The sequence below is a fragment of the Homarus americanus genome, unplaced genomic scaffold (genome assembly GCF_018991925.1).
Source record: "Homarus americanus isolate GMGI-L3 unplaced genomic scaffold, GMGI_Hamer_2.0 scaffold33468, whole genome shotgun sequence".
In the NCBI taxonomy this organism is placed as follows: Eukaryota; Metazoa; Arthropoda; class Malacostraca; order Decapoda; family Nephropidae; genus Homarus; species Homarus americanus.
The window spans coordinates 3,859,145-3,990,556 of record NW_024714177.1 but is presented as its reverse complement, the minus strand read 5'-3'; the positions used below and the strand labels follow the sequence as shown (position 1 = coordinate 3,990,556).

The 131,412-nt window shown below is 43.0% G+C and overlaps 6 protein-coding genes and 1 long non-coding RNA gene across 9 annotated transcripts in view; 3 read left to right on the top strand and 4 right to left on the bottom strand.

Annotated features, from left to right (window-relative positions):
* Positions 1-10,732: 10,732 nt before the first annotated feature.
* Positions 10,733-17,078, top strand: LOC121877160. Its single transcript, XM_042382775.1, has 7 exons — positions 10,733-10,784; positions 12,331-12,398; positions 12,894-12,965; positions 13,651-13,786; positions 14,157-14,305; positions 14,736-14,864; positions 15,113-17,078. Exons 4-7 carry the CDS (start codon positions 13,771-13,773, stop codon positions 15,419-15,421), a joined length of 603 nt encoding a protein of 200 aa, XP_042238709.1. The 5' UTR covers positions 10,733-10,784; positions 12,331-12,398; positions 12,894-12,965; positions 13,651-13,770; the 3' UTR covers positions 15,422-17,078.
* Positions 17,079-17,446: 368 nt separating this feature from the next.
* LOC121877147 lies at positions 17,447-18,877 on the top strand. 2 transcript variants are annotated; one of them, XR_006090915.1, is made up of 2 exons: positions 17,447-18,651; positions 18,714-18,877. It is a non-coding gene; the product is annotated as an uncharacterized LOC121877147 (long non-coding RNA). The 2 variants fall into 2 exon arrangements; XR_006090911.1 differs by having other exon boundaries at positions 17,447-18,682.
* A 918-nt stretch (positions 18,878-19,795) lies between these two features.
* LOC121877137 (MAM and LDL-receptor class A domain-containing protein 1-like) lies at positions 19,796-35,045 on the bottom strand. The gene is made up of 17 exons (XM_042382760.1): positions 34,385-35,045; positions 30,325-30,487; positions 29,994-30,115; positions 29,417-29,708; positions 28,445-28,594; positions 28,055-28,199; positions 27,501-27,587; positions 26,238-26,368; positions 25,746-25,899; positions 25,283-25,463; positions 23,033-23,113; positions 22,560-22,677; positions 22,057-22,221; positions 21,358-21,502; positions 21,109-21,244; positions 20,701-20,782; positions 19,796-20,463 (listed from the first exon to the last, which is right to left on the bottom strand). The coding sequence occupies exons 1-17, from the start codon at positions 34,457-34,459 to the stop codon at positions 20,438-20,440; spliced, it is 2,253 nt and encodes a 750-aa protein (XP_042238694.1). The 5' UTR covers positions 34,460-35,045; the 3' UTR covers positions 19,796-20,437.
* Positions 35,046-39,968: 4,923 nt separating this feature from the next.
* On the bottom strand, positions 39,969-64,051 carry LOC121875993 (doublesex- and mab-3-related transcription factor 3-like). The gene is made up of 4 exons (XM_042380840.1): positions 64,040-64,051; positions 59,607-59,869; positions 55,574-55,812; positions 39,969-42,486 (listed from the first exon to the last, which is right to left on the bottom strand). Exons 1-4 carry the CDS (start codon positions 64,049-64,051, stop codon positions 41,540-41,542), a joined length of 1,461 nt encoding a protein of 486 aa, XP_042236774.1. The 3' UTR covers positions 39,969-41,539.
* A 475-nt stretch (positions 64,052-64,526) lies between these two features.
* LOC121875983 (vegetative cell wall protein gp1-like) lies at positions 64,527-73,714 on the top strand. Its single transcript, XM_042380830.1, has 4 exons — positions 64,527-64,575; positions 69,859-70,377; positions 71,180-71,342; positions 72,679-73,714. Exons 1-4 carry the CDS (start codon positions 64,527-64,529, stop codon positions 73,712-73,714), a joined length of 1,767 nt encoding a protein of 588 aa, XP_042236764.1.
* Positions 73,715-101,188: 27,474 nt separating this feature from the next.
* On the bottom strand, positions 101,189-121,846 carry LOC121877119. Of its 2 annotated transcripts, none has more exons than XM_042382750.1 (5): positions 121,828-121,846; positions 115,929-116,111; positions 115,601-115,771; positions 110,270-110,357; positions 101,189-102,909 (listed from the first exon to the last, which is right to left on the bottom strand). In XM_042382750.1, the coding sequence occupies exons 2-5, from the start codon at positions 116,090-116,092 to the stop codon at positions 101,773-101,775; spliced, it is 1,560 nt and encodes a 519-aa protein (XP_042238684.1). In that variant the 5' UTR covers positions 116,093-116,111; positions 121,828-121,846; the 3' UTR covers positions 101,189-101,772. The 2 variants fall into 2 exon arrangements, with proteins under 2 accessions (XP_042238684.1, XP_042238683.1); XM_042382749.1 differs by lacking the exon at positions 121,828-121,846 and adding an exon at positions 119,582-119,731.
* A 3,295-nt stretch (positions 121,847-125,141) lies between these two features.
* LOC121877110 (twitchin-like) overlaps positions 125,142-131,412 on the bottom strand; it is a 144,835-nt gene continuing 138,564 nt past the window's right edge. The window contains exons 103-107 of the mRNA XM_042382741.1: positions 130,392-130,498; positions 128,402-128,618; positions 126,936-127,562; positions 126,372-126,710; positions 125,142-126,147 (exon numbers count right to left, since the gene is read on the bottom strand). Of these exons, the coding sequence (XP_042238675.1) occupies positions 126,394-126,710; positions 126,936-127,562; positions 128,402-128,618; positions 130,392-130,498 (1,268 nt within the window). The 3' untranslated portion in view covers positions 125,142-126,147; positions 126,372-126,393. The remainder of the gene's footprint in view (positions 126,148-126,371; positions 126,711-126,935; positions 127,563-128,401; positions 128,619-130,391; positions 130,499-131,412) is intronic.

Here is a 131,412-nt window from a genome sequence, read left to right as displayed (position 1 = left end):
TGTACCATAACCTGCGTGTGGTGTGCCAACGCGTGTATAACGCGTGTACCATAGTCATAACCTGCGTGTACCGAACCGCGTGTACCATACCGCGTGTCCATAACCGCGTACTACCGCGGTACCATAACCCGTGTTGTGTTGGTGTTGTGTTGGTTTTGTGTACCATAACCCGCGTGTACCATAACCTGCGTGTGCATCCCGCGTGTTTTTGGTTGGTGTGGTGTGGGTTGGTGTTGTGTGGTTGGTGTGGTGTGTGTGGTGTGGTGGTGTGTTGGTGTTGGTGTTTTTGTTTTATAACCGCGTGTACCATAACCGTGTCGCGTGTACCATAACTCGTGTGTACCATAACCCGTGTGTACCATAACGTGTTAGTGTACCATAACCGCGTGTACCATCCGGTGTACCATAACTCGTGTACCATAACCCGTGTGTACTATAACTCGGTGTACTATAACCGTGTGTACCATAACTCGTGTGTACCATAACCTGCGGTACATAACCTAATGTGTACCATAACCCGCGTGTACTATAACCCGGTGTACTATAACTCGTGTGTACATAACCCGTGTGTACTATAACTCGCGTGTACATAACCCGCGTGTAACCTGCGTGTACTATAACTTGGTAGAATTATAACCTGCGTGTACCATAACCTGCGTGTACCATAACCCGTGTGTACCATAACCCGTGTGTACCATAACCCGGTGTACCATAACCGCGTGTACTATAACCCGGTTAAACCGTGTGTCTATAACCCGGTGTAGTAACCGCGTGTACCATAACCCGCGTGTACCATAACCCGCGTGTACCATAACCCGGTGTACATAACCGCGTGTACCTAACCGCGTGTACCATAACTCGTGTGTATAACCCGCGTGTACCATAACCCGTGTGTACCATAACCTGCGTGTACTATAACCGCGTGTACTATAACCCGCGTGTACCATACTCGTGTGTAATAACCGCGTGTACCATAACCCGTGTACCATAACCCGCGTGTACCATAACCTGCGTGTACCATAACCTGCGTGTACCATAACCGTGTGTAACATAACCGCGTGTACCATAACTCGTGTGTACCATAACCCGTGTACCATAACTCGTGTGTTCCATAACCTGCGTGTACCATAACTCGTGTGTACATAACCTGGTGTGTACTATAACCAGCGTGTACAACCGTGTATAACCTGTACCATAACCTGGTGTACATAACCTGTGTAATACGCGTTACCATAACCCTGTGTACCATAACCCGCGTGTACATAACTCGTGTGTACCAAACCTGCGTGTACCATAACTGTGTACCATAACCCGCGTACATAACCCGCGTGTCCATAACCTGGTGTAATGTTGTGTTTGTACAACCCGTACATCCTGCGTGTACCATAACCTGGTGTACTATAACCTGCGTGTACCATAACCTGCGTGTACCATAACCGTGTGTACCATAACCCGTGTACCATAACCTGTGTAATAACCTGCATAACCCGCGTGTACTAACTGGTGATAACCTGCGTGTACCATAACCTGCGTGTACCATAACCCGCGTGTACCATAACCCGCGTGTACCATAACCTGCGTGTACCATAACCTGCGTGTACCATAACCTGCGTGTACCATAACCTGCATGTACCATAACTCGTGTGTACCATAACTCGTGTGTTCCTGTGTGTGTTCCTGTGTGTATTCCTGTGAGGGTTAACATTGAAATCCTCGACCACCAAAGAGAATATACACAAGTCTTCTCACAACTATTTTTCTCGTGAGCCTAATTTGCATATTCTTCAGCACTTCTCCACGTGTATGTAAATGATGTGAAGTAAAGCTGTGTTTAGTTCTTAAGGCTTATTATTATTATTATTATTATTACTTGTTTAACGAAGCTGAGGTATCGTGTAGCACTTTATTCCCCCCGACTTAAATTAGTGTAGTTTAATGTATCTTAGTTGAATTATAATCTAGAGTAAATTATGATTGTCTGATATGACCTAACCTAATCTAACCTAATCCCCTCCACTATACATTGTTACCGTCCATAACAGAAATCCCTTCAATAGCTTCTGTCAATTTCTGTTTATGATAACTGCCCCAGAGAGAGAGAGAGAGATGACCACTGAATCACCTACTTCTAATCTGATTGGAAGAGAGTCACAGTGGCGTGGTAATTTACTGTAAATGAAACGTAAATAACAGTTAGTTTGTTGATGGTATTTACAGCATGGTTGGTATTGGCTAATTACTGCAGGAAAATGAATCACCCTTTAAATTTAGTGAGAGGGAGAGAGAGAGAGGTCGCCCCCTTTTACATCATCTACCCTCCCTTTACACAATCCTACCTCCCTTACCTCTTTTCTCCCTTTAAACTATTAACCCTCCCTTTAAAACATCTTCCCTCCCTCTCTCTCCCTCCAAACTCCATCCTCACCACATATTCCTCCCATCCTCCTCTATTCCACCCTTCCTCCCTTCCTCTCCCCCTTCCTGTCATCCCCCCCCAGCTGCCACACGCCACTAGGAAGAAGACCTTGGGAGAGTAGTTAACTCCACCACTGTGACTGAGAGAGAGAGAGAGAGAGAGAGAGAGAGAGAGAGAGAGAGAGAGAGAGAGAGATTTGAACCATCGTCCTGAAAGAGTTAAACCCTCACCGTTACAAATTATATCTTAAAGAGTTAAACCACCATCATCATCATTATCAAAGGGGTTTAAACCATCCTCATCAAAGGGGTTTAAACCATCCTCCTGACAATAGAGATGCAGGAGATAATGAAGGACCCATCTAGTCTCTTTAATCACTGAGAGACTTTAGAAGAGATAAAGTCACAAGAGATATTAGAAGGAAAGGTCAAATGAGGGTAATAACGACAGTGACCCCATCCCCCCCTGACCCCCTCCCCCCCTCCCCGAGAGATATATGGTTTGGTTTAATTTAAAGTTTTAATTAGGGAGATGCAGTTTAGCTGGTGGGGTGGGGCGGGGTGGGGTGGGGGTGGGTGAGGGGTGGTGGGGTGTGGGTGGGCGGGGTGGGTGGGGTGGGTGAGGGTGGGTGGGCGGGCGGGGTGGGTGGGTGGTGGGTGGGTGGGGGCGGGTGGGTGGTGGGTGGGGTGGGGGTGGGGTGGGGTGTGGTGGGTGGCGGGGTTGGGCTGGGTGGCGGGTGTGTGTGGTGTGTGGTCGGTGGTGGGGCGGGGTGGGGTGGTGGGGTGGGGTGGGTGGGTGGGCGGGGTGGGGTGGTGTGTGGTGGGTGGGTGGGGCGGGTGGGGTGGTGTGGTGGGTGGGGTGGGTGGGTGGGGTGGTGTGGGGTGGGTGGGCGGTGTGGTGTGTGGTGGGTGGGGTGGGGCGGGGGTGTGTGGGGTGGGTGTGGGGTGGGTGGGGCGGTGGTGGTGTGTAGGTGGGGGTGGGCGGTGGGTGGTGGTGGGCGGGTGGGTGGTGGGGTGGGGTGGGGTGGGGGTGGGTGGGGCGGTGTGTGGGCGGTGGTGGTGGGTGGGTGGGTGGGTGGGTGGGTGGGTGGGTGGGTGGTGTGGGTGGGCGGGGTGGTGTGGGTGTGTGTGTGGGGTGGGCGGTGTGGGGTGGTGTGTGTGGTGGGGTGGGGTGGGGTGGGGTGGGTGGGGTGGGGTGGGGTGTGGTGGGGTGGGGGATCCGTGTGTTTGGATTGTTTGTCAAGAAGGAAAAGTTGCCTTAGTCTTACCTCTCACCCCCCACACATGTCTGCCTCTCTGTCTATCTGTTCATCTGCCTGTCTATCTGTTCATCTGCTCAAGTCTTTGTCTGTCTGCTCAGGGGTGTGTGTGTGTGTGTGTGTGTCCCCCACACACACACACTCCTTTCTTTTTCTTATAACTGGGGGAGGGGAGAAGGAGGGAGGGGGAGGAAGGAGGGAGGGAAGGAGGGAGGGAAGGAGGGAGGGGGATGAAGAAGGGGGAACAGTAATTACTTCCCCCTTATCCTCCTGTCTTCAGTATCTTTATATCCCCCTGTTAAGTAATTAGCTTTTATCCTTCCCTCCCTCCTTCTATTTCTTCTTCTCTTCCACTTTCCCTCCTTCTCTCCCACCCTTCCTTTTTCCCTATTCCTTCCTTCCCTCCCTCCCTCCTTCCTTCCCTCCCTCCCTCCTTCCATCCCTCCTACTCTCTCTCCTTCCTTCCCTCTCCTCTCGTCAACCAGTTTCACTCAACAGTTAGTATCTTAAAGCGCTCGTACAGTCTATTTCAGCAGTCACTTTTAATGCACAGTCTGTTGGCTCCCCTCTCGTTAGGTTAGGTTGAGTTGAGGTTTGGTTAGGTTAGGTTAGGTTAGGTTAAGGTGTGTTAGTGATAGCTAAATGAATGTGGTCAAATATCCCCTTTTCTCTCTCTCTCTCTCTCTCTCTCTCTCTCTCTCTCTCTCCACCGTAATGATTAAGGCAAAAAACGCAAATAAGAAGAAATAATGAATAAATTCGACGCCCCCCCAAAAACAATTATATAATTACCGTCAATATTACAGACTTGTGGCTATTACAGGAGAGAGAGAGAGAGAGAGAGAGAGAGAGTACGTCACTCCGAGTGCCTCAAGAGGAGAGTGAAGACCTACTCTTCCCCCTTCCCCTCCTCCTCCTCTTCCCTCTCATCTGATATAGCACGACCAAGTGGGATAGATGGAATAGAAAGGAAGAGAGAAGAGGAGGGAAGGGAAGGGGAAGAGAAGGGAAGGGAAGGGGAAGGGGGAGAAGGGAGAAGTAGTAAAATAATAGAGGGAGGAAGAGGAAAAAAAAAGAAGTGGGAGAGAGAAGAGAAGAGAAAAAGTGGGAAAGAAGAGGAAAGGAGAGGAGGTTTGTGTGTGTGTGTGTATGTGTGTGTGTGTGTATGTGTGTGTGACAATAACTTTATGTCCTATGTTATTAGAGACAATGAAGATGTTACGCTGTCCTGACTACCACCTGCTCCCTCTCTTTCCTCCCGTCTCCTCCTCTCTCTCTCTCTCTCTCCTTCCTTCCATACGTCCCTTACTCTCTCCTTACTTTCATCCTTTCCTCTGTCTCTCCTTTCTTTTCTATCTCCCTCTCTCTCTCTCCCTACCTCCCTGTCTCCCTCCCCACCAGCCAGGACTCACCCATCCCTCCTCCCTGACAGAGAGCGGTGTGTTCGAGCTTGGCTTCAGGTCCGGGACACACCTCTCTTAGGGTGTATCTGTCCGGAAGATGGTGACAAGAAGTGCTCTCGCCTCTACTCCCTCATCAACCAGAACCCCTGCGTAGGTAAGTGCTTCTGACACCTGTATGAACATCTGTCTCACTGTGCTTCTGACACCTGTATGAACATCTGTCTTACTGGGTTAGGGTTAGGTTAGGTTAGGTAAAATTATGAAGAAATAAACTCAGGTGTCTAAAATTTACGTTATCCTGAATTCGGTCTAGATAACATATGTGTACCTGAAGGAGAAGTTCCTGAAGGAGGCCCTGGTGGTGTATACAGCTCTCCATTTGTCTGTATTTAGGGAATTTATTACCTGCAGCGCCTCACCAATGGTACACTGAGGGAGGGGAAGCGGGAGATAATACCAATATCACCTAACTGGTCTTTACACAATGTCTGTCTGTCTTAATGGATCTTTTTTCCTGTTTCCGCCTCAAACACTTGTAATTAGCATAACACCTGGAGATGAAGGCACACACACACACACACACACACACATCACCTGTCTCTCTGCAAATGTTTTATAGAAAGGTGTTTTAGGTATTAATTTATTTCTAATATTTATTAATTAATTTACACCTATATTTGTGTACGTTAATGTCTCTCTATATATAAATATTACGCATTAATTTATATATATATATATATATATATATATATATCTTCATAAAAACACATTGGAAAAGGGAAACAACGGAGCACCTTAGCTTTCGTCTTTATTCAAGACATCTTCAGAGGCAACTGGATTACAGAGAGGCTTAAATATACAGGGTGACCTTATAAAACATGAGGTCAGGTCATAATGATGTCATCCACTAATCCCCACACCAACACACACATAGAGGAGTTAAAGAGAAGGGGGGTGACGTGACTAGTCAGGTCAGGTCAAAAATAAGGGACCCACTAAATAACTATCATACATCTAGATCAGGGGTCACCAAACTACGGCCCGCGGGCCGGATCCGGCCCGCGACGTCAGTTCATCAGGCCCTCCGTGGTAGCTCCGCCTACGCTCTGACGTTACCATGGTTTCCATGGCTTTCGTTCTGGCTTGCAAGTATTGAACAGAATGATTATGCGGCCCGCGCTCGTCATTCTTTCAGTTATCCGGCCCACTGTGAAAAAAGTTTGGTGACCCCTGATCTAGATCAAAGGTTTTCAAATCATTTTTAACCTTGGACCACTGACAAATAAATTTATGTAACATATTATCAGTTTTGAACTGACCATCACTAAGGTTTATTGATTTTAATTCCTTAATCAAACTAGCTTCAACCAGAAGTCTTTCTGTGACACAAGATGATTTAAATACTGCTAAGCTTTTTTCCCAAGCAATGGGATGATTATTATTTCTAACATGAACGAACAAGGCACTGCTTTCAGATGCTGTTCTGATATTGTACTTATGTTGTTTGATTCTGAGCTGCAGTGTTTTTCCTGTCTGTCCTACATAATTACAATTACATTTGCAGGAGATAGCTACCCTGCCCGCGTGGATACCATGTCCAGGGTATCAGAGGTCCTTGGCACGCCCTTGACACGTAAGGTACCCATGCCCACTGCAGCCGTGTCCCTCCTGGTGGTCTCCATGTCCCACTCCGACCCTCTCTACCCTCTCTCCGTCATCCACCACTTCTTCCAGCATCGTCCTGGTGAAGGTGAGTGGGGGTCCGTGGTGAGTGGGGGTCCGTGGTGAGTGGTGTGTCCGTGGTGAGTGGGTGTCCGTGGTGAGTGGGGGTCCGTGGTGAGTGGGTTTCCGTGGTGGAGGTGGGGGTCTGTGGTGGTGGGTGTCCGTGGTGAGTGGGGTCAATGGTGAGTGGGTTTCCGTGGTGAGTGGGGGTCTGTGGTGAGTGGGTGTGTCACGTGGTGAGTGGGGTCCGTGGTGGGTAGAGACCACTGTTCAGTCCATGGCAGTGGGGGTCTGTGGTGGGTGTCCACCGTGGTGAGTGGAGTGTCCGTGGTGGTGGGGTCTGTGGTGAGTGGGGTCTGTGTGGTGAGTGGGGTCTGCTGGTGATGGGTGTCCGTGGTGAGTGGGGGTCATGGTTGTCCGTGGTGAGTGAGACCATGGTGAGTAGAGTGTCAAGTGATGGTGTCCGTGGTGAGTGGGTGTCTGTGGTGAGTGGTTGTCTGTGGTGAGTGGGGGTCCGTCGCATATAACTAACGTGATGTCACAAGCCCGGGATTAAAATATCGTACTCCAGGGGTTAAGTCATCATGCTCCAGGGATTAAGTCATCGTACTCCATGGATTAAGTCATCGTACTCCAGGGATTAAGTTATCGTACTCCAGGGATTAAGTCATCGTACTCCAGGGATTAAGTCATGGTACTCCATGGATTAAGTCATCGTCCTCCAGGGATTAAGTCATCGTACTCCAGGGGTTAAGTCATCGTACTCCAGGGATTAAGTTATCGTACTCCAGGGATTAAGTCATCGTACTCCAGGGATTAAGTCATCGTACTCCAGGGATTAAGTCATCGTACTCCAGGGATTAAGTCATCGTACTCCATGGATTAAGTCATCGTCCTCCAGGGATTAAGTCATCGTACTCCAGGGATTAAGTTATCGTCCTCCAGGAATTAAGTCATCATACTCCAGGGATTAAGTCATCGTACTCCAGGGATTAAGTTATCATGCTCCAGGGATTAAGTCATCGTACTCCATGGATTAAGTCAAAGTCCTCCATGGATTAAACAAAATTTTTTTATTAACCAAATCTGCACGCTGCTCAACACACGCCATAATTGCTTAATTGCAGCAAAATATCAAATGATGGCGCAGAATTATAATTACCGCACCATTAACTTCATTAAGACCAACACATGAACATAACTTTAGCAGAATGGTGTTGGTGAGATGTAGACGAGGTGACGTAGCTAATGGAGTTCACCTGAAGATTAGACACCCAGTTTATTTCACCTAACCTAACACACCTCAACCCAACCTAACCTAACCTAACACACCTCAACCCAACCTAACCTAACCTAACACACCTAAACCTAATCTAACCCATCCATGTGGCGTTACTATATTTAATTAGTAGCTGAATCAATAAACTAGGGTATCTTATCTTGATCATATAATAATAAAAAATAATAAAAATAAAAGATCCAATTTCACTTTATCATTGACTCATCACTAGACCATAGCTAAACACCCTGAGGTTATATTATTTCACATTAATTGTATATTCTTGTTTTTCTTCTTACTCATTCTCCCTCCTCCTCGTCGACGCCTCCCTCAGGAAATGACTACAACGGGTCGCTGGATCTAGTGAGGATGGTGGCGGCGACATGTCACAGTGCCCTTCTTGAATGCCAGGATGACGAGGGCTGTAGCAGGTAAGGCTCGTGTGTGTGTGTGTGTGTGTGTGTGTGTGTGTTATCCATGAGAAAACAAAATAATAATATCAAACGTGTTAATATCATACCTGTGTCTTGTTCCTCATGACAGCCACCTGCTCATGGCGAAGGGTCATTGCACCTCCTACTGTCACCAGAACGCCTGCAGGAGGTCTATCCAGGACATGTATAAACACCTGATGGAGAATAACCAGGACCTCGCCCTTAAGATAGCTCTCTGTGTCTGCAAGTGAGTAGAATACATATTTTGGATCACCTTAAGATTAACCTAACCTAACCAAACATTAACCTAACCTAACCCCCCCAGGTAACATTAAGTTTGGTTAATCTTATGGTGAAAAAATCTTGAGGTCTAATTAACAGGTAAACCATTTAAATATGTAAATATATATACCCTGAATGATGATGTTGTTTACCTTGAGTACCATGCAGGTGTAGCTATAGTGTGTGTGTGTGTTGACAGGACTGGGGAGGGGAGAGACCACGCCAGGTGTATCAGGGCTCAGTTATACTTCCATCCACCATGTGCCCAGCGGACTGAGACTCTCCCAGCCACACAGTGTCATCACCTGGGCCAAGACTGTCGGACTGACCGCGTCTGTAGGTGAGTTCACGTACTGTCACCAACCCAGGCGCTGTCAGCAATCCAGGTAGTGTCAGCACCCTAGGTAATATCAGAGCTTCTTGTTGATTCATATATATACTGTATATATGCCAACGTAAATTCTGGCCTCTTACAGCACCTCTTGACCTCTCAACCTTATTCTCCCTCTGGCCTCTCACCATTACTCTCCCTCTGGCCTCTCACCATTACTCTCCCTCTATCCTCTCTCCCTTAATCTCCCTCCTCCTTCTCACCCTTCTTCCCCCCTTCCTCTTACACTCCCTCTGGCCTCTCATTCTTACTCTCCTTCCGACCTCTCACCTCTACCCCTCCCCTTGGTCCAGGTACCGGTTGGAGCAGTACGAGGTGGGTTGTGCTGCAGACCTCCTGACGGGGGAGTGTGCGGGGTCCCCATCGTCCTGTAGGATGGGCGTGGTGGGTGTGTTGGGGTCCCGCCTACACACTGACTGTGAGTGTAACAGCCTGGATATGCAAGAACTTCACCAATGTTATTCCTGGAAACGGCTGCTGTGGGGTAACCCGTGTGTAGGTATGTATGTCTTCCCCTGGTACCTGAACCCTGACACCCCATTTTTCTTGACCTCTTATCACTCCTCATCCATCGCCTTGCACCCCCCCCCTCATCCATCAAGTCTCACCCTCGTCCATCGCCTCTCACCCTTCATCCATCATCCATTACACTAAGTTATTATATTCGTATGTTTTTCCTATTCCTTATATTGGATATATAAACATATTAAGTCATCATACTCAAAGGGTTTAAGTCATCGTACTCAAAGGGTTTAAGTCATCGTACTCAAAGAGTTTAAGTCATCGTACTCAAAGGGTTTAAGTCATCGTACTCATGAGGCTTAAACACCCTTGACAGTGGAGGCGCAGCTGACCTACCACCTGGAGACGCTGAGGGAGAAGCAGGTGGAGGAGGAGCAGGAGGAAGAAGAGGAGGAGGAGGAGGTGATGGTCATCCCTTCAGCAGCCAGAGACAACACTAGGAAGAAGGACAGAGGCAGAGGCGTCCACGATCAAGGTTTGTGTGTGTGTGTGTGTGAGTGTGTGTGTGTGTGTGTGAGTGTGTGTGTGTGAGTGTGTGTGTGAGTGTGTGTGTGTGTGTGTGTGTGTGTGTGTGTGTGTGTAATGTCTATATATGATTGAGAGAACTTAGGGTTATAGAGAAAAGCAGTTTTAGTTCAGTTCACCTTCAGGTAGGTCGTCTTGGGGTGCAGGGATAATTAAGACACCTGTTATCCCGAGGTTCCTCAAGGTGTGTTTTGTGTTCCTCAGTGGATAAACTTCCTCCTTTGATTGAAGAAGAAGACGACTACAACACTGGTGACGACTACGACCTCCGCAATAGTAAGAACGACCCCAAGAACGACGTGGAGTTGGTGAACGCGGAGGAGACTGTGTTACAGCCGAGGAAGGGCGTCAGTACCCCGAGGAGTGTCCCCTGGGAGGAGGTGGGGGGTCCTCCACCACCACCTCCTCCCCTGCCACCCACCACCACCACCACCACCACTACTTCTACTTCTACTACTACCCCAACTACTACCACCACAACTACTACTTCTACTACTACTACCACTCCTACTTCTACTACCACTACCTTACCTACCACCACGCTACCTGACAGTAAGGATGATATAATTACTGTACTAATCTTGTTACCACCACCACCACCACTACTACTACTACCACTGCTACCATTACCATCACCACAACAACCATTACCATAACCACCACCTTCACCACCACCATCACCAACCATTATAACACCTACATGTAATTAACAACGTCTCACTAATTACTATCATTACTTCACGAGATCATCGAACACAAACCACTTAACATAATCCAATTACACTTTGACATCTTGTTTACACCTTACTTTAACAAATGAAATAACAATGTCACACTATCTATGTTAACTGGAGATACTCATTAAATATTCAATACTCAAGCCTTCAGGTAATAATGAATTGTCCCAGGTAAGAATGACAGGTGAGGTTAGGGTAGGGTACAGGTCAGAGGTGATTGGTGAGGTATTTTTGCTTACCTCAGTCTTCACCCCCTGCCCCGCCCTCCCCCGTTCACTGAATCAACTGAACCCCTATGTATAATAATCTTCAGTTTATTAGCCTCTCCCTACTGGTTACAAAGACTTTATTATGATGAACAGATGCTTGTAGTGTGTCCTCTCACCCAATACTTGTTCCAAACTTTAAAACTTGTAGAACTTAAATGTTGCAACTTGGAAATTTAACTTGAGTGGTCGTGGTATGCGTGTTAAGCAGTCTCCCTCACCCTACCTGCTCGTATCTGCTTGGTAGAGTTTGGTCAACAGGAGTCAGATATTCCAGTGAGGAATTTAAAGCTGCAGTAAAACACACACACACACACACACACACAGTTTAACATTAACATTTCAGTCTGCATTTAGGACAATATAGCAGAAATAATGAAACCTAAATATTAATTATTCTGTACATGACGATTAGTTTCATAGGAGTTAATAAATTAACATATAAAAGTAATTAAATATTGACCTCATTGAAAGTTAGTCTTGCAATATATGAAAAGAAAAACTACACAGCAGTTATTAGTTAGATATGTGTTGGAGCGAATGTATAGATAAACGAGCTTATTTATTGCATTAGTTTCACAAGTAATTCACCCCCCAGGTAACTCATTTGCATATGGCTCAGGTGGAGAAGGGGGGGGGGGCATAAAAAGTCTTATTTCTTAATTTATATATAAGAACTGTCTTATAACTGGAAGGACTTTAGTCTTTATTATCACGAACAATAAATCTCTCCCAGGTGAGGTATTATTAACGTGGAAAAATAACACCTTTAATTAATTATGCCTCGTGGGTTAAATTCTTCTGAAATCTATATAATTCTTTATGTTCAACCAGATTTAGCTTGATATCAATGAGATTTAGCTTGACATTGATAAACTTTAACCTGACATCAATAAAATTCACCCTGACATCAATAAAATCCACCCTGACACCAATAAAAATTTAACCTAACATCAATAACATATAACTTGACAGTGATAAAATTGAACATGCCATCAATAAAATCCATCCTGACCTCAATAAAATCCACCCTGACCTCAATAAAATCCACCCTGACATCAATAAGATATCCACCTAGTTGTTGATGTGTTTCAGGGTACTGTGAGATTAGCCGCCCTTGGGAGCATCGACCGAGGATCATTGGGGAACGTGAGAGTATCCGGGTATGTATGTTAGTCTGTTCCTCCTCCCGTGTATGATAGATCCTCTTCAGTGTGATGGTTTAACCCCTTCAGTGTGATGGTTTAACCCCTTCAGTGTGATGGTTTAACCCCTTCACTGTGATGGTTTAACCTCTTCAGTGTGATGGTTTAACCCCTTCAGTATGATGACTTAACTCCTCCCTTCAGTGTGATGAGTCAAGAGGTCTAAAATACCACGTAACACAAAATTAATTTAGAATTACCAATCAACATGTATTAAAAAAACAACTTAATCTCATAATGGCGTATCAATTACTTCTTATCAGGTTAATATATTCAGGGATATTTGTCTCATTACCTGTATATTGTTACATTGAGCGACAATTAACCTGTGACGAGCTAATGAGGATCAATGATTATAATAGCTTCTGAATAGTTAATTAAGGTGTAGTAGAGTTGTATAGATGTGTAATAGAGGATTATAGTGTTGTATTTGACGTGTGTTTTGTGGGGCAGCTCTACAGGAATGGTGACAAGGACTGTTCTGAGCTGTGCTTCTGTGAGCTACACCAGGAGGTAAAGTGTCAGGTGAGTTAATGTTTACCTGTCTGCCTGCCTTCTGCTTCACTGTACACACACACACACACACACACACACACACACACACACACACACACACACATACCTGAAGAAATACTAAAATAATTAAGCAAAAACAATTTATTTCTTATTAATAAATCATAGGTAGTTGTGTTTATCAGTGCCCAAATTTACCTGTGTAGATTTGGCATCCTAGTTTATTTCACCTGAGGACTAAATATCTGAGCGTTACCTGAGGTGTTAGGTTAGGTTAGGTTATATTAAGTTAGGTTATGTTTGGTTTGGTTAGGTTAGATTAGGTTAGATCAAGTTATAGATTAGGTTTAGTAGGTTAATTTAGTTTGGTTAAGTTGATCTTTGTTTGGTTTCGTTACGTTAGGTCAGCATTAGTTTAGGTTAAGTTAGTTTAGGTTAGGTTAGTTTAGGGTCAAGTTAGATTAGGTTAACGTATGGGTGATTAAACTTTAAGCTGAACTAAGCTGGGATGAAGTAGGAGGTGATCTTCAAACAATCTATGAAATTCCTTAAAAAAATCAATGTTGCTGTTTGCTGTTATAAAATGCTGTATTGATGGTACCTTGCTGTTATTTTCCCCTAACAGGTGCTGGACTGATGCTGTTAGGGGTATAAAATGCTGTATTGATGGTACCTTGCTGTTATTTTTCCCCGACAGGTGCTGGACTGTGTGGAGAACCGGCCCTGCGAGACAGCCTTTGCCGTATACAACCACAACGCCCCCGCTTACCAGGCCTACCGGGGCGAGTGTGTCTGTTACTCGGGCGATTTTATTTGTATGAGACCTCGATCAGGTGAGTGAGAGGGAGGAGTGGGATTGCTGTTGCTATGGGTGAGAGGGAGGGTGAAAGGGAGGGAAGGGGTGAGCACGGGTGAGTGGGATTGAGGTAGCTGTGAATGAGAGAGAGAGGGTAGGTGAGGGGGGAGAGAGGGGAGGTGAAAGTAGTTAAGATGAGTGGGATGAATGGGTTCCTGGATTAAAGTTTAAAAAATGTGGTGGATAAATTCAGTGTTTCCTTGTGTGCCGAAGAATACCTTTATCTTGTATCTATCCTCCGTCGGGTGGGTCTCTCAAGTGGGTCTTCAGGTGTGGGGGGGGCAGTCATATGTATTTCGCCATTAATTTACCAACAGATTTCATGGTGTATCTTTTGTTTGTGTTAGAAGAGTACCAGCTGCCGAGTGGTTTGTTCTTGTTACTCGGGTATAGCAAGACGGAGGAGGCGCTGCTGAAGTCGGTGACGGGGAGCAGCGCCCTTGATGCTCTCATGCCCCTTCAGATGGTCGTCAGTACACTCTCCTCTAAGATGGGCGTAAGTTACTCTGGCTCTCTCTCTCTCTCTCTCTCTCTCTCTCTTTATTCCCGTGTTCGTTTTCCTTACTTCTTCGTCTATTGTTATCATTATGTTCAAAAAATTTAATGATTATTTTACGATGATTATTATTTTTTTCTCTCTCTCTCTTCTTTTCCTTCTCTCTCATTCTCCTCTTCATTTTCCTCTCTTCCTCCTCCCCTTGATCTTCCTCTCTTCCTCTTCCCCTTGATCTTCCTCTCTTCCTCTCCCCCAATCATCACAATCATCAAAGCAATAAAATAAACACTAATGTCATACATTTTTAGTCTGTTCTTTAAAAAAATCCACACACACACACACACACACACACACACACACACACACACACACACACACACACACACACACACACACACATAATAATGCTTGGTCTGACGTACACACACAGGAGGAGTGCCGCCTAGAGATGTACCAACACACGAAGGACAACTTGGTCCTTCAGGTTAGACACTTCAGGATGTCTAACTCCTTGGGCGGCCACAGTAACTACACCACCTACAAGATGCAGGAGGAGAGGGTATGTATGTATGTATGTATGTATGTGTGTATGTACAGTATGTATGTATGTATGTGTATGTATGTATGTATGTATGTGTGTATGTACAGTATGTATGTATGTTCAGAAGTCAATAGAAGAACATAACAGAATTTAAAGATCATTGTTGTAAAGTAAACAAATAATAATAAGAACAAAGTAAAGACGTATGCAAAGATAACTAGAGAGAGAGACTAACGTGGTATGTATGTGTGTTTGTATCGCTGCAGGACCGCTGTGAGAGGCCGGTAAGACAGGTGGCGTCCATGGTAAACAAGAGAGACCCGGTCATCCATCACAACGTCCGTCTCTCCCTCTTTGTCCTGGCTGAGATCATCGACAATGTCCCTAAATTCCGTCAGTTTAATGGTGCGCGTCCGTCTCCTCTGGCCGCTGGCGTGTGGGCGTGCTGGTGGGCGTGGTGGATGAGTATAGCTGTGCTGGTGGTTGGTGGCGCGCTGGACGATGTATTTGGAAGCTTCGACGCTGTGTTCTGGAGGACGAAAACCACAGCAACGCCGACTATGAGAGCCTCGTGATGGTCCTGCGACGTCCACCCGAGAGTGTAGCCTCAGGAGGACACCACATCGCCCGCCTCCTCCTCCTCCTCCTCCTCCTCTTCCTCCTCTTCTTCTTCCTCCCTCCTCCTGGTGTTTTAAGTTCTCCACGGTGCTCTTTGTTAACGCGGGCGCGCACGCGCGCGCGCGTGTGTGTGTGTGTGAGAGCATTTCTGAGTCCTCGTTCCAGCATTCCTCCTCACATGTGCTGACGATCTACAGCTGTCAGCTCCTCACTGACAGACGCTCAACACACTCGAGGCCATCCTGACTAAACTGTGACGTCATGTCATTAAGGCCAAACTCAACATTATTCAAGAGACGTCGCAATATGTTGAACAGATGTGTAATAATTGCCATAAAAACAGAGTCTGTATGTATATAAATCAATAGGGACGTTGTTCTTCCTATAAACAAAGATATCAGACTTGTTTTGTGATTATCAGTTGATTAAGAAGCTGTGACTTTTGTTTGTTTGGTTCAAGAAAACTTTACACCACCAAGACAGGCGAGGCGCTGTGAGGGGCGGTGAGGGACAACAGCCAACACCTGGACCAGTGATACTCCCGCCACATGTCCTGAGAGCTGAAGTGACGTTTAGAGTTAACGAAAAGGATTATTAGAATTATTGAAGAGTGACGTGAACTTACACCGAAAATATTCAGTGAAAACTTTAGCTGTTGTGTTGAGCATCCACCTGGACAGCGACGGTGATTAACAACGTGAGTTTGTCCCTTCACTTCACACCTTCATACTCTGATGTCCCTCACTAGAAGGATCCATGGTGGAGTTTTCTGTAACTAAACTGACACAAGACTTGTTAGTGTGTGCGTCTTAATGTTGCAATGATCATTACTGGGACAAACTGCATGAGTGTGACGTGATAAGTGCAGGCAGACACACGCGTTGTATGCTTATATACTTTACATACATGCAAATGTTATGGGGATGGTCTATGTTAGGGAATAATACATTTATATAATATACATTTATATGTATATCGTTGTTATGGCTATCAATACTAGCATGATCAATGTAGGAACGTCAGTGACGACACACATGATATACTGAACTGTACACGCACAAATTATGTCGGTAAACATTGCTGGAATAATCCAACTGTGAATATTAAGAGTGACTCAGACAGTGTTTACAGCTGTTGGTCGCTTGTTTACAGTATCAACAGCTATCAACACACCTGTCAGACCTCGTCCAGGTGATCCACTACACCCGGACGGGCGTCATAACCTCACTCTGTCGTGACCTGGGGACTAAAAGGGGTCAAATAGTCCCCCCCAAACAAGGTGTGGTAAGAGGCAGTGGACCTCAGCCCACCTGTCCACCTACGCTTATTGTGGTGTCTGTACCTCACACCCCTGTTTTAAGCGGTGTCTTATACAAACATAAATATATATATATATATACTCGCGGTACAAGTGCATGATGCCTACTCGTTTAATCAACACTCTCAATGTTTCCGTCACTTGCTACGACATTGCGACTGCTTGTAACTCTCGACAGTTTCACACTATGTTGAGATAATTTCACGTGTTGTATGTTTAGGCCATGACCGTATATAGTTGAGAACAGTGTCGTAGGCGAGCATGACATGACAGAGGCCAGCCCCCCCTTGAGGCCAGCCCCCCGCGACAGAGGCCAGCCCCCCTCCTCCCCCTCCCTCCCCTGTCCTTCTCTCTGTATCTTGACGACCTGTTATCGTCCTCCCGCTTGTATTCGCGTCAAGCTCCTCCCTAACAACTTGCGCGTCCCTACTGCCTCCTGCACACACACACACACACACACACACACACACACACACAGTGTTTGTAGTTGTTAACAGTTCATCTGAAATCCACATCACTTAATCATAGTTGGATTTTCTCTCATAAATCTGGGATATCTGCACATCTCCAACTCCCACCACACCCTACTCCTCACACACTCCACCACACACCCCACCTCAACCTCCCCTCACACACCCCACCTCACACTCACCATCACCTCACACTCACCACCACACACGCCCACCAACCACTCACCTCACACACTCCACCTCACACCCTACACCTCACACACTCCACCTCACACACCCCACCCCACGCACCCTATCCTTCACTTCATCAGAACATGTAGCTGTAGTAAGGCTTCTTAAAGTACATAGTATTTTGATATTACCCACAACACTTGACCCACGACGGACTCTACATAGTGTATAACTGTAGTACATAAGTGAGAGGTCAACATTAAATGGTCAGTTTCTGTAGCGTTAGGGAAGGTGTAAAACGTACCAGGGAAGGTGTAAACGTTTCAGGGAAGGTGTAAAACGTATCAGGGAAGGTGTAAAACGTACCAGGGAAGGTGTAAAACGTATCAGGGAAGGTGAACGTTTCAGGGAAGGTGTAAAACGTATCAGGGATGGTGTAAAACGTACCAGGGAAGGTGTAAACGTTTCAGGGAAGGTGTAAAACGTACCAGGGAAGGTGTAAACGTTTCAGGGAAGGTGTAAAACGTACCAGAGAAGGTGTAAACGTTTCAGGGAAGGTGTAAACGTAGTAAGTAAGGTTGTACACGTTTCAAGGAAGATCGTAAACGTTTCAGGGAAGATTGTAAACGTTTCAGGGAAGGTCTAAACGTTTCAGGGAATATTGTAAACGTATCAGGGAATGTGTAAACATACTACGTAAGATTATAAACGTTTCAGGGAAGATTATAAATGTTTCAGGGAAGGTGTAAACGTTTCAGGGAAGGAGTAAACGTTTCGGGGAAGGTGGGAACTCGTTAAGGAACAAGTACTGATAGTTGTAATGTAGGAGAAGTGGACACAAGACTGCGCCAGACGCTCCCTCTTCTACTAAACATTTAACATTCAGTTCCTCTTCAGGGTTTTTTTGCCAAGTGTTTTTTGAAGTGTACTTGTGTGTCGTGTTGTAAATAATGGCTGACTATATCCATATGTGCAGGTGTGGCTTACTCTGTATATCCATATGTGCAGCAGTTGTAGCTTACTATATCCATATGTGCAGCAGGTGTGGCTCGTTACACTCATATGTACAGAAGGTGTGGGTTACTACACTCATATGTGCAGCAGGTGTGGCTCGTTACACTCATATGTGCAGCAGGTGTGGCTTGTTACACTCATATGTGCAGCAGGTGTGGCTCGTTACACTCATATGTGCAGCAGGTGTGGCTTACTACACCCATATGTGCAGCAGGTGTGGCTTACTACACCCATATGTGCAGCAGGTGTGGCTTACTACACCCATATGTGCAGCAGGTGTGGCTCGCTACACTCATATGTGCAGCAGAGAGTGTAGCTTACCACACCCACACGTACAGCAGCAGCAGGTGTGGCTGGAACGCCATATGTCTGGTCCTCACTGTGTAAATAACTAATCCATGTCAGAGATATGTTTTGTAATAAACGACAAGAAAATTAAATTGTCTTTCGTTTTACCTTCGGGGAGTCAACAGGTGAAGTTACTGTATTTACATGTGTTAGAAAAACAGAAGAACACAAGGAACAGCCTCAGACGCGTGTATACTGTCAAAATTTGGAGAAAAAATACGAAGATTTTTCCTGAGCAGCCGAGGTAATCATTTTAATATGGCTTTCTGGTCTTATTTTTCTGTCAGTTTGATACATGAGTTTATTTCTCTGTTCAGTTTGATGTTTCATGCGAATTCTCAGTGTCCGGTGTATCAGAATTACACGAGAAAGAGCACCAATCACATATATCCAGTAGAACAAAGATACAATTAAGTTTTCCTGAGCAGAAGCGATACATACTGACATGGTTAGTTGTTTATATGTGTTCCTGATTGTATTTTTCTGTCAGTTTAATGTCTCACGCAAATTTTCAGTGAGGGGACATAACCTCAGCTGAACCGCGAAAGAGGATATTGTGTGTGGGTAGATATGGAGCAGTGTGTGGATACGAAACAAGGTGTGGATACGGAACAATGTGCGGATACGGAATTGTGTGTGTCGCAGATGTAAAGGAATGGAATGGAGAGCTTACGCGATGCCAGGAGACGCTTCAGCCCAGTGAGTATTGTAAAGAGATATTTGTTTTTCACACGTAAGAGCCTCAAAAGACGATGGTAGGGAGAAAGAGGGAGTGAAGTGGAGAAGAAGATGACTTGGAAGATATTTTGAAGGAGTTTCTATTGGTAAATATAACCAACTTTGTAAATTTTTACAGTTTTGGGGGCATCGAGGACTTAGGACCACTGATGCCTACGTTAGGACCATTTAGAAATCACGTAGGACCATTTTGGACCATGTAGCCCTCAAACATTACACCTGGACGAACATTTCAACACCTGTTCATGATGAGGACAATAAATACGCACACACTCTTGATATCATCCAAAAGTTTTTTATTCAAGAAAATAAGAACAAAATAAAAATCCTATTGTTATGATAAATCTCTATTACATTTTATTTATCTTATATTTTTGTTATTTTATTTGTTTATTGTTTTGTTGTTGTTCGTTTTTATTCTTGTTGGAGCTATGTAAGATAACCAGCTTTACACACACACACACACACACACACACACACACACACACACACACACACACACACACACACACACACACATACAAGTGATATGGTAAACAAAGCAATACAGTATAATACATAATTTTTGGATCATACACAAATACTTGGATGATGAAAGCTTTTGTTGTTGTTGTTGTTCTTGTATTTTCAGCTTATATACATCTTTTAGTTCAAACACCTGTCAGTTCATACACCTATTAGTTCATACACCTATCAGCTTATACACCTGTCAGTTCATACACGTTTCATCAGTACATACACCTGTTAATTCATACACCCTTCAGTTCACACACCTATCACATCATACACCTGTCAGTTCACACACCTATCACATCACTCATCTGCCAGTTCACACACCTATCAGCTCATACACCTGTCAACACCTGGTAGGGCCCTTGGGAAACGTGTGTTACCTCTCTCTCCACCTGGTGATCTCAAGCCTTGGCGTAAGATGGTTTTACTGTAAAGAAAACGATAAAATACCTTCAGGATGCTTAAAAAAAACTGTATATAAACTTGCCTTACATATTTCCGTAAACATTGCGTGAATGTTCGTATTACAAGAACAACATTGTCTCCCCTAAAACAACATGATACTTACAGCTGCAACATGATACTTACAGCTGCAACATGATACTTACAGCTGCAACATGCCACTTACAGCTACAACATGATACAACATCAACATGATACTTACAGATACAGTCAGTACGACCAGGAATTAAGAGGATATCGTCCACAGCCCAGGCGCTACGTGTGACCTCCCCCTCAATCACAAGCTATGAGGGAGAGATGAGAGAGAGAGATGAGAGAGAGAGAGAGAGAGAGAGAGAGAGAGAGAGCAAGAGAGAGAGAGAGAGAGAGAGAGAGAGAGAGAGAGAGAGAGAGAGAGAGAGAGAGAGAGGTGTCTTAATAACAAAATGAGACACTCTTCGATATTACTTTGATCACCGTACACTTTGACTCGTCGTAATCAAACACACGCTAATTGTAATATAAAACTCCATTTTTACCGTCAGTAAGAAAGAAAATTATAATATTACGCACACACACACACACACACACACACACGGTAACATTCATAGAGCTGACATACTCAACTGACCTGGTATGTAGTGTTGTGTGATGGCAGGAGGACTTGAGCGTAACGCCAGGTCGCCGTGGTGTACCCTGAGACTGGCAGATCAGTGATGACGTTTTGAGAGACTGTCCAGAGTGTTTCTTCCCTGCCTTCACTCGACCTGTTGGTGGGGTTGAGCGATACTATAATATGTACGGTACACTTGACCACCCATACACAAAGTACACCCCACTACACACACACACCCACCCACCCACCTGACCACCAGCTCACCTTATCACGGAGAGTTTGGCCGCATTATCTTCATATATATCAGAGAACCAGAGGGCAAGGCAGAAGGTGGTGTTGGCAGGTAGGAAGGGGCTCTTCATCCTGCTCTTTTGGTCAGTGTTGAAGGACTCGATGTACGCGAAGCCTCCTGTTTGTTTACATGAGAAGGAGTGTCAGGTGAGATGTGTAATTAACGGCACCTGTTTTACCTATGACTCGTGTTTGAGTTTGAATTATTGGTGTTTGTTTTTGTTTGTAGGGGTACAGGACACAAACAACACTGTTGGAGTGTATGTGTGTGTGTGTGTGTGTGTGTGTGTGTGTGTGTGTGTGTGTGTGTGTGTGTGTGTGTAGTATGAGAGTATTTATACACGAACAGTAGATAAAATAGCGACAGATAAAAACCTATTCTCTACTTCATTTTACTTGACTTAAACAATCAGTGGCTCCCAACTTTCTCAGCTCCACTAACCAGCTGAGAGTAAAAAAAAAATCTGGGTACCGGAAATTGTAAATGACTGGTATGTTTTAAGTTAGAAACTATTAACAAAATAAACGACGGTTAAAACAAGGTAAAATATCCGATACACCGGTAAATCTTAAGCCAAGGACTACTGCTGACCTACAACATCTTATATAATGAATAATAACTTTTTTTTTTAGCAACTCCAGGTAACTTGACCCCAGGCGTAGTGCTCCTACCTTCATCAGCATTGAAGGTGTGGTCTATGAGCACCTTACTGTTAAGCGCTAGGTGCCACATCATGGTTGGGGAGGAAGACCGTCCATCTGCTTCAACTTTCCACTGACAGAGGTCTTGGTCAAAGGGGCAGTCAGCCTCTTGTACAGCAGCTGTCGCGGGCTCCACTGTGGGGCAGTGTTTATTGGATTGGTATAGCGAAACGGAGAGGGAGAGAGAGAGAGAGAGAGAGAGAGAGAGAGAGAGAGAGAGAGAGAGAGAGGAGTCCCCCTTTACAATCATCTTACACACTGTTCCTTCACCCCCACACGAATACAACACACAGAATTCATCAGCCACTACACTACCACAACAGTAAAAGCCACGACCCCACCGTAATGTTACAGTAAAAGCCACGACCCCACCGTAATGTTACAGTAAAAGCCACGACCCCACCGTAATGTTACAGTAAAACCCACGACCTCCTACACCTATACAGTATATGGCCGCCAGGGTATAAACTCACAGGGGCAGCTCAGCGGGTAGACGGCGATGTCATCCAGTGCCATCAGACCTATGACTCGAGGACCTTGTACACCCTCGATGGCTACCTTGAAGGGCGAGGAAGATGCCGGGATACTGACCTGAAGGGAGAAATATGTGATGATGACGGATTGTGATGATGACGGATTGTGATGATGACGGATTGTGATGATGACGGATTGTAATGATGACGGATTGTGATGATGACGGATTGTGATGATGACGGATTGTGATGAGTATGAAACAAAATCAAACAAGGACTTTATCTCAGCTAATGAAGAAGCCAAACAGTACAGTATTATGACGATAAATTAACCTAAATCACCACCATTAAATCTGGAAACACAACATCTACTCATAATAATTTAAACTAACTTCATAAAATTTTGTCCAGAGGAAGAAAAAAAAACCCCACGAAATACATAATACATAAGAGTTGGTGTTGGGGGGTGTCACCTGAGAGTACGTCCAATCAGTGAGTTGTTGATTCTGAAGTCGCCACACGGTTACGTTCTTGGCTTCGTACATCAACACAACCTGGGAATAAACGAGTAATTTATTTTTTAGCAATATGAACAGCCTCAACCTGATGTCATTCTCTCTCTCAACCTCACAGATAGTTAGGTAGATAGATAGATAGATAGTTGAACCGTTTATAGTGCTGTAAGACTATACTGTAGAATACATAATGTTCGAGTTGACAATATTACAGTTATTCCAGTATTACATAATAAATATAAACTGAATAATAGAAAGCTAAAAATTATCATTCATAAAACATTCTTAAATTTTGTAATATTTTTGATTAATGATGAGTCAGTAAAGGACATACTGTATATACCTAATCTCAATACAATAAAAAGCTAAGGTAGTTATTTTTAAGCTATGATAAAATTAAAACATCACAGATAAAACCTAAAGAATAAAAAAAAAGAAGGGTGATGTAAAATTAAATTGAAAGTCGTGTGCACTACCCCAAAGGTCGTTAGTGTGAATAAAGTTGTAGTGTGGTCGTTGTTTTGTTGAGAGTCGGCGGGAAGGACTGAGAGGTGACGACGTGGGGTAGTCTGGCGGTGTTTTCCTAGTGAGCTGTTGACTGTGTGTGAGGAACGTGACACAACACCTTACTTGGCTGTTTTCGAATACTGGAACTTAGTGTCACAGGTGAGGAAATTAACTATATTTCACTATTGTAAGGGCGGCATGAGGATGATGATCACTATACTGTCATTATGCTGTAAGCTGCTTTTATATTTCGTAGATTTTAATTACTATGTGTGTGTGTGTGTGTGTGTGTGTGTGTGTAAATTTTATATTAGTTTACCCATCTACAAAATATTTTATTGCGTTTTTTATATTTACACTTCCTAAGAAAACGTAAAAGAAAATGTAATTTGTTGGGTAACTAAACCCTTTTATCCCTGTGTCTTGGAGAAAACCTAATGTTCAAATTAACAATCTTTTGGTACTAGAGAACACAAGATTAGTCTGTTAGCCTACTTACTGCTGTTATTAAAGTAAACTCTGTCCGACCTCTGTGTACTGTACTGCACTTTCACACAAATGGTGAACGGAAGTGCTTTTAGCTCCACTTAACAATTTATTTCATAGTAAGTGGGAGACCAGGTTATTGTTGAGATCAACAGAAGAGATATTCTCCTACAGTTCGGTACAGTTAGGTGGCCGAATTTTAGGTGGTATACGTTTGTTTACCTTTCACAAAAGAGTGACGAAATTGTTATCTAGAACGATGAAGTAAATTATAAAAAAATATGTGTCACTTTTATTTAGAAGGACAAATAAAAATTTAGCGATTCTACTAATTATATATTTATCTGTTTATTTATCTCGTGATGATATAAGATGGTGTGTCTGTCCTGTGAGTGTCGACCATTTATTTGACAAACAATTTTGTGAAATTAAATATATAAACAATTGATACAAATCGTTGTTAACGCTAATTATACTTTATTGTGTGTGGCTCAGTAGGTCAGGTTGGATTCAGGAAGGAAGGGAGAAAGGGAGGAAGGGAGTAAGTGTACATTCCTCCCTCGTTGTAACAATTCATGCGTTGCCTCGGACACCGGAACTGGGGGGGCTGTGTATACCCTGACATCATTTTACATATTTTGTATTTTTTTTTTTTTGGACGGGAAGGCGGAGTTTCAACGATTCCTGGTAGAGCCCATTCTGCCTTAACAGAGTGTAAATGTGTTTATTTAGACCTAACTAGGCCGTCCCAAACATTCGAGGAACATGATCTACTATGTTTGTCATGTTAGTGTAGGCCTTGATTGACCCGACCTAATTGTGTACCAACAGCTGAGACACTTTTACAGGACTGACAACAACGAGAGAGAGAGAGAGAGAGAATTTTGACACCATTTTCAAAGTTGTCAGACCTGTGCGTATGGATGAGGTCTACGAACATCAGGTTCCTCTTACCTAATTTGGGTTGGTAGGGTTGAGTTTTGGGTGAATGGCCGGAAAACAGACGTAGAGAGGGTGTTTTTGGAGGGGGGAAGCTGGTGGGTGTTGGTAGGTAAACGAGTGAATATTTGGGGCCTTGTTGAGGGAGGAGCAGGAGGAGGAGGAGGAACATCGTGATGGAGACGACATCGAAGAGAAGGAGAGAGTGGCTTATCCATGACTTCAGCCACACACACACACTCAAACACACTCAAACACGCGTGCACTTATTCTTACCCTTAGTGCTCCAATGTGAATATGAGAGAGGATGGTCGTAGACATGTAGACCCAGAAGGAGAGACAGACATCTGACGTGAGTGTGAACGGTTTAGACACGAGGGCGGCTGTTTCTCGAGGACGGTTTCTGTAGCAGTGGAGGTCGAACTTCATGTACATGTCGTCGATGTCATACTCACTCCTGCGATAAACAAGAATGTGTGAGTTAGGTACAGGGATGGGTAGAGATCTGCCAACACATCATATATAGCGTCCCATCTTCATCCTTACAACTACTTGCTTAAGCACAACACAAGAAGGGCGTCATTATTGGCTAGTTATTGTGAAAGATTCTTGTCGCTCTTTTAACTATGATAATCCCTTCTCGTCTCTCTATAGTGACCGTCATGCAGTGTGTCACCTTGGTAAGTTATGTCGAGAATAACATCAATAAGTCAATTTTAATGTAGGTTATATTTCTTACTCGGTGTGGCCGGCAGGGTTCTGGAAATTGCCTTGTACCCGGGAGAGAAAGTCACACCCGCTGCCGCTTACACTACATCTTGACACACTCCAGAGGCAAGTGTTCTCCAAGAAGGTGCAGTCACCCCAGGCGCGACTAGTGGTGGGCGGAAGACCTGTCAACAAGTTATTTCAGTTTGTGTATAGATAATGAAGGTACGTGATATTCATAAAGAGTGCAGGTATACAAACAATACGTAGGCAGTAAAAGTATACAAACAAAGTCCCTAGACCTTGCACATAAGACGATAAGATAACTCGGTCAATAACAAGTCAACAGAGCCATCAGATCCATATTTCTGAAGCGTTGTGATAAATAATTGTATTTTATTTGAATATTTCATAATTTAAGAGTTACAGACATTTCAAATAATGATATAGAGAAACGCAGGTATTGATTTAGGTTAGATTAGGTTAGGTTAGGTTTGGTTAGGTTAGGTTTGGTGTGACTCACTAGGACACGCCCCTGTAGAGAAGGTAATGGTGTCAAGACCGATATCACCTGCCCCGGGAACACCAACAGTAGCTTCGAAAATTAGACGGAATTCTTCACTAGAGGCCACTGTCTGCTGGCAGGGATACCATCTGTAGGAACACGTCACAATAGTCTCACTGGTTAGCTTAGGTTATGAACACGTCATAAGGGTCTTACTGATTAGGTTGGGTGAGGTTAGGTTAGGTTGGGTTAGGAGCACATCACAAAGAGTCTTATTGGTTGTACATGTATAGATTTACATAGTCGTTATCTACAATATATACACAGGTAGTTGGGTCAAAATGGGATCTCCTGAAGATTAGACACCCTAGGTTATTTCATTGAAAGATTAAACATCCTAACGTTAATCTAACCTAACCTGACCTAACAGCTTAATTTTAACCTAAATTAACCAAACCAAACTTAAATTAACCTAACTTAACCAAATCTAACCTAACCTAACCACTAAGGTAACGCTAGGATGTGTTAATCTTCAGGGTGAAATAAGCAAGGGTCGTCTAATCTTCAAGTGGTCAAAGAAAAAGTGACAACCATAGGACTTTATAGGACTTCATAAGACTTCACAGGACTTCATTAGACTTTCCAGGACTTCACAGGACTTCATTAGACTTTCCAGGACTTCATAGGACTTTCCAGGACTTTATAGGACTTTATAGGACTTCATAGGACTTTATAAGAATTCATATGACTTTATAGGACTTCACAGGACTTCATAGAACTTATAGGATTTCATAGGACTTTATAAGAATTCATAGGACTTTATAGGACTTCACAGGACTTCATAGGACTTTATAGGACTTCACAGGACTTTATAAGAATTCATAGGACTTTATAGGACTTCACAGGACTTCATAGGACTTCACAGGACTTCATAGGACTTCACAGGACTTTATAGGACTTTATAGGACTTCATAGGACTTTATAAGAATTCATATGACTTTATAGGACTTCACAGGACTTCATAGAACTTATAGGATTTCATAGGACTTTATAAGAATTCATAGGACTTTATAGGACTTCACAGGACTTCATAGGACTTTATAGGACTTCACAGGACTTTATAGGACTTCATAGGACTTTATAAGAATTCATAGGACTTTATAGGACTTCACAGGACTTCACAGGACTTCATAGGACTTCACAAGACTTCATAGGACTTTATAGGACTTTATAAGAATTCATAGGACTTTACAGGACTTCATAGGACTTTATAGGACTTACGTGTCAGTAGTTCTCTTTCCTGTTCCTTGCCACAGTCCCCACAACTCTTCCATCTCTGATGATCCGTCGTCGGGAGAGTACAAGAGCCTGGGGAGAGTGAGAGAGAGACAGGTGAGAGTGAGAGAGAGACAGGTGAGAGTGAGAGAGAGACAGGTGAGAGTGAGAGAGAGACAGATGAGAGTGAGAGAGAGACAGGTGAGAGTGAGAGAGAGACAGGTGAGAGTGAGAGAAACAGGTGAGAGTGAGAGAGAGACAGGTGAGAGTGAGAGAAACAGGTGAGAGAGACAGCTGAGAGAAAGACAGACAGGCGAGAGAAAGTAAAACACCTCTTGATTAATCATTCACCTGTCTAACAATGTACCTGGATTCATATAAGAAGGTCAAATATCTTCTGAGAATTTTCCTTGTGTTTATTTAGCTTTCCTCAAGTTGTTTCAGTAGTTAAGATCTTTCACCACTTTATGACTTACACCTAAACCCTATCCACCCCACCCACCCACCCTACCCACCCACCCATCCACCCATTATCCACATAAATCCACACAGTACAGTACCTGAAGTTACCAGTACCACCACCATAAATGTTGATCCAGAACTTAACACATAGAGGCACGGCTGTGGGTTGTAGAGCAGCTGAGACCAACCAAGCCTTGTCTCCGGGCAGCCTAGGGTAGCTACTGTCCACATAAGCGTAGCCACCTGCAGCAGAAGACGTAAACATTACTCTAAGAACTAACACGACAAGGTGACGATGATCTAGAACTGACACTTGTGACCATTATCTGTTTGTGTTTTAGTGCATGATAATTTACGATAGTCAGTCATACAGGTGCGATAGTCATGTAGGTATACACAATACGATCAAGGCAGGTACAATATAATCAGTCATGCAGGTACGATAGACAGTGAAACCAGGTATGATAGAGCTAGGATACAATCAATACCTGTGGTGACGAAGGTGTTGAGGGAGGAGCCCTGGTCCTTGGATGGCCCAGTGCCTATCTTGGTACTGCTCCGTCCGATGCTCCAGTCGAAGTTGTCGGCGGTATCGTTATTCGTCCACGTACACAGATCCCGGTCGAATAAACACTCATCTGTGACACATCAAGCAAGGTGTTGTTACCGAAATTGATCGAGTTGTTCCCCAAGAAGAATATTTATTTACTTTTGACTGAGACGCACCAGTGGAGTAAACAGATCTTCATTGAATCATTTATACCCCGGAATGTGTAGTATATATCAGGTGCCTAAAAGAAACTCTCTCAGGTTCTCAACTGGCTAAGCCATGCTAATATTGTTATTATTATCCACTCAGTATCTGTGTTTTTCTGGCTAAATAAACTGTTTCAATTCAATTCAATTCAAAGAAAAGATCATATATTTCAATTGAGTCGTACAGTGAGGTTGTGGAAATATTACTACGTTTTCTATGCTGAATAAAATAAAAATGTACCAAGAAGGATGCAGTGTGATACTCTCCCTAGTGTTGTTTCATTAAAGTAAATATATAACATATAAACTTTTCATGTGATAATGAAACTTTTCATGTGATAATGAGTTGTAAAAGGGACGCCAGATTTCAGGGTTTAGTTCGTCTTTCCTTGATCTGTGTGTGTGTGTGTGTGTGTGTGTGTGTGTGTGGTAAAACAATGTGGGGTGGGGAAGGTCACACGAATTGTTGGGGTGTGAATTAAGCAAGACAAAAAGAATACGTGAATTTTAGTTTGGGTAAATAATCCATTGTCCTAGGAACACCTTTACACCAAGAAACATTGGAACACCTGAAGATTCACAGCTCACCCACCGCCCCGCCCCCTTCCCTCCTTAGGTAGCGTATAGGATGGTTGAATCTTCAGTTGATCCGAAATATTTGCGTAGGAATCTTTTTTTTTTTCACCCAACCCAGCAGGACCTACTTGAACACGGTCCCTCGGTGAAGGTGATGTCATCCACGGCCACATAACCTCCCCTACTGGCGAAGCGTTTGTCGGGAGACGCGGAGAAGACCAGACTATGTGGCGTCGGGGCGGAGAACGTCACCTGGGCCTTCTTCCACTCCGCCTTCGTCGACTGTCTCGTTCGCCAGAGGGACATGACCTGATAGTCTTTTGTTAGGGTGTTGTTGAAGAAGATCTCGTCCACATCATTTGTCTTGTACATCACCATCAACACCTCTAGGGATTCTACGCACAGCCCTTCACTAGCGAACTGTAGGAGGAAGAGGAGGTGAGGGATGGGGGGGGAGATTGAGTAAAGAAGGAGAAGGAGGAAGGTAGGGAAGAAGAGAGAGAGAGAGAGAGAGAGAGAGAGAGTTCATGATAGAGATAAATTAACACTTCAAATTCAATATCCCTTGTAACACCCTCACCACTATCACCACCATTATCCCTACCACCATCACAACCACCTTTATCCCTCTACCACTGTCACCACCATCTTGATCATCACCTTCACCCTCACCACCAACCTCACCATCACCCTCACCATACTCACAGCAAACTCCAGGCAGCGACCCAGTGAATCCGTTGAGTTGTTTGGGCTGGTGATCATCCAGGCCTTGGTAGGTAACGGGAAATCCTGAAGCATATCTGACGTGGAGGCGAACGCGTACCCACCTGCAGCCACACCCCATAACGTGGATCGGGGGAGGGGGGGAGGGGGGGAGCGGAGAGGGAGTAAGGGGAGAGGAAGGGGAAGGGGAGGGGGGAAGAAAAGGACAGGTTTAGCTTAAATTTGACAATGGATTACCTGATGGTCTTAGGAACCACAATTTATTATTTTACTCAATGAATTATACACATTAACATAACCTAATCTAACCTACCTTCATTACTCTGCTGGGCATCAACACCCGGTCCTCCTCTGTAATTCGTGGTGATCCCAGTACCTGTTTTCCAAGATTTTAACCTGAAGGGTGTAGCATTCATTACCAGGTTACACGTTGATATAGTTCCTCCCTCGTTATCGAAGGCGCAGTCGTCAGCACTCTTGAGGGTAAAACGGAAAAGTTGATTATTATTATTATTATTATTATTGTTATTAGTATTATTAGTACTAGTATTGTTGTTATTATTGTTATTATTATTATTATCATTATTATTATTATTATTATTATTATCATTAATCATCATTATCATTATTATTGTTGCCTCTTCTTTTGCATAGTTCTTTATTCATTTTTCTTCTTGGTTTAACTATACGAATTGCTTATCAGATGACTACATACATACATACAGGTAGACAGCGAGATTAGGTGGTTGAAGTATGATATATTCAGTACACATCTACACTGGTTCAGCATATACACAGACAGTGCAGGTATATAAACAATGTCCACAGACAGTGCAGGTATATAAACAATGTCCACAGACAGTGCAGGTATATAAACAATGTCCACAGACAGTGCAGGTATATAAACAATGTCCACAGACAGTGCAGGTATATAAACAATGTCCACAGACAGTACAGGTATATAAACAATGTCCACAGAATAGCAGGCAAACAATGTCCATAGACAGTGCAGGTATATAAACAATGTACATAGACAGTGTTATATAAAACAATGTATATAAAATAGTAGTATATAAATAATGTATATACAGAGGTATATAACAATAACTATAGACAGTGCAGGTATATAAACAATGTATATAAATAGTAGGTATATAAACAATGTCCATAGACAGGCAAAGTATAAACAATGTCTAGACAGTATATAAAACAATGTGTACATAGACAGTATATATATATAAACAATGTTATAAATAGTGCAGGTATATAAACAATGTACATAAATAGTGCAGGTATATAAATAATGCATATAGACAGTAGGTATATAAACAATGTACATATACAGTGCAGGTATATAAACAATGTACAATTGTACATAGTGCAGGTATATAAACAATGTACATAGTGCAGGTATATAAACAGCATACATTGACAGTGCAGGTATATAAACAATGTACATAGACAGTGCAGGTATATAAACAATGTACATAGTGCAGGTATATAAACAATGTACACAGTGCAGGTATATAAACAATGTACATTGACAGTGCAGGTATATAAACAATGTACATAGACAGTGCAGGTATATAAACAATGTACATAGTGCAGGTATATAAACAATGTGCACAGTGCAGGTATATAAACAATGTACATAGTGCAGGTATATAAACAATGTACATAGTGCAGGTATATAAACAATGTACACAGTGCAGGTATATAAACAATGTACATAGTGCAGGCATATAAACAATGTACATAGTGCAGGTATATAAACAATGTACACAGTGCAGGTATATAAACAATGTACATTGACAGTGCAGGTATATAAACAATGTACATAGACAGTGCAGGTATATAAACAATGTACATAGTGCAGGTATATAAACAATGTACATAGTGCAGGTATATAAACAATGTACATAGTGCAGGTATATAAACAATGTACATAGTGCAGGTATATAAACAATGTACACAGTGCAGGTATATAAACAATGTACATAGTGCAGGCATATAAACAATGTACATAGTGCAGGTATATAAACAATGTACACAGTGCAGGTATATAAACAATGTACATTGACAGTGCAGGTATATAAACAATGTACATAGACAGTGCAGGTATATAAACAATGTTCCTAGACAGTGCAGGTATATAAACAATGTTCCTAGACAGTGCAGGTATACAAACAATGTACATAGACAGTGCAGGTATACAAACAATGTACATAGACAGTGCAGGAATACAAACAATGTACACAGACAGTGCAGGTATATAAACAATGTTCCTAGACAGTGCAGGTATATAAACAATGTTCCTAGACAGTGCAGGTATATAAACAATGTACATAGACAGTGCAGGTATACAAACAATGTACATAGACAGTGCAGGTATACAAACAATGTACACAGACAGTGCAGGTATATAAACAATGTACATAGACAGTGCAGGTATATAAACACGTCCATAGACAGTGCAGGTATATAAACAATGTACAAAACAGTGCAGGTATTTGAACAATGGTGAACAGTAAAACAATCCAGTCCAGTTTATCGCGTACCAGTACCGTTAAACAGAGCTAAAAGAAAGCAGACACGTAGCAAACACACAATGTTAGCGATGCAAACAAGAGTAAACAGAATAGAAAAGGAAATTACTGCAAACACAAAACAAAACGGCCAAGCAAACAAAATAAAACAAATAAACAAGTACCTGTACAGATTAGGTTAGGTTAGGTTAGTCCTCAGGTGGTGAAGTTGAATAGTGAAAGTATTAAATAAGTCCCATACTCCAGTCGACCCGTTTGATACAATGTGGATATAACAGGACACACACACACACACACACACACACACACACACACACATTTTCTCTAATAAAAAAAATCGATCTCCCAAATAATAACTCTCCTGGACTCACCTGTTGATAAGTTAAGAAAAACCAAATCCCACGTCAACACAACTTTTAAAATTCTACCTGACAAGTTAATTAACGAGTAAATCAGGTAAACAATAGACAGGTAAGGTATTATAGTCACAAATAAAAACCTTTATAGTTAAAAATCATTGAGTATAATAATAATAATAAGGTGTTGTTTACGTACGAGTAATATTGAAAGGATTATTTTTATTGAGGTAAATTGAAAGGAGTTGGGGAGAGTGTGTGATGATGAGAATTGTGATGATGGAGAGTGTGTGAGGATGGGGAGAGGTGAGGGGGAGAGGTGATGGGAGAGTGTGTGATGATGGGGAGTGTGTGATGGGAGAGTGTGTGATGGGGAGTGTGTGAGGATGGGGAGAGTGTGTGATGGGGAGAGTGTGTGAGGATGGGGAGAGTGTGTGATGGGGAGAGTGTGTGATGGGGAGAGTGTGGAGGATGGGGAGAGGTGATGGGGAGAGGGTGATGATGGGGAGAGTGTGTGAGGATGGGAGAGGTGTGATGTGGGGAGGTGTGAGGATGGGGAGAGTGTGAGAGGATGGGAGAGTGTGTGAGAGGAGGGAGAGGTGTGATGATGGGAGAGTGTGTGATGATGGGGAGAGTGGGAGGATGGGGAGGTGTGGAGGATGGGGAGAGTGTGATGGGGAGAGTGTGTGATGGGAGGTGTGTGATGATGGGAGAGTGTGTGATGATGGGGAGAGTGTGGATGGGGAGAGTGTGGATGGGGAGAGTGTGTGATGGGGGGGAGAGGAGGTGGGATGATGGGGAGACTGTGAGAGAGGAAGGGAGAGGTGTGTGAGAGGATGGGGAGAGGTGTGTGATGATGGGGAGAGGTGTGTGAGGATGGGGAGGTGTGAGGGATGGGGAGAGTGTGTGTGGTGGGGAGAGTGTGTGATGATGGGGAGAGTGTGTGAGAGGGAAGGGGAGAGTGTGAGAGAGGATGGGGAGAGTGTGTGATGATGGGGAGGTGTGTGTGAGGATGGGGGAGAGTGTGAGAGGATGGGGAGAGTGTGTGTGAGGATGGGGAGAGGTGTGAGAGAGGGATGGGGAGAGTGTGTGAGAGGATGGGAGAGTGTGAGAGGATGGGGAGAGTGTGTGAGGAGGATGGGGAGGTGGAGAGGATGGGGGAGGTGTGGAGGATGGGAGGTGTGAGAGAGGATGGGGAGGGTGAGAGGATGGGAGAGGTGAGGTGGGGAGTGTGAGGATGGGGAGAGTGTGAGAGAGGATGGGGAGAGTGTGTGAGAGGATGGGGAGAGTGTGTGAGAGGATGGGGAGAGAGTGTGAGAGGATGGGGAGAGTGTGTGAGGAAGAGGAGATTGCTAGAGGATGGGGAGAATAGGGAGGGAGTGGGTAAGAACAGGAGGTATGGTGGAGCCAGGCAGAGGTATAGAGAGGTCAGGGAGTCAGGTAAGAGAGAGTTAATGGTTATGGGACTGACCTGTGACACCGCCAGAGGTAACCAGATGGAGGAGGCGGCCAGCAGCACCACAAGAGGCGCCCTGGCTGAAGACATGTTGAGTTGTCCTCCTCCTTCGACCTCACCTCAGGAGCTGCACAACACACGCTAAGGCGGACTTCAAGAACGTCCTGATATATAAACACTCGGATGTTCCAGTATTACGAATTATCCAGTATTACGAATTATCCAGTATTACGAATTATCCAGTATTACGAATTATCCAGTATTACGAATTATCCAGTATTACGAATTATCCAGTATTACGAATTATCCAGTATTACGAATTATCCAGTATTACGAATTATCCAGTATTACGAATTATCCAGTATTACGAATTATCCAGTATTACGAATTATCCAGTATTACGAATTATCCAGTATTACGAATTATCCAGTATTACGAATTATCCAGTATTACGAATTATCCAGTATTTACAAATTATCCAAGACTGTACCATATTGCAAAAATTCAAATACGGTGAATTAACCAATATGGCGAATTTTCAACATTGCAAATTATCCAATATTGCAATTCTTTTTTTCTTCTAACGTTCACCACACTGGAGAGAATGAATTTACGATGGGATGAGGCTGGGTGGTTAAGAGGGTGTGGTGTCCCGGGCGGTGGTCAACTGAGTGTGTTACCGCTACCGTACTGCGGCCTGATTATTCGTATGTGTGAGCTGTCCTCCCCTGTGCGGATGCTATCGTCTTCCGGTCTTTTGTTGTGTTAAACTGTATTTGTTAAATTATGAAAGCCTTACTAAATGTGGTGGTGGTGGTGGTGGTTGTGGGTGGTGGTTGTGGTGGTGGTGTTCCCCTCACACTCTCACAAAAACACACACACACACCCACACACACACCCACACACACACACACACACACACCGTTATATATACGGACGTGATAACCAATTTGCCCCTCCCCCCCCATACAAGGTTATGTATGGCCGTATATAACGAATAAAAACTGATTACTGTTATACTAATTTGTCTTTTGTTTTATTTTTGCTGCATCGCTGACAGACAGACACACAGATGCCGTTAGACACTCTCAAGCGTGTAGAGGATAATAAATGGTTGGTTTGGGCAGAGGAGGAGGAGGAGGAAGAGGTAGGTAGAAAGAGGGAGGAAGGAGGAAGACGAGGTTGATAGAAAGAGGAGGAAGAGGAGAAGAAAGAGGAAGCTAGGTAGATAGATAAATAGGTAGAAGGTAGATAGATGAGGTGGAGGAAGGTAGATGGGGGGGGAGGAGGAGGGATGGGTGGTATAGAGGTACACGTGTCACAGTGATGAATGAGGTGTCAACAGAAGAGGGAAAACCTGAGCCCTTAACCCAGCGACACGTCCTTCCTGTAGGTGGTGAGGCGTGTACTGCCCCCCTTCCCCCCACCACCCCCTCCCCCACCCCCTCCTTCCCCACCCCCTCCTCCCCCAACCCCACCTCCGGCCTCACCCCCTGGCCTCACCCCGTACTGTATAGTCAGGCCAAGACAAATGTTTATTTCTCCTTACAAATATAATAGTATTTTACATTCATTATCGTCACCTTCAAGTACTCTTACGCTCAGTACTCTTATATTGAGTACTCTTATATTCAGAACTCTTATATTGAGTACTCTTACACTTGTATATCTGTTTATGTACTTTGTTTGTATACCTGCCCTGTCTACCACTGTCTTGGCTGGCCCGTCCTTAAACGCCCTTCCAATCTCTCTCTCTCTCTCTCTCTCTCTCTCTCTCTAGTGTATATCAGATCTTATTCTCACCTGTTGTATCTCCTTATTTATCCGTCTATCTCGTTCTTCACTTTTCTTCCTTCTTCTTTATTAATATAATTATCTTTTCTCATCTCTCTTTCCCGTAACTCACGATAAGTTGTACGTAAATTGTTTTATTATTGCGCACGATAAAGAGAGAGAGAGAGCGAGAGAGAGAGAGAGAGAGAGAGAGAGAGAGAGAGAGAGAGAGAGAGAGAGAGAGGTATCCATTTCGTGCCAACTCCTCTGCCCAGGTGCCACCATTATACCTGTTGACAATTACGTAATTACTACTTGCCAATAATAATTTTACCCCGATAATTAACTCCTCTAACACCTATTAAATGAACAAGTGTTATTAGTAGTAACGTTGTGTGTGTGTGTGTGTGTGTTTTACCTTCAGATAAACAACGGAAATGTTTTTATTTAACTTTTGTTTTTGTCTCCCGAGAGTTACCGCTTGCCTTCCTAACGGATGCTGCCATGTTGGTGGTACCGTCTTAAACACCCTTTATCCCAAGTCATTATCCTCTAAATCACCCAACGCATCTGTTAACTATGCGTGGGCGGCTCTCACTACCATGGGTGCCTACCAATCAAGTGTGGGCGTTTATTAGGCAAGTCTTGTTTGGGTTTCGTCGAATATTGTGATCGTGTACCGTCAGGTGAGTTGAGACGCCATCTTGGGACGTCATCAAAACATCAGCTCAGGGGAGGTGGGGAGATGCGGGTTATTTAGCTATATAATCAAGGGTTCTAATAATATATCCTATTATATATGATTATAAACTATGTCCGTTTGCTCGTTACTCTCAGAAGATGTATTAATTAATGATCTAAAATTATCACCTAGTTAAGCCTTTCTCTGAGGTTGGAGAATATGGAGAATAAAAACTGAGGTTGGCGACCACAGTCCTCCACTCTAACGTGTACTCTTTCTGTCTGTGGTACTCTCGTTACTGTCTATATATGACTGTTTCTGTCTGTGTACTTCTGTCATTTCATCTGTTAGGCTGTCTTCTTTATTTTTCTGTTTCTCTCTTTTGTTTCTTTTACTTTATCTTCTTTTCGGTTTCTTCGTCTCCTTTTTGGTTTCCTTTTTCCTTCATCTTTTTCCTTTCCTTTTCTTCATCTTATTTGTCTTTTTTTGATACTTTTTGTTCTTATTTTATTTTTATCTTCTCACATACACAATCTCAGGTGTGTGTGTGTATATGTCGGGGGCCCCCTGTGTGTGTGTGTCGGGGGCCCCCTGTGTGTGTGTGTGTGTGTTGGGGACCCCCTGTGTGTGTGTGTGTGTGTGTGTGTGTCAGGGGGCCCTGTGTGTGTGTGTGTGTGTGTGTGTGTGTGTGTCGGGGGCCCGTGTGTGTGTGTGTGTGTGGGTTATGACAGCCATACCTCCGTCACCCGAGTCGCGTACATCTGGCGACACCGAGTCCCTCCCTCACCATCTAGGGCTCATCCACCCCTCAAAAAATCTAACCAATTTCCACCCTTCTATACCCATGAAAGAGGGATCCTTATTGCTCCTTCTTATAACGTGTTGTTTGGGTCACTATGGCGTGTGTGTAGCGTGCGGAAAGTTAAGATAAGTCCCTGGTGATAGAATGACTTAAAGACCAGTTGTAACAGTGAAGGGATTTTAGGTGTTTAAGTAATGGGTAATAAAGGTGGTTTTACTTGAGGTAGCTGGGGTATTGGTTACGACGGGAGGTGATGTTGTTAGCGTAATGAGTGGGAAGGAAGTGAACATTGTAACACTAATAGAAGTAATGTTTCTCTGGATGGTAGAATTCCAACGCCTTGTTACCGTTAAAAACCTTAAGTTAACACTTTTAAATGTCACGCTAACAGACACTTAAAAATCGCATCACATGACGTATTTAAGAGGCTGAGGGGGAGGGGGGAGGGGGGAGGGGGGCAAATACACCTCCCCCCAAAACAAAAATCGAAAACCTCGTAAATTATCGTCAATAAAAGAATAAATAATCGTTTGTTAATGTTTAATTTTACTATTAAATGCCATGGAAAATATTGATATGCAAATTAGCTTGGATAATGACCTGGGTATGTAAGAAAATCCATTTATTATTGAATTTAGAAGATGTTGTGTTGACCTATTATGATGTGAGTCGTGCTGTTTTGACCCCTCCGACCCTCCTCACCTCCTGCTCCCTCCCACTGCTTGGTATGTGCCCCCTCTGCCCCTCCTGCCCCTCCTGCCCCCACCACCCCTACCCGAGAGCTACCTTCAGTTTCCCACGGTTTAATTTATTCAGCTATATATTCTCAACTTTTGTCTTGTTAACTAAGATTAATCGTAAATGTGTTCCTTGGTTGTCTTTGGTAGTGTTTGGTTCAGTAGCTGTCCTGTGTATAAGATATTTAGTGAATGAAACTTTAAGCTATATTTAGATTACTTGGTGATTAGATTCCTTATTTCATCTTAAGATTAGTCTCCCTAACCTAACTTAACCTAACCAAACCTAACCTAATTTACCCTAACTTACCCTAACCTAACTTAACCTAACCAAACCTGACCTAATTTACCCTAACTTACCCTAACCTAACTTAACCTAACCAAAATAGCATCAAGGTGTTTAATCTTCAGGTGAAATAAGCTGTTAGTGACCAATCTTCAGGTAATCCCTTTATTTTCTTAAATAAATAACAAAATACACCTTTACGTTAAACCATCACACCCAAACGGTTAAACCATCATATACTCAAGAGGTTAAACCATCATATACTTAAGAGGTTAAACCATCACACCCAAACGGTTAAACCATCATATACTCAAGAGGTTAAACCATCATATACTTAAGAGGTTAAACCATCACACCCAAACGGTTAAACCATCATACTCAAGGGATTAAGAAAAATACAATGATGCTATATCCTTATTCTCAAGTACAGATACGTAAAATACTACTACTACCACCACTACTACTACTACTACTACTACTACTACTACTACTACTAATAATAATAATACTTTCTGGGTTTTGTAAACAGTAGTGAGAGACGGTCCATCAAGCTCTTCTTCTATACCTCTTCCTATTCATGCTTCTTCCTCACGTCTGTTTATCCTTCAGGCGTACCTCAGGCTGTAGTCCCTTGCTGTTTATCAAGATCCTCCGTAAGACATGTGTGTGTGTGTGTGTGTGTGGGTGTGGGTGTGGGTGTGTGTGTGTGTGTGTGTGTGTGTGTGTGTATGTGTGTCTTTACAACCATTATCAACAAGGTTATGAAGAAAAACAAACAGATTCAAGGTATTTAATTATTTATTGAGGTTCAAAGAGCCGCCTACACACACAACAGGTAGAGGCACTAACAGGTAGACTCATTAACAGGTAGAGCCAGTAACAGGTAGACCCATTAACAGGTAGACCCATTAACAAGTCGACCCATTAACAGGTAGATCCATAAACAGGTAGACCCATTAACAGGGAGACGCATGAACAGGTAGACCCGTTAACAGGTAGACCATTTACCAGGTAGACCAACTAACAGGTAGAACCATTAACAAGTAGACCCATTAACAGGTGTCGAATAATTAAGACAGCGATGACAATACCTACAGATACAGAAAGACTTAAACACTAACTCTTTGGTAGATAGATAGATAGACAGACAGACAGACAGATAGATAGACAGATAGATAGATAGATAGATATATAGATAGATAAATAGATAGATAGATAGATAGATAGATAGATAGATAGATGGGCGGATAGATAAACAGACAGACAGATAGACAACAGGTAGATAGATAGATAGATAGACAGACAGACAGACAGACAGACAGGTAGATAGATAGATAGATAGACAGACAGACAGACAAATAGATAGATAGATAGATAGATAAAGGGTTACCATATATACAGTGGATTATACAATATTATACAATACTTTATTTTAGCTTTTATTAAAACATGAAAAAAACATCGTATATTATTTTTCAATCTGATAATTTTGAGTGATTTTTATTTATTTATTTATTTAATGATAATATAAATAACTGATGGTATATTGAAGATAAATATAAGTGATAATTTTAATATATATTTTAATACCTGGGTTTATACCGTTCATTTCTTTATTTAGAGGATCATTATATATGTATGTATGTATAATCAACTGCTAGATACTAACCCACAATACACACTATAATAATAAACGTAATTACTATAAATCTCAGTCGTCCATAACGTATTAAGTCAGATATATTAAATAAAGTCAAGTATATCAAAACAATCAAGTATTTCTTTATTTCCGGGTCATGCATAAATAAACAGTAATGTCGTGCAGTAAAAATTGTAACGTGAAAATTACGGTTTGTATTATGACTGAGGGAACTGTGTGTGTGTGTGTGTGTATGTATGAGTGTGTATATGCGTAAGAACTATGTGTATGTCTGTGTCTGTATGAATGAGTGCGTGTATGTGAGGACTGTATGTATCTGTATGACTGTGTGTGTGTGTATGAGTGAGTGAGTGTGTGTGTGTGGGGTCAGTCTCCACACATTACCACTTCCACCACTTGTGCACAAAAAAAGGCTTTAATTGGTGACAGTGCAGCTGATGGGAGGGAGAGAGAGAGAGAGAGAGAGAGAGAGAGAGAGGCGACAGAGAGGCGAACTGCAACAGGAAGTAGAAATTTCTTTACTTCACATTCAAAAGATCTCTTGTTGACCTTCTGACATGAACTTAACCGCACTAACTACATAATCATAACTGTAGTGGATGTATAGTATAGTTGTTGAGTTTAAAACGTTTATAAACTCCTATGTTAATTCTCTTCCATTTTTGTTAATATTTCTAATTTTTTTTAAAGATTTGTATGTGTTTTTTTATATAGATATTCGTGATCCCTTTCATTATTCTAACGTTCCTTCACTCCAGTCAAGATTTCCATTGATTTCGTTTCATAATTTTACTCTAAACACAAAAGAAATTCACTAAATTATATTATTATTTTTTCATGGCGTATTATTGTTATGTCTCTCTCAAGCGATTTTATTATTTTTTTTGTATAAATATGTTTAGACCATCAGCCATTACATGACTGATGGTGTGTAGCCTCGCATCTTGTGAACAATGATCGCTGTTGCCTTTCTATGTACTCTCTCTTCTCTTCTCCACCCCCGAAAAAAAAAGATTAGTGTCTTTTGTATAATGGGTTATTATAGTTGTTGTTGTTGTGTTGTTGTTAGTTTATAATTCTCAATAACAACTGTCACATCTATTACCGCATATTCTCTCTTACGTAATGTCGTAATCTATTAAATTAAACTACTGATGTATAGGAGATTATTGAGTGAATAACTCCCGTGTCATTGTTACTACAGGTCCTATACTATACACTGAGCTGGACTCATATCTGCTTCCCGATGATGGATTCCACAGAGAAGGAGATAACTGCCTTCCTGGGGGTCGGGTAGGTGGTGTGGTCGTGTGAGTCGTCGTCTGCAGGTGTTATCTTGGACAGGGCAGGATGGCAGGGCGCGGTGCTGTTGGGGGAAGATCTAGCACGAGGAACAGTGGATGATGGTGACGACTTGAGGGTGTGAGAAGGAGAGATGGGCTGGAACTCTGGAGTCATTAGTATGGACGGGTAAGACACAGACACTGAGGAGGGTGTAGTAGCTGTCTTCCCTGCTGTGTTAATCTTCAGTTTCAGGTTGTTTGGTGAGGCTGACGGCGGACTATCCATTCTCTCTTGTTCTTGAGGGCTGGGTGTTAGTGGTGGTCGGGTGGGCGGCGACGAGCACGACAAAGACGGTGATTCTCGACTAGAGTCTCGACCAACAGCTTTAAACGCCGAGGTAGAGGAAGCTGTGAAGAGGGAGTGTGTGGTGGTCGGTGGTGTGGAGGTGGCGGCGGCGGCCAGAGACAATTGAAGGAACCGTGATGGTAGTTCCTGAGCTAGATGCACCCCGCTGGCGACTCCTCCGCACCCTTCATGGGCGGTGTGGCTGAGGACGGGCTGACTGACTATGGGCGGGGGCGTGGCCAGGTACTGAAGGGCTCTCTCTCGGTCGCCACCACACGCCTCTATCACCAGCTGCAGTAGCGCCTGGGCTGGCTGTGGGTGTAACCTCAGAGCTTCTTGAAGATGAACTGGTAAGAGAGCCACGTGAGCCATCCACTCCTGGGGTATGTGGGTGGGGTGGGCGGCGAGCTGGGCGGTCTGGGCTAGAACGGACTCACGCTGTAACATGACGGTCTCCAGGTCCCGGTCAGCGAAGGCTCGACGTTTACGTTGTCTCTCGCTGAGGTAAGGAGGAACCCGCCACTCCCGCCCGAGACGCTGCCGGAGGTCTGAAGGAGGACAACACCAGAGTTAGTGAGACGCTCCTCTGTCTAGTAACACACACACACACACACACAACATGGCCAAGTATACGAACATCAGTATTCCACGCAACATGTCAAATTTCTCAAACTTGATCCATAAACCTAAAACAATCAATTAAAAAGACAACATTGGCACCATACGTCGTGTACATTAAAGAATAAATATAAATAGTCGGTTAAATATTACACAAGACAAGGTTATAAAAGCCTCGAGATAACGCCTGGAGCAGCAGTACTAACCGAGGCGTAAGGGAGGAGGGAGGTACACTACCCTCCTGATGTAGATCTTAACCTCGTGTCCTAAAGATGCATCCCTGAGCTCTTGGGAAATTATCCTCATTAACGTGTGGCGGAGGGAGGCTACTGAAGGAGGAGGAGGAGTAAGAGAAGGAATAGTAAAAGGAGGAAGAGAAGGGGGAAGGAGTAAGAGGTAGTAACACCAAAAAAAAAAAATCTGAGGGATGTGGAGGAAGCATCATCAGGCATCAGGGGTGTTGACAGCTACATCTGACAGGAAGGGGAGGGAGGTGGGATGGGTGAGGGAGGGAGGGAGGGGAGTGTAATAGGAACGGAAATGTGAGATAGATAGTGGGAGTTTATGAGGTTGATGTTAGTGGAAGAGGAGGGGGAGAGGAGGAAATAGTGGAAGAGGAGGGAGAGGAGGAGGAGGGGGAGAAAGGAGAGAAAAGAAGAGAGGAAGGGAGAAAAAAGGAATAGGATAAAGGAGGATGTGAAGAAAGGAGGATGAGGAAGAAATGGAGGAGGAGGAGGAGGGAGAAAAGATTGTGGGATGGATAGTGGAAATTTATGAGGTTGGTGTCAGTGGAGAAGGAGAGAAGGGGGATGGGAAGAAGGAGGAGGAGGGGGTGAAGGAGGAGGAGGAGGAGAGGGGTAAAGGTGAAGGAGGAGGGGGAAAGGAAGAGGAATAGGGGTAAAGAAGGCTGGAAAAGAGGAGGAGGAGGAGGAGGTCATGAGATGGTTAGTGGGAATTAGAAGAAGAAGAGAAAGAAAAAAAGAAGAAGAGAAGAAGAAGAAAAGAAGAAGAAGAAGAAGAAGAAGAAGAAGAAGAAGAACTGTACTACACAATTTTACCACAAAATCCTCGCTTCAGATTTCCACCTCGTCATTCACACACACACACACCACTTAAAACTATCTACAGTACATGAGAGAGATCTGAATACATTAAACATAATATGGAGACAATAAAAATACACTGAGTGAGGCATTAACGTGATGGGAGTGGTGACTGACTGACTGACCAGCTGAGATACAAACAGTTACTCATTATGATGAAATCTCCCCAACCTGCTCCTCCTCCTCTTCTTCTTCCTCTTCCTCCCCCCTCCTCCTCCTCCTCAGTCCTCTGCCCAGTAAGCTATTTCCTGGGAGCGTTTTACTTCATTTATATAAAAAAAAAAATAACTTGTCTATTTTTTTATGATCATCCGTGTACATTCAAAGCATAGGATGTGTTTGTACGTACAATATATGTGTACACTTGACGCTTAGGATGTGTTTGTACGTAATCTGTGTACACTCAAAGCTCAAAAATTGGTATTGGTGTTTTAAGGCATTTTGTACACTGTTGATGTGTACATTCGGAGATTAAGACGTGGTGTACATTGTCTGCGTATATTATTTCCCCGGACGTGTTGTACAGTATCAGTGTACACATGTAACCTACCTAAGACGTTCTGTGAAGTATAAGTGTATATGTTAAGCCCAAGGAACAAAATATCTCACTTAATGAAAAACAAACGACCATAACGCGTTCTGACACAATGAGAGAACAGAGAATTTTGCGTTGTGGGTTTTTCTCAACAACCATAAATCTTTCTGGACAGTCTCTAACCTAACCTAACCTAACCTAACCTAACCTAACACATACACCGTGAGACATACAGTGGGGTGGCTATGTAGTGTAGATTAAGTCAGGTAGAAGCGGAGGAGGAATTATCACCACCTGAGTCCTGTACACTAACGCAGATTCTGTTCCTTCAGTCCCTGGTGTAGTGTGTACTCCTACTGTTATGCTCGTTTCGTGGGTTAGGTTAGGTTAGGTTAGGTTGTTTGGGTAGGGTAGGGTTGGGTTGGTTAGCGTGGGGTAGGTTAAGGTAAGGTAGTTTAGGTTGTTAGGTTAGGTTAAAGTAGGGTAGGTTAGCTTAAGTTCGGGTGCATGGGGTAGTCAAGGGTAGATTAGGTTAGGTTGCTTTAACTAGATTAGATTAGGTTATTAGGTAAGGGTAACTTATGATGATGGGTCAGGTTTAGGAAAGAATGTCAAGATATACATGAGCGATGTTAGGTTAAGTTATTTGGTTAGGTTAGGTTAAATACTGATCCATTGAATGCATTGTTAATTACCCTGCCATAATAACCTACCTAAAACACACCTGGCCAAACGTCTCTCTATCATAAACACGTCAGGTGATCCCAGGAGTACACGGGGTGACGACAGAACGACCAATAAGGGAAATATTTGACTATGGATGACATAAAAGCTCTCATTACTGCAATCAGTCTCTAGGATTTCCTCTTCTGACAATGAAAATGGCTCCCATAGATATGACTGTTCGTTGGGGGAGTAGGATAGAAACCTCACCTCACCTCACCTCACCTCACCTAACCTCACCTCACCTCACCTCACCTCACATCACCTAACGTAACCAAACATAAAGTCAGTTACCCCTTCAGAGGACTGGGAGTACCTCACGATCGAATCATCGACCCTGAGTACAGGGGGAGGGCGTTGTAGCCACTCTGCCACCACACCCCTTACCTGACAATACCTGAGGGATATTCCCCGATCGTTGCTTCCGGTTATAAACTCATTAAATTCACCACAATGACAATGGGTCAGCGGAGGACGTGTATATACCTGCCAGTCTGACCTTAGAGCTGGCGAGGTCATATACACGACAGGAAGAGCGTGTCTTCTTGTACCCAAGGTTGATGTGTGTAACAGAGAACAACAAGGGTGAGGTAGATAGGGTAGAAGTGAGGTAGATAGGGTAGAGGTGAGGTAGATAGGGTAGAGGTGAGGTAGATAGGGTCGAGATAAAACTCAATGATATTGTCCCTCATATCTTGGGGTAGGCTACCACGACCCTCCACTTACTTACGAGCTGAGTGAGTCATTATAAAAAAAGTCTCCTTCCTCCATTATAACTCTCCTCCCTTCAATATCACCCATTACCCATTAACACCCCTCCCCCACCCTTACCATTGATATCCCCATTAACATCTCTTTCATCAATTTAACCCTTTAATATATCAATCATTATCACCCTTGTCTTTAAATGGCCAATATATATTCTTATCGTCATTCAATGTTTTTTTTTCCACTCGGTATTTCCTTTGTTGTTTCACTCCGTCTTAGTAAGTCTTTATTCCACTGTGGTTAACGACTAGTAAACACGCTCAGTGGAAGGTAACAAGGGGGTGAGGTCATTATCGGAACCTATCTAGTTAAGAACAGGAAGTAGAGCTACGTCACACACACACACACACACACATACACAATTCACCCCACGCACACTCACACACACATATATACTACACTCACTCCCACTCACTCCCACACACACTCACTCCCACACACACACACACACACCTAAACAAACATAACTCCAATTAATCCGTGAAGAAGACGTATCTTATGTTGACTGAGGCCTACATGTGTGTGTGTGTGTGTGTGTGTTGTCTGACAAGTAACCCTATGTGCACGTAGCATTCGTTATGTGAGACTATTGTGTATGTAATCCCTGCTGCTCATGACCAGATGTGTACATGATATTCTGTGTAGGTGAGTAGATATGCACATGAATTAGTGTACGACTTCGGCTGTAGGTGAGGGATGGTGTACACGATGACACACACACACACACACACACACACACACACCACCACCACGACTTAATTATATAAAATTCCAAAGATTAAGTATCTGATACCGACAAACTAATGTTTCATGGCAGAGTTGAATATCACCATCAGACAGCCGGTGTACGAGGGACGTAACCAACACAGGAATTGCTTACTTTAAGTTCAGTTTGGTTGGTAGGGTTAGGTTAAGTTTTGTTAGATTTGATTTGGGTTGGTTCGGCTCAGCTAGGTTTAGTTAGGTTAGGTTGGGTTAAGGTAAGTTAGGTGAGGTACTAAAGATTCTCCACTATTATAGACTCAATCCTCGTTAGGTTAGGTTAGGCTTGGTTAGGTTAGGTGAGGTACTAAAGATTCTCCACTATTATAGACTCAATCCTCGTTAGGTTAGGTTAGGCTTGGTTAGGTTAGGTCAGGTACTAAAGATTCTCCACTATTATAGACTCAATCCTCGTTAGGTTAGGTTAGGCTTGGTTAGGTTAGGTCAGGTACTATAGATTCTCCATAGTATAGACTCAATCTTCATTAGTGACAGCCAAACATCCTGCCAGTACTCCCAACCACACAAAATACGTCCACAGGAATCTGAACCATCGCCCACGAGCGGATCATTACCAAGATACACAAACACACATAAATTCGAGAAGGACTGACTCTACCAGCTGTGATATTTGAGGGTATTACTTTACACAAATGCTTCTCCACCACTCACACGTGTTGCAGCCATCATTACACCCTGCTGACCCTTCTCTCAAGACAAGACACCTTCTGTTGCCAAATCTTAACAGCTGATACTTTTCTCCACTCATATTTTGTTTTTATTCTACGCCATAGTTACGTCATCAACACTACGACGAATAGGGACAGAGAATTTTGTTTTTATTCTACGCCATAGTTACGTCATTAACACTACAACGAATAGGGACAGAGAATTTTGCTATTGTTTTAATGACGTGGATATCAGGTTGTCATGGTGATGTTTTGTTTACATATGCTGTTGTTGTTGTTGTTGTGACTCATGACTTTCAGGGATAGTGTATATAATTATTGCCTGATTAAATCTTAGAAGCCAACTGGCTCTTGCGAAATAGAGATAAACTTTAATTTTTTTATTTTTAAGGATTTTTTTTCTTTGTGATTCCCGCCAAAATTAGTGTTTTATGTGTTGTAACCGATCCTCTTTAATTAAGACGTGTCCCCCTCCTCCTCCTCCTCCCCCTCCTCCTCCTCCCCTCCTCCTCCTCTCCTCCTCCTCCCTCCTCCTCCTCCCCTCCTCCTCCTCCCCTCCTCCCTCCTCCCCTCCTCCTCCCTCCCCTCCTCCTCCTCCCCTCCTCCTCCTCTCCTCTCTGTCTTAGCTTAACGAAACTTGAAACTAAATTAGGTGGTATTAGGTCAGGTTAGTTTAAGATAGATTAGGTTAAGTGAAGTTTAGATTCGATTAGGTTTGGGTAGATTGGGTTAGATTAGGTTAACTGTCGATAGGTTTGGTTAGGTTAGGTTAGGATTGGGTTTTTAGATTGGCTAGATTAGTATTTTTATTTTGTTATGTTTTTTTTTCTACGTTTATAAAATTCTTCAACGCTGATAACAATATTCCCTAATTTATTAGTGAGAAATTTGTTGCTGAATCTAGAAAGGTCGATGATAGGAGATACCAAATCATCCTAAGAGAAACTGAGGTGTACAGGTGAGGTAGGGGGAGCCGGGGGCTGAGAGGTGGTTGGGGAGACTGACAGAGGTGGTTGGGGAGACTGACAGAGGTGGTTGGGAGACTGACAGAGGTGGTTGGGGCAGAGACTGACAGAGTGGTTGGGGAGGGGAGACTGACAGAGGTGGTTGGGGGGAGACTGCAAGTGGTTGGGAGACTGACAGAGGTGGTTGGGACGGCAGAGTGGTTGGGAGGGGGAGACATTAAAAGTGTCGCCCCCGGAGATATACAACATCTGGGAGAAGTTGTAAACATTGCTTCGTAAACGTTTGGAGCGGAGGGCTGTGGTAGGCCAACCCTGAGAGATAAACGACGTAAAGATGGAACCATTGACTGATGACTGGAGAGAGAGAGAGAGAGAGAGAGAGAGACCGACCACATACAGAAGAGACCTTAACAGAAATTGCATAAAGGTAAGAGTTGGTGTAACGAGTCCATCCGGTACACATCTCTTACTACAGGAGTTGGTTTTATCAGTCCCATGAGAAATTACCTCAGTAGTGACCCGCCTGACGAAGCTCTACACGACCTCCACTATTTTCTTGGGTATCTGTTACACCTTCTTCAGTCCCTCAGCGGCCACCTAATGTGTCCAAGACTAGTGATGTTTTACTGTAGTCATGCGTTGAGTTGTTACCCCATCATGGTTTGTGGTGATAGTGGTGGTGATAGTGGTGTTGAGGATTGGTGTTGAGGTGGTGTTGAGGGTGGTGGTGTTGAGGATGGTGATGTTGAGGATGGTGGTGTTGAGGGATGGTGTGTTTGAGGATGGTGTGTTGAGGTTGGTGGTAGGGTGGTGTTGAGGGGTGGTGTTGGGGTGGTGTTGAGGGTGGTGTTGGGGGTGGTGTTGGGGGAGGTGTGTTGAGGGTGGTGGTGTTGGGGTGGTGGTGTTGGGGATGGTGGTGTTGAGGATGGTGGTGTTGAGGGTAGTGTTGGGGGTGGTGTTGAGGTTGGTGGTGTTGAGGATGGTGTGTTGGGGTGGTGGTAGGGGTGGTGTTGGTGGTGTTGGGGGTGGTGTTGAGGGTGGTGGTGTTGAGGATGGTGTGTTGAGGGTGGTGGTAGGGGTGGTGTTGGGGTGGTGGTGTTGGGGGTTGGTGGTGTTGGGGGTGTGTTGAGGTGGGTGGTGTTGAGTGGTGGTGGTGTTGAGGATGGTGGTGTTGGGGTGGTGGTGTTGGGGTAGTGTTGGGGGTGGTGTTGAGGATGGTGTGTTGAGGGTGGTGGTAGGGTTGGTGTTGAGGGTGGTGGAGGGGGTGGTGTGAGGGTGGTGGTGTTGAGGATGGTGTGTTGGGGGTGGTGGTAGGGGTGGTGTTGAGGTGGTGGTGTTGATGGTGGTGTTGGGGAGGTGTGTTGAGGTTGGTGGTGTTGAGGTGGTGGTGTTGGGGATGGTGGTGTTGAGGGTGGTGGTGTTGAGGGTGAGTGTTGAGGGTGGTGTTGAGGTGGTGGTGTTGAGGGATGGTGTGTTGAGGGTGGTGGTAGGGGTGGTGTTGGGGGTGGTGGTAGGGGTGGTGTTGAGGGTAGTGTTGAGGGTGGTGGTGTTGGATGGTGTGTTGAGTTGGTGGAGGTGGTGTTGAGGGTGGTGTTGGGGTGGTGGTAGGGGTGGGTGTTGGGGGTGGTGTTGAGGGTGTTGTTGAGGTGGTGGTGGGGTGGTGTTGAGGGTGGGTGGTGGGGTGGTGTTGGGGTGGTGGTAGGGGTGGTGTTGAGGGTGGTGGTAGGGTTGGTGTTGAGGGTGGTGTTGAGGGTGGTATTGTGGGGTGGTGGTAGGGGTGGTGTTGAGGATGGTGGTGTTGAGAATGGTGGTGTTGAGGGTGGTGGTGTTAAGGGTGGTGTTGGTGATGGTGTTGCTCAAGGACATATAGGCAAAGATCTAGACGTATCTTTCAAAGTAATTCGTCTCGTTCGTTATATTTTAGAGAAATGGTTCGTGTTAGGAGGTGTGTGTGTGTGTGTGTGTGTGTGTGTGTGTGTGTGTGTGTGTGTGTGTGTGTGTTTGTGTGTGTGTGTGTGTGTGTGTGTGTAGCAAAACGAGGATTTCTATTTTGTAGGTGTGGGCGTTAGTGAGGGTGTGTAAATGGGTACAAGTAAAAGGATGTGGGCGTGTATATAAGCGTGGGGTGTGGGCGTGTATATAAGCGTGGGATGTGGGCGTGTATATAAACGTGGGGTGTGGGCGTGTATATAAACGTGGGGTGTGGGCGTGTATATAAACGTGGGGTGTGGGCGTGTATAAAAACGTGGGATGTGGGCGTGTATATAAACATGTGATGTGGGCGTGTATACAAACATTGGCTGTGAACATGAGTAAAAATGTAAGATCGTGGGTAAAAGAATTACGTATCGTTGGTGTTAATAACGAAATTTGAGTCGTGAGCATGGGGGTTCGTGGGTGTGGGCGCGAACGTGGGGGTGTGGGCGTGGCGGACATGGAGAGGAGGAAGCAGAGGGTAGAGTTACGGGCGGGACAGAGAACCTACTGTTGACCCGCCGCTGTGGAGAAGAACATATCCACGAGTTCTTCCGCCCCAGACACAGGCTCCTTACTGACCCAGCTGGCGGGGACAGGGGCGGGCAGGGGAACGGGGTAGGGGGCCAGGGGGCGGGGGTGGGGGGAGGCGGAGAGGAAGTTACACTGGTAGTAATGAGTGAAAAAGGCGATATTATCTGGGTGGTGTTTGGTTGTTGTGGTTGTTGTGGTATGATTGTTGTGGTTATGGTGGTTGTGGTTGCTGTGCTGTTTGAGTGTGGTGTGGTAATTGTATAGTAGTTATGGTAGTTGAAATGATTATATATAGTTTGTCATAGTGATAGTTGTTGCCGTCGTAGTATTATTAGTGGTGTTGTGGTAGTGTTAACCTAGAGTTGTGGTTGTATTATGATATCGTGTTAATGTGTTATAATGTCATATTGTGTCACGGTGCCATATTGTATCATGATGCAGCGTTATAAGTATACAGTGTTGCATTGTGCCACTGTACCGTAATGTCATCAAGTTTACAATAACCTATAGTACTAATAATAATTAATAAAATCCACAGAAAACAGACCCATAAATGTCCCTCTCCTAAACCACCCATTAAACCTCAAACCAAAACCCCTGTACGACTATGAATTAACTCCCATCATGAACACAGGAAGGACTAAGCCACTCGAAACACTCAGCTGTGAAGAAAAGACGGCGTGATAAGACTGGTTCAGCTTTCATTAGATAACTCATTGCAATCCTTCGTCTACTAGTGGGATATCAATGAGGCGTTTTATTTAATTTTTTTTTTATTTTTATCTCTTTGACATGTGTTGGTAAGGGGAAAGCATTGTTAGGTAGTGTGTGTGTGTGTGTGTGTGTGTGTGTGTGTGTGTAGTTGTTTGTTTGTTAATTGTGTATTAATGATGACAATCAGACAGACACTACTTACACCACACAACATAATACACCACACAACACTACCACACAACACCACCTCACAACACCATCTACACCACACACCACCCACCATCTACACCACACAGCACACTACACATTACACCACCACCTACAACACACACACCTTACACCACCCTACACCCCTACACACACAGCACCACCTACACCCATTACACCTACACCACAAAACCACCCCTACACACCACCTACACCACCCTACCATCTACACACACAGCACCACCTACACACACATACCACACCTACACCCACAACACCACCTACACACACAACACCACTCCTACCACCTACACACACACCTACCTACACACACACAACACCATCTACACACACAACACACCTACACACACTACCATCTACACCGCACCTATACCACCCTACCCACACAACACCATCTACACACAGCACCACCTACACCACACAACACCATCCTACACACAACACCACCTACACCACACACTACCATCTACACCACACACAGCACCACCTATACCCACATCACCACCTACCACACAACACCACACAACACCACCTACACCCATTACACCACCTACACCACACAACACCACCACCACACAACACCACACAACACCACCTACCACACAACACACATACACCACCTACACACACACAACACACACAACACCACCTACACCACACAACACCACACACCACCTACACCACACACACCACACAACACACACAACCACCTACACCACACAACACCACACACACCACCTACACCACATTACACCACACACAACACCACCTACACCCACACCACCACCTACACCCACACTACACCTCCACACCACACTATACACACAACACCATCTACACACACAGCACCACCTACACACACCACCTACACACAGCACACCTACACACACACACAACACCACCTACACACACAGCTCCACCTACACACAACACCACCTACACACACACAACCATCTACACCACACAACACCCCTACACACACACACTACACCTTCACCACACAGCACCACCTATACCATTACACCACCTACACCACAACACCATCTACACCACACAGCACCTACACACACAACACCATCTACACACCACCTACCACACACACTACACCATCTACACCACAGCACCACCTACCCACATTACACCACCTACACCACACAACACCACACACACCACACACATTACACCACCTACACCACACCACCACCTACACCACACAACACCACACAACACCACCTACACACACAACACACACTACACACCTACACACACATTACACCACACAACACCACACAACACCACCTACACCACATTACCACCTACACACACAACACCACCTACACCCACACAACCCTACACACACAACACCATCTACCCACACCCACCTACACACACAACACCATCTACACACAACACCACCTACACCACACTACACCATCTACACCCACATTACACCACCTACACACAACACCACAACACCTCCTACACCACACAACACCATCTACACCACACTACACCATCTACCACACACCACCTACACACACACAACACCACACAACACCACACAACACCACCTACACCACACAACACCACACTACACCACACCACCTACACCACACAACACCACCTACACACACACCACACTACACACAGCACATCTACACACAACACCACCACCACACAACACCAATTACACCACTACCATTTATTCTATATAATTACGTCAGTTATGTATCGTCAGGTAGGGAGACAGACAACCAAGTACTGCAATTATTTACCAGACTTGATCCTCGTCCCCCACCCAAGACCTACAACATACAGCCTCCTGGATCAAATTATTTCCAGGTGTTGACGGCATTATGGTCAACAATATGTACTAGAAATGCATCTTGTGTCTTGTTTTTTCATAGTTGTTTTTTATCAGAATTTCGTTACCACAGTCATTTTAGTGTGTGTGTGTGTGTGTGTGTGTGTGTGTGTGTGTGTGTGTGTGTGTGTGTGTGTGTCCGAGATAGGAAAGAGTTCAGTCTATTTTTTTTTTTTTTTTGTTGGGTGTGGGTGAGTTTCTTGGTCTAATGTACTGACGCCGGGAAGCTGTCTGATTAGAGTGATGACCTAGAGCTTACAGTAAGTCTTTCCTGCCGGTACACAGCCTTCCTCCGTGCTAAGACATCCGCAATAACTAGGCCCTTGGAGACTTAAAAAGGACATCGTAGCAGGTTGAACTCCCCGAGGTATACAGTGTGTAAGGTCCATGGCTGTGAGGAAATGCCTTTGACACTTACCAACACCAGACCCAGGCGTAGAGAGGGACACGATAACCTTGGATGGTTATTTACCCAGAAGAAACGCTGACAGGAAGCAAATTGGTGGAGAAGGAGTGAAAGTGGTGGACGGATGTGTGTTGGTACAGTCGCCTTCACTTATATCTGGTACTGTTTATCTTTCATCCTTAATCTGGCTACTATTGAAGGTTCCTTGGGGGCTATTTTAAGGGTTTTAATATGATGTAAACAAACACAGAGGTTGCCACATCTCTCAATACGCACCAGCCAACTACTGTACCAGGTGTAAGTGCAGCCGACTGTACCTGTGTTAAGTCCTTTCTACACGCTTAGAAGGGAGTCTATTAGAGGACTATTTTACATGACACTAGTACATCATCACATATCAAAAAAACACCACCAAAATACCACCACTACACCTCCACAATACCACCACGACACCACCCCACCATTACCGCCACCACCCCACAGCACCGCCACAACATCACCACCACACCACCACCATAATACCACGAAGATCAGCTGGGTTGTGACGTCACGGGGGTGGTGTGGGGTGAATAACCAGTGCGTCGCCAGGAAGTGATGCTTCCCTCCATCCTGTCTACATGTGCGTCAAGTTCTGTGTACATGTGTGCGTTGAGTGTCGTACATATTAGTGGGAAATGTTATACTTGTAAACGTTAAGTGTCGTACAATTTTTGCCGTTGTATGTTTACGTGTTTGCCTCGTTTGTATGATTGTATACGTTGTGTGTCGTATACATGGGTGTTTTATGATGTACATGTATACGTTCACTGTGTCATACATCTGGTTGGGATGAGAGAGGGAAGGGGGGGGAGGGATTTCATACATGGATACGTGCCGCGTGTCAGATACAGGTGCCGGAAGTTAGGTCATAGACAGCCTGTGCTTATTTCATTATGAACGAGAGATTCAACTCTTTTTTGTCTTTTTACCAATCTGCTATTAATCCTCTTATGTGCGATGATGACTTATATTGAGTACGATAATTGAACCGAATTCGATGACTTAACTGAGTACGATGGCTTAAGACATTGAGTACGATGATTTAACAACTCCGAATACGAGGATTTATCTCAAGTACTATAATTTAACCCATTGAGTACGATCCCAACTTCCTGAGTGTAAAGAAATTGGCATATTGAATAACGTTTAATATCCCCTTGAGTACGGTACCTTAATCCTGTACAATACACTAAACCACTTTGAGTACGATATTTTGACTCCTAATTATACAATGGCCTATTCCCTTATGTACTATAACATTATACTCAGGGTAAGACATTGTACTCAGGTTAAATCATCGTACTCAGAAATCATCTTAGGTTAAATCATCGTACTCAGGGGTTAAATCATCGTACTCAGGGGGGTTAAATCATCGTACTCAGGGGGGTTAAATCATCGTACTCAGGAGGGTTAAATCATCGTAACTCAAAAGGTTATTGAGGATACAGACACAAAAATACATCTGTAGGCGTTTCTTTATGTATTTGTTGATGATTATAGTTAACATTACATAACAACAACTATTAACCCCCATTACCTTCAGTAAGTCGATGTTTATATAATCATATAAACACAAATTGACGCAACATTTTCTTATATAATTCTTCTACTCATAGTGACTATATGAAACTCTTGAGCAGCTTGATATAAGGATGATATAATATGACTATAATACCAAAAGATGATGAAGTATTCAGTATTCAGGTTACTTACTCGTCATAAGATCCCTGGCGAGCGCTGACTGCTGCAGGGACCTCAGGTGGCGCTGGTACAACCTCTTCTGCGCCAGTAAAGCTTCAGCAGACTTAAGCTTAGCCCTGGCAGCTATAGTGGCAGGGGACTCATGCTGAGCTCCGCCAACTGAAGGAAAATCACCTGTTGTCCCCGGGGAGTCGACACATGAGGGCGTCGATTGGACTTGATTTTGATCTTTATTCTCAGATGCTTGTTGCCTGAAAGATGAAATTAATATGTCAATTTTTTCAGACAGGATGAGGTTTTCTGTAGTGATGGGAGAGCTTTTGAAGTACTGGGGGAGGATTTCTGTAGTGCTAAGGGCTTCTGTAGTGATAGGGGCTTCTGTAGTGCTGAGGGAGGCCTTCTATAGTGCCGTGGGAGGATTTCTGTAGTGCTGGGGGCTTCTGTACTTCTTGGGGAGGGTCTTAAACAGTGCCGGGAGGGAAGGAAGTAATCTAGTGGGGTGGGGTGGTGGGGTGTGGTGGACTAGTGCAAGATGCCAAGGAATCGGTTTACATGTGTGAGCTTACTTGACGAGCGAGAGCCTAGTGTTGAGTTGGCTTTAAAGAGCTATTTGACACACTCCAGCTGTGATTATAATTAGTACATGTCTTTAATGAGTAGATTACGGTGATTGTATCCTATTACTAGTTTTAGAATAGGTCAAATTTTCGGCACTGGAAGTCATTGTGGAAAAAGGAGAAGTTGTGTATCTTGGGTGAAAATTTGAAAGATGTGAATTTAGGCTTCAAGTGACTTTAGATGACCTTAGGAGAGACATCAACAACCCCCCAGCTTTAGTGAGTCGTGTGGTCATGGTCAGGGACTTAGGAACACCATAAGACCCATCAACGTCCTTCAGTTATCGGTAGGAGCAGCAACACAAGCAGCTAACAACAGCAGTAAAACAGGAAGTGTATTGAGGGATACGAGTAGAGGGTTTGGTCTCCGCTACAGCTCCAGAACACAACACTTCTTACTGCACTCCAACAACTAAGGTCTTTAATTGCGTAAAAAGATTTAGTAATTATACTAGTTTGTTAACAATGATGAGAGACAGAACTGTGTGTGTGTTGTATCATGAAGTATGAGAGATAAGTGTGCCATAGACAACAGTGGTGCGTCAACAAACACTCCCTGATGTACAAAGAGTGTGTTTACAGAGGATGTGTTTGGACTGAAGTGTTCTGGCGTGCAATTCACACTGATGATTACAAGCAACAAAAATGTTTACTTAATTTTTCTTTTCTTCGAGAGGGTGGTGTGCCGCTGTCCCTGTACCAAGAGCCATGGTAAATAATCTAAGTGCCAGAAGTGGATAGTCTTTACCCTCCCCAGAGAACGTTAATATACGTGTAGTCATAAAACACTTGGACCTTATATTGCTGGACAACAAACAGGACCACGACACTAACGAAGACACACCTTGTAAACGACACATACAGCCATTGTTGATCTACTGAGTCAGGATTTTAAACAGGATTATATCATCGGTAACAGTTTAGTCATATCCTTGATGATCGCGTGAAAATAACTCGACACGAAGTCTTGTCGTCGTATAAGAAGGCGTGAGTCACCAGCATACTTCCCTGACGCCTGGGCGGCCACTCCGCCTATAGCCTTTCAGAGTCACCTCACAGTTTTATACTCTTTGTGTAGCATAAGTGTAGGCGGGTCTCTCACCCCTAAATAGCAGTAGCTGTTATTGGTTAGCAGTTCGAGGCGACATGAAAGGTGTCCGAGGGTGTAGAGTAAACAGCCCGCCATTACCCAGTGGCTACACCAGGTGGGCTCAGCTGGCTGGCGCACGCGAACCTCAGCCTCTCACTTACACGCCTCGTCCGGGGGCTATTTTGAGGTCTTTATCTCTTGTTGGCTTTATTCATTTAGAGAGAGAGAGAGAGAGGGGGAGAGAGAGAGATAGAGAGAGACTATCGTAAAATGAGATGTGGATGTAAGAGAAGGTGTGGTGTAGTGGCGGTGAAGATGACAATAGCGAGCAAAACAACAACACACACACTACTCGTCCTGCCTCACCTTTCACGCCGACAAACACTAATATACCTCACTATCGACTCTATAAACTCCATATACAAATCGTCTATAAGTACCGAAAACAAAAGAACCCAGCCAATGAAGAAAAACAAAAGAAGATCGACAACTAAACTGAGCGAACATGAGAAGGTAAACAGACTAGAGAGGCGTAGGGCCGGAGGTGAAAGGGATGAGATGTTGGGGGGGATAGAGGAAGGCAAAAGGGGCTAAGTGTTTCATAACAAACTGTGAAATATTACAGCTGACGAAGAACCTGGAGAGAGGAGGCGAAAAAAACACTGAATGAAGGTGAAACATGATCACTGTACACTACTCACCACCGGGGATTATTTTACTCATGCATAAAGGAGGAGGAAGGGGAAGGGGGATGAGGGCAGGGAAGAAGGAAGACAGGGATGAGGGGAAGAGGAGGACAGGGAGCAGTAGAAGGAGGAGCGTGAGGGGTAAGAGAGAGAGAGAGAGAGAGGAGAGGAGGAGAGAGAGAGAGAGGAGAGAGAGAGAGAGAGAGAGAGAGAGAGAGAGAGAGAGAGTGAAGGAAGTGAGAAATATAAACATACATTTAGGAACACAGACGCTAAGAAAGAGGAATAAGAGAAAGATGAAGGATACGGGAAACTAAAAAGGTGTGGTGGAGGGAAACAGACAGAGATTCATGGACGTGGAGCATAGCTGACAGTTCCTCGAGCCCATGACAACTCCTCCTACCTGTGACAACTCCTCCTACCTGTGACAACCTCCGTGACAACTCCTCCTACCTGGACAACCTCCTACCGAACCTCCACTGACCCTCGAAACTCCACCTGGACACCTCCTACCCAGACAACTCCTCCTACCTGTGACAACTCCTCCTACCTGAGACAACTCCTCCTACCTGTGACATCTCCTCCTACCTGTGACAACTCCTCCTACCCAGACACTCCTACCTGACATCTCCTCCTACCTGTGACAACTCCTCCTACCTGTGACAACTCCTCCTACCTGTGACAACTCCTCCTACCTGTGACAACCTCCTACCTCGACAACTCCTCCTACCTGTATAACTCCTCCTACCTGACAACTCCTCCCACCTGTGATAACCCTCCTACCTGTGACAACTCCTCCTACCAGACAACTCCTCCACCTTGATAACCTCCACCTGTGATAACTCCTCCTACCTGTGACAACCTCCCACCTGGATAACTCCTCCTACCTGTGACAACTCCTCCTACCTGTGACATCTCCTCCTACCTGCAGACAACTCCTCCTACCTGTGACAACTCCTCCTACCTGTGACAACTCCCTCCTACCTAACCTCCACCTGTGATAACTCCTCCCACCTGTGACAACTCCCCACCAGACAACTCCTCCTACCTGTGATAACCCTCCTACCTCAGACAACTCCTCCTACCTGTGACAACCTCCTACCTGTGACAACCTCCCACCTGTGACAACTCCCTCCTACCTGTGACAACTCCTCCTACCTGTGATAACTCCTCCTACCCAGACAACTCCTCCTACCTGTGACAACCTCCTCCCTACCTGTGACAACTCCTCCTACCTGTGACAACTCCTCCTACCTGTGACAACTCCTCCTACCTGTGACAACCCTCCTACCTGACAACCCTCCCACTGGACACTCCACCTGACAACTCCTACCTGGACACTCCTCCACCTGGACAACCTCCTACCTGTGACAACCCTCCCGACCCTCTACTGGACAAGACAACTCCTCGAACCTCCACCTGTGACACTCCTCCCCACAACCTCCTACCTGTGACAACTCCTCCTACCTGTGACAACTCCTCCTACCTGTGGCAACTCCTGCCCATCACTAGATATACCTCACGTTATAGGGCAAAACCAGTGTCTACAAGCTTTATGTTTATGTATTATGTAAACAATACAAAAAACCACTAGCCTATAGGTAAACAAACATAGTGTCGAGGTTGTTTACTGGCCACCACACCCAACTTACCTTCTAAGTGCCACTTGGGCCGCCATCACCCTCTGCCGCTCCACCACCAGCAGACAGTTGGCACAGCGGCAGTCTCGCCAGCGACACAGCTTCTTGTGGCCCTTGAGGCAGGACACCACACCATGGTTCCTACACCGGGCACACTTGGGGGTCCTCAGGAACCGTCGGGAAGATGAGACGTTCTTTTTGTTTGTGGTGAAACTCGAGGACGTCTTTGAGGGGGAGACATCTTGAGGGCGGCGGTGGTGAAGCTGGACCCGTCGCTACTCATTCTGAGGAGGAGTCCACACATATGTTTATTAGTGCCATATATGAGTCGACACACCTGTTTTAATGATGACATATATGAATCTACACACCTGGTTATTAGTACTACATATGCTGCCCCCTCTCCCTCTCCACAACCCACCAACCTGACCCCTCACCCCTACCTCATACACCCAGACCTTCCCACCTCTACCTATTACTCTCATATCCAAATAATTACCTCCTCACGCCCTTCATTACCTCCCTCCACCACACCAAGGAGATCCTTTACCTCTCCTTACCTCCTACACCCACGTCCCAAAAGTTCCTTAAAGGTACGATCAGGTGAATCCCACAGAAGAACTATTGACCAACTTTGAAGACCTCCTGACGAATGATTATCCAGATATTCTTTGTATCCTAAGAATTTGATGGTGATGGCGTGTATGGTGAAGTCATCATCGTCATCACACGAGAGGACGAGTATAAACATTGCTTGTGTTGGTTGGCTTCACAAAACACCTCACACGTGTAGCTGTCGTAATCATTGTGAGGGAATCATAACATGTTTGGTATATAGCTGTTGAAACCCTCAGTCAACACGGTGCTATCTATATTCGTTCTTATCGTCCACAATACAGCCATCACCCACGTTCACATCATCCACGAGACACTAATAAACCAGCCCAACCGAAAACTCTCTAAAACACATTACGGTCAGAGTATGAATGTAACGTAACCACACGCACACACACACACACACACACACACACACACACAGGAAATATTACACTGTAAATTATTGTAGTCTCAAGTCACAAGATCTTTATTCGTGGTCTAGAAGTGATATACCTGTAGGCGACGTGGCAGAAGGGGTCCGTCGGAGCGTAGTATGATCTTATACACTCGCGTCCACAAAAAAAGGAGGAAGAGGCGGCAGGGGGCAAGGGAGGGGGGGGCAAACTGACGAGCAGGAGGATAGATGGGGGCAAGGAGGAAGGGGTAAGGGAAAGGAGAGGGCAGACGGGGAAGGTGGAGGGCAAGGGGAAGAAAGAAGAGGCAGACGGAAAAGGAGGTAGGGCAAGGAGGAAAGGAGGAGGGAAAGAGGGGGAAGAGGACCAAGAGGGCAAGAAAGAGGGGGTAGATGGACGGGCAGGTGGGCAAGAGAGCAAGGTGCGCAAAGTGGGCAAACGTACAAGGATTCAAGTGGGTGTTATCAATCTAAACATACACACACACACACACACACACACACACCTCTGCCAAGCTATGAGAATTTTATGTGCAGGACAAACACACTCAATAAGTCCCGATATCACTCAAACACACCCTAACACACTCAAACACATCCAAATCCACTCAAACACACTAAAAATCACCCTAACACACCCATACACATCCAATCACACTCAAAACACACCCTAACACACTCAAACACTCCCCAACACACTCAAACACTCCCCAACACACCTCTCTTTCACCTCCCACTCATAAAAGGTAAAAACAAAAAATCGAGAGGAATTCTGAGGGTGACGTAGATTTTAGATGTGTTTTTGTACTTGTTACCGAGAAGCCTAACCTGTTGACAATAATAAGCAACACGTGTACATTATCTGAGGCCGCGGGGCAGAGCTTGAGACTGGCGGTGACTGACAGGCCCCCGTTCTGGTCGTCCGCCACACTACTCCCCCTGCCCTGCTCTCTCTCTCTCTCTCTCTCTCTCCACCTCTCTGCCATCTCTTCCCTCCTGCCTTCCTCTTCTTCCCTCACCTTCCTACCTTGCTCTGCTTCTCTCCTCTTCAACCTAACCCAACCCACTCAGGTAAAGTTAGGATACGTAATCACTAGGAGAAATTAGCTATGGGTGTCTAATCATCAGGTGACCCATAAGAATATTAAGGTATAAGGTTAGGTTAGGTTAGGTTTAGAGGTTAGGTTAGGTTAGGTTCTCTGGCCTTCATCATAAGAACTTTCATTGTTGCCACGTACTGTACAAGAGGCGTATATCTCACCCCACCTAGCTCTGGGGCCCCTGCAGGCTAAAATGAACCTTAACTCCATCTATCCAAGGAGTCTCTTTCTCTCGCTCTTTTCTCCTGCCGTGGTCTCCTAGCTGAGTGTCTTAATCAGTGTTGCGAATCTTTAAATGAATATCAAATTCAGGAGGCGCAAGCTGTAAGATGTGGTGGGGGGGCGGGGTGTTATTAGTCGGGTAGAATACAGCCATTGTTCGGGGTGTGGTATGTGACGAGGGGTGGTGTGGGAGGGTGGTGGGGAGGGGTGTAGGGAGGGGTGGGTGGGGGGGGTGGGTGTGTGGGTGGGGGTGGGTGTAGGGGGTGTGTAGGGGTGTGGGGTGTAGGGGTGGGGGGGGTGTAGGGGGGTGGGAGGGGTGGGGTGTAGGGAGGGGTAGGGGGGTGGAGGGTGGTGGTGTAGGGGGGGTGTAGGGGGGTAGGGGGGTGGGTGGTGTGGGAGGAGTGGTGGTGTGGGGGTGGTGTGGGGGTGGTGTGGGGGGTGGTGTGGGGGTGGTGTGGGGAGGGTGGGTGGGGGTGTGGGGGGGGTGTGGGGGGTGGTGTGGGAGGGTGGTGTGGGGGTGGTGTGGGGGGGTGTGGGGGGTGGTGTGGGAGGGGGGGTGGTGTGGGGTGGTGTGGGAGGGTGGTGGTGGGGGGTGGGGGGGGGTTGGTGTGGGGTGGTGTGGGGGTGGTAGAGGGTGTGGGGGGTGGTGTGGGAGGGGTGGTGGGGGTGGTGGGGGTGGTGTGGGGTGGTGTGGGGTGGTGTGGGGTGGTGGGGGGTGGTGTGGGGGGTGTGGGGGTGGTGTGGGGGTGTGGGAGGGTGTGGGGAACACAGGACGTTGGAACAGGTGGACTATGGGAAGTGTTACTCGTGGTGTGTGTGTGTGTGTGTGCGTGTGTGTGTGTGTGTGTGGCAGGCGCTAGGATGATGGAAGGATGTGGGTGGGTAAAGAGATAAAACCAATAGATAATAGATAGTAAAATGGAATAACTAGGAATAACGCGAAAAGATGATGATGAAATGAAGGAAAAGCTGAACAGACACATACCAGAAGCTTGGCTTTATCACATCAACAAACACTCCTAAACTCCCACCTCCACCCTCTCACCCTCACCCCTCTCACCTCACCCTCCCCACCCCTCACACCTCTCCCACCCCTCCCCTCCCTCACCCCTCCACCCTCTCCCCCCCTCCACCCTCTCCCTCCACCTCCCACCCCTCTCCCCACCCCTCCACCCTCTCCCACCCCTCACCCCTCCACCCCTCTCCCCCCCCCCCTCCCACCCCTCCACCCTCTCCCCTCCACCCCTCCCACCCCTCCTCTCCCTCACCCTCTCCCACCCCTCTCCCCCACCCCTCCCCCACCCTCTCCCTCCACCCCTCCCCCCCTCCCCCCCCTCCCTCTCCCCCCCCACCCCTCACACCCTCTCACACCCTCTCCCTCACCCCACCACCACCACCTCCTCGAGGCGCCCCACGTACAAGAAGGCAAATCGAAAAAAAACTGAGAGGAGATAATGTTAGGAAATTCGACTGGATTGAAAACACAAAACGAGAGAGAGAAAGAGAACGAGACCTCACGTCCACTGTACTTCCTCTCTCGCAGCTGTGACCAAACTCTGTAAAAGTGAAAAAGTGGCCGACCAGCTGTGAGATTAGTGCAACAGCTGAGGTAACCGGCCGCCGTCCTGTCCAAACATCACTCGGCTTGGTCAGCTTGTCCTATACTACCGTGTGTGTGTGTGTGTGTGTAATTCACTTTGGAAACAATCTGATGCAATGTTGTAATTTAGATACATAGGATAATTGACGAATCCTGGTTGTAGATTACGTAGTTTTGGTGGGATAATTGGGATGATGGGTTGTTAGAGAAATGATGGTTACGTTGAGTTATTATTATTATTATTATTATTATTATTATTATTATTATTATTATTATTATTATTATTATTATTATTATTATTATTATTATACACACGTTTCCATACTTTATTATACTGTATTGGGATCAGTGTGAACAACTTGGCTCCCGATTACACTGCCCTCCAGAATATACTGAACAGTCTCCAAAATTGGGCCACCAACAACCATGTCACCATCAACCATATACCAAGACCATGGTTATACACATCAACCTCTCCTCTGAGTCAGAGGCCTTTCCCATCTTCCCCCATTACTTTGGGCCGCATCACACTCCAGGTTGTGGACGCCACCAAACTCCTCGGCGTCAATATAGATAACAAACTAAATTGGAAGACACACGTCAGTACAGTTGTCAAATCCTCCAGGTTTCGTCTTCACCTTCTCCATATCTCAAGTCCCTCGTAGTTCCTGGGCCCGAGTTCCTCAGTGTTTACTCAACATTCATACTTCCCAAGCTAACCTATGCCTCCCCTGCCTGGTCTGCCTCCCTAAATACCACGCAGCTGAATCTATGATGAGTTCTAGTTGAACTCCCAAAACCTTCTATCGCTTCGCCATATAAGAGCTGCAGTACACCCCCACACACCCACACCCCCAAAACACCATAGTACACCCCAACAACACCGCAGTACCACAATACACCCCCACAGCATCATAGTGCACCCCCACACCTCCACAACACCGCAGTACCACACAGCTTCGGACCACCATGCCTGGGCTACACTAGTGAGGGTTTATCTAATGAGGCATCATCCACGTGCCCGCCCAGATGGTGCCCAGCTGGTGGAGGGTATGATGCTGCACACCCTACCCTGCTGTACCACCATTATTATCACCACCACTACTACCACTACTACCACTGCTATAACCACCACCACCGCCACCACTGCTACCACCACTAACACTGCTATCACCACCGTTACCGCCACCACTGCTACCACCAACACCATCACCACTGCTACCACCACCGTCACCACCACTACCACTACTACCACCACTACCACCATCACCACCACTACCACCATCACCACCACTACCACCACCACTACCACTATCACCACCACCACCTACCACCACCATCACCACCACCCCACCACCACCACCATCATCCCACCACCACCACCACCACCACCATCACCACCACCACTACCACCATCACCACTACCACCACCACCACCATCATCACTTGTTTTAATGACCGCCTTCATAATAACATCATTATAATTACAATTGATTCACCCAAAAGGTGTTAAATAAATCTTGTGATAGAAGAAGAGTGAAGATGAGAGGGAAAGAGGGAGATAATGAAAGAGAGAAAGAAGAAAGAATAAGATAATTAAACAGTAAAGACGAGATAGAGAGAGAGAGAGAGAGAGAGATAAACGAAAACAATTAAAAATAAGATAAAGACGATGAATCAAGACTAAAGAATGAAGGGATAAGGAAAACAAGAAGAGAGAGACGATCAGGACGTTATGCATCACGAAATCATTGGGAAGAATCCTTCGAGTTGGACAGGAAACAGAGGAAGCACGTGGGAGATAAAAGGCCGGCTTAGCTAACATCCGGAGGTCGGTAATGAAAATAACCTCAGATGCCGAAGGCTTGTAATGGTCAGGATTATCTGTGTGTGTGTGTGTGTGTGTGTGTGTGTGTGTGTGTGTGTGTGTGTGTGTGTGTGTGTGTGTGTGTGTGTGTGTGTGTGTGTGTGTGTGTGAGTCACTGTGTTCAAGTCATTATCAGTTTTAATGTCTCACGGAAATGTTTCTGAAATTGTGTTATCAGGCGCCAGTATAACTAAGTAATGCTCTTGTTAACGTTGTGTGTTTGAGATTACCCCACACACACGCGCGAGCACACACACACACACACACACACACACACACACACACACACACACACACACACACACACACACACACACACACTTCTTCATAGACAAGAACATTATTATCTGTACTAAAAATGAAAACTGATAAATATGTACTTGTTTGTGTCTAGAATATGTCACAGAAAATCACATAATATATCCGAATGAAATAACAACATAATAAATAAAATGTTCAAGGTTTTCGATAATTTATTCACCCGATTATGAAGCTCAATAAAAATTCTGTTGTAAAAAGATATCATAAAACAATTTGGTGGAATTAATAAAGGAACACAGGTATTTCTTTGACATGTATTTGGCAGAGTTTATAACACCTGGGATATAATCAGCTACCGTCTTGATATTCTCAGTGCTAACCAAACGGGACCAAGCATAGTTAGGTTAGGTTAGGTCATGTTAGGTCAGGTTAGGTTAGGTCAGGTCAGGTCAGGTCAGGAGGTAATAGTGAAATGATCATAAAATACCTCTCACTTAAACAGACTGTTGACTTGTGAGTTCTGACACAGGTGGTGACGTACTGATAGGAGTTCAGCTGAACCAGTCACTAGTAACTGGAGTAACAGTCAGCCACTAGTAACTGGAGTAACAGGTAACAATCAGCCACTAGTAACTGGAGTAAGAGTAACAGTTAGCCACTAGTAACTGGAGTAACAGTAACAGTCAGTCACTAGTAACTGGAGTAACAGGTAACAATCAGCCACTAGTAACTGGAGTAAGAGTAACAGTTAGCCACTAGTAACTGCAGTAAGAGTAACAGTCAGCCACTAGTAACTGGAGTAACAGGTAACAATCAGCCACTAGTAACTGGAGTAAGAGTAACAGTTAGCCACTAGTAACTGGAGTAACAGTAACAGTCAGTCACTAGTAACTGGAGTAACAGGTAACAATCAGCCACTAGTAACTGGAGTAAGAGTAACAGTTAGCCACTAGTAACTGCAGTAAGAGTAACAGTCAGCCACTAGTAACTGGAGTAACAGGTAACAATCAGCCACTAGTAACTGGAGTAAGAGTAACAGTTAGCCACTAGTAACTGGAGTAACAGTAACAGTCAGTCACTAGTAACTGGAATTTAAGAGTAACAGTCAGTCACTAATAACTGGAGTAAAGTAACAGTCAGCCACACTAGTAACTAGAGTAAGAAGTAACAGTCAGTCACTAGTAACTGGAAGTAAGTAACAGTCGGCCACTAGTAACTGGAGTAACGAAGTAACAGTGGCCACTAGTAACTGGAGTAAGAGTAACAGTCAGTCACTAGTAACTTAGATACGTAACAAATCAACCGTAACTGGAGTAAGAGTAACAGTCGGCCACCTAGTAACTGGAATTAAGAGTAACAGTCAAGCCAATGGTAACTGGAGTAACAGTAACAGTCGGCCATAGTAACTGGAGTAAGAGTAACAATTCAGCCACTAGTGCTGGAGTAACAGTAACAGTTAGCCACTAGTAACTGAATGCAAAACATGATCCGGTCACTAGTAACTGGAGTAAGGTAACAGTCAGCCACTAGTAACTGCAGTAAGAGTAACGGTCAGTCACTAGTAACTGGAGTAACAGTAACAGTCGGCCACTAGTAACTGGAGGAAGAGTAACAGTCAGCCACTAGTAACTGCAGTAAGAGTAACAGTCAGCCACTAGTAACTGCAGTAAGAGTAACAGTCAGCCACTAGTAACTGCAGTAAGAGTAACAGTCAGTCACTAGTAACTGGAGTAACAGTAACAGTCAGCTTTGGCGGTAGTTTTAACACCATGTTTTCTGATAACGACACTTGAGGGTGATGTAACCTAATGAGGGACTGAGAGCCACACACGCACACACACGCACACACACACACACACGCACACACACACACACACACACACACACACACACACACACACACACACACACACACACACACACACACACACACACACACACACACACACACACGCACACACACACACACACACACACACACTTTGGCCTAGTCTTTGTATCATTACTAAGTCCATCTATTGGTAAATTTAACATAGGTTGTATTATTTGTGACTTAAGTAGATATTTAGTGATCTTTTATGAAACATGGAGAGAGGGAGGGAGGAGGTGGAGGGAGGGAGGTGGAGGGAGGAGAGAGGGAGGTGGAGGGGGAGGGAGAGGGAGGTGGAGGGAGGGGAGAGGGAGGTGGAGGGAGGGGAGAGGGAGGTGGAGGGGGGAGAGGGAGGTGGAGGGAGTAGGTGGAGGTGAAAGGTAATATTCACACTTTATCGTATCTACCTGTTAACACCTGTACTGACAAAGAACCGTTCACCTGAGGCTCTCTGTAGTCACCTTGGCCATCTAAACTATAAGAACATTTAACGAACTAGATGCACCAATAGAACCACTTTACTATAGAATTCAGATAACAATATAATAGAGATAGTTTATACCCCCCCCCCACCTCAAAAAAACCCCCACTTAAATAGAAGGGAATAATCGTGCGAAGCTGCATTAACCGAACGAATAATCTTATCCGAATTTCAATTATCCGGAACAAGAAGTCTTATATCATTATCTGTATTAGGTTATCATGGATGCCTATCTGTCTTGAATGGTCTTACAGTAGTTGTTTCTTAATAAGTGTTTTCCTCCGTAGCTGTTTCTGATAGTGTGTGTAACGCCAGGAAAAGAAATTATATCGACTTGAGAGATCCATTCATCCGATACCGATACCTACACCGATATTGGTTAGGTTTACGTTCATTATAACCTAACCTAACGTAACCTCAACCTAACCTAACGTAACCTCAACCAAATCTAACGTAACCTTAACCTAACCTAACCTCAACCTAACATAATATAACCTAACCTAACCTACCCTGCCTATAACCTACTTTAGCGTGATCTAACCTGCCCATAACCTACTTTAGCGTGATCTAACCTACCCATAACCTACTCTAACGTGATCTAACCTACCCATAACCTACTCTAACGTGATCTAACCTGCCCATAACCTAACCTAACCTACCCTGCCCATAACCTACTTTAGCGTGATCTACCCTGCCCATAACCTACTTTAGCGTGATCTAACCTACCCATAACCTACTCTAACGTGATCTACCCTGCCCATAACCTACCTACTCTAACGTGATCTAACCTGCCCATAACCTACTCTAACGTGATCTAACCTGCCCATAACCTACTCTAACGTGATCTAACCTGCCCATAACCTACTCTAACGTGATCTAACCTGCCCATAACCTACTTTAGCGTGATCTAACTTACCCATAACCTACTCTAACGTGATCTAACCTGCCCATAACCTAACCTAACCTACCCATTAACTAATATCCAGAGAGTGCTGTCTTAAAATTATTAATTGTTAATGGACTAGTGTAATTTTTAACATCAATGACCTAAGCTAATGTATTCTAAATATAGCTAACGTAATTTACATATATCTGAGGAAAGCTAAATAACCAAATTCTTGATATCATTACGAAAAATAGTTATTCTATTTGAGTTGGATTAGACTATTAGTAATTATTTCCGCATTACGAAATCCTGTTATTGGAATCCTCAGCGTAATCAAGTCTTTTATCAATAAGTTTAAAGATTGTTATTGTAAATTTATATTCAAGCAATACAGGAAAACAATATCCTTTTACTGGCCGTCATCAAGTAACAACATATAAACCAGTAAAAATTTGACGAGGTAAACTGGAATTAGCGGCAAGTCTCCTCCATATTTGTTAACTTTATTGTGTATCAGAATCAATCAGATAACCTCGCTGTTAACTTAATCGATAACTTGAATAATTTTATGACATATTGTTTATTTCAGATAATCTTTTTATATTAATTAATGTTTGATTTAGAGTACGTGAGTGTATTGTTATTTACTCGTATATTATAATACCGTCAAGCTGAATGTAGCGGCGGCGAAGCGTCTCACACTTCACCTCAATGGTCTAGGCTTTAGTTAGATTAGTTTGTATAAATGAATGATGTGATTATGAACGACTAATCATCTAAATACCAAACAAGTTAATATATAAAGACTATACGCATACCAATCTACAATTACTGTACATACATACATACACCGTTAGTATTTATTACCTCTTTAGCCTCTCAGAAGTCCTTCATTTCATCCCCGATTCTTTCACCTCAAATCGCTGTCCACATTTTACTCCTACACAGTGTCTCTCTCTCACCGCCAGGCAGGTCCTCAGTCCACACCGTCAGGCAGGTACTCAGTCCATACCGTCAGACAGGTACTCAGTCCTCACCGTCAGGCAGGTCCTCAGTCCTCACCGTCAGGCAGGTCCTCAGTCCACACCGTCAGGCAGGTACTCAGTCCACACCGTCAGGCAGGTCCTCAGTCCACACCGTCCTCAGTCCACACGTCAGGCAGGTACTCAGTCCACACCGTCAGGCAGGTACTCAGTCCACACCGTCAGGCAGGTCACCAATCCACACCGTCCAGGCGGGTCCTCAGTCCACACCGTCAGGCAGGTCCTCAGTCCACAGTCTCGGGTCAGTCACCGTCAGGTCTCAGTCACACCGTCCTCAGTCCACCGTCAGGGCAGGTCCTCAGTCCACACCGTCAGGCAGGTACTCAGTCCACACCGTCAGGCAGGTCCTCAGTCCACACCGTCAGGCAGGTCCTCAGTCCACACCGTCAGGCAGGTCCTCAGTCCACACCGTCAGGCAGGTCCTCAGTCCACACCGTCAGGCAGGTACTCAGTGTTTGTGAATCACACACCTAGTCTAAATGTATAAAGTAAATAACAAATAAATCACCTGAAGGTTCACCCCCAGTTTATATCACCTGATGATTAGCCTCCCTAACACTAACCTAACTTGACCTAACCATAACTCATCTTAACCTAATCTAGCGTAATCTAAACTAATCTAACCTAACGCAATCTAACCTAACCTAACCTAACTACCTCCTTAAGTTGGCCGACGGGGATTTTTGTACACCTGCTGAATATACAAGGTGTTCCAAAATTACGTATCCGTGGTTATAAATCACTCTTTACCTTTATTTCACCAAACATTTAAATTACCTGCTATCAACATTCACACAGAGGGTTAACTCTTACATATAATCCCCTCTGCATGGTTCTCAGTTCCTTCGCTTAAATCTTCAGTTCGTCGATACAATACTCCGAACGTTTTGGGACACCATCTATGTGTAAATATATTTATCGGTAAACTTTTCGTTGATTTAAACATGGAGATAAATTAACGTTTACCTTGATAGGTTAATAATGGAAATATCACTAGTTGAAGGTGTGTTTGAGTGACAAATTATTCTCTCTCTACTCCTGGGTTACCGACACTCACCTGTCTATTAAGGTGATCACCGGCGAGGTCTTGGTCTTACAGCTTGTGGGAGGTGTTACACTGCGGACCTATGCTACACCAACACCAGGATCCTCTGCAAGCAAATCACACAGCTGAGTTGCGTCTAACACACTCACGGTCTGGCCGTACACTGATTAATAGTTGGCACCCTTACTTGTGACATCTTAGCTGCCCTCCTTAGTCGTGGCTCCTCCCGGCACTCTGTAGCAACCAATAGGGGGAGACCCATGGCACAAGTAGCCAACCAAGGGCCAGATACCAAAGTGATGGGCGGAGCTTTCTTGCCCAACTCTTCTCAGGGGAATGTTGATTGGCTTGTTAAGATCACGAAGTTCTAGATGATTGGTTGTCGTAACTTGAGGAGCGATTAGGGTGATTCAGATGGTTGACTAGGAACTCGTTCTGGCTTCTATTTCAGTGAAGACAGACACTTGGTCTCAACGCCGGGCCGTGTTTACCGTGTTACAGCTGCACGTTGTTATACCCGTCTTCATGTAACACGGATTAACTCAGAGCCAAGAATCATCCGTCAAGTTCGATGAGGAAATGCTTGAGATATCCTTCCCCTGTTGACCCTTTGAGTGTGATGAGTTACCGGCCTGAGTACAATGTTCATCGTACGTACTAAAAGGAATAAGGCATTGTATTAAACGGGTTAACTTTCTGGTCTTAAGAGCTTAAGTCTTTGTTCTTGAGAGTTGAAGACATTTTACTCAGTTAATTTTCTGTGCTCATGGGGTGGACATCGTACTCAACGGGTTAATACATCTTACTCACAAAGCTAATTCACTGTGTACGCAAGGGAAGGAAAGAAGGAGGGAGAGAGAGAAAGAGACAGAGAGGGGGGGGGGGGCTTGTTGGCATCATACTCAAGAAGTTAAACTAAGCTTTAAGCCACGCCGACAGACAATTTAGTAGACGTGAGGCGTCTCATCGTTGCATCTAGGATCATATAGCGAGGAGGAGGATGACTTTGCCACATGTTAGGACGCGCGGGGTGTGTGACTCTGGTTACCTCCACCTCCGTGTTGTATAAAAGAACGTGTCCTCGAGGCCCAGTGTACTTCAGATTACAGGAGTAAATAGTTATATTAAAGCAGGAAAAGGAAAAAAAAGTAGTTTCTCCCCCACACGGATGAAATATTAGTCTTCAGTATAAAAGTAACTTCCTCACGAGAACGTTTATGTCCCTCTCTCTCTCTCTCTCTCTCTCACACACACACACTCATGCCTATATACACACACATATACATCTACTTATACACACATACATCCACACACCCACAGACACCTATAGTAAACACAGACACCCACCTACACACAGACACAAACATTATGGCGTTGTTCAGACTGTGGGAAGACCCAGTGTGTCCTTCTGCAGGTCCTGGCGCCTTGCTGTTGCCTCCAGATCTATTACGTTATTGGGATTACCTAATGATTAGACACCCCAGATATTTAACCTGATAATTAAATATCCTAAAACTACTTTGAGGGGTTAGGTCAGGTTAGGTTATATAGGTTCAATCAATCAGAGTACCGTCCATATATCTTAGGGTTGGCGACCACAGTCCTCCACTCTAATCGTTCTTGGGCTGAGTTTACCAAAATCATTCAAGGTCTTGTATCTTTCTGGTGACTCAGTTTTTAATTTTATTCGTCCATCCCAGTCTCTGCGTTCCCCTGGCCCCCATCCCAGTCTCATGTTCCCCTGGCCCCCAACCCAGTCTCTGCGTTCCCTGGCCCCCATCCCAGTCTCTGGCAGTGTTCCCTGGTCTCATCCTAGTCTCTCAGTGTTCCTGGCTCCTGCAACCCAGTTCTGCGTTCCCTGGCCCCCATCCCAGTCCCCCTGTCCCTGGCCCCCCATCCCAGTCCTGCGTCCCTGCCCCATCCCAGTCCTGCGTTCCCTGGCCCCATCCCAGTTCCCCAGGTTCCCCTGGCTCCCATCCCCAGTCTCTGTGTCTCCCTGGCCCCATCCCAGTCTCATGTCTCCCTGGCCCCCCATCCCAGTCTCTGTCCCCTGCCCCCATCCCAGTCTGTCTCTGGCCCCCATCCCAGTCTCTGCGTCTCCTGGGTCTCCCTCCATCCCAGTCTCTGCGTCTCTGCCCCCACCCCCAGTCTTTTATGTCTCTGGGTTCTATCCCAGTCTCTGGTGTCTCTGGCTCCCCCATCCCAGTCTCTGCGTCCCCTGGCCCCCCATCCCCAGTCTCTCAGGTTCCCTGGCCCCATCCTGTAGTCCCCCTGCGTCTCTGGCCTCCCCATCCCAGTCTCCCAGTGTCTCTGGTCCCCCATCCCAGCCCCCTGTTCCCCAGCCCCATCCCCAGTCTCCCCTATGTTCCCCTGTCTCTATCCCAGTCTCTCAAGGTCTCTGGCTCCCCATCCCAGGCCCTGTCTCTGGGCCCCATCCCAGTCTCTCCATGTCCTGGCTCTGATCCTATCTCTGCGTTCCTGGCCCCCATCCCAGTCTCTGCAAGCCCTGGTCTCCCCATCCCAGTCTCGCGTCTCTGCCCCCATCCCAGTCTCTGCGTCTCTGGCCTCCCCATCCTGGTCTCTGCGTCTCTGGCTCCCCATCCCAGTCTCTCAGTTCCCTGCCCCCATCCCAGTCTCTGCGTTCCCCTGGCCCCCATCCCAGTCTCTGCGTTCCCCTGGCCCCCATCCCAGTCTCTGCGTTCCCCTGGTCCTCCTACCCTCAACTTCGATCATTAAAATTTCTGTTATTTTTCCCTCTTCCCTAATTATATGACCAAAAGTATCTAATTTTTCTTTTTCTGTACTTTCAAGTATTTCTCTTGAAGTTTTTGCTAATCTTATAATTTCTTTATTTATTTTCCTGTCTGTAAGCTTATCATTAGCATCGCCTATAACACCACATTACAAAGGCCTCCAACCTCTTTCTGGTGTCTGCTGAAAGTGTCCACGCTTCTGATCCATACATCAGTCCTTGTCATGGTGTTAGTTTAGTCTAGTTATGGTTAGGTTTAGGTTATGTTATATCAGTTTCTTGGTGTTTAAACGACACACGAAATAAGCTGGGGTGAGTAATGTTCAGGTCATGCCTTTAGTGTCCCTAGTGACAGTGGTCTTGGTGTCTGTGAGAGGATGAAGCCTTAAAGTGCTCTCAACTATGAGTGTTTTGAGGATGATGCCACAGGTTATAGATTACACACACACACGGAGCCGCCCGCTACTATACGGCGCTCCAACCCTCGGCAGCGTTGTGGGAGAGACGACACAGAGCTTAGACGATTTTCCCCACGCCTTCGATTTAATCTAACCTAACCTAACCTTATCCCCTTAAACAGTGTTAGTTTTTTAATCTTTAGGTTAAATAAGTTAGGGTGGTGATTATTCAGGTGATTATTTTTTTTTCTTCAATATTATCACCTGTAAGTAAGGAACACTTGTAGTTAAGATGGCTGATGTAATGCCTATAACTTTAGCAATACCCATGTGAACTATATATGAACATTAGCAGAGGCAGTGAGTGTGTGTAGGATAGTGAACATTACTAAGAGAATAATGTTTAGTGTCTCTTTGTATCGCCTTTTCCCGTATTGTTTAGTCGATGAATGAGACACTGTAAGGTAAGGTGTTCTGTTTAATGTAGAAAACAAATTGTCAGGTGATGTATTTGGCTGGTCTACCTGTCGCTGCTATACAGGTAAATTTTAATTGTGTTATTGTTTTTATTTACACGTAGTGGCCTGTGTTATTCAGAGACCAAAGGTATAATTCTATCGTGATGTCACTGAATCAGTTTTCTATATAGATTCAGTCATCATTGTCCATCGTTAGAATTTTCCGGAATATGTTACTTAAGACATTACATCAACCTTTAAGTAATTCAGCCATTATAAAATACATCTGGACAGGTATGATGCAAAATACATTTCATACTTAAGATAAAAACAATAATTATGATGATGAGCTCTCTACAGCCACTCTCTATCCCCAGTCAGCGGTCACCTGTCTTACAACCACCACCATCGACCTTAAGTTAAGGTTTGGAGCAGTAAATAAGTCTAGGTCACAGAGTCGAGGTGGTCAGGAGAGGACAAGTGGTCACACGGGGTAAGGGAGGTAGTGTATGTTGTGGGGTGACATCGTGGGAGTGACTAGTTCATTAGCGGCCGCAGGAAATGTCCACCTACCAATTCTCTCTCTCTCTCTCTCTCTCTCTCTCTCACGTCCTCTGGCTCCCGATGACACCCCTTCCTTCCTCCTCACTTCCTCCTCCTTGTGACCTCCCCTCTTCCCTTCCTCCTTTTCTCCTTCATGTGTCATAAGAACATAAAAACATAAGAATGGAGGAAACTGCAGCGGGCATATTGGCCCATACTGGGCAGTCCCGTTTACATACCCAACCCCTATCGCTCATATATCCGTCCAACCTGTGTTTGAAGCTATCCAGCGTATTCGAGTTAATGCTGATATTTGGTACCTTGTTCCACTCATCCACTACTCTATTTCCAAACCAGTGTTTACCTATTTCGCGCCTAAATCTAAATTTGTCTAATTTAAAACCATTTTACGAGTTCGCTCCTGGTTGGATAGTTTGAGTACCTTTGTTATATCACCTTTGTTCAGCCCTGACTTCTATTTATACACCTCGATCAAGTCGCCCCTCACTCTACGTCTCTCGAGGGAGTGCAAATTAAGATGCTTTAACCTGTCTCTGTACTCAAGGTTCCTAATGCCCGGGATTAGTCTTGTCATTCTCCTATGAATTCTTTCTAATTATTCTGTATCCATTCTGTAACACTGTGACCAGAATTGAACTGCGTAATCCAAGTGAAGTCTCACAAGCGCAAGGTATAGTTTTTAGGATGACCTCGCTAGTCCTGTAACTAACACTCCTTTGTATGAATCCAAGTACTTTATTAGCCTTGTTTCGAGCAAATACACATTGTTTACTTGGCTTAAGATTCCCACTTATCATTACTCCTAAATCTTTCTCGCAGTCGGATTTCTCTATAACATCGTCCATTTTCCAGACCATTCGAAAAATTTGTTTAGATCTTCCTGTAGTTTTGCGGAATCCTCGTCAGATTTAATTACACGTCCTATTTTAGTGTCATCAGCAAATTAAAAATTTACTTATGTTGCTGTCTACACCAATATCTATGTCGTTTATGTATACAGTGTATAATAAATAATAATAGTCCAAGTACTGAGCCTTGGGGAACTCCACTAGTGACATTGCTCCCTCCTTTCCCCCCTTCTTCCTAGTTGTGGCCTTCCTCCTTCCCTCCACCCCTTTCTCCTTCTTGTGATTTCCCTCCTCACCCCTCCCCCCTCTCTCTCTCTCTCTCCTTCCCTCCCTCCTCTGACCAGGTAGCGATAAAATAAACGCGAAATAATCCTTTAATCTAACAGTGCAAGAACAGAATGACACACACACACACACACACACACACACACACACATCTCGGCGCTGTGACAAAGTACCTCATTAGTGTACTACAGGAAATGAGATTCCCCTTTTGTCCTTTGTCACCCTCGTCGACCTAACAACCACACTAGGTTCAACTACCACACCAGACCAGGTTCAAGTACTAGGTCAATTAAAGTCTCTGTAGTTTCTGTTCATTTAAATTATTCCTCATTATTATCCTCTGTTATCTCTCTAATTCCCTCTTCTTCATTTTCTTATTTCCTTAAACATGGTTCTAACACCCGCTTCTATGCCAGGATGAGTGTCTGTTCGGTTCACTAACTTATGCGACACTCTGTTCTGTATTCCCCAAATCCAATGTTATATATATAGAGAGAAATGTGAGAGACAAATTAAAAGGTTTTGATACATGTGGATTTAATAAGAAAAATATAGGTTAATAAAATCGACGCATTGGTGGATTTTGTTTTGGTTTTCCTTGCGAGGCTTTGTGTACGGGAGCCATTTTGTATTATAAGGCCTAAAATAAGTATATTCTTGTAACTCTTTTTTATATTATATTTTTATATATAATATACATCAATAAACGTATTAATGATATAATATTTAATTGCTATATGAAATTGAGTTTCTTTTTATTTATTTTAATATATATTGATAGTATAAAATGTTGACCCCATTCATACGGGGTATTTATTTTTTCTTATTGTCATATTTGATGTAAGAGTATGTTCTTAAGTGTTTACCATTTATTTACTTTATCTTTTTCTTTGTCTTTTCTCCTTCCTTCCTTCCTTCCTTCCTTTCTCCTCGTGTTATCATTCCTTCTTCCCCGTGTTCGCCCCCTCCTCCTTCCTTTCTTCCTTCCCTTGTTAGCCTCTCCTCCTCCTCTTCCTCCTACCTTAGGTTCTCCTTCTTTCCATCCTCCCCGTGTTCGCCTCCCCTTCTTTCCCGTGTTTGCCTTTCCTCCTATTTTCCTTCCTTCCTCCCCGTGTTCACCTCCCCTTCCTTTCTTCCTTCCCGTGTTAGCCTCTCCTCTTCCTTAGTTCCCCTTCTTTCCTTCCTCCCCGTGTTCACCTCCCCTTTCTTCCCGTGTTTGCCTTTCCTCTTCTTCTTTCTTTCCTTCCTCTCCGTATTCGCCTCTTCCCCTGCGCTGTCGCCCCGTCTAATGCTCATCTGTTATGCACGAGTGACACTGAAGGTAAACATACCCCAGCAGGCTGCCACGAGTCGTTCTCTTCGCCTCTACCCCTAAAATCTTCGCGTTTGTTAATGAACGAAAACAGAAAACGTTCTCTCTAAAACTGAATTGAATATAACAGTAAATAAACCAATTGCTGTTATTGTTTTTCATGTAAGATTAGGTTTATTTTTGTTTTAATGTGAGGAAACTTTTTTCTGTTTTTTTAATTTGGTTTTAACGCAACGTGGGAATATTTATAGAAGTGAACGATGTCTTGTGGAGGTTGAAGGTAGAGTTAGTGAGGTTTCTCCAAGCGTCTCTTTTTTATTTTTTATTTTTTTTGTTTAAAGAATCCCAACACTCACCAAACAACAACGTGATGAACAATGCCTGACGGGTCGCTGAGGAAGACGTCACCTGTCGAAGTAAACACGAGGTAGCGAACAAGACTTTTTAACTACTTCAGTCCTTATGCTCCCGGGGGTGAAAGTCGATAATCCCGTCAGATGGTGTTGTTGTGACCGGAACGTAAAGGTGAAACTTTTAAAACAGGGTTAGTGAGTGTGTAGGGCAGAAATACATGGGATTACCTGATGATGATTAGGCACCTTGGCTTATTTCATCTGCCAGATGATTAATCATTCCAACGTTACTGGAGGGTGTATGAATCCTACACTATGTATAAGTAACGTGAGTAGGTTAGGTTAGGTTAGCGTTAGGATGTTTAACCACGAGGTGAAATAAACTGGGGTGTCTGATCTTCAGGTGGTTCTTTGTCCTCTAGGAGTTACTATAGTTCTCAGGAATGATGTAAGGTCAGGTCAGCGTGAGGTCAGGTCAAGGAAAATATCCGGTGAGTCCGTGTACGCTGAGATCACCAACACGTCCTCACACACACACACACACAGGAGACACGCAACACCTTCATAAGAACATAAGAAAATAAGGAGTCTGCAATAGGCCGGTTGGCCTGTGCATGGCAGCTCCTGTCGAGAGTTACTACCACTCTCTATCATCCATGAATCTATCTAGCCTCCTTTTGAAACTTTCCAGAGTTCCAGCACTTACTACAAAGTTGCTAATCTTGTTCCACTCGTCCACCACCCTATTTGTGAACCAGTTCCTTCCTATCTCCCTCCTAAACCGCAAACTGAGAGACAGGTGAAACTATGGGCAAACTATGGGTGAAACTATGGACAAGTTTCTTTACACATTTGCCTCTGTCTATCCAGCAGTAATTGAGAACCTGCAGTTGGCGAGTTGTCCGGTCTTCTCGGACTATTCCTTGACACTGGGTCATGCAACTCGTTGTTATGTTGGCGACAGCTTCTACACCTTAAACAAATTCACGCCAAGGGCCGGCCATCGTCGAGGGGCAACCATTATATGTATTCCTGGTCATCTTGTTCCTGCGATACATATTTCGTACAGTGCCACTTCCTGCCCTTCCCGGTAAGTTGGCGGGGCAGGGAGAGAGGCTAGGGTGGCGGTGGGAGGAGGAGAGGTGTGAGGAGGGTGTGAAAGACATGGTTACCCGACACCTTACATGCCACTACCTCTCACCCCTGCCACCACCCATCACCCCTACCACAACCCATTATCTTTACCATCACCCCTACCACCACCCCTGCCTCTTGCCCCTGCATGAACTGTTAGTGTCGCCTCTTTAATCATATAACAACGACTTTGCTTCTGGTATGATGGCAAACAAGACGAGAGAGAGGGAGAGAGTTTTTTTTTTATTATTTATTGGGCACTCCCCTACATCCTTGTGTAAGGTGAAGCACAGAAGCGTTTACAGCGCCCAACAGGGAAGCATGCTAAGTTCATGCTTGCCTTTATGTCTCACGAGTTAAGGGCGTAGAAGCCTGAAGAGTCAGTGGTTTATGTCATGATGTTATTGGAAGCTCCAACAACTTTCCCTGAATACGAATTCGCAATTTTCGATTTACACCAGGTACCTACTTTACTGCTAGGTGAACAGGGACTAATGGGGGCTAGGAAGTAAGTCCAAACAACTTCCACCGAGAGTTATGGCGTGACACCATGCTTGACCTCAGTGTGACCTTTCCCTTGTCTTCCCCGGGAGGAGGTCAGAGGTGGCACAGTGTCCACACCCAACAGCGAGGGTATAGGCCTAACACATAATGATACGTAATACAGGAACACATCTCTGCGACCCTGACACATTATGTATTAAATTATGGTGATATATTTTAGCTATAATTTCAGTTTAACATATTGTTGCTATAGTTAACACGTATTTTAACTATAATCAACACATTTTAACAACACAAATTTGAACTATATTTGACTCGTTTTAACTTTACGAGCAGATTATTTACCCCAAATAAAAAAATAATAATAATTAAATAAACACGTTTGTAAATTAAGGCAAAAAATATAAATGTGATTTATATAAAAAAATATTCGAAAATTCTATGACAATGAATGAGATTTTTCTCTTTTGAGTAGGACAAGAGTTTTTCTTTTATTTAATAGCACTGTTATGCCTCCAAAACAGCTCAAAGTCTCAACTGGATTCTGGCAAGTGAAGATTTATATCATACTATTAAGATAATAATCTTATTGGCCATGTCTGGCTATATCACACATTAACATTATTAAAAGACGTAATGGTAATATTTGTGTTAGTTTGCGAATTTTAGCAGCAGGAGGTGGTGTCTAAATCCGGATTATGAACGATGTGCTGTCACCTGTGGCATTTTGCGTTGGTGTTGGAACTTGGTGTTTGTATTGAACGTTCAGTGTGTTGACTCCGTCCTGACTTAGGTATTATACCCGTACTTGATTTGGTTATCGCATAAGAAGATAAGAATGGAGGAAACTGCAACAGGCCCATTGGCTTATACTGGGTAGTCCCGAGTGTGTGTGTGTTTGGACTGAAGCGATGGGTGGTGAAGGAACCAGGTGTTCAGCAGCGTCACCACCGCCTCCACTGCCGCCACCACCCTCACCGCCTCTTACAAAGCCAAGCCAGTAATCTTCAGAAGAGCCGCTTATACAGGTCACCGAGCTAAGGGTGACCATTTGGTGAAGAGGAGAGGTCAGAACAGTGGCGCTGTAGCTGACCCTGTCATCTTATCCATCACGTGACCCCCAAGCAGACGGAAGAGGTCAAGTGCAGGTCAGGACGACACATGTTTACCTGGGAGGCTCGGGGAGGAGGGGACGAGCCCAGGAATTCGTGATGTCTGAGCTGAACAATGACTCTTTTTCTCGTATTTCTGGCTACGTGGAGTCATGCAACATATTTTCTTTATCACGTAAAATAGACCCCAAGCTTATTTCAAGAGACGATTAAACGGTATTATTATCGTTTCAGTCATATAGCGAATTTAGGGATTTTAAGTTTTGGAATCAGAAGTTTAGACAATTCTAAGACACTTTCTTCTATAGCGTTTCCGTTGGAAATTTATATTTTTCGAGTATTTTAATAAATAAAATTACTCTCAATATTACTTGTTTAGAGTGGGCACGGCTTTGAAGTAGAGGGAATATGTGGGGTAAAACACTAAAAATAACACCAAACAAACCTTTGAAAACCTGACGTACTCGTTTCCTAACCTTTAAAAATATTAAGAATCACGTTTGAGTTTATGGATCCCTCATCTGAACACCGAAAACAACCCCAACACATACTAAAAACCGAAAATATGAATAAGGTAAACTTTTTATAGTTTTAGGATTTTTAAAGGTCAGGAAACGTTAGGTCAGATTTTCAAAGGATTATTTATAGTTTTAGTTTCTTACCTCACATTTTCCCTCTACTTCAAAGCCGTTCCCACTCTGAACAAGTAATATTGTTGGTAATTTTATCGGTTAAAATACTCGAAAAATATAAATTTCCGGCTGAAACGCTATTGAAGAAAAGTGTCGTAAAATTGTCTAAACTTCTGATTCCAAAACTTAAAATCCTAAAATTCGCTACATGACTGAAACGATAATAATACAATTTAATATCACTAGCTTATTTCACTTGAATATTGAACACCCTAACGCTAACCTGGTATGTTTGGGTGTTTAATCTTCAGGTGAAATAAGCTGGGGTGGCTGATCTTGAGGCTAGTGGTGGACAGACACCAAGGAGAGCGACAGGTCTATATGTTCCAAAGTTATTACTGTGCCTTAGAGTCGCGCAACACCCAATAGACCCACTCATGTTGATAATATTAGCGTTGTTTACTTTGTTTTGGTCTGGTTAAAATCCTTTCCAGCGTCTGTAGCTCTCGGTACCGGTCTCTCAGCTCTTGCGTCCACCCGCGGATACTGGCTAGCTGTCTCACGTGAGTGTACTGGACACTGAGCTGCCTCAGCTGGTGACTAGTGTGAGGATGGGGAATGGTCCTGTAACTGGTGGTCGGGATGTTGTTGTCCATCTCCGTCTTCACATCCTTATACCATTGTTCGACCGCGTCGTCGATGTCATTAGGGCTGGCTTCTTCCAGGTTTCTCCCCTGCTTGAGACTGAGAGACTCCTTGAAGGAGTCCCAGTCTGCCCGTTTGAGGTTTGACCTGATGTTGGCGGGGATCATAATGGGATTGGATGAGAGCGTCACGACGACTGGCAGGTGATCGCTGGTACTGATGGGTCCGGCGGTAACGTGCCTGTTCAGGACGGCCTCGTTGTTAGAGAGGATTATGTCGGGTGTTGTGGCACTGGCACGTCTGATCAATGTCGGGAAATCTGGTCCGAGGTGTTGCAGTTTTCCCCTTCTGATGTTGTCATACAGCGCCACACCGACGTTGTTCTCATTACCGCGTCCTAGTATGGCCTGGCGCGCATTTAAGTCCCCTATGATGTATGTTGGTTTTCTGTGGCGTAGCAACTGGTTTAGGTCTTGTTCGGGTAAGTAAGGACGTCTGGGAGGTAGGTACATTGTGCACATGATAACAGGTCCCCTAGTTGTCTCCACCTGCACTCCCACAACTGAATCCTCGAAGTCTGGCAACACTCTGTGACTCAGTCGTGACCTGATGGCCACAGCGACACCATCGTTCAGCCCACCCGTCATGTTCCTCTGGTATACAGTGTAGCCAAAATTTTTCAGCTTACTTTCGTCCTTTATGCCAGTACTGTTTAACAGAATGATGTCTGGGTCTAATTGATAGTAAAGTTAGACAGTTCGTTACGTCTATCAAGGGACCAGTGTAGGACATTATGTTGGACAATTTTCATCCTGCTAACGACTGCCATTTCGGAGACTGTAGCTTGGGGCGTCGCTTGGAGTGTTTGCTCGGCTTCTGCCGTTTCTAGGGGAACGGAACTTCTTAGCAGAACCTTCGGACATCTGCTTGTCAGTCAATGGCGGGCCCTCGAACTTCTCGTCACCCGTGTGCAGGAAGGTGTTCAGGTCCTGGGCCTGCGTGTAGTAGTAATCAACTGACGCTGCAGCTCGAGGGTCTTGTTCCTCTGTGGAGTGAGTCGTCATCATCTGGTCGCAACCATTGACTGTGGTTGCAGTCCGATGGTCACTGTCGTCGCTGGGAGTGCATGTAATGGGATCGCGGGTATTTACGGTGTCGTTGGAGCTGTGATCCCAGGGGGACTGACTGGCCACGTCGGGATTGCGGTTATACTGACTTTTGCTTAAGTCTGTCTCTCTGGATACGCGCCAACGCCTCGCAGCCTCGTACAGTATGTGGTGATGATGACAAAACTGAGAATTGGCGAAATATATCAAGTTTTAGTTTATCATACGTTGAACATACGTACTTTTAAACGAAATATATTAATTTTAAGTATATCATATGTGAAATATAGCCAGGAATAGAGGGAATATATCAATTTTAAGTTATCATACGAAGAACATCTGTCATTAACTGGTTTTGTTTAACACGTTTGGTTAGCCGTATGGTTGGTGTGTTTATAGTAGAATATAGCTTCAGTAAGGATGGGTTTTGTAATCTGTTAAGGGAATACAAATAATTTTCACTTTTCTGTGTACCGTCAACACCTAGAGACAGCAGTTTGACTCTGTTTATGTAATAGTTGACTGAATGGTGATAACTATAATGCTCTATCAGTTGGTTTTGATGAAGGCTTTACGCTCTCTCTCAACGTCTTCGTCAGCTTCTCCGGCTAGTAGAGACGTCGTGGGCTGTAACTCTCCTAAAGTAGCGCTAATATACAGAACGCCGTCAGCTTCTACACTATATAGTAATGTCCTTTAACATACTGTAGTTTAATGGTCTTCACTTTATTTGCATATATTAAGGAGTGCGTGCATCAGTCGACAGTATACATTGCTCACCTCCTGGTTCGGCGACGTAACACACATCGTCCATCCACCTGTAAATAGTCAACTAACTTTACAGTTTGAGTAATAAAAGTGACCAAGTGCAGTGCTGGCCACGCTGTCTTATTGTGTACCGAATGTCTTAGTATATACAGATAGTGTGTTGTATGTGGATAACAACTTGCATCCACACTGTCATGGCCTATGAGATCCACTTTTCAATATTCAATTATTTTACCATTAATGAAGGGAGTACATAGTCCGTCGTCTCTCTTTGTTAATTGCTGGTGTATTGTTAACGTCAAGAAGCTCAACAGTAAGACACAACTGTATGGTGGATATCAATCAACACGCTGGGACGCTGTTGGTCACGACTGTCCTGTACCTCTTTTTAATTATCCACCCAGATCATGTCGATAAGCGATATAGAGCCGACTTTGATTCTATAAAATTTGATGAAGGAAATCGTAAATGAATTCACACCATGAAAACAGTGTCAACAAAACCGCAAAAGGGAAGGTTAGTTTTACCCCATTGTTATAATCTTTGTACTGTACCAAAACTGTCAGGAATACCATGTGAACAATAACAGGAACAGATACAATACAGTATGTCATAACTAACTAAAGAAGAAAACTAGAAAAACTTGAGTGTTGTGGAGATTTAAGTGTTCACTAGAGAAGGAACATCACTGGCAGTACCCCCACATGCCACGCCTCTGCCAGCAAGTCGTCTCCCCCCACCGCTCGTGTTGCCCGGCCGTCAGCGACCAGCTCAGGTTCACCGGGATGACATATTCATGACATGTTCAAACACATTTACGACGCTGGTTGACCGATGAGGACTCGGCCTTCACTACAGGGGTGGGGCCGGGTGGCAAAAATGATTCAGACTGTTCCCTCATAATATTTTTGGGGGGGTTAAGACACAGACTGTCATCTCGCTGCTATTACAATTATTACTTAATATTTCTAAAAGTGTGGCTGCTTATCTCACTCACTTCAGGAAGATCGTGTTTGGTGCTATACGATATACCAATCCTTGATGAAATATCAGATGCTGGATCCCCTGCATCATGGCCAAGGCTGGCACTAATCTCATATGAAGAGGTAAGGTAGGATTTTATATTAGTAGAGTGAGGGAAGTAGGTAGCGTGACCCGAGAGTATGAAGATAATATTATATATTAACACAGGCTCAGTACATGTGTAGTATATAAAACACAAATGTGTGTTACAGCTTTATTTTACTAGTTCAACGGGGGATTAATGGAGGTTCGTATGCAATAGACTATGATGTATTCCTATTACCTAACAAGTAAAATGGGCACTTCCACTAAGTCGATCGTTGGGGAGGTTCAGGATCACCGCACTACTACCGTCTACACAGCCAGCACTTACTTCTACACCATGAAAGGATAGCACACCGTCGATGGACTGGGCTGAGACCTCGTTACACTTACCTCATTACATTATGCGTGTAGATCTTGGACAAAAACATGTCACTCGTCTATGAATTTGTATGAAAACATTTCCGGTCTGGGCCCATCGACAAGAAGCTGTGTAGCCAGGTGGAGGGAGGCATCACTTGACACTCTTAAAGACTCACTCACCCGCTCGACAAAAACCTGCAGTGTTCGTGGGGGAGACTCCTGAAGAAGCACTACAGCAATACACCCGCCCCCCCCCACTCACCTTATGCTCCTCACCGCCTGGGTTTTCATCAAAAAATATTAAAAATTTATTAAAGAACCTCATAACGTGGCCATCACTCCTGTCTAATAAGAAACAGCCGCAAAAGCTAGCAATAAACTCAGAGCAATAAAAGTAACTTAAGTCTGTGTGGCCAAATGACACTTAACTGGTCCTAAACCTAACTGATTAAATAATCTCCTTTACAAGACGTAACGAGACGCATAACAGAACACACATGACCCGAAACATGTACTCGAGCTTACATAAAAAACAAAACATATATTAACGAATTAAAATGATATTTGGAAATTAAAAAAAATGCACATCTATCAAATTATCTGAGTATAGTTTTCGTTAAACTTGTGTGTAGACAAATCAACAGCAGAGGTCGTGTTGTTCAAGACAATAGGTTAATAGTTCAAATACTGAGTGATTTGGCGGTGTTAATGTCTAGCCAAATGTAAACAGAACCTGTGTGTGTGTTTGCAACGAACTGGAGTTTTTGGACCATTGTGAATAAAGCGGAGTACTGTCACTACCCTGTCTGGTAGTTGCTTAGCTTTTTCTCAGAATTTGCTTAGCTTTTTCTCAGAAGTATATGAAGCGGTAGATAATGATAAGTCATATGATATAATTTATTTAGATTTCAGTAAAGCATTCGATAGAGTCCCTCATGAGAGATTGATAAGGAAGGTAGAAGCACATGGAATAGGTGGATCAGTATTAAAATGGATTAGGTCATGGTTAACTGGTAGGAAACAAAGAGTCAGCATAAATGGATTAAAGTCAGACTGGGGTGCGGTCAAAAGCGGAGTTCCTCTAGGATCTGTATTAGGCCCCTGCTGTTTGTTGTTGCAGTCTATTAATGATCTGATTTAGGCATGTCTAGTAGGATTAGTAAATTTGCAGATGATACCAAACTGGGGAGAGGATAATTAGACAGTGACTTGAACACCTTCAAAGAGGACTGATACCTTATGAGTGGTCAGTAGACTGGCAAATGGCCCCATACTGGATAAACAAGGTACTACAGATAGGGAAGACGAATACAAACGTTATATAAACTAGGTAACACGGGAAATAGAAAACTCAGTTTAGAAAAAGATCTAGGTGTATTTGTTAGCAACGACTTGAAACCTAGAAAACAATGTATTAGCGTTCGCAACAAGGCAAACAGGATTCTTGGGTTCATATCTAGGAGTGTGAGCAACAGAACTGCTGACGTTATCTTGAAACTTTACCTAGCATTAGTGAGGCCACACATGGATTATGCGGTTCAGTTCTGGTGTCCTTATTATAGAATGGACATAGATTCTTTGGAGAGAGTACAAAGAAGAATGACAAAAATGATCCATAATATTAGAAACCTTCCATATGAAGAAAGACTGAAAAGCTTAGGCTTGCATTCATTAGAGAGGCGTAGAGTTAGGGGAGATATGATAGAGGTGTTACAAGTGGGTAAGTGGGATTAACAAGGGTAAAATGGAAGATGTTCTAAGCTCAGTAATAACGAAATAACTAGAACAAATGGCTTTAAATTAGATAAATTCCGATTCAGAAAGGATATAGGCAAGCACTGGTTTGGTAATAGAGTTGTGGATATGTGGAATAGACTACCGAGTGCTATAGTAGGATCGGTGACGCTAGGGAGCTTCAAGACGAAGTTGGATAGGCACATGGAAGTGCTGGGATGGGTGTGAAAGGGATCTGCCCTGTATGGGCCAGTCGGCCTCCTGCAGTATCCCACTTTCTTATGTTCTTATGTTCTTATGTTCTTATGGTCCCTGAGATATGCTAGAGACTGTCAGTTGATTGAAAATGTCCAAAGGAGGGCCACCAAACTGGAACCTGCACTACGGCACCTCAGTTACCCAGAGAGATTAGAACGCTTGCAATCTGCCCAGTTATACTACAGGCGGGCAAAGGACGACCTAACTGAAGTTTACAAACATCTCAAAGGGCACCCCTCAGTTGAGTGTCCATACCTGGAGCTGGCGGATGCCCGCCCTACAAGGGGTCACAGCTCTAGGTTGAAGATGCCACAAGTCTAGAAAATTGTGAGGACAAACTTTTTCAGAGTGAGAATTGTAAACTTTTGGAACAATCTGTCAGAGAGTGTTGTGACGGCACCGAGTGTGAGCTCTTTTAAGACCAGAGTTGACCAACACTGGCTCAGGTACAAATACATTCCGGAGCCAGTACATGCCCATTAATTGTCAACAGTGTGTAACAGATATATAATCGACCGCTGAAGCGGCTAACAAGCCGATCAGTGGAGAACAGGAAAGTAAAAGTTGCCAAATATTTCTGGATAACAAAAAAAAAAATAATAAAGTAACAAATAATGGACCTGAAGCTCGAACAACAAGTAAGATGATATATGGTGAAATGATAAGAAAATAATAATTATAAGTTAGGTGATGATGTTCCTTCCCAGTATACTGCCAGACTGGGGGTCACTAATTCTAAGGGTAAATACTTAACTCTAATCTTAATTTCTAAGGGTCGCTGCCACCAGACCCCCTCTGGACAGCATGTAGCTCGTTAGGTAGCGTGCAGAGTGGACTAGGCATTGGGTTATAATATCAACGCGGCACACTCCAGGCGGGTACAGGACGCTCCCTAAAACAAAGGCCGAATGTTCATGGCGTGGGTGTATCCACTTCTCTTAAAATTGTAATTAGGGATCCTTCTCTCACACATTGGCCTATTTGAACACAGACATAAGATACTCTGATCACTGTACCTATCGTGGGTATATGTCACGTGACGCATACAAGATATTTCCTTTCAAGTATAGTTTCTGGGTCACTTCCAACACCTCACATAGTTCTGATACATTTATCCTTTTTCCAGATCATTGTTCTCATGTATTTTCATATGATGTCTGTGGAAGTTATGTTCGCTACACGCTCACAGACGTAAATAGTATGACCTTCAAACCCTGATCCACACCTAGTCCTAAAGTACACTAGTCCGGCTCAACTGGACTTTCCCAATCATCTTATGCATACCCAGAGTTCTCTTTAATGCTATGAATACATACAATTAATATTATATAACCGTACCTGGGTCCAACACAACACATGATTCAGTAACATTGAGTAGGTGAGTTATCCTTCGCCAATGTTTCCCGTTTTCTGAGATTCTACAAGCGCGGTGGATTTGAATGTTAGGTAGCGTAATATGAATTAAAAGGGGGTTTTAGAAATGACAATGATGTGCGCAGTACACCAGTGGATGTTGTTCTCTGCCATTTTAAGAATCGTAGCCCAGAAACTCGTCAATTTATGGTGTGCATAAGAAAACTCACTTAAAAAACAACAACAAAGTTTAATAAATTATTTTAAATGTCCTTATTGATTAAAAAAATAACGCCTGTTAATTAACTGTCTTCGACAAGTAAACAAGTGTCCCTGGCGCCGGACACAGTGCCAGACTCTTGAAGAGTTCATAATATTGTCACGGGAACATGCTTATTATTTATATTTCTGTATTGTATATGAGCCAGGCTATCTTCCTATCCCGATAATTTTTTGTTCTATGTTATTGTATCATACTGAGTGGCCTTGCTTGGGACCACGTGGTCAGTAGTTCATCACCCACCAGAAGTAGGGTGCGGTCCTTGTCCCTAGTTCATGGGCACGGCCGGTTGAGCTGCCCATTTGTTGTTGCTTGTGTACTCATTGTTATGCCATGTATTTTAACTCATTAAATTACCTATTGCAATCCCATAAATATTTTGACCTCCCATTTAAGACCTTGCTTTGTATCATATGCAAGCTAGATAAATTAAATAATGTTTATCTGGTATAAGCTGAGGGGTGGAGATTCCGAGCTATCCGTGTATGTGTGTTGCAGTAGGCGCAAACACCTCCCTTATAACGGAAAGAGGTATTGAAGGTTGTAGTTGGAGACTTGAAAAGATTTGGATGAAGCTGCTTTGGTCAGTTGAATTTCAGATAGTAGTAAGAGGCTGGGGGTAGAGGTTAATAGATGGTGCTCCACAGAAGAAATTGGATCGCAGGCCGCAAATGTTGGAAAAATGAAGTGTGAAAATAGCCGATCCTCCAGTAACGGCGGTGACGTCAGTTGAGGCCCCAGTAGTTTGATGATGATTAGGTCGGCCCTGGGGTCCACAACCTTCCCAACCAGTGGGACCCATCTGAGAAGGCCCCACTTTAATATGAACGTCAACTGATATCATAGGAGAATAAAAGACAAAAATTCCTTTTATTTTTTTCCTGCCGAAACCTCTTCTGCTTTAACATGCTTCTATACCAGGGTTCTCAACCGGGGAAACTGATTCGGGAGCAAGAGATATGTTCGATGAGAAATCAATCACAGAATTTTGGCCCTTGATGTGCGATTCCTACCCAAAAGTGGCAGAAAGAGCTATCCGTGCATTGCTTCCGTTTGTGTCGACATATCTTTGTGAGTCAGGCTTTTCAACTCTGTTGCAAATTAAAACGAAGCAACGTAGTAGATTAGAGGTAGAAAATGACCTGCGTTGTGCCCTTTCAAGCACTCCTCCGCGTATCCCAGAATTGGCGAAGAAAAAACAATCACAGGTTTCTCATTGACTGTAATCTTCATCTGAATAAAATTAATTACAAATTTACAATATCCTGGTATTCTATTGAACTTTTTGTTTATTGCATTATGCTTCAGTTTGGTCTGTTAAGTAATTCATTATAAATAAAAAAAAACTTTTACTTTAATTCAAGTTTTATAAATCCATCAACATTTTCAATTGGCATTTAATTTGTAAAACTCCACTATAAAAATAATCCATGTAAAATTGTAAATGTATATGTACTAATATGGAAAAAATGAAGGATTTTCAGTATTATATTCATATTATTTGGAATGCACGTTTTGAGGCAGACAATCTTGGAAAGGAGGGGGGAATGACATTGACATATGGTGAAAGGGGTGCATGGGGCAAACAAGGTTGAGAACCACTGTTCTATACCTGCTGCTGGAGAATTTTGTTCCTACACATCGTAGGGTCCCCCTGCTGGGGGAGACACACATGCCCTAGAGCCCTGACCTCCCGGGGGAGACACCCTACAGCCCTGACCTCCTGGGGGACATCCTACAGCCCTGATGTCATGGTCACATTGATGGATGGTCTGTTTTAACTCTGAGGATTCTTATTATACTACACGCCCGCAAAACATGAATGGGTAGCTGGTTAGCTATCCCTAAGAAGAAACGCATTGTTCCCTCTCGATGCTTACACCAGGATCCCTCTCTAAGTCCCGCCCAGGTGAAGACAGTTGTCAATACGTTTTTATTCCACTTTCTCCTGGCAAGCTCAATCTTGGATTAGTTTATATAAGTCAACTTAAGTAATTCGCCAGACCTTTGTCAACTGAGGGTCATCTTTGAATGTGTAACAGTTGGTTTGTTTGTAATTTTTGTCATTGCATGAGATAGCCACGTCTGGCAACTCGGGTATATAAACCACGGGCAGGAAGGAGAGAGCTTCCCATGATGCCCTCTCTTCCAACCTTGTTCCCAGGTATGTAGCATGTGTTCCCTGCCGTTATAGCCATTCAGTTTGATTTAGTCAATTTTGTGAGTATCAGTGTTCATGTTGTAACAGTGGAATTGTCATTCACCCAGTGCGAGAAGTAATATAAAGTAAATGTCGTCTGACGTTGCGAGACGAAAGATTTGTTTGTGTTTGAGTCCATGCTTCTTCCCGTGTTGCCCTCTCCTCCAACCTTGATCCTCAGATTCAAATGTGTGGGCTCTCGGAACACCCCACCGACTGCCCGGAGACGGTGGCTACCTAGCAGTGAGCGATATATGGACGATGTCGTTGATTCTACATGATTAACTTGCTCCAAGTCCACCTCATGGGCCTTAGACCTCAGACTCGCCATGTGTCTGGCTACCACCGATCACAACAGCGGTCGTCAGTGTGTTCTACTCGGGAACATGCCTTGAAGTTATATGGTCCACAGTGTCTGTTGTATATGTTTGGGGATAATTAACTGGATATAATTGTCCAATGTTGGGTAGTGAACCCATGTATAAGTTGTTGGTTTCAGTATTAACGTGTTGTGAGTGCATCTCATATGTACTAACAACAGTGTGAAGGTATCAGATGTAAGTTTGTCTGGTACTGTACTGTAATGCCATGTACCACCAGTAAGGTGTGAGAAGTAAAGCATCCTTGGAGTTGTAATATGAGTAAAGCCACGGAGTTGATCCTGGTAAAAGTTCATGAAATGTATCACCATTAATGTGGGAGAAGTCAAAGTACCCACTTGGTATGGCATGTGAGTAAAGCCAAGGAGTTGTCATGTGTCTATATGCAATGTGAGTGAAGCCAAGGAATTGGTCCTGGTAACTGTAATGTAATGTAACACCAGCAAGGTTGAGAGTAATAAGAGTACAGTATCTGAGTAAATTGCAGTTAATTAAAGCCGAGGAGTTGTACTTTGGAGTTGTATTTTAATATCTTTTTTCCCTACTTTGATTTCATATTAATAAACCTTTTCTTAAGAGAACATTAGGGGTGTTCATTTTCCCGCAGTAGTTCACCTTTATTTCTGTCCAAGTGACCCTGATATCAGAATTACAATACCCATGTGCCCTAGACCCTTGCCATGCTACCAAAGAACTGAGGTTATGTAGTAACCATGAACTGAAATATGTAGAAAGAACAATTGAAGGAACTAAGACAAGAGAAGTATGAGTAAGACAAGGGGGGCAGCTTGAGTTGAGAGATACCCCCCCCCCCCTTACACTGACCTCCTGAGGGACACAAACACAAGCCTTACAGCCCTGACCTCCTGGGGGACACCCAACAGCCCTGACCTACTGGAGGGACAACCTACAACCCTGACCTCCTGGGGGAAAACCTACACCCCTGACCTCGTTTTGGGGGGCACCCTACAGCCCTGACCTCCTGGGGGACACCCTACGGCCCTGACCGTCTGGAGGGACACCTACAACCCTGACAGCCCTGACCTCCTGGGGGACACCCTACAGCCCTGACCTCCTGGGGACACACAGCCCTGACACACACACATGCCTTACAGCCCTGACCTCCAGGGGACACACATGCCTTACAGCCCTGACCTCCTGTGGGACACATACATACCCTAGCCCTGACCTCCTGGGTAACACACACATGCCTTTCAGCCCTGACCTCCTGGGGGATGCACACACACACATGCCTTACAGCCCTGACCTCCTGGGTAACACACATGCCTTACAGCCCTGACCTCCTGTGGGACACACACACACACACACACATACCCTACAGCCCTGAGCCTCTTGGGGGACACACACATACCCTACAGCCCTGATCTCCTGGGGACACACACACATGCCCTACAGCCCTGACCTCATGGGGGATGCACACACATGCCTTACAGCCCTGACCTCCTGTGGGACACACACACACACATACCCTACAGCCCTGACCTCTTGGGGGACACACACATGCCCTGCAGCCCTGACCTCCTGGGACGGACACACACACACATACCCTACAGCCAGCCCTGACCCCCTGGGAGACACAAACACACACACGCACCCTACTGAGTAGCCTATACAACTATGAAATATGGCATGGGTTATAGAATACATTGTGATCAACAGAAAAATTAAAATGATTATAGAAACTTAGTTATATTTAAAAATGTTTAGCTCCTCCCCCACCACAGGGTGGATCAAATGGATAGGGTGGAGGTGCATGATATAATGCTTCTACGAGTCCTAAAAAAATTTATGACTTCTATTATCCTGTAATATAAGTCTATATACAAAGATTGGGATGCTAAATTACACCATCTTCAACCTCAGATTATTTCCCAAGATTCAGTGCACATGGCATCAAATATTGGTCAGATTTCAAAAAAATTTTGAGGGGCGCTGTAAGCCCCCCGGACTCCCCAGCTGAAAGGGATCGCTAGGCTCGCCAGACTTCAGTATTTTGGAACCCCCCCCCCCTACTCAATTTCTGGGTGCGCCCGTGGATGTTGTCGATTGCATGAAGAATGTTGTAGCCCAGCCAATATTCTCGGATCGTAGATTTATTTTCTCCGTCAGTAGCCTTGAGCAGTTGGTCCATGGTACGCTGTAAATAATAAACCTTGAATGCATCGATAACGCCTTGGTCCATAGGCTACATCAGTGCTGTCGTATTGGGAGGCAGGAATACAACTCGAACATTGTCATGTAAGTCGTCGAGACTGGGAGGATGCACTGGCGCATTGTCAATGACAAGAAGAATTTTGAAGTCCAGGTTCTCCTTGGCAAGTAATTTCTAAACAAAGTCTAAATGCAATCATTCCTAAGACATGCTTAGCTACTATCTACTTAGTACAGTACTCAGAGGGAACTACATGAAGGTTAGAATGATTCGAATAACTAGTAATTTTTTATTACTAATCAGGGATGTGATTTCTCCATTTTCTTCCAGTTTTCCGCTTTTTTTCATCGTCTTAGGAGACCCACGTGAATCGCGTAGATCCGTTGAGTTTTTTTTTTTTTTGGAGGGGGGGGGGGTGTTAGTATGACCATGACTAGGTAAATGTTTAACAAATAATAATTGACACTCTTGGGTCGATGGGTCTGCTGCATGAGGCCGATGAGCCAGTATACTGAGTTTACTGTAGTGACAGCACTCCATGTTTATGCATTACATCATATACCCTATTTCTCATTGGCTGAGTATTGCTTGTTTTGCATTCCATTCTTCGATTCTTTAGTGTTCCATTGACCAAAGATCAATGACGTTGTTTGAAGTACCTGTAATATTATTTAATGTTAATAAATGGAACACAATAAGTAGCTAACCATTAATGGTAAAAAGAAAAGTGAGATTGCGCGTATGTAAGTGCACACACGTGAAAACATATCTTCATTACTCTACATAAGAATATGAAAGCATCACTTATTTACTGCTCATATATATTGAAGGGTTAAATGTTGTACTCTGACAAGCAGAGCGAGAGAGAGCAGCCAAACTGCCGGATGTAAACAAACCTTAATTTCCCGCGGCTTTTTTTTTTTTTTTTTAAAGGGATTAGCCCACCCAGGCATAGGTCACTGACCCACATTGGGGCCTGAGGAGCAAAAATTTAATACTCCTATAATAATAATAATAATTCAGATATGTAAAAAAAAAAGCTGCCTATCTACCTATTGGACAAACTAAAGACATCCTGACCACAGAATGCCGGACTAGGGAGATGCAACTTGTAGTATTCATCAGCAAAAAAAAAAAAAAAAAATGGTTATAGATTACAGTATCTAAATATTACTGTAGTGTATCTTTTTCAAGGTAGTATTCATCAGCTAAACTTTGTGGTTACAGATTACAGTATCTTAATATTACTGTAGTGTATCTTTTTCAAGGTACCTGTAGTATTCTTCAGCTAAACTTTATGGTTACAGTTTTCATCATCAAAACCTTATGGTATTGCATACAAATTACATTCTTATCCATTTCCCAAGTTTCCTTTGAGAGTAATTTAGTATCATTAACAAGAATAGTTACGGATTTTTTTTCCTTGATAAGACTCCGAGAAAATTCTGAATCTGTTAAATAATATAATGCACTAAAAATTTTATGATTTACATAAAGAACGGGCCTTTTCTGCCCTCCAAGGAGAGTATCATTAATTCTACCTTACATTGGGAGTTACCATTGTTGCTTATTGGCATGGACCCTGTGAGGATGTGATTGGCAGTATTATGGTGGTGGTGGAAAAATTTAATTAAGTTACATAATTTTGGAACAAGAAGAGTGTGTAGTTGCATATGTTGTGAAAATGGGCATGGAAGATTAAAAATTGTAAAACTATGCACTATACTGTATGACATCAACCCTCTGGACATATCCTCCCCTCCTTCCTCCCAAGGACATAGCTATTCATCCTTGACATTTCTCTCTCCATTACACAAAGAGAGAAATAAATGGATATTTGAATTGTTTTCAAATTCTCACTTACCATCCTAAAAGACTTAGAGTAGACAAACAATACTGGTATGTATTTAATAAACCTCATGACTGAGCTGGACTCTAGCCCTTACTCCCTGCGTGTTTCACCACCTCCAGTGGTGTAAGGGCTGTGAAGGTGGTGAAACACCCAGGGAGTAAAGGGTTAGAGTCCAGCTCAGTCATAATGTTAATTAAAAACAATTTGTTGGTTTCTCATAGGCCATAGCCATTTATAACAAACAATATGTAGTTCATAACTTTAGAATGCAACAATGAAATAGATAATGTTGCTATTACTGTATAAAATAAATTACACAGGAGCAATAAAGACCATGTGTGAGAAAGTGTTAGATAAAAGAGTGATAGAAAGTGTCAGTGCCAGAGAGGTATTTATTTTATACATCTTCAGATACTGATGAGGCACCTGACGAACCACAGCCAACCACTTCTTCAGAGACATTGTCATCACCTCATCCAAGCACCTCACTTTCAAAAGCTTCATCATCTCTATTTAAAGATATATCAGATGCTCCTTCTCCCTCACCATTTAAGAGAGATAAGAGGGAGAGTTCTATGGAACAAATCAGCATAACTGGTTGTGATAAAAACTACTAAGTCTGAAAAAGTCACTTTGGATCAGCAAGTTGCTAATTATATATATATGCAACAAATTCACCCTTCCGAACAGTGGAGCACGAAGAGTTTATCAAGATGATTAAAATGCTAAGACCAGGATATGTTCCACCTAAAAGACATCAAATTGGAGAGTCTCTTTTGGATCAAGCCTACGATATAGTGATTAAGAATTATTCAGAAGAACTTAGTGGGAAAACAGTTTGCATGGCCATGGATGGATGGAGTAATGTCCTTAATGAGCCTATAGTATGCATAACTTTAACAGCGGACAATCGTATTTATTTTGTTGACTCTATAGACACAGGATCAAGACTTACAGCTGAATATCTGTTGAAATTAGCTGAATGTGCTACAAAAAAGTGTGAAGACAAATTCGGATGCACAGTAAGAAGCTGTGTAACAGATAATGCTGCTAATATGGCAAAAATGAGAAGAGAATTCGGACAAGATAAATCCATTATAACATATGGTTGCTCTGCACACCTGTTAAATTTGCTTTCACAAGACCTGCAAATCAAGAACATTAAGGAACACATTACTGAAATCATTAAGTACTTCAGAAATCATCACATCCCAGGATCTTTGTATAGAAGAGCAGGAGGAACAATGCTAGTAATGCCATCACACACACACGATGGAACACCGTGACAGATTCTACTGAATCTTATTTAAAGAACTGGGAGACCCTTGTCAAAGTGTGCAAAGAAAATAGTGAAGACATTGATAAGAAAATTGAAAGGAAAGTTAATGATAAGGCATTAAAAAGAACTGCAGAAGACTATTTAGAGAGACTTAAGCCTATTGCTGTGGCATTGGACTGTGTCCAGAGAGAACATACCCTATTAAGTGATGCTGTAGAAATCTGGGTAAAACTGATATTAAGGAGTATTTAAGATAAGAAGAATATGGATAATTTTGAAAAAAGAATCAAAGTAGCATTTTCTAGCTAATGTGATAGATCCAAGGTATCAGGGCAGGGATCTGACTCCTGAGCAGCGAGACATTGCAGAACAGTATGTGTGCGAGTCTCTTCCACATTTCTTTTCAACATTAATGTTCTTCCATGGAAGAAGTGCACCATTTAAAGTGGTCTATTTTGGTAAGATGTTGTACAATCTCTCTCACCCCTTGCTTGGTGGCAGTATTTTGCCAATGATATGACAAAATGTAATGGATGTTCCTCGGCAATTATTTACAGCTGTTGCATCATCAGCAGGGGTTGAGAGAATTTTTTCCACATATGGATTTGTACACTCAAAGGTAAGAATTCGCCTAGGACAGGAAAAGGCATTTAAGCTTGTCACAGTACATAAGCATTTTAATGTTCAACTAAGCTAATTTAAATGTTTTGAACTATTTTTATTGTTTACAGAATGAGAATATTGTGTTGACTTGAAGTTATTACTGGTAATTCTTAACACACTATAATCCTAAAAATGTAAGAAAATAAACTTGTTACCAGTATTATTTTTTTTACAAAATGAGAATTTTATTGTTGACTTGAAGAAGTTAAGTTATTAATTTTTGAAACACTGTAATCCTATAAGAGCATTTATGTTAAATTTCATTATTACATTTGGATTTGTGCACTCAAATGTAAGATATGTTACCAGTTTTCTTTTATTTTACAAAAAGAATATTATTGTGTTAAATTCCATTGGTACACGTACTACATAAATATCTTAATGCCAATTTTCTGTTTATTATCCTGAATAAGCTTTGGTTGAAAAATACTGTTTTTATGGATTAAAAATACTATTTTAATGCAATTAGTAAAAAAATAAAAAAAATCGATTTAAATCAAATATAGATTTTTTTTTATTTAAAAAAAAAATCATGATTTTTTCCAACCCTGAATTAATTTATCAATAGCACAGAAACTGGAGTTATTACAAAAGCTTGATCGTGGTGTGCCTGTGCGGCGTCTAAATAAAGAATATGGTGTGGGAACTACCACCGTATATGACTTAAAGAAACAGAAAGACAAGTTGTTGAAGTTTTACACTGACAGTGATGACCATAAACTAATGGTAAAATAGGAAAAAATTACATCGGGCAAAAAATGAAGATCTTGACCGTGTGCTGACTAAGTGGATTCGACAACGAAGAAGTGTACGTATGCCACTGACTGATTTGATGGTCATGAAACAAGCTAGAATATCCCATGAAGAACTGGACACTGATGGTGAGTGTGAATATTCAGAGGGTTCATTGCAGAAATATTAATGTGTTTGCTTATGGGATGCTGCCACAGACACCGCTTGGGTGTTACCATAATATATGATACGATATATGTATCGTACTAAAGTTCTGAAATCCGAAAAATTCCGAAACACATGTGGCCCCAAGGGTTTCGGATAAAGGATTGTGAACCTGTACTGTGTTTGTCTTAAGCAACCGTTTTTGCATTCTCTTCCTTGCCAGAGTCAGGATGGCATATAATGTATAGGCAGCCAAAGTTTGTAACACACTTATGATATTATAACAACATTCGTAATATATTATGTTAACTTGTGATCATATAATAATACATTTTCATATGCTACTAGTCATGTTTTCAGTTACTTAGGACTTAATGGTACTATGTTTTTGGTTGATTATGCCACTCTTTGATAACACTTCTTTGATGGTATACAATTTATAACAAACCGCTCAGAAAAAAATGACACCTTAGTTTTTCTTAATCTACAGGTTACAATGATTAATATAATGTGTGGAGCCAAAAATTAACATTAAATTTTTATTGGACTACATAAGCTCCTACATACAGTGGTCCCTCGGTTAACGAGCACAATCCGTTCCAGCAGGTTGCTCGTTAACCGAAAAACTTGTTAACCGAAACCATTGTTTCAATGGGTTTTTGGGCAATTGGTTCCAGCTTACCGAAAATTGCCTAAATTCAACAAAAAAGGTAGAAAAGTACACTTACTTTGAGGTGTGTATGTAGAAGGCTCCTGGATGATGATGGGAATTAGAATGGGGGATGGAGGAGAAGGGAGAAGAGAAGGCATTGGGGTGGAAGAGAAGTCACCCCATGGTGCCATTTCACCCATAAAATTTTAGTTCTCTTGGTGTAATTCAAGATTATTTTCTTTTAAATCAACATTGCACTGCATTATATATTGTCAATATGTAAAATAAATTTCAAAATGACCAATTGCTTGCAAACACAGAAAAACAGAGTTTAGTTGAAGAGAGTCTCAAGCAAGATGTTGCCTCCACTGAAAAGACAGAGAGAATGGCACCTGTTTGGTGTGTTGCCAGGCTGGATGGTGTGCATGAAACTAGTTTCCTTACCTTCAATTATGTTCAATAATTGTTAAAATGACTAAAAAATTTAATATTATACTTTTAAAAATATTGAATAGTATAAACTTCTTTATATTTACTAAAATAGTAAGGAATTTAAGCCCGAAAACTGATTACTGTATTGGCGGACTAATACTACAGCTGGTGGACCGCCAAATGCAAGCGAAAACATGTTGAGGTCGACTCGTAAAAAACTTGTTAATCGAGGGATTGCTCGTTAACTGAAGTTAAGAATCTTACGGAAGGTAAATTGTTAACCGAAATCTCGTAACCGAGGCGCTCGTTAACCGAGGGATCACTGTATAACGATTTGCTTTTTGGTAACAATGTAACAATATGTAACACAGAAATGGGGAGAACGTAATATCTCTACCTTTACCAATTGTGTATCTGTCGGGATGACAGTTACCATGAATATACGTAACAACCTTCCTGGGTTGTCACCACTTGTAACAGCCACTTGAGAAGCACATTAAATTATATTTTAGACATACAAAAATACAGGTATAGATAAAAGTGTATTGGATCTTCTGCAGTGAAATCTAATATGTTCCTTTGTTTGTATTTATTATAAAGAGTTTCTAAGTATACTTTCAAAAAGGATTATCAAGGGTAACTTTACCATTGTAGCTATGAATGTTAAATGAGGAAGGAGGCTATTTTAAATAACTCTGCTAAGTACGTCCTGTCGATTTGATAGTTGAGTGAGGACTTCTCGAGGGAGAACGGAAATATATGAGTCGTCCTCCCTTGAGGAAGACGGGTCACCTCAACGATGACTCTAAATAACGTGTTCCTCTATTGAGTGATATCTACTACTGCCCGCAATAGGTGGCCAGAGAGCCGGCTACTTAATGCTTAACTCAGCGCCAAGTGACGCGACTTCTCGTTGTTCCAGCCCTTATCAATCAGTATTATATAAATATGGGCTAAGGGCATATATTCATTATATACATTCTATCACCTAGACTATTGAGCATACAGCTACATAAGCATTTGTTCTGTCACACCTCCGAGGGTGGACAGCACATAAACATTTGTAGTTTCACACACACTCAGGTTACAACCCATAAATATATGTCCCCAGGCCTCCGTGAGAGTAGGCCTGTGGAGTGTAGCCTCATATCTGTGTTGAAGTATTGATTACATACCCCCTTACAAGTGGACAGAGAGAGGTTCGCCTAGTTCACAAATTCACACAGTTCACCAGTTCACAGTCAGACACCGTACCAAAGAGACGTGTGTGAGCATAGCTCCCAAGGCTGTATCTCTCTCAAATTATATAAGCTAATTACAAGCTAATAGCTAATGCTCAGTAGTCTGTCAACAAACAATTCTGTAACTACCAGAGCATCCAATATAACTAGAAAATCACCACGTGTGTTTACATTAAACCAAGGAACCACAAATGAAGATAACAGAACCTGTGTATACACTTGTGTATACTTACACGCTAAGATAATTACAAGTTTAACCCAGGGCGGCTGGGACGACTCAACGACTCAAATCTACCTGTACCAAAGGTGACATGCCGTGAGACTACCTATTATCTCACCCAGCTTCATCAAAGGTACCAGCAACTACTCAATACTCATTCAGGCAAGTGTTAGCAAGTGAGATCGCTTGATATCAAAACCTGGCCCAAACACCGAGGGCACACCTTATCACGTGCTCTGAACATGCTACTTCATAGCTAGTGGAAAGTTACAGGGGGTGATATTTATACAAGTCTAATGTAAGTAACCCATTTATATAAATACTTCTGCCTAAAGACGGGCAAATACATCGCTCGGTCACACCTTCCAAGATCCGCGAGGAATAAACTTATCCTGCCGAAAAACCCTATACATATACCTAACCATGTTACATGCATATGTATGTAAACACTAAACTGGGGAAGCTGACACCTGCGGATGAACAGCTACTCAAGCCCTAGTCTGATATGCCTTATGGGATGTATATTATTTACAATGGCAAAATTGGAAGATGCTGACTTACAAAACAAAAATATTACTGCCAATATCAACACAATACAGTAAGTGAAAAATATTAACTTGGGTATAGCATATCCCGTAATAACACAGCAGAAATAAATCTTGCCTATATCGTGTTTAAGAACGCTGCTTCTTACCAATGTACAACTTTTGGATCATTGAACAATATTATTATACCCCATACATAAAATAACATTACTATAACATTCTATTATAATGGAAAGTTTATTTGGGGATCCTGTGCTATACTTCTTTAGTTTATAAACTGTAATTATCACTGTACATATTACTGTAATCACTGTACAATGTAAAAAACAAACTACATCACTGCATCTTTGTGACATCTGTAATGACAGATAATATTTTATGAATAAGAAGTTTTGCTGTTTCATCACTTAAATGGTGTGTATCATAACTTATGCTGTAAATGCAATAACCTAGAAATTGCATAATTATGTGCATGTTAGTGTAAGCAAAACTATGAATAAAATTGTAACACACCCATCTAGTTACCTGTACATGCTCAGAATTCTCATACAGGTGGCTTGGGACAACGCCGAGGTAGTTGAGCGTGTAATCATGAAGGACTGGTGATGGATTAATGAAAGGGTCATCTGGAGATGCTATAGGATGGTCCATATTCTTAACCATCACTTGCTCCAGGGCCAGTTCTGAATTTAAACTCCATCCGAGTTCATGGTGAAGTTTCTTGGAATAATCCCAAAAGTTAGATTTTATATTTTTATCAACATGTGAAGAATGTGATAGGCAGACATTCAAGAGGCCTAATTGATATTTCATTTCTGTTTTCTGGTTACCAAGTTTGAGTAAATGATAAGTTGAAACAGTGCAGGTTTCATGCACCTTGCCTGCCTCATTTGCCAGTTCCACAATTGCTGTGTTGACAGCAGCAGTTAAAGCACTGTAGATGCTTACTCCAGCTTTTTTGGCCTTCTCATGGAACTGTTTTATCACCAGTGGTTCTATATTATGACTGACGAACCTTGTAGTACGCTTTATTGCGGTGGGTCTTGGGAAAGTTTCAAAAAGTAGTGGCACTGTGTCAGCCGATGGCATACTTTTTCTCACCTCATCAATACGTTTTGTATTTTTTCTTAAATTCTCTCTCACATTTTTCCTTAAAATTTGGATTTCATCTCTGTCAGTAAATACGCTGCATGGACTGTCATCCACTGGCTGACCAGCAATTATATCATTGAGTATATCCACCAAGCATTTCAACATGAAGTTACAATCCATACCGTTATACAGGGCATGGTGGGCTGTAAATACAAAATCACACTGATGGGGAAAGGAATGTTGGAGCTCAGGTAAAGGGCATGGAATGTGAGCCCTCCGTGGTATAAATATTGCTTTCCACTGAACTGGGTCACAGTAAGTAAACTGTTCCTTACCCACTTTGCTCATCACCTCAAGGAGGTTATCATCATCAGCAAGCATCTGCAAAATGAACAGTTTTTAGAAGACCAATTACATATTTACTACAACAAAGGTTTTAAAGCAGCATAATACATCATATAATAATAATTAATGACTTTATGGAATGAAGGTCATGGTACATAATGGAGCAGGTTATTAAAGTAGTACACTAGAACCTCACTAATTCAAATTACTGTAAGTAATGGCCAATTTGTCCATTTTTCACATGGGTGGAAATAATTTTTTTTAACAGTTACGGCCACTTGTACGAATGATTCAAAGTTTGTAGTTAATCAGGTTGAAACAGGCGATTTCCCTTTGTGTGGACCTACTAGGGTACTTTCCATATACCTACCTGCTACCAATACAAATCTTAGTCTTTCTTTTTTCCATTCCAATTCTAGTGATATAGTAACCCCTCGATAACTCAGCATTTGATAACTCGGCATTTCATATAACTCGGCAGGATATGGTCTCGGAATGTATTAGTATAATTTGGGAAATGCCGATATATATAAAATTATCTGGGAAACTCTCGGCATATCTGGCCACCTGCATCACCTACCATGCCTCTGTGTCACCTACCATGCCTGTGTCACCTACCATACCTCTGTGTCACCTACCATACCTCTGTGTCACCTACTATGCATCTGTGTATCCTACTATGATGCTTCATTCTTTGCCTGCAGCACTGGTAAGTGCTACTTTTATACATTTAGTAATTACATGTACACATATACGAGTCAATAATTCTTTAGTGTTGTATTTTTGTAGGAGGGGGTAGTGCCTCGATAAGTCAGAATTTGGGATACTGTATCTCGGCAAGGCCAGATGTGCCGAGTTGTTGAGGGTTTACTGGATATCATTACAGTCTAGCCACTATCTACTAAATTTTTATAAAAGATTGTGATTTTAAAGAATATTAACTCGGTAACCATTAGTGCTGCAATAGCACAAACCATATGGTACTTTTCTGATACAGCCAGCCTAGCAAGATGGTAACATACAGTACAGTAGTGTAAGCACAACTTCACAAGCCTATGACATCATGAGCCTACTAAAAGTCAAATATATTACAACATAACAACTGGTTGTATACTTAACTATAATGTTAATATCACCCCACATATACCATTTGTATATTAAGAAAAATACCCCTGCAATGTTTAAAATAATGTTTCATTAATACTGACTGTAACAGCTATTTGACCAAATGTTAGCATGTAAATTATGCATGGCACAAAAAAGGGTAACTGGCCACTCTCAGCAATTGTAGCTTTAATGTTACAAAAGTACAAATGTTACAGTGCATATTTTTTACAATTAATTAAATGTCTACTACATTTTTTGGTTACCCCCTAAAATAGTGTGAATCTTACTGCACTCGATCGTACAACTAGTCTACTAATGCTTGGATGTGTTTTCTAGATTTTCAATTACGTACCTTGCTGCCTACTGCTTTATAAATGTGTTTATTGTGACATGCTATTAAGGTAATGGATTCAGATGAATTAGAAGATGCATCATCTCATGCTTAACTACTACAGTACTGGCATAAAGTACTGTATTCACTTATGTTCTTCTGCTTCTCACATTTTTAAACACTGTTAGCTCAAACTTAAGCCAGGATGAACTGTTCACTTGAAAAGTGCCCCATCTGGTACATACAGTCCTGTGTTTTCTATTGGTGATTATCGTCTCAGCTTGGTTCTCTTGCAGTTGCAATACATGTCACCTCAGCTACAATAAACAAGTGTATTCAGTTGATTTGCATTCTACAGGTACAGTAATTCCATTGACAAGAACAGCGAGCCCACCCAGCTGAGGCCATTTTGAAGCTACGTGCACTTGATATTAGGAGAAATTCTGAGATCAATAGTAATTATTTTTTACTATACAAAAATGCCTGATTACAATACTGTACTGCATTACAGATAAAGTATTGGAATTTTCTGATGAAAAGGGGGTCCCAATCCCCAGGAAACCCCCCATCCACCCCGGATCTGCCCCTGTAATGCCATTACTGTACAAGTTTTATATCATGCAACCTTACAAATGTGTGTGCATAATAACTGGATTGTGCCTTCCAAGTCATTTTTGAGTTATCCAAAGTCGCCACAAGTCGAAAACAATTTTCACATACTGTACCTCCATTTAAGTCACATTTTCAAGTATACTGTATATGTATACTGTATACAGTACAGTCAGTTCTGCTATAACGCGATAGTTGTGTTCTTGTAAAACATTGTGTTATAGAAATTCGCGTAATAGAAATAACAGGGCTTATGGAGAAAATAGGGTTACCGGTAGGTGCAGATTACTCCAACTCGAAAATTTTTTTCGTAGTTAGCCTAACACAAAGGATAGCACAGTCTAAATAAATGTTACATTCATATCTAATAATGAAATCATATAGTAAATGTTACACTTTACCTTGAAAAAATATGAATATACCTTGATGGGGGAGAAGGTTGATGTTGAGGAGTCATGAAACATCAAGCTTTTCTTCAAGTGTTATAGCCTTTCTTTTACGATCACCAGAACGCTTCCCGGAGATATTCTTCTTTTCCATAGTCACAAAATTGGAGAAACAGTAATCAGAATTCACTGAGGACACTTAAAAACTTCACACGTGTTTCAAACAGTGTGGAGTAAACAGAGCGCGCGGGTCTAAAACGCTATGTATTTTGTTTTCCTCTCATTTAAAATTTTACAATTTACATATACTGTACAGGTATACTGTATACATAAATATTACACAAATTATTTCTGCAATTGTTCACAAACAAAACACATACAGTGGGGTATTCTATAACGAATCTAATTGGTTCTAGAACCTTGTTCGTTATAGCAATCGTTTGTTATAGGATTTATCCGTTCCAGGCCCCCAAATACAACCACTTAACACTGAAAAACATAATATAAAATTGTAAAAAAGTGCATAAATATGCATCTAAACCCCTGAAATAAAGAATATCATTAATATTTGTAATAATAAAACAATAAATTAGAAAAAAAAATAATAAAAAATTTAAATTATGTTTGTTGTAGGAGTATCGTTCATTATAGCATTCTCAATTTTATAGGTAAAACCGTTCGTTATAGGAATATTCGTAGAAGGATCCGTTCGTTATAGCATACCCCACTGTAAATCAATTGAACATGTGATGTCGAACGTGAACTGTAAACACTGCATAACCCCGCGCCAAGCTACAACACTGTACACCTCCGTATGACACACCCTACGGAGGCGAATTTTTTTTTTTTGAGTTAGAAAAATCGGCCCATGGTATTAATGATGTAGTTCTATGTGCAGAATCATGTGATATCTTCAGATTTGAAAAGTTTTCATTTTTTGCTAGGTAAATTTTAACTTGAAATCTTATGAAAATTCAGTATTCCCACCCTTTTACCAACACCACTAAATAGCTTATTTAAAGTAAAGTAAATGTATCAGGTTAGTTTATTAGGATGAAAATGATCCAGAATAGTGAAACGAATGATCTTGACACATTTATTAAATTTAATATTCCTTTAGAAAACAAAATCATCAAATACAAAAACCGGTTTTACTACTACGACCCGGTGTTGCTGCACACCATAGAGAACATGTCTTTCTTGCTTCTGTTTCTACTCATCACCTCCCTGCTGACCACCTGAGCTCGGATGTAGCCTTCCCTCCTCTCCTGGCTGTACACGTGACTGCTGGCCTCGCACTTGCTGTACACAACGCTCTATACTCTGGGTGTGCGAGGGCCAGGCAGGGACATGCATGGGGTTGTCCAGGAAAGCTCTGACTTGAACATTGGTGAGGCTGCAGGTAAGAGGGGGCTCACTGCCAGCCTGGATGTTATCCAGATCTATGAGATCAGTGAGGGTCTTGGCACCTAGATTGACTTCAGGAGTCTTCCTGACCCTGAAGGAATCGTCACCAACTGATTCGTCATGCCCAGATCCTCTCATAAGTCTCATATCCAAGATCTTTTTGACTGCCACTCTTCTCTCCTCCTCATCCTTACTGCAGAGCATTGTCTGCAGAACTGCCTTGGGATGAGCATACCAGGAAGATCTCCTCACAGTCTGCTCCACAATCTGAACAACCTTCCTTGGCTGACTCCTCAGGAGCTCAAGCTGGAAGAGAACATGCCTCGGACCTTCGGAGAACGATGACTTGACCTTGGTGTTGAACCAATTTGGCAAGTAGACACTCATGATGAATTGGACAATAAGTCTCAGGTTGTGAAGCTGGTTCCCTTTCAGTTTATGATGAGCGACCCAAATTCTGCAGAACCTGAGAGCCGTTGTGAGCCACCTAGAATGTGAGACTGAACCTATCTGCAGGTAAGCAAGTCTATCAGGCATGACCCCAGTTTTGATGGCACTGCAAATCATGTAACCATAGTACTGGTCAGTACTCAGGTCGTCAATGACAGTATGTGCAAGCTCAACGAGTGGAGGGCCAACTGTGATTTTTTCAAAGCTCGGATTTATTTCTAACTCAATGGCAGAGTTCAGCATCTTGCCAAGAGGACCAGACCATCTGTTGTTTGAAAGAGTCTTGCCATCCAGCTCCTGGATCAGATGTCTGAGTGGCAACTCGTTGGTGTGGAGGTCACAAACAATCCAGACCAGCTTCCTCCCAATCTTCCGCTCTATCCACTGTATGACCCCCCTTGCCACCCTGTGTTCGTGTTGGTGCTGTCCCCTCCAATGGCCTGCAGGGTCTGGTCTACGTTCCTCTCTCTGAGCCAGTTCACAATGTTATCTGCCACTATCTCAGCTGGTTTCCTGATGTCATCTTTCTCTGGAGTGAAATGCCACAAATACTTCCCTCCTGGTTCACTGCAGCAGGAGTAGTGTTCCTCCTTCACCATGGCAGGGAACAACTTGTCAGAATCTCCAACTTTCATGAACACTTTAGTGTCATCCCTTCTCCCATCAAAGAACAAACAATTGATTCCATTTTCTCTTATCCCCTTATCAAACTCCTCTTCTAGGTTACTGACAAGTTTCTCCTGAGCTCTCCTTACTTTGTTATTATCTATCACCAGGTGAACATCATCAGGTGTTATCAAACCACCGTCAATCCAGGCAGCTGTTGCTATCTCTGCAGTTTCTCTGAGACCAGTGTGGTGTCGCATGCTGGCCAGAGCTATGCTCAGGATATCTTTCCTATTTCGAATCTTATGCCTGGAAGGTTTGGGATCATTATTTTCTGGGTTAGGGACAAAGTCACCATTCTCCTGGTCAGCACTCGGATCAGCCATGGGGAAGTCATTAAACTCTGAATCAGCTTGACTCCAATCATCGGCCTTTTTTACCTCACCCTGGGCCTTCTCAAGTCTCTTTTCCTCGGCAACTCTTCTCCTCTTCTGTCTCTGTGGCAGTCTTCCTGTCTCTTCATGAGAGCTACATGAGTCTCTCTCTTACAAATGCCAGTTCGATCACAGGAATCTTCAGTTCACGCTTGCAAATACAGGAGATGTGGGCCTCGGATTTACAGTCACGATCGCATCCAAACTCAGGACAGAGAACAATTGGGCACTTGCAAGTAATTATGTCAAATAACTGGTCCAGTTGCTTGGCAAAGCTGTCCTTAACTGCAAGTTTTCCTCTCCCAAGAGAGATATCTCTTGCCTTTTCCCAACTGGCTAGCAGTCTCTCACTAATCTTCTTCTGACTTGTTATGACTGGAGGCTTGAACTGAGCGTTAGCCAGAGTGTACTGTGCCAAAACAGCTTTGGTCATATCACTGGCAATGTCTTTGTTTGTGTAAGTTCTTTGGTTCTTTTCACTGATTTGCCTGATTAAAACACCGTATCTCAAAGCATCTCTCAATGTAGGCAACTCCGACTTCAGGAGCTCTCTCCCAGACCCAAGATAGTGACTGAGATGGCTGGATTTTTGGTTCCTCGTCCTGACACAAGCAGCCATCGCAAATATTATCAACTTATAAATGCATCAGAATCTGAAACAGAAAAAATATTGTTAGTTGGGTTGTTAAAGAATGAAGTCAGAAAGCAATGTTCACTATTTAATTGTAATGCACTAATGCAGCTGTACGTTAGATTTTCGATAAATTTCACGCTAAAATTTACCTAGCAAAAGGTTGCAAAATATTGAAACTGAAATTATTTTCTGTTTATATACACTAAAATCTACCAAAAAAGTGATGGGCCATTAGTTTTAGCTGATCTTCCCTCCTATGACACACCCTACTGTACAGTACACTTTAAATGCTACGTATTTAGTTTTTCTTTTATTTAAATTTTTACAATTTACATATATATATATATAAGTAAATTGTAATTTACATATTCATATTATGCTACAGTGCCCACAAAACATAAGAAACGTTTGAGTCCCCCAGTAGAGATGTCCGTTCTCTATCCACTTCCGGATGTCTTAGTCTTCCGTTTTCTTTTTGTGTACTCGCTCAGGGACTCGAGTATTTCTGTATATAACACAGGATGATAAGGGAATTTGAAATTATGAGTGAATGAATTTATTATACAGTGATCAATTAACATAGTTTTGATGTGTTTAAGTAGTATTCAGGCGCCTTCAGCCTAGTAATGTTACGACATTCGTATCACTCACTGTAAACCAGGAATTCCACCCATACACAGAGAGAGAGAGGCCAAGCGCTCTGTTACATCACACACACACATTAATATTACATACCGTACATCTCGGCCTATTTTATAATCGCAGTCATGTATTGAATATTCTATGTAAAAAATAAAAATTTTAAATGAATTATTTATAGTGCGGTCGATTTCCTACACAAAGACGGGCTATAAATAGCCTTCTTATCTCCTCTCCATCTATTACCCTTTGTTCTCAAGAGAGAAGGTCTTGGTAAATAACTTTTGTTTGTTTATTTTCATTGTTTGTCTAATTTATCATGTTGTATCAAAGTAATATTACTAAAAATTTCAGGTAGCTACCAAACAGGGAGATACTACCGCCTGGGAGGATATTGGAAGCATAATGTACAGTATTGTCTAATGGTAGATCCTACTTCCATACGGCTGATCTATCTTTCTGCCTCATTTACTCAATGTAATGTACTCTAGTACTCTCCTGCCAGAGAAAGTTTTGCAACATTTGAAATTTGTAGAAAAAATGGATTTAGATTATTGACTTCTATTTATTACTTACACTTTAAATTAAGAAATGATAATCACATATGAAAACTACATAGTTAGGGTGACAATTGATAAAAAGAAAACGTTGCTTTTTCTGTAACTGTCTACAAGTTGTCACCTTTTCAACTTTTTTTCCAAATTATGTCTGAAATCACCTCACCTACGATACTGTAAACTGATATGAACCCCAACAAAACTGTTTTTCATAAGAACATTTGGCCACTACTCACTTGAATGTTCACAGATACCTGGGAAGGCTCACAGAACCACAAGGAGTCACCTCTTGGTCGCAAACACATCCGGAATGTAGGAATCCTTCTGTAATGTACAAATGAAACTTATACAAAACCCTTTATATGAATAAATAATGCAGGCAGAAACTGTCCCCAAAAGTTTTAGTAAAACATACGTACGTTATGTTGTGAACATGATCACTGAAGACAAAGCTACAAGATGCAAATAAAATTTTGAAGGTCAAATGTCATGAGAAAACCATTCATGGGCAATTTATTATAAGCTAAATATAGTTGAGGAATTGTACAGGTAGTGGCTGAAAAAGATGACTTAACAAATGCTGAAAAATATTTCCCATTTTAAGTTAAAGCTAACAATATCAACTTAAGAATACACATTATACAATACACCAAGCTATCTACAATCTAACTTCAAATGGCTTCCATCACAGAACTATAGTATACAGACGACCTCACATACATTGCTTACACCGAACCTGTAGCAGATCTTGAACTCCTACACAAATGTGTACTGTATGCAAATTCAGGTCTTGAAGTTATCATATGCAAGATGCAGATTATTTGAGTCTGCCCCTGCTTCAGCAACACCCCCACCATCCATCCAGGGTATGAAGGCCACTCCCACTAACACTGTCTACCATCACAGATATCGACAAAATGATCCTACATCAATACAAATGTGCTTCTCAGACCTTTGGCAGACTACAGTATTTTTGTATTATCTCTTTCTGATACCCACTATACGAGCATTAAGGGCCATATAGCCTACAACCTCTGTGGATGACCCTGTTCATCCCATATCAGTCTCTAAAGCCACTTTAGAATTCACCAAAGAAGGTAACATATATTATTTAAAATTCCCACCATGGAAAAACAACCATAAAACCACAACTTGGCCTAGTAGCCTGGTGGTTACAGGGACAAGTTTAAGCTGGCCATGTTAATCACTATTAAACGTTATTGTAACTTATGTACAGTACTCACACTTAATTAATGTAAATTTACAGTACTATATGTAACTGTAATCACTATTTATATCCTAGTACAGTAATGTACATTACAGTACAACACAGATCATATGCAAAAACAGCAATAAGGAAAAGAAAAACCTTGTACAATGGCAGTGAACTCCAGGCTTAGTGTGTCATGATGTTAGGGGTTGAGGAGATTGGATGAGGAGATGCATCAGTCAATCACATGAAAGAAATAACCAATTGCAGTGTGAGCTTATGGCCCAAGTTACCCAAGCAGCTAGCTCACCCACCCACCTGGCATGCGCCCCCATGTTGAAGCATGATACTATATCTTGGAAAATCATTTGAATCCCCAGAACGGAGAGATTTTCTCAGAATTTTGAGAAATGCGCAAGATGTAATCTCTCGGAAATGTGTTCGAATGTGCAGAATGGAGATATTTTTCCCTAAATTTCTCAGAATGCTAAAAATGAGATTCCGGGTATTGGAAAGTTCCGAGGGTCGAAGATTCTAGATAATGGAGAAATTACTGTACTAGCATTAGAAGCAAAAATTTTTGTACAAAATAAATAAATAAAGTAATTCTCATCATTCTCACATCTCTGATCAAAATCAGAATATAAGTCTGACTCCTTCCAGATGGTACAGTACCAACAGTCCCTGATTTAGAAAGGTCGGTTTTACAAAAACCGGATGTTAATTTTTTCCATTTTTTTATAATCGGAAAATGGTGAGGAGCTGACACAGGCATCATCACAGTACAGTATTTCCTGTAATGGACCTGGTCAGGTTATAAAGACAATTAAATTAATAACAACAGAGTATTTATTGCACTGTATTAAGAGTGGTTATCTAAACCAAAAATAAAATACACATATTGTAGTGTAATACAGTAGTTAGGTACCTAACGTGAATAACAGTATCAGTATGTGAAGCAGTGGCAAGACACTAACTCAAGTTATTTTGACTGTGGGAATGGTGATGTCTTCAGTAACCCAGAGTTTGATCTAATGTCACTGGAAAGAATACTTATACTGTAAAGGAATAAACTTGTCAATTCTTCTTCAGATAAAAATAAATTCAGTGAAAGCAAAACATTTCAAAATATATACTGTCGTATATTGCAGTAGACTTCCTGTGAGTGCGTCACTACCAAGATAAAACCACATTGTCTTGACTGGACCTTACAATTATTTTGTTCACCAAAAACTGCCATCAAAGTTATGTTTGCAGCATTTTAAGTTCTTTTTTTCATTTTTTTTTGTAGAAATGTATTTCAGTTATCTAGTTTTCCTTTACTCTAATTACTTAAATCCCCCTCTCCCCCTCCCCCAAAAATATTGTTTTTCTTGATTTCCTCAACTATGGGCCCATGGACAAGCAGAAGAGTGAGACCCAAGAAGGCACAAAAAGGTAGTGGTTTTGCAGTAACTGCAGTAGTGAGACCTAAATGAAATATTAAAACTACTTGTTTCTTACATTTACTTTCAACCAAATATAAAATAGATTATCATAAGTCGTGAGGTGTTGGCATTTATAAAAACAGAAACCACCTGAAACAAACCACCTGAAACAATGTCCAGTCTTGACATTACATAAAATCTTCAATCCTTGAACAATTTCACACAACAAAAATACCTTCAGAATAGATTCAGTCAAGCAGTGGGGATCATTCTCTCTGTCCTTCCTGTCAGGTTACTGTGGCTCTCAGACTTGAAACTGACTTGAACCTTGAGCTCCTTGGACTTGAAATTGGCATTTAAACTAGGCACTTGAACCTAGTCTTGAACGGGGACGTAATCCTGCTCTCAGCAGGTAATCTATGTATTATTCTCCATTGGTCTTTCCAAATGGACATAATCATTTGCCTCCCCCTCAAATACATGTAAAGCCAAAATGACTTGCTTTTCTCCATGTCTGGTCTCACTGCCTCCCTCGTTTCACTGTTCCCTAAACTGACAAACACTCTTACACCTTCCATGACGGGAAGCACCAGTGGACATGACTGATGCTTCCCCTGTACATTGTACAGGATGAATAGCGAATCAACTACCTACTCTCAACAAATCCTTGAAAAATATGAACATCTCATATTACATACTTTGACTCTTCAATACTACTGACCATTTAACCCATTTATGGTTATGCACGTAAACAGTGCCATACCTTGCACTGGTTAATGTCTCTCTGACTTAAGACACAGTTAATGGGTAACTGAGCAGACAACAGCTTAGGATAGGTCACAGCTTAAGCAGTTCTTTATCTGGCATCTTAGGTTGTCACAATATCTAAGAGACTGATGGTCATCATGACAAAGCGGATTTGCTGGCATCATCTGACAAGACAACCAATTAACTTGCTGCTGGTACACAACGAGGAATCAATGTCATCATTATTGACAAAACAATGCAGTGTCGTGTCAGGTCAGGTCAAATCAGGTTATGTACAGCCCACATTTACAAACAAGTCACTTCAGTGCTCTAGATGTCTCCATCATGAAAAGACAACTTCTGGTTTGGATTTAATCCTTTACCTATTTGGGTGGCCTAAGTGAGGTGCTGGGAAGGTTAAATAGAATTGCCTGCACTCCTGTAAGTGGCTTGGTACAGTCGTTACTTCTCTCCCTTTCTGGGTGATGGTTGAAGTGAGAAGAGGTTTGACTAATATTAGGATTACTCAGGTCCTGTACTCAGCAACATTGATGGGCAGTCGTCCATTGATACAAATTTAACAAAAGCCCAATATAGCCCATAAGTGTTGGGGTTTGTAAAAAATCTGAGTTTTTATTTTTCTGTAGGAAACCTTTTTCCTTTATTACTGATGGATCAGATATGGCTGGAGAGAAAGCTGCTTCAGTAACATCTGTCATTAATTCATGGGCAAAATTATGAATGGTTCAGTCATGAGAATTATCAAGACCTGCAATTGTATGCCATCTGTGTAACCTCATTATAATAAAACACGATTGTATCAAGGGAAAACATTTTGGTGTCTGGTTGGGTCAGAGGATTAATGCGGTAATTTTTCTGAGATCAGACAGGAAGGTGCAGTATGTGAGGTCTGAGTAGGTGAGGTCAGTAACCCCTTAGGTTTCGGGAGGTGCTCTCCTGCAAGACACTCATGATCTGGCCTCTTACTCACCTCACCGCAATTGACTGCGCCAAACAAGAGATAATTGTATGTAATGATTCATAGCAAGCTTACTATTTGAGATTAAAAGGTGGTATTTGTTGCATGAGCATTGTAAATAAATAACTGTATCTACAAACACGTTTATATAGGTAATCACGATAAAATAATTATTTCTATACGTAAAGTGCTAGTAGAACACAAATTTTTTTGTTTACGCTTAATGAAAATGTTATAAATCACTTTATATAATATCTTCGTTATTTCATGTGATTGCAATATGAACTTTATTCATTATAAAGTGTACATATTTAGGATAAAATAGTTATAGAAGAAAAGTTGTGAAAACAATAATATTTCACTAGGGAGAGGCATCAAGAGGCATTACACTATCACCACATGGTGCAATCTCCTTGCAATTTTCACGTTTTCCCACCCCTCCACCCTCACTAGCAACACGAGGCATGGTTTAAAGCTCTCACAACACTGTTATGAATATGAATAAATGAAATAACTGTGATGCACGAGAGATCAGCACAAGCAGCAAGAAAATGCCTGAGAAATGTAAGTCAACGTTATGTCCTGGGTCCTTTAAGCACACAAGGGAGACTGGTGACCTTGGTGGGTAGTCTACATTGTTGTCAGATTGTGCTGACATTACCAAATGTGCATCTTGTGTGTCGTGCATTCAGGTGCAAACATTAAATTAATTTATTTAAATTTTTAACTTCATATGCAACGTGAAGGCAACAGGTCACTGTATCATGATGTTCTTAATTGTTGTTTTTTCTTGATGGGTAAAGTGTTAGATGGTGATGATGAGGATACAAGTGTGCATCAGTGTGAAGAAGCAAAGTTAACCCCTTTATTATTGGATGCCACTTTTAACATTTTATTTGGCTAAGGCCACACAATTTTATTCAGTACAGAGACAAGTGGTTAAGGGGTGTTGGCGGTACAGCAGTAGAGCGTGCTTGCCTTTCACCACTGCGATCATAGGTCCAATTCTCTGGTGATATTCAGTGTGACCTTACGGAATACCACAGGTTTCCTATATGTACTCCAGTTTCCTCCTGTACTAACACTGTACAACAAAGGTCGTAACAAAGAAATAATAGACCAACCTCCCAAGTGACTATTAAGCTGATAAAAAGTGGCAATTATAAATAAGTAAATCTGACATAGCAAGATCTAAGAGACATACCGCTGTAAATGATGGAAAGCCTCTTTCAGGTAGTGCAGCTGCAATGGCTTAGTAGTGTTAAGTGTTACAGCCACTATGCCTTTCCTGGTACCATGCCTGTGACCAGCATCAAAACTAATACTATCCTCATCTGCCGGCCACAGCCACCTCACACTATCATCACACATCCATCTGTAAATTGATAAAGTTAATATTTGATCAGATCGCAAAATTTCCACAAAAAGTTTTTGAAGTTTTACTTATGTTGAACTTAAAATTAATGCCTTTATATATGTTATACATAATATAAAGGAGAACAGAACAAATTGCTTTTCTTGTACAATATTACCTTATGTGGTGTTTGAAGGTTGGACGTAGTTGTGTAGAATGAGGGTATATACTACTGGAGGTGAGAACCCTTACAGATGGGACACATAAACAGTGAAGCAGAGAGGATAATGAGGAACCCTGCAGCAGGTGTGAGGTGCACCTCACTGCCTGAGCCATGGCCATGATACCAAAAGTAAGTTATCTGTAAGTGATAAAACAAAGTTTAGTCCTATTCTGGCAGATGCTTTGTCATATACTTACTATACAAAATACATTTTTGTGTTTGTGTAGCTTCATAGACAGCTAACACTTCCCCCACTCACATACTGTACTTCCTTATTCTGTTCCAATAACCTGCCCTTGGTCTCTCTCTATTTTTTATCTACTGTCCACACCTTTTACATTTTCTCTATTTTCTCATGTGTTCCTTATTTTATTTGTGCTTTAAATGTCGACATATATTTTTTTTTACCAATTACTGACGCCCCCCAGGTTAAGAACCACTGCTCTAGCATATCTCGGGGACCAGGAGGGGTGACAGTACTCCTGGTGGTGAAGCACCTCACACATGAAGATCGTTACGAAGGATATCTGTATGACCTTAACAGACCTACTAGTTTAGCTACTGCTTGATTCACCATCTGGAGGTAGTGCTATTCTCAGAAATTACCAGAAAAAAAAAGAATACTTTACACTGTAGTGTTCCAACAGAAATTTATGTACCTATATTTTAATTTTTTACTTTCCGATTTCATTTAAAAATCAGATTTTGATGACACAAAGTGGCCAGGACTTTCAAGTAGCGGGATATGGTTGGGTAAAACCGAGCAAAATGCTGACAAAAATAGCAGGAAAAATATGCCTAATACCAAAACAATTGATCATCAAGAACCTAACTTCTCTCAAATATCGGCGTACATGTCTAAACTATCCTAACCAGAGAAACCCTGTATTTAAACCTTACTTAACCCAACAAGTAAAAAAAAAAATAATTATTATCGTTTTGGTCATCCAGCGAATTTTAGTAGGTTAGGTTATGTTAGATTTGGGGTGAATTTATAGTAAAGCACTGGTCTGTCTCTCACTGTTATTAATATATACGGTAATATCTCCGTTAGCCGGAATCCTTCAAACCCGGAAATCTCCGATAGCCGGAATTGAAATTTGCTCGGAAAATCATTCCCAAAGCTGGAATTTTCTGAAAATGTCTTGAATAAAGATGAAAGTTAAAGTATTTTTTCTTTGGCAGGGGGAGGGGGGGGGGTGTGATCTAGGTGATCTGACTTGACTCAATGTCAGGTGCAGGTAGGGTGGGTGATTAGTGTTCTCATATTACTGACCTTCTTATGGAATGTCAGGTCACCTTTTCTTGGAAAGGAGATTAGTGGGTCTCATGACCTGAAGATGTCTTGAATAAATTTGACCCCATCCTAATACGACTTATTCAAGGTAATTCTTAAAGTATGAGGACAAGATTAACAGATTTCTTCGTAAACTTTAAAACAAGAATGTCATTAATGATTCCTCCTTTTTAAAACTCTTTGTTAGCGGGACTAAACCAGGTATCCTGTACGGTCTACCAAAGGTACACAAGGACGAGTGTCCCTTATGCCCTATATTGACCGCCCTCGGCACCTTCACCTATAATTTGTCTAAATTTCTCGTGCCCATATTCCCACCAATAACCTAAGATTAATACTCTGTAAAAGACTTTTAGTTTTGTTAAGGAACTAATCAGCAGCTCATTCAACAACTGTGTTACGGCTACCTTTGATATACAGTCTCTATTTACAGTAATATCTCCGTTAGCTGGAATCCCTCAAACCCAGAACTCTCCAATAGCCGGAATTGAAATTTTCCGAGGGGCACATTTTGGGGAAAATTATGCGAAAATTTTCCGGGTTCCCGGAAAATTCCGGGGATGGGGGAGTTTTTTCCCGGGTTGGAGAGATGAAAATCGGGCACATTTTCTGGAAATTCCGGAAAAAAAATTCCGTTACCCAGAAAATTCCAGGAATGAGGGATTTTCCCGCTTTGAGACAGTCGTCTCGTTACCCAGAAGGGCTCTGCACCAATTGTTCCGGCTAATGGAGATATTACTGTACAGTATTTCATAATGTTCAGACATTTCTAGGACATTTTTCTTCTATGATATTTCTGCCGAAAAATTGAGGATAACCGAGATATTAATTTTCCAATATTATTATACAGTGTATTTGATCAGTCACATGTTACCTCTGTGCTCGCGTCTAGGGCACATGTGAGGGGGTGGTGTGGGAATTCCTTATTGGCTATAGCGAGAGGAGACTTATTATTCGGCAAGATTTTTTTGTCTTAGCCAATGGACAATGCGTGGGTGCATCGGGAGCGGAGATTGGAATTTTCAGTACCAGATATGGCTGAACCGGTTGAAGAGCTGTGCCGACATTTGATAAAAGATTATTTTACGTCAATTGCCGAGTTTTATCGGAAAAATAGTAAGGCCCCTGGTTAGGTTAAGTTGGTTGGTTGGCTTTTATTGTTTTGTTTTTTTTTTACACAGAAAAAAATGGGTAGGTTAAGTTAGGTTACATTTCTTTCTGTATTAGAAATATGTTTTTTCCTATGGTTTTTTGATGAGTTTTGAACGATTTTTGCTCTGTTCTCCATTGAAAATCACCTGTTTCTGTGATTTACCCAACAAAAAGCTCCAATTATCCAACATCTTCCCTTAAGATAGTTGTAGGGGAAGGGGATCTCATAAGAGTGATTTCCACCGAAAATGAATATCAAATTCGCTCGAAACTCAACAAAAACCATAGGAAAAACATATTTTAAAAATCAAAAGAAAGAACAGTGCATTTCTATAAATTTACTAGGTTAGGTTAGGTTCCAAATAGGTGGATGACTGAAACGATAATTTTACCAAACACAAAGGAACCTAATGAACCAACCAAACCTGAAATCAAGTCAGAAAAACACGAAAAATATAAATATCTGACAAAAACGCTCTAAAATAAGGCATCGTATTCTTATTTTGCTCTATCTCCATATATACAAATTAATATACAGCTCCGTGGTTAACCTTTTTTTTATCTTAATTCCAAACTGATGACTTTACTTAACCTAATCGTCCAAGTAGGAGGTCAAAATCGCATAAAACAGAAGATCGTTTGACAGGATGACACCTACAGTAAAGTACCTTATCATGAGAGCCATACTATATTTAAGAACATAAGAAAATTAGGAGTCTGCAATAGGCTGGTTGGCACTGTGCATGGCAGCTCCTGTCGAGAATTACTACCACTCTCTATCATCTATCCAGCCTCCGCAAACTTGCTTATGTCACTGCTGATCCCAGTATCTAGATCGTTTATGTAGATTATGAACAAGAGTGGGCCTAGTACTAACCCCTGAGGAACCCCACTCAGATTTAACACCATCTACCCTGACCCTCTGCTGAGCCATGATTTTATCTAATTTAAAACTTTCCCCTCGATACCATGAGCCATAATTTTTCTCTGATGTGGTACTCTGTCAAATGCTTTGTTTAAGTCTAAGTAAATAATATCGAAATTTTCGTCATTATCTACTACCTCGAAGACTTTCCTAAAAAATATCAGCAGATTTGTTAGACAAGATTTTCCCTTTGTAAACCCATGCCTCGGGCCATTTTATACTGTAGTTACTCACGGTTTAATATATACGTGTGTATGATGAACCAATGTGAGCTTGTGCACGGTCATGGTGGCTACAGGGTTACTACAGCTGCCTCCTGAATCCTAAGTCATAGAAGGGTTGCCAGATGTACGACAAGCTTCACGGCCAGGACTAGGGAAGGGAAGCACAAGGCTATTTTTGCAATCCACACAAAATAAAAGTATCCCCTACAATATCCTCTTAAAATGTCGCAATAAAACCAAATAATTACATAAACATAACATCTATAATCTACAGTGAAGATTTACCTTAATCTGAAATGGTGGTGGAGCATGATAATGGTGGTGGAGCATGATAATGGTGGTGAACTTGATGACACTAGTTGACGTAAGCAAAAACGTCTAGTTCGTCATCGTCCCCTGGTTTGTTATATTTTCTACCACTGTCGTAGGACCCTTTCCATTTACTAGTGGAGATTTTGAAAACTAGCACTCGGAATTTCAGAAAGTAACTTAGATGGCTTTGTAAGCTCTGAAGCTTAACCCATATGCAGGACACGTTCAGCGTGAACAACTCAAATATGAGAACTAGCTCAGTAGGTCACGTAAACATGTGAAGAGGTGAAGAGCAGACACAATATAATGAGGTCGCTCACCAGCACAACCGCAGGAGCAAACCTTCATGTGCTCAAAGCCTACTACACGGCCGCCATCAGATCGCTGGTAGATTACAGTGCTCCAGCACTCATTGGACTGAGAGAAGACCAGATAGCTAAGCTAGAAGTCATCCAAAATAATGCTCTCAGGACCATGCTCGGAGCACCCATGTGGACCAGAATTTGCAATTTGCAAATGGAAACTGAACTACCACCCCTGGCAGTACGAGTCAAGCAGGTGACAGCCGGTCTCCTCGCCAAAATCTGTAGATCAGATAAGCCCACAGCTGCCAAAATTCGAATCAGTGCCTCCCTCCACCTCGACCACAGAGTGCGAGGGGCCACCTGGTCGCACGAGGCAAGCGAGGTCATCTGACACTTGCAAGCAGAAACACTCGTCAAGAACAACCAAGACACACGAGACAATGGTTACGTTGTTCCTCCACCATGGAGCCCTCCACCAGCCACATTCAAAATTACCGACCTAGGTGATAGCAAAGCCAACCTCCAGAAGGAGGACCTCAAAAAAATAACTCTGGAAGCCATAGCCACCGAGACACCGGCTGATGCAGCATCATACTTCACAGGCGGCTCGGTGGATCCAAAACATCATACATCCGGAGCGGCCTTCTACACCCAAGGTCAGACCCTCCGATGGAGACTCTCAAATGACTGCTCCACCCTACAAACAGAGCTGGTAGCAATCTCAAAGGCCCTACAACACGCTGCAACACAACACAACAAGTCCATCATAATTCACACGGACTCGAAATCGGCCATGCAGGCGCTGCAACACAGTCAACCAAGAGACAACGTCCACATCATAACCTCGATCCTCGCACAGCTACAGGAACTCCAAAGACAAAACCGCCCAGTCGTCTTACACTGAATTCCCAGTCATGTAGGGATCGGGGAAAACGACGTGGCTGACGAAGCAGCCAAGGCAGCCACACGTTCTAGTAGCGTACACATTCAAGTTCCAGCAAGTGTGCAACAGATCAAGAATCACCTCAGAAAGACTAGCAAGCTCCACATCAAAAAGAGCTTCCTTCACGCTTTCAACGCTGGTTCCCAATCAGCCAAATGGTACCTGGCGGCTACAAAAGGGGAACCACCTTTCGCGGACAAGAAAACACCAAGACAAACCCAAGTCAGCCTTCATCGACTACGACTAGGGTACAAGTGCTCCTGGCAGATGATCGGAAATGACGTCATGGAATGCACCTACTGTCAGGAGCCAGCAGCCAACCCACTTGAACACTCTCTCCTCGACTTCGAAGTCACACAAGACCTCCGAAACAGAACTCAAAACTTCCAAGAAGCACACACAACACCAGCGGCCACTCTAACCCGAAAGGCCCAAACAAACCACATTCACCACCTTCTCCGGGTCATCACACGATACCCACCACCTAGATAGCTCAGAAAGTATCCTCTCCCAGCAAGTGCGGACCCCAGTTCAGGGGGCGCGCCACTCCGAAACTGACCACGTCCAAGAGTGGGGGTTGGTGGTAAGCGTCCACCAGGAGCTCCAGCCGGAACCATCGAACGGGCCGCCTATAGGCAAAGGCCCGTGTCGGTCTACGGTCCGACAATCTCAACAACAACAACAACGGTGACCTACCTCTCTCCTCTTCTAGCTTCAGCCGCAGCAAGCTACACCACCTCCTCCGCCGCTGCCTGGCGACCCACAAGCTGGTCCTCCTCTGAGCACCCTCACCAACCAGCTCTCTCTACTCAACCCTTGTAACCACGTTGCCACTTCCCAGCACCAAGCTGCATCGTACATCCAATACAACATGCATACAGAGAGCACATTGTGAGTTTCCTTTCTCCATCCCATCCTGAGTGTGAACCAAACAAATACCACCGTACCCCACAGTACGCTTTGTTTTCTTTGTTCAGTAGTTGAATTGAAACATTTTATTTTGCCAGAAAAATACAAATACAGAGTGGATAATAATAACAATATTAACATGGCTGAGCCATACATACACATACACACACACACACATACATATGAATTACAGTGGAATTGAAAAACATAAGTATAATGGGGGAGCAGTACAACCTGGGTTGTGCAGTATTGTTTTTGTTTTGTTTAATTGTTTTCAGCACATATGCAGTTAAATTGTAGTCTCGACATTTTAATGCTCAGTGGGACTATAAGAAGGAATCTATTAAAGGCCCTACCTTTGAGAACATCATTCTTACTTGCATTATTCTAAAAATACTTTGTTCCGCCTGGCAACAGTCAGCCGCCTGGGTAAATAATGATATAAGAATCATTTTATGCCATAACGGGAATGCTTATTTATGGAGATACGACCCGTTTAATACGAGCAAAGACAACGATTTCCTATTGCACCCATCTTTGGTCATCCTCTCTAAACTTCCCTCTCATGGTTTCTCTCCCCCACTTTGGTCTCTAATCTCTAACTTCCTCGAGAACCGATCCCTGGCAGTTGTTGACGAGGGATCGACCTCTCGCTCGTCCTCTACCAACAGTGGTGTCCCACAGGGTTCTGTTCTTTCACCTACTCTCTTCCTTCTTTTTATCAATGATTTTCTCCACACTACAACTAATTCTATCCATTCTTACGCTGATGATTCTACTCTTCACTCTTCTTCACATTTTCCCGTTCCACCTAACTCTCAAACTAGATCTGTTTCTAGAGCTGATATCATTACTTCTATCAATGCGGATCTGTGTAGCATCTCTGAATGGGGAGGTACAAACTTGGTTAAATTCAATAGTAATAAAACTCAGTATTTACCAAATACATTTTCTAAATTAGATGATCTCTCACCAATTACATTTCATGACGCTATCATTCTGCCAACTAAAGCTGCCTCCCGAAAGCTGGGAATGCTGTACAGATGCCGTAGCTACTTCACTCCTGAGCAGTTGCTTCAAGTATATAAGGGATTCATTCGTCCTAACTTGGAGTACTGCTCTCATATCTGGGGTGGCTCTTCTTCTGTCCAACTGGGTGGAATCAAAGGCATTTCGTCTTATTAACTCTTCTCCTTTAGTCGACAATCTCTCTTCCCTTTCTCTTCACCGCACTGTTGCTTCACTCTCTCTCGTTTACAAGTACTTTAACGGGCAATGTTCGGTGGATTTGGCATCCTGTGTACCGCCGGCAAGGCCGTGGGCTCGTAACACACGCCTTGCTTGCAGTGCCCACCGTTTGTCTGTGGATGTCGGTCACACTAGAATAGCCCGTTATAGTACATCCTTTTTTCATCACACAGCCAAACTGTGGAATGCTCTGCCTTCTTCTGTGTTTCCATACATATACAATCTGTCTCACCTTAAAAGGCTGGTTTTCCGGCATCTTCGTGGTGTAGATTAACACAGTATAACCCTTTCTTCTCTATATTAATTTCTTTCTGTTCTTATTTTTTCGCCCCCAGGCCCCGTTGTGGGTCGTTCGACCTGTACCAGGGTGGGCTAATTCCCGCAAAAAAATAAGAATAAAATAAATACAAATAAAACCTCTGTGATGTGTACATTGAAATCCCCTAGGTAGAGGATCTCGGTGTTGGGGTGTGTGGATAGCAACGACTCATGGCAAGAAGTGGGATAGTCAAAGAGTTCTAAATAGTTGGTAGAGTTGAGAGAATAGTATAGGGAACAAAGGAAAATAGTCATAGTTGGTAGAGATATTTTGAGCCAGATGACATCATAAAGAGAAGATTCAAGATCCGTAAGTTGAACTATAGGTGTATGTGTGTTGCAGTAGGCGCATACACCTTTTAGAATGACAATGGAAAGATCATAGATTTGCCAGACAAGGACGCCCTCTTGTGAAGCCATGCTAGTGATCATTGATCAACTTGTGTTTTTAGAGGTGGTTTCGAGTTGAGCTTGAAATTATTGCTTCCAGCAATTCAATTTAAAAAAGTTGGGACTGACTCACTTTCTACTACAATTGGTATAAATCTATGGTTAGCCCCACAAATTTTGAACATTGCCCGAAAAATAATCCTGGTCGGTTAACCATAAATCTAATTTGGTTAAGACGTCCAGGAATTGCATCTGCTTTTACTCCAAGGGCTGGTACAGTATAGTTAGAGGATAGTATCTATCTCCCTTCTTGAAAAGCGGTATCACATTCACTATCCTCCAGGACCCGTTTTTAATGACGTTTAACACTAACTGCCCTTGACAACCACTCACTGCCAACCCTCCTACTCTCCCTGCACTGAGGCAGATAATGGGTTTGTTTCCATTACCAAACATGATATTGTCCATCCCGTCTACTGCGTTACCCATCTCAGCTTAGAGAAAACACACTATTGTCCTCTTATTTCTGCCTTTATTATAGAAGGCACGCTCCAAGTACCTTACTTGCGACTCAGCAACAATTAAAGTTTTCCTATCTTCTTTGCCCGCCTTATCCTTAACTATCTTACCGTCCATTTCGTCCTCCAAAGGACTAAAAGAGTTTGTACACTTAGCTATTTTGGCTTTCTTCAGCACCAGCCTTGTCGGCCCTCTCTTCACCACCTTCCACTAGTCTGTGCCGTCGTCTTTCACAGACTCTCCCAGTCTCAACATCTTCCTCTTTCAGCCTCGCAATCACTTCACTGGAAATTGAGCTAATCTTTCCCAGATAGTGTGGTTGGCAGACACACCTATCAAATGTCAATGGCTCAACTCATGAAGAATATTTTCTTTGATCAGTCTATGTATCATACTGTATTTGGAAAGTCGATTTGATGCTGAAACTAAGCAAAATTTTAACCTGTATTCTCTTCACCAATTATAAACGGCAAGGCTTACAAGAGAAGAGTTCACTGACCAGATCGCAAAGATTATTAATACACGGAGGAGATGTGGAGATATAGACAAAGAGAGTAATTAATATATAAACACAGCGATATAAAAATGTTGGAATATAGACAAATTGAGGAAATATAAACACGAAGTTAATAAAATTCACATATATTTCTCGCGTAAAAGCCTTATACAAGTTACAGTGGTAATTATCATACAGTTAACGTATGTGCTATCTGAGCGCACTGTACCATACTCATCAGTCAGCTGAGAATCTGACATACGTTACTAATGGCAACCATGTCATCGTAGTTGTGCATTGTGATTGGTTCATGGACTGATGACGTAGTATGGGGAACAGCGGAGGGACCTATGTGATTGGTGCTTAGGCTGATGACGTACAATGACGAGAACATGGCGGGAACTTTTGAAAAGAGAGAATAAAGAGAGGCGTTGAGAAACGGAGAAAGAGATATAAGAATGTTATAGAGGTGGGCAGGCGCACAATCCGCAGTCATATGAGTTGTGGTGCAAGTCCAACCCATACAAGAGCGGGTTGTTCCATCCATCCGAGGTTAGATTACGGCAAAACTAATAAAGACTCTGAACAAAACACTATTAAGAATCAAAAGGGTTAAAAAGATCTGAACAATGGACTGAGGTAACCTTGACCTAAGAGGGAACCAGCTAAAGACATGGGTCAAGCTGGGCCTCAGGTGCGCAGAGTTCATCTCTTAGCGTACGCGCACGTTCCCTCCTTCCTCGCCCAGTACTCAGTAACTATACACGGAGTTCCCAATACAGGAGCAATATACAATGTAGTGAATTTGACACAAAACTGAATACATACATCTAGTTCACGTATTTGCAGAAAACTTTGATATGATGGTAATTCTTTCTCGCCTCAGACACATCTCTTCCATATCAACAGGTTTGCTATAATCTAATAATTGTATTAATAATAATAAATCATCTCATAGGAAAAATACATGTAGCACAGAAGCGAACATGCACACAGTCACTATAACACGATGAAAATGCTTGCTCTAGGGCCGACTCAGCCAGAGTACACTGGCTGAGTGGCCGTGGAGTTCGTCAGTCACGTGAGTTCTCGCAGATCACGAGACTCACGCAACTGTGGCGGCCACGTGGTCCAATCTGCCGAAATACACACCACTTAGAAGAAACATAAACAAACTTATAATGAATTTCTATAATGCTTCTGACTCGATTTTAGACGTGAAAAACTAAAGGGAGGTTCAGCTACTATAGTATATCCAGGTGTTACTGCATCTCAGGTATTAAAATAATGACAAAACCTCTCAAATTATGTCTCAATGTCTGGGACTGGACTGGTGTAGTCTTGGCAAGGTATTACTAACCTTATGGGGAGGAGAGGGCAAGTCACAGGTCGTCGGCGGTGTGGACGTTGAGGGAGAAGGCAGCGGTGGTGTCACCCTTCTTGGACGTGGCCTTAACCACGTACTGACCCACGTCCGTCGGCAGGCAGCTGGGGATTTCGTAAGAGAACTCCTTCTTGCTTTCCTGTTGGAACTTGAAGCGTGTCGAGGTCTCATCCACAGGCTTGCCATCCTTGATCCATGACACCTTGAGCGGATCCTTCTCGAACTTGACGCTGAAGGCGGCTGACTTACCCTCCATCACCGTCTGAGACCTGGGGAACTTCTTGAAGGCCGGCTGCTTCTTCTCCTCTCCTGGGACTGTGGGGGGAGGAAGGTCATGTTGACGACTGACTCACGGGGTAGAGGTGGTAAACAATATTGGCACTGACAGACAGACAGGCAGACTGAATGAATGTTATGTATAAAGCGGAGAAATATAAGATATGACGTGCTAAAAGTAGAACATATGAATAATTGAAGTATTCAAGAGGCCAAATGTGGCAGTAACTACAGAAGCATGTGATCCTGAAGGTGTTCACTTACTTATGACGGCCAGAGTACAGGTGCTGAAGGTCTCGCCTATGTCGTTGAAGGCTTCGCAGGTATAGGTTCCGGCATCCTCGGGGAAGACCTCAGCGATCTTGAGCAGATAGGTGTTTCCCTCGGTCACGTACAGGAAGTCTTTGGAAGGCTTGATCTCCTTCTCGTTGTGGAGCCATACTACGTCGAACTTACTGGCGCCGCCAATCTTGCAGGAGAGCGTGTGGGCTGTGCCGTCTTGAACCTCTTGTGACTTGAGGTGCTCGGAGATTCTGGGCAGCTTGTCACCCCGGCCGCCTTTACCGTTAATCTGTTGCTCCATCGGGGTTATGCTGAGAGTACACTTTGTCTCGGCGGAGCCCAGGGAGCTGGTGGCCTTACATACGTACAATCCCTCGTCTTCTGGGAACACTTCGTTAATACTGAGGGACGCTAGACCCTGACGGTACTTGAGATCGATAATATCGGAGGAGCTAATAGGCTCACCGTTCTTGAACCAGGAGACTTGTGGTTCTGGGTCACCCTTAACGGTGCACTTGAGGCATAAGGCTTCACCATCCTTGATGGACAGAGTAGGAGGAAGCTCGCCAGAGAAGCCAGGAGGACCCATGAGAGAGTCATCTGGAGGCACTGTAAGGGGGAGAGGCAGGCAGAGTCAACCTAGGTTACTTTAATACATCAACTATAAAAATGTTGTCATCTCTTAGCTTAACTCCCAGGTACGCTGGGCGGAACAGGTGTAGAGCTATCACATGACTGTGACTTTTAGCACGAGAGTCATTCTGGTTTTGGCGGTAGGGGTCAACTCCCTATCACAGTCACTTAATTTGATTAAAAAATAATACTGAGGGTGGTTGTTCGTTATGTACCGACTCAGGAGCCTGTTAGAAGTACTCCGTTCACTGACAATATAGCGCCTGGTCCAGCAACACTTATGTTTTAGATTACATATAACCAATAAAGATTTATTAATTAATAAACCGAGTCTTGCCATCCTGTGTTATGTAGTTTTTAGTATAAATTATATCTATTTTGTATTTATAAAAAACATGTAACGATCAGAAACTATTTCACTGATGCACGGTCTACAGATATTGTTCTGGCTCTCCCCTGTCCTGCTCCGTCCCTCTAAAAAAATATATTTATTTTCATAAACAAATAAATCAACATAATATGCAATATTACATTCAGACATCTGGATTAATCACGTACATTCCAGTTCTATTGTAATCCAGTTTCATCCCTTTGTATAGATATATCTCTTGTAATGTCTTAATTGTTAACCTAGTTATGTGTTTAGAGACCATAGTTGTTGAAGTGCAGTAAAATCATTATAATATTAAAATTACTTCATAATTTATTTATTGTCGTCCTAGATAACTCTGACAGTCTAAGAATCATTTCACTAGCAACTCGCATCTGGCACACTACTGACGCTGCAGATAAGAGCTCTCATCACTGTGACTTACACTCGAGTTCCTTGGTGGCTGAGCGTGACCTGGAGGTGGTGCCCGTGGAATCTTGCCTCTTGCCGTAGGGTTTGAGTGTTCTCTTGGCCCCGGAGGTGGTGCTGCTGCTGGCGGCGGCGGTGGTGGAGGAGGAGGAGGAGGTCGCTTCCACCTTGGTGCTGCTGCGACCGTCCTGACGGACCGAGGAACTACTGGTAACAGCGATGGTCGCGGCCGACTGGTGTGGTGATGGGAATGGAGGTGGTGGAGATGATGGTGATGGTGTGGGTCGTGGTGTGGTGGTGTTAGTGTATGGTAGTGTGGTGGTGGTGTGTGGTGGTGTGGTGGTGGTGTGGTGGTGGTGTGGTGGTGGTGTGGTGGTGGTGGTGTGGATGGTGTGGAAGTGTGTGTGGTGGTGTGGTGTGGTGGTGTTGGTGTGTGGTGGTGTGTGGAAGAGTGTGGTGTTAGTGGTGGCGTTGTGGTGCAGCATTAGTTTTATCAATGGTGGTGAGCCAACCCATAGAGGGGACCACCAGGAGATTAGTTGCAGCAGTAGCAGTATTGCGCCGATGGTGGTGATGGTGGTGGTGGTGGTGATGGTAGTAGTGGTAGTAAGAGTGAGTGAGAAAGAGAGGGTGGAGAAGAGAAAGTACTTGTTACCTCCACATTAGATTGTTAAGTAATTGCATTTTTATTAGTAAAGACGTGTTTAATTGAAAGCATCAAGAAGAAAAAAAATCTTTGGTAAATTATTTTAATATTGTAAGCATCAAGAAGTACGTTTGATTAAATAATATTAAGTTATAAGCCAAACATGATGATAATGATTCATAATCTTTTAAATGCCCTTAAGAAAGAAAAATAATTAACCAACTTATATAATAATATGATAAAAACCTTCTAGAATCATCTTTAACTCACATCTACAGTGAACCTCAATCATTAATAATCTCTATAAAAAAAGGACAAATTGTGTTCCTAGCATAAGAGACTAGACTCGGAATCTCTATAAAAAAAGGACAAATTGTGTTCCTAGCATAAGGGACTAGACTCGGAATCTCTATAAAAAAAGGACAAATTGTGTTCCTAGCATAAGAGACTAGACTCGGAATCTCTATAAAAAAAGGACAAATTGAGTTCCTAGCATAAGAGACTTGACTCGGCAGGTTAACAAACGACACCAGTCACAGTAGCCCCTTTTAACTTATTAACTCTCGGCGATTCAAGTGTCCATAAGCAAATTCAATAACAAATTATATTCTAACTTCTCATCATCCATGGAGAAATAAAATATCATGGTGTTTTGATATGTATATTATGAGAATTGTATTGTTACACCAAACAGCGGGTGTGTTTACATCTTAGGAGCGACTTGGCCACTAGAGGCGCGCTGATCGTGTCTTACTGGGAAATTTGCCAAGTGGGGTCTCTTATTTTAGTAACTCATTAATATAACTAAATCTATAAGATCCATTGAGGTCAGTTTTGATTGAACATGGTCCAGTGTGTCCAAACATGGTCCAGTGTGTCCAAACATGGTCCAGTGTGTTCAAACATGGTCCAGTGTGTTCAAACATGGTCCAGTGTGTCCAAACATGGTCCAGTGTGTCTAAACATGGTCCAGTGTGTCCAAACATGGTCCAGTGTGTTCAAACATGGTCCAGTGTGTTCAAACATGGTCCAGTGTGTCCAAATGCGGTTCATTAACAAGGTCCAGTATAATTTATCATGGTTCACTATGGTCCAACTGGTCCAACAGTGTCCATTATAATCTAAGATGGTCAAATACGTCCCAGCATCAAGTATCCTAAGATATACTGTAACGTGATCCAACATAGTATAGAATGCTCCGGTATACTTCAACATGATCCCTTATGGTCCAGAGTGCTCGAGTATACTCCAAGATGGTCCACTATAAACTAACAAGGTCCAGTATGGTCCAGAATGGTCCAGTAGGCGTCCCTCAAGGTGACAAGAGAGAGAGAGAGAGAGAGAGAGAGTAGAGTCGTACCTTGTGTGTTGAGCTGAAGTAACTTGAGGAGCTCGAATCATCTACTCTTATGGCTGGCGTCGGTGGAGGCGGCAAGTCCTTGATCGTCGTCTCGATATACCTTCGGTCTGTGTGTGTGTGTGTGTGAGTAGTGGTGCGGGTGTGGTGGATGGTGCGGGTTGTGGTAGGTGGTGCGGGTTGTGGTAGGTGGTGCGGGTTGTGGTGGGTGGTGCGGGTTGTGGTGGGTGATGTGAGTTGTGGTGGGTGGTGTGGGTGTGATGAGTGACGTGGGTGGGATGGTGTAGGCGTGGTGAGTGGTGTGGGCATGGAAGCATGGGCGTGGTGGTGGAGTGAGCGTGGTAGTGTGGGCGTGGCGTGGAGCACCAGGTAGGAATAAAAGTCAAAAGATTAGAAAACTTAATCATTTCTAAACATTTATTTTATCATAACCAAATGTCTTGAAATGGTGAGTTTAATTTTTATAACAATAAGAAAAAATACTTCCAGAATAAATTATATAAGGAAGAAGAATATATTTTTTGAGGAGAAAAGAAAAATAAGTACAGAGCCAAAGTTACCTTGTAGAGTGTAAGGTATACACAGGTACACTTATAAACGACGAAGAGACACTGTAACTGGAAACACTGTAGTTCTGAACGGGATGACGAGTTTCACAAATGATTTTTACACATAGGAGTGCTAAAGGGTACAAAAACCGTGAAAAAACTGTGAAATTATTATAAAAAGGCGGGGCGCTTAACTGAATGGTTGATTGATTAAATGTTGGTCCCTAACGGAAGTTAACCATTTGGGAGGAAACAAAAATTAATGCAGTGAAGATATTTAAGAAGTACAATGGAAACTCGGACAATTAGTTTCCTGGCGTTTGACGCCATCCGGAAGAAATTAATTTGAGTGTGGACACAGGTCGTTGATGTATAAAACAAAGCACAAAGCTTGCAAGAACGGTAAACTGGTAGAGTGTTAAACTGTCCGAACTGGTTTGGTAAGAGAGGTGAACTGTATTACCGCGTACAGGTTA

Coding starts and splice junctions, on each gene's coding strand:
- LOC121875983 (XM_042380830.1), top strand. CDS start 64,527: ATGAGGCATCATCCACGTGCCCGCCCAGATGGTGCCCAGCTGGTGGAG. Junction 64,576..69,858: donor TGGTGCCCAGCTGGTGGAGG/GTATGATGCTGC, acceptor TCTCACCGCCAG/GCAGGTCCTCAGTCCACACC. Junction 71,343..72,678: donor TGGCTTGTTAAGATCACGAA/GTTCTAGATGAT, acceptor CGTCCATCCCAG/TCTCTGCGTTCCCCTGGCCC.
- LOC121875993 (XM_042380840.1), bottom strand. Junction 55,813..59,606: donor GCCCAAGTGGCACTTAGAAG/GTAAGTTGGGTG, acceptor TTCATCTTTCAG/GCAACAAGCATCTGAGAATA. Junction 42,487..55,573: donor CGCCAGGGATCTTATGACGA/GTAAGTAACCTG, acceptor GTCCTCCTTCAG/ACCTCCGGCAGCGTCTCGGG.
- LOC121877137 (XM_042382760.1), bottom strand. CDS start 34,459: ATGTCTTCAGCCAGGGCGCCTCTTGTGGTGCTGCTGGCCGCCTCCTCC. Junction 22,222..22,559: donor CTACCCGCTGAGCTGCCCCT/GTGAGTTTATAC, acceptor ACTGCCCCACAG/TGGAGCCCGCGACAGCTGCT. Junction 20,783..21,108: donor CACACAACACTACATACCAG/GTCAGTTGAGTA, acceptor TCTCCCTCATAG/CTTGTGATTGAGGGGGAGGT.
- LOC121877160 (XM_042382775.1), top strand. Junction 14,306..14,735: donor CACTCTCCTCTAAGATGGGC/GTAAGTTACTCT, acceptor GTACACACACAG/GAGGAGTGCCGCCTAGAGAT. Junction 14,865..15,112: donor ACAAGATGCAGGAGGAGAGG/GTATGTATGTAT, acceptor GTATCGCTGCAG/GACCGCTGTGAGAGGCCGGT.
- LOC121877119 (XM_042382750.1), bottom strand. CDS start 116,092: ATGGCCATGGCTCAGGCAGTGAGGTGCACCTCACACCTGCTGCAGGGT. Junction 115,772..115,928: donor ACCTTCAAACACCACATAAG/GTAATATTGTAC, acceptor ATCAATTTACAG/ATGGATGTGTGATGATAGTG. Junction 102,910..110,269: donor AGGTATCTGTGAACATTCAA/GTGAGTAGTGGC, acceptor TTCATTTTGCAG/ATGCTTGCTGATGATGATAA.